The 141,929-nt window shown below is 46.9% G+C and overlaps 3 protein-coding genes across 3 annotated transcripts; all 3 read right to left on the minus strand.

The window, feature by feature from the left end:
• Positions 1 to 22,162: 22,162 nt before the first annotated feature.
• Positions 22,163 to 43,777, minus strand: LOC104253474 (ATP-binding cassette sub-family A member 10). Its single transcript, XM_009806945.2, has 38 exons — positions 43,676 to 43,777; positions 43,068 to 43,278; positions 42,496 to 42,654; positions 42,174 to 42,274; positions 41,131 to 41,357; positions 40,663 to 40,801; positions 40,104 to 40,289; positions 38,871 to 39,018; positions 38,189 to 38,360; positions 37,550 to 37,608; positions 37,028 to 37,138; positions 36,755 to 36,930; positions 36,246 to 36,365; positions 35,740 to 35,878; positions 35,515 to 35,605; positions 35,077 to 35,216; positions 34,559 to 34,678; positions 34,192 to 34,387; positions 33,267 to 33,433; positions 32,396 to 32,523; positions 31,887 to 32,024; positions 31,234 to 31,347; positions 30,773 to 30,943; positions 30,312 to 30,422; positions 29,539 to 29,667; positions 28,619 to 28,687; positions 28,076 to 28,167; positions 27,519 to 27,639; positions 27,052 to 27,169; positions 26,492 to 26,583; positions 25,896 to 26,074; positions 25,225 to 25,300; positions 24,851 to 24,945; positions 24,274 to 24,393; positions 23,919 to 24,059; positions 23,002 to 23,081; positions 22,866 to 22,921; positions 22,163 to 22,261 (listed from the first exon to the last, which is right to left on the minus strand). Exons 1-38 carry the CDS (start codon positions 43,775 to 43,777, stop codon positions 22,163 to 22,165), a joined length of 4,893 nt encoding a protein of 1,630 aa, XP_009805247.2.
• A 4,490-nt stretch (positions 43,778 to 48,267) lies between these two features.
• On the minus strand, positions 48,268 to 74,890 carry LOC104253476 (ATP-binding cassette sub-family A member 9). Its single transcript, XM_059828093.1, has 39 exons — positions 74,776 to 74,890; positions 71,728 to 71,840; positions 70,987 to 71,197; positions 70,616 to 70,771; positions 69,584 to 69,684; positions 68,527 to 68,753; positions 67,578 to 67,716; positions 66,895 to 67,080; positions 66,178 to 66,310; positions 65,331 to 65,502; positions 64,515 to 64,573; positions 63,457 to 63,567; positions 62,799 to 62,974; positions 62,349 to 62,468; positions 61,860 to 61,998; positions 61,227 to 61,317; positions 60,491 to 60,630; positions 59,900 to 60,019; positions 59,146 to 59,305; positions 58,680 to 58,846; positions 58,119 to 58,246; positions 57,549 to 57,686; positions 56,883 to 56,996; positions 56,279 to 56,449; positions 56,003 to 56,116; positions 55,722 to 55,832; positions 55,061 to 55,129; positions 54,399 to 54,490; positions 53,292 to 53,412; positions 52,836 to 52,953; positions 52,482 to 52,573; positions 51,329 to 51,507; positions 50,768 to 50,843; positions 50,162 to 50,256; positions 49,431 to 49,550; positions 49,013 to 49,153; positions 48,763 to 48,842; positions 48,615 to 48,670; positions 48,268 to 48,489 (listed from the first exon to the last, which is right to left on the minus strand). The coding sequence occupies exons 1-39, from the start codon at positions 74,888 to 74,890 to the stop codon at positions 48,400 to 48,402; spliced, it is 4,941 nt and encodes a 1,646-aa protein (XP_059684076.1). The 3' UTR covers positions 48,268 to 48,399.
• Positions 74,891 to 80,566: 5,676 nt separating this feature from the next.
• ABCA5 (ATP binding cassette subfamily A member 5) lies at positions 80,567 to 108,819 on the minus strand. The gene is made up of 39 exons (XM_059828367.1): positions 108,783 to 108,819; positions 107,990 to 108,103; positions 106,615 to 106,819; positions 105,342 to 105,500; positions 105,024 to 105,121; positions 104,204 to 104,433; positions 102,590 to 102,731; positions 101,645 to 101,833; positions 101,150 to 101,297; positions 100,182 to 100,350; positions 98,548 to 98,606; positions 97,877 to 97,987; positions 97,491 to 97,666; positions 96,936 to 97,055; positions 95,993 to 96,131; positions 95,713 to 95,803; positions 95,331 to 95,470; positions 93,681 to 93,800; positions 92,458 to 92,659; positions 92,053 to 92,222; positions 91,106 to 91,217; positions 89,994 to 90,150; positions 89,222 to 89,335; positions 88,699 to 88,869; positions 87,651 to 87,764; positions 87,258 to 87,395; positions 86,680 to 86,754; positions 86,041 to 86,132; positions 85,388 to 85,514; positions 85,175 to 85,292; positions 84,978 to 85,069; positions 84,644 to 84,819; positions 84,062 to 84,137; positions 83,883 to 83,977; positions 83,368 to 83,487; positions 83,001 to 83,150; positions 81,958 to 82,037; positions 81,649 to 81,704; positions 80,567 to 80,860 (listed from the first exon to the last, which is right to left on the minus strand). Exons 2-39 carry the CDS (start codon positions 108,092 to 108,094, stop codon positions 80,753 to 80,755), a joined length of 4,944 nt encoding a protein of 1,647 aa, XP_059684350.1. The 5' UTR covers positions 108,095 to 108,103; positions 108,783 to 108,819; the 3' UTR covers positions 80,567 to 80,752.
• Positions 108,820 to 141,929: the final 33,110 nt, after the last annotated feature.

Below are 141,929 nucleotides of genomic sequence, written 5' to 3' on the forward strand. Positions count from 1 at the left end.
TTGATGCAGTCCCAGAAAGGTCTTTGCGCTCCTTTGTGATATCTGTCCTGGTTGCAGCCTGCAGGGTTGTGAATGGTTTTGCAGTGACTTTTTTAAAATTCAGCTCTTCTTAATATGGAGTTGGTTTTTACTAGTATGAATTTTGTGGCGTTGTGTTCTGCTTGAAATTACTGCTGCTTTAACATGCCAAAGCTCAGGACGTTTTCTTCCATGTTCTTGTCTAAACCTGACCAGTCCCATGAAATCAAAAACTAACCCGAAATACTCAAATTTCTCAAACTGCACCGCGTACATAGGACATGAACACCTTTGATGTGTTGCCAGGACGGTTGCACTATGGGAGAAGGTTATGCACTATGAGAGAGCGTGCAAGTCCAACATGACTTCACCGGTGGGTGGTTTGGGTCTTGGCCAAGGCAAGGAGGTTGGAAGGAAGCATGCGGCTTCACTTGGGTGCTTTGTGGCTTGACCATCTGCAAGGAGAATGAATAGGCACCATCTCTCGCATCCACCCCCTCCAATTTAGTGCATGCCTGGAAAAAGGCAGTGGTAGGTGCTGTCCGTATAATAAATGGCAACTGTATGACAACTGGTGCGTCTCTAGGGCTTTCCTTTGGAGAATGAGAAAGTTGTGGCTGGAGTGATGGGAACAACAGAAGAGGTGGCTGCAAGACCAGCGGGTTCAAAGAGCTTAGCTCGGCTGCCTATTCTGGGGATGAGTTAATCAGCTGTAATATGTGAGGTCTGCAAGGCATGGTGATGAACAGGAGCATACGGAGGGGGAAGGCCGTGTAGTTAAAAGAGCATTGATGATGGCACAAAAGTCCTTCTGGCAATGTGATTTATTAGGCTGTGACGGCGTCTTTCACATTAAGTGGCAGATGCCTCATCATACACGGCATTTAACACGGGACGAGAGTGGTTTCACTGTAGGAAACCATTCTCTGTCTGCGAGGGAGGCACGGGGCAGGCTGGGCCGAGCTGGCAGCGCTGGTTTTGTGACTGCCACGGCTCGCATCACGCTCGCAGTTGGAAAGGGAATTTTTAAAATCAGATTTTGATTAGGTGCCTAATTGACTCATCATCCTTGCCCCCCCCCCCCCCCCCCCCCCACCCCCCCATGCACACACATTTGCTCTGCCCTGAAATGTGAGCTAAACAGGGCTGGCGAGAAACGGTTTCTGAATATAGCTGGGGAGAGAGAGGGCTGAGGAGGGTGAAGAGGGAGGGAATTCATGCCGTTTTTTAAAACAGAGGTTTGTAAAAGACAAAAAAAAAACCTGTACAAAAAATAACATCAACAAAAAGAAGTTGTGGTTTCTTAAGCCAGTTTGCATTCCTGGAAGTTGATGACGCCCTGGATTACTGTTGGTTTTTTAGACCTCTCTCAATTTTTTTTAGGATAGTTTGCCTGTAGTGTGGGTATGTGTGGGCAGAGAACTGGGGAATATGCAGAGGGAAAAAAAAAGCTAAAAATGGGCAGGAACAGGCTGACTGCATATGCTTTTTTTTTTTTTTTCTTAAATAAAAAAAAGGGAGCTTGAAGTTGTCAAAGATTTGGTTATGTGGGGGTGGAGCACAGGCACGGCAAAGGAAGTTGATCCTGAAGGCCACATCTAATACAGGATATTTTGTGCTTCATTAAACATCGTGCCTCCTCGGCTGGGGGAGAGCTGTGTCTCACTTTGCAAAATAAGCAGTCCAAACTTCTGATTTATGTCACTTGGAAGCTGCCTCGCTCTGCGGAGAGGAGGAGGGATGCAGCCAAGCCGTCCCAGGCCAACGCGCTGGGAGCGTGATGGTGTGGTGGTCTTGCAGGTCTTGTATCGGTGCCACCAGGAAATTTGTTTCTTTTTGCTGTCCAGTTTTGGTGTCACATCTTGTTTTGGCATTTTTGCTTAGAAAACAGTCGTCGTCTTCAGGAAGTATTTCTCTTTTCTGTGTGTTACTCATGCTTACACCGAGCTGAGCCCCACTAGTCTCCATGGGATGCTGCCGCTTTGCTGGAAGTCCAAAAATTGGGGAGTTAGCTCAGCTGGTCCCCGAGCAGGACAGGGGGAAGGGGGGGAGTCAGAGGGCCAAGGTCTCCTCCCATTTACGTGAGTGTGTAATAGCCAGAGCATGTTCTGGCTATTCTGCTGATTTCCTGATGGTTGCTCTGGATTTTTATTGCTTGCACTAAAAGAAGGGTCCAGTCTGTAGTTTGAACATCTAGAGGGAACTTAGAGGAAAAAAAACCCAGCTGTTGCATCAGTGTCTGAAGGGGAAATTACTTTGCCCACGCTGCCAGGGCGTGCGATGGTTTCCCGGGGAGCGCGGCTCTGCGCTGGCAGGGGCTTCGGCTCAGGCACCGGGCGGCTGTGCCCTGCCCGGGGGTGGCAGCTCTAAGAGGTGTGGGTGCTGCCGCTGCCAGGTGAAAAACAGCCATTAAATTTCCACTCCAAGCTCTTCTCCACCCTGAAGCTCTGTAGACATGCCAAGATCACAGGTTTTTTTTTTTCCTGTTACCAAAGCAGAGACTGACATTCCCAGTAAGTGTATCCAACAGATCCGTTCTTTGCTCCTTGCTCCTTTCCAATACAATAAAGGCCTTATTTGAAAAGTTCAGATTTGTTCTCTTCCTTTTTTTTTCTCAGCTGGAAGCTTCCTTTTAAAACATTAATATCCGTATTATTTTTTCCCCCCAGCAGGTTAATTAATACTTGATTCATCACCTCAAAAGCTAATGTGTATTTACCCAGATCATGAAGGAAATGAAGAAAATAAATAACTGCAGCAACACTTGCCAGTGCTCACTGACAACCCGTCTTTATTATGCTCCTTCTTCTTTGGGAAGCGAACTCTGCTTGGCTCTAGAGGAGTTAATCCTAACCTTTTCCCAGGGCTGGTTTTGCACTGGCTTCGCTCAATGTTTTCCTACTTGAGCTTTACTTTGTAAACACGGTGCCTTTTTCCGAGGGAAAACGGCAGCTTTTGTGGAGAGAGACCCAGACAGCACGGCGTAATCGCTCCAGCCTGGGCCAGCAAAGGCCATTTGAGACCTTGGCTGTTTTCATGGGCTGGGAGGTCTCTGGCACTCTCTGAAACGTTGTTTAGTTTTGGCTATTGAAAAAAATACTGGAGAGCCCTTTCCGAGTTCCCATCTGCTCCAAATAAATGGTGTTTATTGTCTTCGTCTCCAGCTCTCCAGCTATTGTATAGGTGACCTTAATTAGGAGCATATTAAAAATCACATCTAATTTGTCGCTCACACATATGGAATTAAGAAGTAATTATTTGCTTTTACTATTAACTTGCATGTTCCTCCTGGGCGCTGCTCTGCGTCCACGAGAGTGTCGGGCTGCTCGCTAGAGAGGAAAGTCCTTGTTGTCCATGTAGACTTCAAGGGCAGAAATAACTGGATGGGTGCTGGGAAGCTGGACAAGGGGACTGAGGGGCAGAGAGGTGGCACGCGAGTTGCAGCGGATGCTGGAGCCAGCCAAAGCAGGACCTGTTGTAATGTGGTGCCTTGGCTTTTCCCACAGCCCTGCCCATTGCTCGCTGCTGACAAAGCGGGGTCTACACCAGGTCCTGCCCCACTGTTACGGGTCTAACGCGGCTCTCACGGCTCCAGAGGGGCTGGGGGCTGCCAAGAGCTCCGTGTGCTTGTCCAGACCAAGGGTGGAAAAATATTGCTGATGTCATTTCTAGGCTCCTGACCTCACTGCAGTAAAACCTGGTGGACAGCTTGCCCTGGGGTCTGCAGGGTGGACTTTTTGTCACTTCAGCAATGATACTTCTTTTGAGGCAGGATGAGGGGAACCAAATGAGCTCGTCCCTCCTGTGTTGCTCAGTCTCTTGGTTTTCATCATAAGCAATGCAATTTGTGAGGCTGCCTCCAGGAATCACCAGCCTCTGGAGTCACACAGTTGTGTAAAAATCTCAGCTTTTGCTCATTTTCCGATCCCTCATGAAAATGTGAGCTGAAAGCTTCAAGCACAAAGGAGCTGCTAGACATTTTTTATGATGGTTTTAAAAATCTCTGCTGCTTAAGATGAACTTACAGGTTTTTTTTTTCAGGGACATTGGCTCATGAATTTTTAATTCTTGAGCTTGGCAGCACTGGTTGAATTAGAAACAGAACAACTGATTTTAATGAGTGTAAGATTAATGCAGATGAGCTTGGCTGAAACTGCCGTCCAGCTGAGGAGAGAGGATTGTCTCACTTCACCTACCAGCTCCTTCCTCAGTGGCTGTTACGTTGCAAGTGTTACCGTAGGAGAGCATATTCTCATCACTGGTCATTACCTGGGGGAGAGACGCTCATTAAACAGCCCGGTTCATACAGGACATTTTGCACATGAACCCTTGGCAGCTGCCCTGGACCCTCAACAATCCTGCAAGGTGGACTGTGGCTCTCGAGCATGCAAGTGGAGAAGAAGGAGGGTGCGGATGGATGTGCACTGGTGGAGGAGAAACCTGCCTTGACTCTGGGCCAGAGTCCACTGGATGGGAAGAAGACGACTTTTGGCTGCTTCATGGAGCCACCGCAGCTCCAAGCAGGGTCGTGGTCTATATCTGGTGCCTATCCCTCGGTGGAGAGCTGTTGTTGTAGTTGTTTGATAAAGTGCTTAGCGCTCTAGGTCATATAAATAGCAGTCACGGACACAAGAGAGCCGGTGCCCCAGAACACCCCTGCACTGGGCAGAGCTCTCCCACTGCCCCGAGTAACCTCTCAGCTCAATGACTTGCTTTCCAATACACCTGAAATTAGATATTTGTATACTGAGTGGTTTTATTATCTGAGCAATAAGGAAAGATGGGTGAGGCTGAGCTGAACTAATTTTATTTGAATCTGTGGGCAACTAGCAGTTTTATATCTCTGTTTAATTTTTTTAATGTGTTTTAATCAGGTAGTGATTTCAGAGGTCGCATTGCTGGAGGTTTTGCCTGCTTGGGGTGTTGAGCGAATGTGGCAGGCGCATTCATGAGCGGAGTGTGACGAACCATAAGTAGTGAGGAGTCTCCCAGGAAAGCATCAGGGGACTGCGGAGGAGAAGGCTGGACCGGCGGCTGGTGAGATCGCCCGGTGACTCGTGTCCAGCTTTACAGGGACCTCCTGCCTGACCATGGGTAAGCCACGGCATCGTGTTCTGCTTCGATACCCCACCCTCAGAGTGGAAGGAAGAGCCGCGTGAGATGTATTAGCAGTCCCCAACCCAAGGTCGTCTTGTTGTCTGCATGACCCTTTGCATGCTATGGGGATTAAACGGTCGGACAGGCTGCTCAGCAAAATAGCGGGACCACAGAGGGAAATGGAGAGGATGTTACTACGAGTCTGTTTTGCAGCCACAGTTTTGCAGATCACAGGGGTCTAGTAGGGAAAACTGTAAGGGAAAAGGGGTGCCTGTGATGAAAGTGCTGTACCCCAAAATTAGAAGACCCTGAAAGACAGCACCCAAAATAACAGCACACTCACTCTGCTCTTCCCAGGTGCTGGGGCTTGGGAACGCACAGGCGTGGGACTGCCCTGCGGTGGGAGGCATTTTTCTAAAAGCTTATCCTGAACTTCTAAAGGATTTTTGCAGCTTCAAAACCTGTATATTATAAAGCAAAATTCCTCACATTGTTAGCATCACTTCCAACCAGCAGCAATCATTAGATCCTGAGTCTGTTGCCAGCGGCAGCGCCAGTCATTTCCCTCGTTTGCTGCAAGGCTGAAGGACGAGCCAGTTTCCCCTTTCCTGAGCTTCCCACGTCACCTCTTTGCTCATGAGGAAGCAAAATCGCTACAAAAATTGGGCTGCCACCGCACCAGGAGACTGCTGACAACCACCTCCAGGTGCGGCTGTCTTGGAATGCATTTAAAAACCCACCCTGAACCCATTTCTCCTCCTCTGCATTTTTCCCAATACATTTTTCCCCCACCACAGCCTGAGCTCCTGGTGCTGGTTTGCAGGGATGGATACCTTCTGCTACTGGGCGAGTGGCCGGTGAGATGGTCCCGTGCCGGAGCGACCTGTCCCCACCCCACTGACATGCTTCGTCCGCTGTGCTCGGCTTTGCTCCCCTGCTAACACCATCATGCTGCTCCTATTTTTAATACCAAGGGATAAACCCGCTTCTTTGCTGTGTCTCTCATGCGTTGCGAGCGGCGCGAGGTATTAAGTTGAGCACGTCTGTGTTTAGCACCTGCCAGGCGGGTCCCGGCGAGGAATGCATTGGCTCTTCTGTGTCGCCAGCCCCGAATTACAGCGTTTCTTCTTCCTCCATGGGAGATGCCTTCCTCGGATGAAGTGACAGCACCAAATTCTCCCTGCGTGGCAGAAGGTTGGGTTTTTGGGTTTTTTTTGCTTGTACTGAAAAGCAGCTCCTTAAGTGGAGTTTATTCATCCCAGTGCCAGAAAAAGGGAGAAGGAGAGGCAAATGCTGCTGCGTCCCAGCGTCTGCCCCAGTTCAGTGCAGGCACAGGCAGCAGCAAGCTGTGGCGTGGGGGAACCCGCCACCCAAGGGTGCTCCTGGGAAAAGCGGGTGTCACTGAAATCTGCAGCTTGTTTTTTCCCCTTTTAGCACAGCAATTCCCTTTATCTTTTTCTTGGGCTCAACTTAAAGTTTGTGCTTTTTTTTTTTTCAGAAAATTTTTGTAGGGCTTTTATTGCCGTGACAGGGATACCGGGGTGGAACATCTGATCACTGGGATAAACACGTCCCAAAATAAAGGGTTTGCACATCCTTTTTTTAAAGCTGGTCTTGCAAAATGTTCAAAAGCTTTTCTATTCAGCTAGCATTTCAGTGTCCATAAATGGCTTAAACTTCTTCCAGCTATTGTTAGTGGCAGTATCTATAACTCAGTGGCTGTGATATTGCACATTCAAAATGAAGAAGAATAAATAAATACATGAAGTAAACCACAATGTCTCAGCTACGTTCCCCAGTGTTGTGCTGGGAAAAGCTACTGACTACAAGGCCCAGGAGCTCCTGTAGTTATTTCAGGGAGAACAGGTTGCAAATAAGCCCAGAAAACTTGTACTCTAGGACTTTATCTTCCTTTATGTATTTTGAAATGGACAGGGTGCTGGCCTGGGATGTGAGATTGGGTGAGTTTTGCATCTTCACAGCTTCAGTGATGTGCTCTGAACGCCTGGGTCGGGACCCTGGCCCCAGAGGTCCCCACTGAAGTCACTGGAAAAAGTCCCAGTGCTGCGACGGAGCCAGCATCCCTGCGGGTTGCCAGGTCAGGATGTTCACGGCGTCTTGCTGACGGCAGGATCAGAGCAGCTTCAACAGCCTTCCCAGGCTCACGGGGCTCCCCAGGGGTACTCCTCCACCGCAGCATCCCTGCTCAGAGCTCACAAGAATTGTTCTGTCTTTTGAGGTGCTCCACCTGGAGCCGTGCTGGAGAAGAGCAATTTATCCATGCTCTCTCCTGAGGTTTCTTAAACAAACAAATAACACACATGCTTTTTAAAAGGGTTTTATTAGACTCTTTGAGTCGATTTCTAGAGATCCAACCTCAGACTAAATCCATGTACATCCACAGCATGGGGCCAAGACTCAATTTGCCTTGGAGGGAGGCATCCTTATGGCAACCAGTCTTGAGGTGGTGTGGGATTATCTCATACCTCTGGATCAGTGCACAAACCCGGATGGTCTCACTCCTGCAGCAATCAGCCTGCGGTCAAGGACCACGTGTGTTATCCCTCCTGTGTGCGTGGCTGATGGAGAGGAGGTTGGCACCCAAATCAAGGTCCCACACAGTGATGGTGGAGCCATCAGATCCTGTCCCCAACTATCAGGAAAGGAGAACTTGCCGTGAAATGTTCTGCTTTGCAGCGCTTTGCCTTTGGTTAATGAAGAGTGGCTGGAGAAGGGAACTGGCTCCATGCCATCATGTACTGGAGAATTACATTTTCGTTGTCTGAATGATGGGTTCCTTCTGCTTTTGAGAGGGAGAAGCCCTGTGGCCATGTGGGCCACATCAGCCACTGCACGTGGGCTTCTGCGTGGGGAGAATGACACTTGCAAGACATGCTCTGGCCGCACGCTGAGCCATGGTTAGCGTGGTACCCATCCTGCTGCAGCCAGGAGGAAGTCCCAGAGGTAAATGCTAATTTATGCTGCATACGGTCCCTATTAGACCCTGCACTGTGCAGTCGGTAACAGAGAGGTGACATGTGGGTTGTGCTGGGTTTTACTGAGTGTGAAAGTGGGGAACAGTCCAAATATACCCGTAAAAGATCGGAGTCGGATGCTTCATTACTGCGGTGATTTAGGAGCGTTTCCAGGGGGACGCATGTGTTGGGCTGGTAACGAGCTCTCCTTTGGCTCAGGCAGAGCATTGAATGGGTGTGAAAACTGGAGGCTGAAGGCAGCAGATGCGAGAGGTGAAGAGGGGGGTGTTTGCAGCTGGAGGTACTGGGATGCCCGAGGCAGGGCACGCTGCAAGGGACTCGTGGCAGAAGGATGCTGCCGGGCTCTGCGCTGGGTGGTGGGTCCCATCCCGCCCAGGATGGACAGCGAGCTGGAGGCTACAGATGGCTGCAGGGACAGGGGAGGGTGGCAAACCCCTCCTGACCTCACGGAAGAGGTTGAACTGGACATTGAAGGATCCTAGCAGCAGTTTCCAGGTAATGCCGTGCACAAGACTGACTTAACACCAGCGGGGGGGGGGGGGGGGGGGGGGGGGGGAGTGGGTTTTGTGGACTGTTTTTCAGTCTCGCCCAAGCACGTCTCCCTCCCAGATCCCAAAGGATGATGCTGTGCTGAGGCCAAACATGACATGACAGGAGCCAAACCATGACATGAACTCAGGGACCTGCAAGCGTGGAGAGTTAAAAGGCACTTGGGACTTGTTTTCCAGGCGGGTTTACGGGACGTTGCTTTAGCCTCACCCTCTCTTTTTACTGCAGGGCACAAGGGGCCTCAAAATTGGTCCATTTGTTTTTTGTGGCTTCTGACGTCGGTCTGGCAGCAGAACGGCTGGAGCATTGGACATGTGGCTGTGTTTTTTCCAATGGATTTGGGAAGCGAGTGACTAATGTCATGGTAAACAAGCGAGGCCGGGTTTGCAGCACTGCTCAGCATCCCACTGCTGGCGGCAACCATGGTGGGACGGGCTGGTGGCAGCTGCCTGCTCTTGGTTTGGGAAAAGATTAAAATAGCAATGCGAGGAGCAAACAAGGCACTGTTGGTGGGTCTTAGTGCATTGCCATCGCTTCGTGGGGCAAAAATAATGGAATAGGAATGTGTCCCCAGCTCCTTCCTTAGCACCTCCTGAGCCCTGGGCCAGCCATGGCACTGTTCCCTTCTCAGATCCCAGAGGATGCTGCAGCCTCCTCACTGCAAGGACTTGTTCCTTGCAAGGTGCAGCACAGAGAAGTTAAAAAGTCTCATTACAGAGGAAAAGATAGGGTTTTGCTTTAGTCTGGCTGCACGTGGAAGAGCCCTCCCTGGCTCTTGCAGAAGGGCTCCTCTCTCCTGGAGTTAGTCATGCAAAAAAGATTTCAGGAGGGTCTGCTGGAGTCTTTCCCACTGTGTGCATTTGTACTGCAGTAATAGTCATTACTGGCTGCAACTGCAGATTTTTCCATTATTAGGGATGATACGTGCATATGTTCGGGCCCCCTCCTCCTGTGAGCAGAGGCCAGCTGGCCCTGCCCTTCCGTCTGTGTACGGAGCAGTCCGTGCGCTGGGGGCAGCACCGGAGCAAAGAGAGTCCGTAAAAATCTGCTCCAGCTAGATTGCCAGCTTTCTTCTGGGAGAAAACATATCTTTGGTGCCTGAAAAAGCCCCCTTGTGACTTATGACTTCAGCAGATTTCATCTGAGGAAAGTCTTTATGAAGGAAGAAATAAAGAAAGGCATTGCAGTTCTTTGAAATGCAATTTTTTTAGACCTGGTTTCTAAAAAGCAGAGGGGTCCGTCGCAAATGTTGTACAGCATCGGAGAGAGCAGCCTGGAGATGGATTTTGTTCGTTCTTCACTAACTAACAGGGGACAAAGACATGTGTGGCATGCTGACAATTAGTGGGGCTTGAATTCTGCATTTCTGTTGAAATTGGATGCTTGTCTTGGGAGAAATCCCTCTGGCACTGCTGGTGGGAGTGATGGGGGTGGCTGACCTGGTGGGTGGAGGGGCTGTAGAGAGCACAGCACTGTGAAGCTATGTAGGTCGCTACTGCTTCATACCTGCTGCTATTGGCAAGCTTTAACATCCCAGCACATGCCACAGAAGAGACTGAGAGGAGGCAGGGAAGCTATCGCATGAGCGGAAAATCCCCCTTCTCCAATGTTTGTCCTGGCTGCAGGCATGGGAACTTCAGCACAAGCACCTACAGGCAAGTCTCCAGGAAAGCATCCCAGACTTGCAGGAGTTGAGGAGGTGAGAAAGAAACAGAGAAGCTGCGATTTGTTCCTGCTGCTCGTAGCTGGTGGTGGCTGCAGGGATCAACCCGGTAGTTGTGGGAAAATTCAAGTCTGAGCTTTGTGGCTTCATCAGATGTGGGCTTTGAATGTTCACTCTAATAGCCACGTGGTGAGAAGAGAACAGCGAGAAGCTGTCATGATAGCTTCATGAAGCTCGCTGGACACCTGGCACCAGCAGCCTAAATACGGCCCTATCTCCCCCCTGCAGAAGACAACCCGAGCTGCTCATCACTGTTGTGCTACCCAAAAGCATGAGCCCAGGGAGACAGACAGTCCCCACCGGCCAAGCTTCTGTCTGGGACTGTTTGCTTTGGATCATTACTCCTTTATTTCTTTTTACACCCATCTTCCAGCAGAATTAAGGGCAGTAATGGGAAGAGCCCTGTAACACTGCCTGCACAGTCTTAAAATGCTTTATGCTCATTGCAGTTCTCATCCTTGCAGTACCTTTGGGAAGAGAGACAACATTTTACAGCACGATGCTCTCAGCACTACTGAAAAAGAAATCCTTCGTAGCGTTGGATCCAGAAACAAAATACGAATATCTGTGAGTTGCACGTATCCAGTCTCATTGCAGTGAGCTCAAGAAGGTGCATTTATTCTTATTTTTATGCTCATATGTGATTTAGAGTGACTAATTGCTGAGAATTCCTCCCTGCTCCTAACTGTCTTCAAAACACAATAATTGTGGCCACCACCAAAGGGAATAGGAGATAAAAGCAACTCCTATTACCTCCAAATGGCCCCACATGTGTTCCTTGTCCATAGCAACAGACACGGTTTGTACCAGAATAATGCATCGACTATATATTTAATCTTTCACCCAAGGATCTAAAATTGCTTTCCAATGAACCGTTAGCTGAAGGATCCCCACGCTTTTTCACATTCTCAGCTTGTGACTCAGTTATCAACTGTTGTTACCTTCACATCTCTGGCAGATCAAGAGAGGACCACTGCATTAGTTCTGTGTCACCAAGGAGAGCTTAAATATTGTGATTAAAAAATTCCAGTCTCGCATAGTCTACTCAGACATGCAGGAAGAAACCTTTGCAATTAGATTCCCTGTGCGCCGGCAGGAGGGCAGAAGTTCCTCCCTTTTTTTTTTCTTTTTTTCCATGACTATATTCTTCTGTGATTTTAGAGCAGCAGGGAAAAAAAAAGCCTGTTTGATTTTCTTCATTATGCTAAGCCTGGTTTTACTTTCTGATTGCCAAAGCACAATAAATGGAACAGAGATTACCTAGAGATTTTCAAAGATCTGCTTTCAAATTTTATTTTTCCTGAGCCTCATTAAGCTTGCAGGTTTTATCTACACTTTGTTCTTACAGTAGAGCAGCATTGCCATATATTAATAGCCATATTTTTTCATTTCAAATTAAAACCAGATAGAAGCTTCTCATGCTTTGCTTTCAAATCCTGTTTTAAAAAATATTGATCATGTGTGTGTTGTTTTTCTTTTCCTCTGACCCTGCTGGCTCTGTAAAGGACAGTCACTAATGAAATGCTTTCAGTCCTGGGTCTCTGTGCATTACTGAGTGCAGTTTTGTAGATTTAGGGACAGATTTTAGAAGGTATAATATATTGATAAAAGAAAAATGTGGCTTCCAACAGAGAAATGGGCAAGAAAAATAGGATTTAAAAGCAGGACCTCTACACTTAGGGGGCACAGAGCAGCTTAGCCATGATAAGATAGCCCGTGATGTGCCTTGGTGCATCTTTCAGGAGCTAAATGCTATTGAAAGATCTTGTCCTCCATGACATAAGGAGAAATGGCCAAAAATCATCTCAAGGCTGAGTGTCCCCAGGCTCCTGTGTGCTGCTCTCTAGGAGAAGCCTGGAGGAGGGTGGCAGGGGCTGGGCATGAGGACAACATGGGACACACGCACACAAAAGCCACCCTAACATACCTGATGGTGTTTCTTCTGCTGGAGCCAAGAGACCTGACCCACCTTCTGGGTTTTCCAGATGTGCATCTTCCTCTTTCTGTGTCCATCCATGAGCCCACAGAGGTCTTGGGGCAGCGTGAAGCTGCGACGAAAAGGTCTCCATGTGCCACCTACGCGGTGTGGGGAACAGCTTCCTTATGCACATCGGGATGGCGTGACTGTGCGGGAGCTGGCTGTGTCCTCCGAGTTCCTGGGGAAGGTGATGCAGATAAAAGGCCCAAGGCAAGTTTCTCTGCTGATGCCCTGCCTTGTTATCACAGGAATGGGAAACACGGGTGCACAGAGTGGGGTGAGGACAGACCACCCTTAGGGTGAAGCCCTTCGTGCTCAGCCCAGCCCAGCCCTGTCTCCAAGGCTCAAGGTGCTCCTAGTGACATTCTCCTCCGGACGTGACCCCAGGAGCTTTGCTTGAACTGGAAAGCAGCTCATTTGGAAGGGTTTTCTGTAGTTCCTCCAGACCCACTCAACAAGCCCTAATAATAACTAACTGCCTTTCTATTTATAAATGGGAACAGCAGCGAGGAACTCGGCCCCCGCAGCTGGGGCCACGGCAGCCCCGGTGCTCCCACCCCACCCCACGGCTCGCACCCTCTGCCATCGAGCTGTTCGTCTCCGCTGTCCTGCCGGAGCCCCAGCAGCCCTGCCATCGTGCATGGGAAAGGGCATTTCCCAGCGCTCCTTCCTTTGGATACACACACTTTTTTTTTTTCTTGTTGACAAGGGAATATTTTCTTTTTAAAAACGGGGATTGTTTTTGCAGCAGCTCCTACCCCGCTTTGTAAAACAAACATTTCCCAAACGCTTGACGTTTCAGATGATGTTATTGTTACCAGAATGTCAGTGTGAATATCAGAGAATGTATTTCTTAGTGGAGCCTGGGGATTTTGTGCTGCCCATCTCCCAGGGGCCAGATGTGACGCAGAGGACTGATGGACCCTTTCAGCCGAGCCAGCTGGATGTGGCCTGCGTTGGGGCTGAGTTGGAAACACATTTGGGTTTCAATTAACTTGCTGTAGCCCAAGGCTAGCTCTCGCCCAGCCTGCATGCAGGAGGGGAGCATCACCTCCACTTTGGCAGGGTCAGCTCGAGCAGAGGCTCGAGTCAGGCTGAAGCTGCCTTTGCTGGCTCCAGTCTCACGGGGACTGGACATCTGCAGCCAGTTCTGCTTCTACCCGCAGCGTTGCCTCTGCTCCCCTTCCTGACAGCGTTGAACCCTGGAACTGCCCTTCTGGGAGAGGCTGGAGAGAGTTTTTCTTCTAATACATCCTCTCACTATCTCCACTACATGCAGGATGCCAGATTTGATGAAAATGCTCTGATCTGTTCTGACAAATCCTCTGTTCCTAAGTAGATAATAACCAGAAAAATCTTCCTAAATAAATCCTGGTTTCGGCTCTGTGCCCGCACTTGTTAATTCTTTTCGTACCAATTAACTTCTCCTTCTTGCCCTGAAATGGGGGAATCCTCAGCCCCTTGAAGGAGAAAGGGGGCATGGATTTATGGCTGCTGAAGTCAGCATGGGACCAGGTGGAGTTTTATGACTGTAAAAAATGAGAGTCTGATTTGGCACCATTAATACATGAGTGACCAGAAACACTCTCCTCAGCTGAGCAGGGATTAAAGGTTGCAGATAGCTATAATCCCAAACTGCAGCAGAAAGTGCTGGGATACCTTTTCATCGTATCAGTAGTGCAATGAAGCTGGCACATGGCTCTGACCCGGAGGAGAGAAGAGGAATATACTCGAATAATATCCATTTACTTCTCTCTCTTCCTTCAGTATCAAGTTGATATATTTGATACTGAGACCCCCTTGGCAGAGGGGGGGTCTTGGGCTCCATCTCCCCTCAAACTCGGACCAGGTCTGGTGCTGCTGGCAAGGTCTGTGCACCTACTAAACAAATGAAACTTCCTCGGGGAGGTTCACCGCGGACACGTCTAAGTGAACATCCCTGCTGCTGGTGGCTGCTGCATTCCTGTGGACACCAGCCACGTCCGCAGCATCTGTGGTCCAGCTTTTTGACCTCCTCCTTCCATCTGCAAATCCTCGGCGTCCATCCAAAGCCGTTGGACGGTGAGAGAGCCGAGCTGCGGAACAAGGCTCTCACTCATAAGAGAGGCAGCGGTGCCACCTTCAGCACAGAGCAGCCGGGCCTGGGGGGGCCGAGCCCCTCTCCCAGCGACCGTGGGCTCTCCTGGCCGGGCAGCGTTCGCTTGGGAACCGGGGCTTTCCCTCGGATGGGTGCCTTGCACAGAAAATTGGGAATATTCTGATGAAAGATTCTGCTGTTGTTGTAAGCTTTCCTTAAGAAAGGAGAAACTCTGAGCAGCTTTTCTTTGAGTGACACAGCATTCATTACCTGCCCCTGTACTCGGCACTGGTGAGGCTGCACCTCGAATCCTGTGTTCAGTTTTGGGCCCCTCACTCCAAGAAGGACATTGAGGTGCTGGAGCGTGTCCAGAGAAGGGCAACGGAGCTGGTGAGGGGTCTGGAGCACAAGTCTGATGAGGAGCGGCTGAGGGAGCTGGGGTTGTTCAGTCTGGAGAAGAGGAGGCTGAGGGGAGACCTCATCGCTCTCTACAACTGCCTGAAAGGGGGTTGTGGTGAGGTGGGTGTTGGGCTCTTCTCCCAAGTGATGAGTGACAGGACAAGAGGAGATGGCCTCAAGTTGCTCCAGGGGAGGTTCAGGCTGGATATTAGGAGAAATGTCTTTACTGAGAGAGCGGTGAAGCACTGGAAGAGGCTGCCCAGGGAGGTGGTGGAGTCACCATCACTGGAGGGGTTCAAGGAACGTGTGGACGTGGCACTGCGGGACATGGTTTAATGGGCACGGTGGGGGTGGGTTGATGGTTGGACTTGATGATCTGACAGGTCTTTTCCAACCTTAATGATTCTGTGATTCTGTGTTTTCCTCGCATTGAGCCCAGTCCTTTTCAATCCTCTTCGCCTCCCAGGTTTCTGCCTCTGGAGCCTGTGGTCCCATGCAGTGAGCTCTCCTCCCTTGCTGATGCTCATAAACCACAGCCCTGGGACGAGGGCAACATCGGCATCCTGGTAGTTGCTCCTGGCTGGGAAATTAAGATATACATTGGTCTTGCACCGGAGTCCTAAATCTCCGGTGACCTCGATGCCAGAGCTAGACTCACCATGAATGGGCACAGAAGGCAAGAGATGCCACAGGGCACCACGCACCCTGACGGAGAGGGACCGGGGGCACAGCTGGCCTTAGCCCCCCCTTGGCTGGTCCACCACCGTAAGAGATGGGAGCAGGATAACTGGTGGCAAAAAAAAAAAAAAAAAAATCCTGCGGATGCGAACCTGCCGCTGCCGGGGCAGGCGGGGGGGTCGGGGGGTGTGTTGAGGAGCAGGAGTCCCGGCCGTGCACCGCGCGGTGTCACCAGGAGGTGGCACAGCGCGAACGGAGATGCCGCGGGGGAGCGCACGCGGGTCCCGCTGAGCCGCCGCACCGCCCGAAGGGGCGCAGTGATTCATTAGGGCCGTTCCAGGAAAGAGAAGAAAAGCCTCGCATCTTCTTTCTCGGAAACCCATTGTGCAAAAGCCTTTCACATGAAAACAACCAAAAAGAAAGACACAAACCCCACATTTTATTTGGAAAGAAGGAAAAAATGAGTGCATTCCCCCCCCGCCTTTGAAAACACGCAGCTGTCAGGGCATCCACTGTCTTGTGTCCCCATGGCCTTTCCGCATGAGCAGAGCCTCCGCTGACTCCTGTTCCTCTGCCTGGTGCCCTCGTTCACTGCTCTGATATCCCATCTCTCAGTACGTTCCTTAAGGAAACGTCATTTATGGCTTATATCATATTAATAGTCAGCAGCTTGCAGAGGTTTTTCCTGCAAAAGCAGACCCGGCAGCAGTGCAACGTCTGTACGTCTCCGTGGCTGAGTAAGGACAAGCTTGTGGCCCCTGAGCCTCCCACCCGCAGGTCTCCATCTGCTGATTTCCAGACGATCAAGTGCATTTTCCCCCCCAGGGCACATTTAGCCCATCTTCCCGTGTGGGAGCACTCTTTAGGCACCTGTGTCTGACGTGATACAGCTGGAAATGGCAAACCAGCATTCTTTTCTGGCAATTTTCCCTTTCTAGCAAAGGCAGATGTAGAATCAAGAGATCAGCTGCTACAGACCAGAAGAAAGATTTGCTTTCAATGAAACACTGACCTACAGTGCTTCTGCTAGAAACATTGCACGTCAAGAAAATTATTGTCTCTATTTCACTTGAACAGGTGATTTTGAAATACATTGATATGGTTTACCACCAATAGACCATACCACTTAACCCATGCCCAGTTTGTAACCAAAAAAAAGGTGATCTCTTCCCAGAAAAAGGGTTCCTTCTCTCCCAATTTCCCCTTCTTGGGTTTACATGTCAAAAGTTAACTGAAACAGTCAACAGTGACTGAATGGGGTCCCAAGAGAACAGGGACCAAGCATCTCCTTTGGCCCCTTGTCACGGTCCTTTGAGCGTAGGAGCACAAGGACCCGGCAAGTGCATGCTGCTGCTTCCCGGATGGCTCCCTGGTTCAGGGGTCCCCAAGCCTGAAGGGCTTTAGCAACTCCCCATGGGTGTTTTTTTCTTGCATTAATTTGTCCAGCTGCTTTTTAAAGCCAGCTCAACTTTTAGCTTTCACAGCATCCTCATGGAAGCAGGTAACTTCATGTCATGCCCTCCAATCTCAGGCTGGAAGAGTCAGTGGAGAACACCCCTATGGAGGGCATACGGGGGGGACACGGAGCTGCTGCTCTCTGTCCCTCCCACTCAGAGAGTCCTGATCTGTTTGCCCCTGCCATCGCTACAGCCAGTCTTCCAGGAAAGCCCCAGGACAGTAGATAGATGTTCTGCAAATGCAAGAAATCAGATGTAGAAGATGTTGTGCAATCATTTGCTCACCGGAGCCCATTTCTCGCTTTTCAGTCCCTTGTGAGAGTCAATTACAAATCCCCATGAGAAATGCGGTATAGCCCTGCTACATAATGTTGGCAGGAGTCTTCTGTCCTGTCCTATCCTGAGAGGGAAAAAACCCATAGCAGTTTCAAGGCCAGTTATTTTTCAAATTAAAGCAAAAAAAAAAAAAAAGAAATCTTGCTTCTTTTTGTTGTTCTTTCTGAATTCTTACTTAGCATCCTGAAAACCCTTTAGAGGATTTGCATTTAGAACATGAAATTAATTTCTCACAGTGAGGCCAAAGAAAACCAAGGTGTGTGGGTGGAGGAAGCCGTGGCCCATGCCAGCAGCCAGCGCCAGCAAGTAGATGTCCTCAGCTGCCTATGGTGAGGCCAAGCACTGCCTCAAATCCTCCTCGCATCCTATGGCACTTGCTTTAAAGTCAGATAATAAATGTTTGCTGGGACTGGGAACATAGGGGATATTTCCAGTGCAGCTCTTGCCTTAGTCTACCCGTGGACACAGTACTTAAGTAGCTGAAGAAACCTAAAAAAGACCATTTACAACTCAATCCTGACAGTACTACCTGCTTTCACGGCAGGGAATTGCTGCTATGAATTGCCTCCTCGGAGCCCTGCTGAGCCTGATGTGTGGTTGTTGGAGGCTGGGATCCCACCAGGGTCTGGGGCAGGTGATGGTGGGCAAAAAGAGTTTCCTTCATGTGCCTGGATGGGAAGGAAGATGTCTTAGGTCATCTTGGCAGGTTTTGCAGTTGGAGGAGCTAATGGCTGGGCTGGCTCTTGGCTCTCAAGGCTGTGGGACACGGAGTGAGAAGACTGTTGCAAAGAAGAAAGTTGCTCAAAGCGAGGGTCAGGCTGGTGTGGCCACCTGCAAAAGAACTGATTATTTATAGGCATTATAGGTTCCTACAACTGCATCTATTTACCTGTGAGAGACAAAGTGGTTGATGGTAGTGACAATTCTTCCAGCAAAACCATCATATTGCCACAATGACACAGAAGGACCTGTTCCAGCATGTCCCAAATCCATGGGAAGGATTTGTCTTTGGCATCTGGGCTCCCACTGACATCCATCAACCATCTCTGTCCCAACCCAAGACCCCTCCAGGGACATTAATTACTGGACTAGATGACTTCTGATATTTTCAAACAGCCAAAATTCATTCAGAAAAAGGTTAAGACCCTGCAGGAGGGACGTATTCGGTCCCCATGCCAGTGGTATCCACCATGACCACAGACACACAGGTGCTTTCTAGCGCAGCTGCTGCACAGCCCATGTCCTACCTTACCTGTCCATAGAACACCATCTGATGCCTGTGCCAGGATGAAGATGCACAGGGACAAACCGGATACCTCCATTTTGCCTAGAACATAAGTTCATGAACTTCTGTTATCATTCGGGCACGATCTAATTGAAATATCATGACTTACATAATCACCTCCCTCTCTGTCCCCCTCTTCCACTCTTTCAAAAGAAGGTTTCCTGCTTTTTCCAGCTGGACAAGCTATCCTTCTGCCTGCTTTGAAGTAAATATTTTGTTGGGTTTGGCTGCTGTCACAGCCACACATAGTCTTCTGCCTGATATTTTATCCATCTGCTGCTAAAGGACTAGAGAATATTTTGAGCTGAGAGTCTCAAAAGGGTTTTGAGGTGCTGAGTAGAATTAAAAGAGTACCAATGCAAGAGAAAAATCATCTTCTCAGCTTTCACGTGCATAGTAATTCAAGCTGAAATGCCTTAAAAATTAAATACTCTGAGAGATGCTTGTTACGACATCCTGGTACTCACGTGCTGCAAACTGGAGAGTGTACGCTGGTTCGCATTAGCTGAGGACCTGATACACCCTGTTCACCCCCTCCGTGGTTCACATGCTGGGATGTAATCCAACGCTGATTTCCTCTTCTGTCTCAAGCGAATGGAAAAAGAGAATTGGACTCCCGTGCCGTCAAGGTTGCCAACATCTGCCTTGCCTCATTTCTTCTGCTTGAAGAACATCTGGCTCTGCTCTGGGACAGCCACGTGTGGCCAGTTGTGTTGCACGGGAATGGGCTGTGCTCTCTGCGATACAGCCTCTCGCGGGTCTGCCGGCCGGAGTGTGGCGTCTGCCCCGATGGAGATGCTCGCTGGCATGGGAGACCGCATGGTCATGGTGCCTTTCCTTCCAGAGCAGACACAAATCACTTTCTGCTTGATGCCAGCCTTGTCTCCTGGGGCTTTTTTCCCCCGGGTTGCTCTGAAGAAAGGACGTTTTTTGTTCAGTTGAGCTATGAGATTTGGAGATGCCTGCCTGGGAGAAAGCCCGCATGGCTGTGGCACTGCTGCTGTGAAGGGGGGATACAGGAGGGGCTGCGAGGAGCTGCACAGAGCTGGGGTACGTTGCCTTTACCCCATGGGGTGTCTGCAGGCAGGACACCATCTTGTAGGCCACTGCAGGCAGCCCTGCTATGGGCTTCCTGCAGGACACCAGTCCTTAACATCGCTCAGCTTTACCCTCCTCCTACTCTGCAGAAGTTTGTCTCATAGCTATTTTGAAGCTTGCATCACTGCTTTTTCTGAAGTTCCTTGAAATTCTCAGAAGTATCACTTTTTATTGTTGTTATTTACTTGCACTTAAGGGGAGTTACTTAACTAGCATTTGAACTAGGCAATGTTCATATCTTTATCACAGCTGCAAGCAGACGAGGAGACCTGGAAAGCCCTGTCATTCCTGTCCAGACATTTTTCAAATACCCCCTTTGCTCCCCAAAACCTTGCAGGGTGACAGGCTGTCGCCGAGCTCCCAAATCTTGAGCACGCGTGTGCCTTGCTCCCCTGGTCCCCAGCACTCAAAAACTACCGGCTGGCACCGTTTTTCTCACTTAACCTGAAAAGCATGGGCTGCCCTTCCATGTCGCTCCGGGATGCCCCTTGGGGACCAGCGCTGGAGGTGGCTGGTGGTGAATGGCCCTTTGTTGTTTTGCTGCATAAAGAGGGCATTATTAAAGATAATAAATAAGAATCTCCCTATTAATAAGACTACATTATTGCATGAGTTACTGCGGGGAACGCGCAGCATCCGCAGCAGGGAGCTGCCTCACCCACTTTGTGCTGGGACGATGGATGCACACTGCAGCACGGCAGGTTCAGGTTTATCCACAAAGACACAGTGTGCATGGAGGGCTCGTGCTGTGCTGGAAAACCAGGAGAATAACCAAATGTTAGGCCAGTTTTGGAGCTGGTTTGCATGCTGGAGCAGGGTGCTTCCCACCGGGCTGCTGTCAGCCCCTGCACTCAAAGAGCAGGTAGAGCAATTGCTGCTGCAGGGGGGTGGTTTTCCCCCACAGCCCTTCAGCTCAGGGCAGGGGAAAGGAGAGAGGTGACCTCTGAAGGGAATATTTAAGGAGCCAGTTCATTTCCAGGAAACCTCACTCTTGTTCCTTTTTTTTTTTTTTTTTTTCCAATGGAAAAGCTAAGTCCTCGTGAACTTTTTGAGAACTTTTGTTCATTCCCTCTTGCCAGCTAAGCTCCGCTTTCTGCTCGTGACAGAACCCCTTTCTCCAAGCACTGGCCATGGGCCAGGACCTGGAAGTCTCGACTGTGTACTGGCAATGCCACGAGCCCTGTCCCCCTTCCCTCCGGGCTGATGCAAAGCCCCAGCTCCAGCCAGCTCGGCTTTGGGGAACTCTCTGTAGGTCTTTTTCCTTCTCCTCCTTCTGCAGGAGACGATGGAGCCAGCTCTGCTTGTTTCATCTTCCCCTGCAATGGAAAGCCCCAAATATCGTGGAGAGTAATCTCTCAAGCCTGTGGTAGCAGAAGATGAAGTGGGTTGGTACCAGTTACTTAGAAGAAACAACTGTGCAAGTGGTGTTGGAAGGAATAGCCAAGGCAGGAGATGCTCTTCACCCCACAGAAGAAAATGCAATTGCCACAAGAAGATTTCACACCTCAGTCCTACTCTCTGCTTTCTTTTCACCACCATCATCATAAAAAATTTCTTCCTTATATCTAGTCTAAATCTACCCTCTTTTAGTTTAGAACCATTACCCCTTGTCCTATCCCAACAGGCCCTGCTAAAAAGTTTGTCCCCATCTTTCTCAGAGGCTCCCTGCAAGTACCGAAAGGCTGCGATAAGCCTTCCCCGGAGCCTTCTCTTCTCCCGGCTGAAGAACCCAGGCCAGTTTCCAGAGGGAGGAGTGACAACCACTCGCCCCAGCGTGGAGGGAGGGCAGGGGTGAGCATGCTTGCCGAGCCAAGCTGCCGGAGATAGTAAACACGAGGGACTACAACCGCCTGGCCAGCAGCCGTGGGACCTCTGCAGCTACCTCCATCCCCAGGGGAAGGAGTTTGAGCTGCTCAGCTGATCCTGATGGTCCACAGTAATGATGACATATGAGGGTGTAACTACAATTTCTATAGAGACGTTTATTGAAAGGGTGTAACAATGGAGTGCAAATTTCAGCAAGATGTATTTAAACACGTCGCAGACAAATAGTCCCACACTTCGGTGGAGAGGAGCCCAGAAGGTTGGCAGCGCGTCCAGATTCCCTGATGCACCCAGACCCACCGAGCAAAGTAGAGCCTCGATCCCCAGAGATGAGTTATGACCCTTCTTTCTGCAAACCTTTCTGTCCCTTTGCTGCATGCTGCTCTGCTTGACAAGAGCTCTCACCAGTGCAGGCACTATTTCATCAACCAGCCATTGGAAATGCAGCTTGGGGTAGTGCTCGGTGTAGACACCTGCAGAGTCCAGGTGAGATGTCATCTGCATCTGAGAGGAGCCCTCAGCTGACGATCACTGGAAAGGCAGAGCCTCTTCCTCCTCTTCGTGGTACGCCGATAATGATAGTAAGTATGTGCAGTATCACATCAGTTAGGTTAACTGAGTAACATGTACATGAGCATCGTAGATCTTTAAAAGTCCTCCCGCTGAAGTTGTTTCCATTCAAAAGTCCCATCCAAAGTCAGATCAAAATTATCCTTTTCCTGCTCTCGGGAGAGTTCCAAAAACACCTGAAATGGGCAAGATAGAACTCTGATTATTTCTCTGACTTTCACTAGACACTGTGATGTTCCTTTACAGGAGGCACAGTTCTGCAACCCCTATGAGAGGTGTGTGAAGTAGCTTTATGTGGGGAGCACATACGCAGTAGCTGAGACTTCTGTGCTTTCTGGTATAACCTGCTGAGAGGCACTGGCTGCCATAGGTATATCCATAGAGTACGTTTTACCCACCAATGGATTGACATAAACATTCCTCATCTTTGCCACAAGCCTTGTACAAGCAGCAATAACCCTCTGCTTCAGGAGCAACCATAGAGGCTGGGCATGGGCATCCACCAAGGGTGTCCATCCCTTGGATGTGCTGTGTGCCTGTCTCAGGTGAGTGGAGTCAGGCAGCAACACTTCGCCTAGGCTTGCTCCCACCATGCTAAATCCCAGCAGTGAAAAAAACCAAATGATTCTTCATCACTTTCCCAGTTGAAGACCCCTCGCCTGCCACCCCCAGACATTTTTTTGGTGGAGCAGCCTTCTGCCACTGCACTGGCCCAGGTCTCGCTGCGGCTTTTGTTGCTGCTTATGCCTTCACAGCATGTCTAGCCTTGAAATCACCTGCCTGAGCCAAAGTATTCAAAGAGAAGCTGTACTCCTTGAGGTTGAAATTCCGTTTGGCTGTGGAGAAATGGAAAGAGAGTCGAAAGTTAGCAGGCTGTGTTCCACCTTTTCAAAAAGTCATCTTGTTTTGCTCTTACCTTCCTCTAGCTTGGAGAAAGACTGAGACAGGGGCAGCGCGTCTTCCATTGGGACCTTGTAGACTAGCAAAAAGGGGAACCTTGAAGAAAAAGAAGAAAAGGTGATTCTTGCTCTGTACTGAGGTTCTGGGATCAAAACTTTATGTCATGCTATGAGCTGGATGTATGGATGTTTTGCTGCAGGGATCACAGCAGGGTTGGATGTGGTGACATCTGATACGCTGTATGTAGTCGGAGTCGTTTTTTAGTCCTTCTGTCCATGTGAATAGGCTGCGAGAAAAGCATAGTCCCATGGCTTTCCTAGTGCTAATTAGTTTAAATATCAGTGCGCTGGTTACGAGAGGTTTATATGCACATATGGAGGGCTGCCAGGAAAATGCATCCTCTTTTAATCTCTCTTCTCTCATTTTAAACTTTTGGTACTTCTGCTGGCAGGGTATGTATCAGGATCTGTATATTTTGGGGGGGATTGTTTTATATCTTGATAAACCTATTATGCTGCTCTGCTTAGCAGTGATAGGACAAGATGAAATGGCCTGAAGTTGCGCCAGGGGAGGTTTAGGCTGGATATTAGGAGAAATTTCTTTCCCGAGAGAGTGGTGAAGCATTGGAAGAGGCTGCCCAGGGAGGTGGTGGAGTCACCATCACTGGAGGTGTTCAAGGAACGTGTGGACGTGGCACTTCAGGACATGAGTTAGTGGGCATGGTGGGGTTGGGTTGATGGCTGGACTTGATGATCTTACAGGTCTTTTTCAACCTTAATGATTCTGTGACATCATTAAATCAGATGCCTGTACAGGGACTCTGAGCTGTTCATCCCTTTCCAACTGAGATCCTGTGTCTGGCCATCACACTGGGCACATCTTTAGGGATGCGGTAGTGTTGAAACCACCGTTCATCCCATATTTTATAGTTACCGCTCCTGACGGGCTGCACTTGGGAAAATCCTCAGAATCTCAGCGTGGAGAAGATCAGTGCGCTCTGGATCCTTGACCTTAATTTCCAGTAGATAGCCTTTGCCAAACTTGTTTTTCAGGTACTGAATGGAGCCAATGCACCTGCAGGGAAGGGAGATAAAAAAAGAGATGGCAGTGTGAAACCATTGGTGCCCCACCATCTGCTCCTTCCCAAATTGTTCTGCTGGTGAAATCACGGGGAGCACTTCATAAAGCCCGCGGTGGTGGGCTCAGGTAGGTGAGGCTGGAGGAGAAGCCCTGGCGCTGCATGGACCATTTCGCAGCTCGGCCGCGTGCCGGTCGTGCTGCTGCCCACCGTAGCTGTCCGGACACCATGATGGCCACGCGGTCGCACACAGCCTCTGCCTCCTCCATGTAGTGCGTCGTCAGGATGGCTCCTGTCTCCTTGGTTTTCAGGGCAGCACGAATCATTTTCCTGAGGACCAGAGGGGGGGGGGGGAACCAAAACCAAAGCTAACACTCTCTAAGAATATCAGACACTTTTTCTTATACCTTTGCCCCTCCAAGTGCCTCTCCCCTAAAACAAGTGTAAAAACTTTACATACAGCAACTTTAGACTGATGTGCACATGGTCGCACTTCGAAATAACTGACAAAAAAATATTTTTGACTCAGGTGCCTTTATGAATTCTTCCAAATCTGACTGTCCTAAAGTTTGCAACAAGGATGAAGGCACAATGTTTTTCTCTCTCCTTGCTCATGCTTTAGCTAGAGACAACCAGGAAAATAGAGTTTCCAATAAAACCATTGGCACGTGATGAGCAGCCCTAACCGCAGATGGGGTAAAACACTCTTTACCTAACCTTAGGCATCTACTCTTGGCTTCCAACCCCTTTACCACCGTGGTGGCACAATGCCTGAGGTCCTACTCACCAGACACAGCGCTGCCCGTTGGGGTCCATGCCAGTTGTCGGCTCGTCCAGGAGCAGGACCACAGGATTGCCCAGCATGCATACTGCAAAGCACAGCTACAACAGGGACAGGGGTTTGAGTCAAATCTTTTGCAGTCCCTGGCACTCTGTCTACAAAATGCTGCAGACAGAGTTGCTTCATTTATGGGAATCAAGGTTCTGATTTATAGGAAATATGGGTTTGGAAAAGGCTAATTTCCATCACCCCACCATGGGAGACAACACGATGCTCTCCCGGCTAGCTCAGAGCACAGGTAGGTCCCTCTGCTTACCGAGGGGATTTTTGATTTGTGCTATGGGCATTGCAGTGCTCATTATAGGTAAAACAAAACACACCTTTCTGGTTATCCCAGTAGACAATTTTCTGGGTCTTTTTTTTAAATAGTCTTGAAGCTGCAGAGCATTCACTACTCTGTGTGGAAAGGGAACAAGCAAAAAAAGAACATTTTTGTTATTCCCAACTCAATACTCTCATCAAGGATTCCCAAAATTACAAGAAAAAGGAACTTTTTTCCCCTTGCTCTTGACTCCTGCTTGTTTTCATTAAACATTTATTGTGTTATTAAAATGTAAGTGAATATTTGAAGCAAAGTGTACTGAATAAGCCATAAGCTCTTTTCTAAACCCATCATTAGTGTCAACAGCATTATAAATCCATTCCACCTTGCCAGTGTCAGCTGAGCAGGCAGTACATAAGCACCCTTTCTCGTAGTGCCAAACTATAACATCAGAGATTTTAGAAATGCTTCCTAAAGATAACATACTTAAAAGGACATTAGTGGTAAATTTATCCCCACTAAATGGACTCAGGCAAATTGGAGATTTTCTTAACCCACTCACTTAATCACAGCATTTAGCACAAAATCACTTTTGCAGCTCCATTTCCTGAGTTTCTTTCAAGGTTGCCTCTGGCTCACCGTGAATTTTGACCTTCTGGTCCCCTCCCCATGCCCTAGGACTAGGGGATAAAACATTGACCAACCCCTGGAAACAGCCTCCATCCGTACCGGTTGACAGCAGCAGCCTTATCCTCCTTGCACACCCCCTTCACGGCCGCATAGACCCGCAGGTGCTCGTGCACGGTGAGGTCCGGCCAGAGCGGGTCCTCCTGCGGGCAGTACCCCAGGAAGGCGGGCGCGTGGTCCTGGAGGTGGGAGGTTGCTCCATCGCCCCTCTTCATCAGCACCTGCACAACCAGGCTGATCATTTCGCTCTCACATAGCCTTGCCCAGGTACAAGGGTACGGTTCAGAGGAAGACTGTGGGCTTCATTGGGATTTAGGTGAGGAAACCCAAAGAGCAAGGGAGTGATTTTGCAACCCTCATTTACATGGTTTGTAAATACAAACATGGCCAATTAGGGTAGATGCAACTTCTTGTCAAAGTTAGAAGTAGCTCACGATATTTTTTATTAATACATTGATGATCTTACAGGTCTTTTCCAACCTTAGTGATTCTGTGATTATTTAATTTAATAACACAATGCATTCAGTTAAAACCTTGATCGCCAATAATGCTTTGAGAAAAATTATAGCTCAGCCTAGGCACAACGTTTGCACTTGTGCTTTTATCATGGATCTATCCCTTTTCCCCAGACACCTCACCTGCCCAGCAGTCAGTGTCGTCTCTCCAGTAATCATTTTGATAGCTGTGCTCTTACCAGCTCCGTTGGGCCCCAGAAGTCCTAATACTTCTCCTGGAATCAACACATATAATTTCTTAGTAATACTCCCCATTCAACAAATATATCAGACACAGTCCCATAAAAGAAAAAATATAAAAGAGAGCATGCTAATATCAAAGGTCATATTGAAGTAAACAGTACAAATATATGCTCTGAGCGCCCATAATGTTTCAACTCTAACTGATGCTGCGAGTCTGAGCATTGCTCCCAGGTCACTCAGAATCCACTGCTGAAGTGGATCCTGGAGAGAGGGGGATACAATATTTTAGATAGCAGAGAGTCAAAGGTAACTAATAGGATGCATCCATGTCATGTTGTTCATTAACACATCAACCACAGACCAAACACGCCTCTAACCACAGAGCAAATAGATTTGACCTTTATGTCCTTGCTCAGATAACTGAGAATCTGCAGAGAATTAACTCTCTGGTTATGACCAGGGGTTCAAAACAGGTCTAGGAGATCAGTTCCAGTTCTCGCCTTTTTTAACACAGAAGGAAACATTCTTGGTGGCCATTTTATTCTTCTTCTTAAAAACTGAACCCGCTTGCTTTATTTTATATTCCTTGCACAGATTGCTGACAATAATGACCGATCTCTGAAAGGAGGAAGAAGAAAGATTAGTCTATTATATTGGAAAGCATTAATCCTTCAGTAATATTCTTCCATTAAAAAAGGCAGAAAACCTTCTAAAGATCTTTGAATGTGTTTTATAGCTCACTGAGAACATGAGGTGTAACAAGTCACTTTACTGACCACGTTCCTCTTAACATCTTTCTTCTCTATCCCGATGGGACCCACACTGTACATTTGGGAGTCTGATTTTCCCAGGGAGAACAATACAGCCAGAGCGCTGACATGCACTCATTGATACTTGGCGGTTTGTTTTTTACCTGTGGGCTTCTTACTGGTATAAAATAAAACGAGAGGACAACACTTAGTCGTACCTCCTCCTGACTCGGAGCCGCTATGGCATTTCTCACAGCTGCTCTTTCAGCTTTAACATCTTCATCTTCCTCTTCGAGCTCCTGGGGGTGCTGATGGCTGCCTTCTTCTCTTGGGGAAATCCTACAAACCCACCAGATTCATCTTAGCATTTTGTTCTTTACCCTTGTTCTCCATCAATGCATTTCTGGATAGACCAAGAGTGTATGTCCTTCTGGTTCAATGTTTCTTGTGGGTTTTTATTTTTTTTTTTTTTTTTTTTTAATATTTATAATGGTTCTTTGTACAACACAGAAAGAAGCTGGTACATCCACACAGCACAGGCAACACCATGTGGAGGTACTAACAAGATTGAGAGCTGTTTTATTTTATCATAGTACTGTAGTATTTAAGGGGCTATTTTGGTTATAAAAAAATCGCCAGTATTAAAAAAAAAAATATTTAAAAATAGGGACACAAAAGCAATGATATCCGATCAAAATGTTGTCTTCAAGGAAAAGCAGCGTGGTAGGAGTTTAGAGCTCACATGTGCCTGTGGTGCATTTGTATTTATACAAACCTAAATATTGGGTCCTTTCTCAGAACTGCTCTTCCATATTTTATCTCCAAATATCGAAGAAGAAAAACGAAACCCACAGAATGGATATAAGGCTGAAAAAAAGAGGTTACCACATTAACAGCCTTGCCTTCCACCCTGCTACGGCTGAAACCGAGAAGATGGTGGTAGTGTTATAAACTATGTGGGCAAAAAACACGGTATGTGAAAATAAAGTTCATTAACATCTAAACTCAGGGTAATCCTGAAGGCTGTGAACTCTGCTAGCACTTACTAATACAGCAGAAAATACCAATGGTAAAAGAAAAACACAATTCATAAAATAACAGGGCAGCATTAAGTGATCTGGGATTATTTCTTTTTCCCTTCTCCATTTGAAAGGAGCGAGGTTATTTTTGCACAGGGGGGTAATCTGTCATCCAGACCCACTGAGATCCTCCTTCTGCATGAAATGAGCTCAGGGTTCTTGCCTGCTTCCTCATAATTGAGGATGGGGTTTAGGAGACACACATTCTTAAATAAAAGTAATCTTAAATGTTTTCTTACTGCAAAGACAGCTATTAGTACATCATTCCTTGGAATCACACCAAAAATCTCAACGTCTTCTATAAAAATCTGTAAGAACAACAACAAAAAACCAAAACACAAACACCATGAAGACCTGTAATTCTTTAGTATAATGCTGGCTAATTTTGGAAGGGTTAAAGCAAACAACAAATACGTTGAAATTGTACAAAAGCTTCTGATTTACCCAAAATATTCACCATACAGATGAACAAATACAGATGCTTGACTTTGGGCATCCCAGTCCTATACCAGAAAATGTCACGGCACTCAGTACATGTATCAGACTCTCCTTTTGGGGGTAATGGCCTACCACAGGAAAACATCTGATCTCCTCTCCTTTGGGGTCTCAGCAGAGAAGAGGTGGAAGTGAGTGGGCCAGGACAGAGGAGGAGTGTCTTCTATTTGGACTTCACTCCTAAGTCATTTATAGCTCATAAATGGTCTTGCACGTAGCTGGGGGTTTTTCTTAAATTCTTAGCTGACTTTCCATGACCACTCTCAGCTGACATGGAGTAAATCACCTTGTGAGAATTCTTAATTCTCAGTCGGTTTCCATACAAAGTCAGACGTGCAACTTCAAATTTTCTCTTATGATTGTTCAAGCCACGTTGCTCGACTCTGCATGGAAAGAATTGAGAGTGCTTACCTAATCTACAGTCAGAGCTCAACTGCATGAGAAGTAGCCCCTAGCCGTAATGAACAGCTGGAAAAATTAGATCTTGTCTGAAATGGTCGTCTAACGATGATGCACTCTGGCCATTTGGAAAATCCCACCCATAAGAGGAAACTAATGAGCCTTCCCAGAACGCAGCGTGCAGTTACCACCAGACTTTGCTCACAAGGACACATAGTTGTGTTTTACGGTGGGGTGCCTGTCCTCACCCAGTGCCACCGCTTACCTGCTGGCAGTTGATCGTTACACCCAGCAGTGGGTACACAGGAATCAAGAGAGACACAACGTAGAGGGAGATTCTGGTATCGATTAAGAAATCCATGACTCTGCTGATAATACAGGAAACAAAGCATACCTAAAAATAGAAGAAGAGGTTAACTTAGCTGATGGGAAGGATTATGCTCCTCACTGGTCTTAAAAATTGTCGGGGTCTACCTTTTCAATTCCCTGTTGAATTTCTAAAAATGGACAAGAAATATGAAGATGAGGAATGGTGAGGGTTCAGGAGGTCCTCAGCCGTTTCTGTTTGATGGTAGGCTGCTGGTTTGTGTCAGCCAGGGAAACTTCTTCCCAGACACAGGGCTGCTTCGGGCAGAAGAACAAAGCATGGGATCCCGTCCTGTGTTTTCCCATCCCAGTTCATGCCAAATAACCCATGTCCTTCCAGGTCAGGCTCAGGCTATCTGCATCTAACCTGATAGCTCATGTCTCAACACCTTACCTGTCTTGGTTGTGAGGTGTTGAACAGAGCAATAAATAAATTTTTTGCCTCCATTCCTGCACCAGCTCAGGGTGGATCCAAGCATTTCCCTGTGCCACAGCAGGATTGTGGGAACAGAACACGGTGACACGAATTTAATATAGAATTGACTGCTATAAAACAACATGTCTGTATTTATGTTCTACATCTATACTTGGGTTTTGACCTCTAGTTCATCCTTAAGATCTCAAAATACATTTCTACAAACACTACAGCACATTGTTTAGCCATATGCTTACCGCTATCAGGATAAAAGACCAAAAATCACAGTTCCATCCTTTGCAAAAGATGAAGGAGATCAAGTAGATGAAGAGAACAATAGAAATTCCATAGCCAAAAGTACCCGTGATCTACAGAAAAGAAGGGCTTTCATTGGAGAAAATGGAGTGATCTAAACAACAAAAAACCTGTATAGAGCACTGTGGTTCAGTTTAAACAATCATATGTTAAGATCAGGGTATTCAAAAATTACCACAATTTTACTGCTAAGTGTAAAGGAGTATATTAAGGCAAGATTTATTGCCTTTTATTTCCAGCTGGGGAAACCCAAATGCTAGGAGGTGAAACAAGGAAGCATCTGGGGACCCAGAGGTGTGCCAGCACCATCCGCACCCACGATGTCTCAGCTACTCCTACAGACGCTCAAAATATTACCCCGGTCCCTCCCTAGTGAACCAGCAATCACCACAATGGGGTGTACCAGCAAGAAGAGGCTGTCGATGTTCCCAGAAATCTTGTTGCTCATTGCGAACTGAAGCCCGAACATTGAGAAGAGAAGGAGCCAGCACAGCGGGATGTCCACCAGTGCCTGGCCGCACCAGTACGCCGAGGGAAAAAGCCCCGAGATCCGCAGCTGGTCACGAGCTCCCACCTGGGAAGGCACAATGCAAAGGGCAGTTTATTGTTGGTGCTTGGTTTGCCAACTGCACCCATGGGAATGGCTCCAGGAAATAAAAAGCTAACAAAAAGCTGTTACCATTGCGATACTGGGATAAAATTCCACCTTTTTTTGTCTTTTAGTGTTTTGTTCTGGCTGCAAAGCTGCTCATGGCAATACAGAGAAAAACACCTCAAGCTGCCCATCGTATTCAAACATCCTGTGGCAATGCAGTTGTAATCCCATCTGCCCACCCCAAACCTGCTCCATTTCAAGGTATTTACCTTGTAATCCTGCATGTAGCCCATTGCAAAGTGAGGAGGAAAACCAGGGAATAACAACAGCATGTAAACAAGGTAAAGCGAAACAAAATAATCCCAGAATTGTGGGTCATCTATCTGAAAATAGAAGAACAAAGCATTTGTGGAAAACGTCTGCAATGTAATGGTTACATGCCACAATTCACCTCACTACATTCCTCATGAAGTACAGGGTAGTATGAACACAAAGTGGGATTTATACTGGCAGGAGCAAAGTTTTCTCCAAACCATAGCCCTGAAAAGTGCTTGCCACCGGTGAGGAGAGATGGGTGATGCAGGTTCCACTCCTCCATCCCAGACTTGTGGTGGGCTATCTCTTCTGTCAATTGATGGGCCACAGCTTGAATAACACGACATAGAGAATAAGGAACCTCCTGAAGAAACCTTCCCAGCTACCCCCTCCGTTCAGTAGCCCTCGAGACCCACGAGGGAAAAATTAGCTTCAGTTTTCCTGAAGTCAAACGTGACGGTTCCAGAGCCACCACAGAGGAAGATGGGTCTACAGGTACAGATAGCCACACATGGCTTCCCATTAAAATCTGATGACTTACTGAGACCTTAAGCAGATTTAAGAACTATTTTCTGACACCTTCTGGCTGCCAGGATCTGACACTTACAGAGAAAAATGGATGACTCCAGATCCGAATGTGCACAGTGCAATTGAGGGCTCTCAACAGAGCGTTGCTAATGACATTCACAAGCACCGGAAAGCAGTTGATGGCCTCCACGTGGCATAACACGGTAAACCTGTAGCTCTTCAAAGAGCAAGAAAACAAGATGAAAACTCTTGGCTTTTCTCATCTGCAGGGAAGCAGTAGAAAAAGGGCATGCCAGGAGAATCCAGGCCTGAAATAATTAATTTTGCCTATGCTTTGTTTGCTAAAAACCAAATTGCTAGGTATTGGAAATCTATGTAGCTGTGCTATAAAAATGAAAAGTTTGAGGTGGAGGATGAGGGAGATAAAGTCTCCTCTAGCATGTAGTTTACCAGTTAAAATACTTCCAAATCTTTATACCTGTGGGCCCCACTCAATAGGACCATCCCACAGGTAAAGCTGCTGGAGGCATTTTGCTTAATTATCCAATTGTTGGGAAGAAACAGGAGGAAGAGAACAAAAGTCTTCACCTGGCCTTTGCGAGACACTTTTATAGCCCCATTGTGTTTTAGTTCCTCTGTGATATTTTCCTCACTTGTTATTTCCACTGTGAGATCTTGGCTCTCGAGTGTGTGGATAAAGTCTTCAATGCCTGCACCTGGAGTGAAAGCCAAAAGCAAGAAAACATAATACTGAACAACAGGAGAGTCTTTGATGGTTTGTTTTTTTTTTTAAATCCATGACCACCAAACAAAAACACAGAAAGTCTAATAGCTGTGAACATCAGACAGCACATATGTGGTGGATCATTGCACATTCGTTTCTGTGAGGCTAATGGATTTCAGTCTCATTGACTGAATCTTGCATTGCCATTGTTTTTTCTGCCTTTCCTTAGTTGCTACAAAATGTATTTTCCTTGGTGACTGTCTGATGAAGCCAACAGTACCATACTCTGGCAAAATAACATAAAAAATAGCATCCACTGATAGGAAGTTTGAAGGTAAAACTCTTGAAGTAGACTGTTAATTTGACTCAGCACTAGTGAGCCCTTACTGGAGTATGGTGCCTGGTTTGAAGATCCCACACTCTGAAAATGCAGAAATTGTTTGGATAGAGATCTGGATTTGGGGCAGGGAAAGAACTGGGTCCCTTCTAATCCCATCTGCTACGATATCCCTTTTCACATCATTGCATCAGGAGCTCACCAGCTGCTGAAGCCAAAGTAGGCTTCATTCACAACCCTTTAAAAATGACAATTTCCGTGCTCTTCTGTCACTAAAACCTTCATCATCCCTTGGATCCCCTCCATCCTACCACTGTCTGCTCTTTCCTCTTATTTTCCTTTGCAACAGCAAGAAGCCCCGGAATAGGAAAGGATGAGGAAAGGCTCGTTCCCCTCACCCGTGGTGTTGTGGACCAGGAGGCTGGTCATCTCCGAGTGAGCCCTCTTCCCCAGGGGCACGAAGTACCGTGCAGACGAGAGCTCCCAAGCACTCACACTCTGCCAGGCAGCAACCAGGGACAGTTGCAAAACCAGAGGAAGCAGAAAAACCACATAGAGCAGCAAACTACCTTAAGAAAGAGATGAATAAACACTCCAAAAACAGATATTCAGCAGAACGCATTTGCTAGTTGGGAATGGTATGCTATATTCAGGTTACCCAATGCTTTTTCTGTTAAAAATCTTTGGCAATTTTTTTTTTTCAAAAGTCTCAAACCTTGACCATTCACAAAGGCTCTCAAAATTTAGCAGGGAGAGGACCTCAGATCTGGAGTGCTCAACTTTTTAGGGCCATGAAAAGCCTTTCAGACTTCCTTAAGATACAAATTTTTCATAAATCAGCACCTCCCTTCTGTTTCTTGTCCCCCACCAGGAAACGCCAGCACGCCAGATTGAAGACCAACGGGGCCAAATGAGTTCAGACACTGGCAACATGAGAGAAGTTTAAAAAAAATTAAAAAGGAAGTCTGAAAGCAGTACTTTTCCCTCCTCTCTCCGTACACACTAGTTTATTTTAAAACTTCCTCCTCCATCTGAAATAAAAGTGTTTCTAAATGATTCTTTTCTTCAGAAAGAAACTGGGTTTCCCTTGCATAAATCACTCAGTATAGAAATGAAAATGCACAAAAGGGAGATTTTATATTACTGGCACGGGAAAGGGAGAAGCTATCCTCTCCTCTGAGTGCAGATTACCAAGCTCATTCATAGCCAAGACCTGATATCAATTAACCCAAATGCTCTCTGAAACAGGGTGTGAAAATTGTCCCCCCTGCTGTGACTGTGGCCAGTTCCAGATCTGCAAAAGAGAATCACTTTGGTACTCACATTGACCGCAGGTTTTTCACTGAACTCTTAAGCTTTAAGAAGTGCACCCGTGCAATGGCAGAGACCTGCTGCCTCCAGAGAGCCAAGCCGCTGACTGCCGCCTTCCCGGTGTCCGAGAGCAGCAGGGAGCCCGGCTCCGTCTCGTCAGGGCACCGTGGTCCTGCTTCTGCCCACTCCTCCCCAAGGACATGCTCATCTGCAGAGAGTTTTCCACATGCACATTTATGCCTGAGACCAGTTTCTATGTTGTAATGTGTGAAAAATTAAGAGCCACCTTGTAATCAGCCGTTGGAGGCATGCCCAAGGGTTATTGCAAAGTAGCTGTACTCTTCCACTATGGATTGTATATTTGCAGCCGCAATTGTACCTTCTTGATCCACTGTGGCTTCTTCCTCCAGTCTCAGGAAGACATCCTCCAGGGTTGTCATGCTAACTCCGTAATTGATAATTCCCTGGTCAGAGCAGCTGTCGAGGCCGCTGAACAGATCTGCAGGACAGAGATAATACAAGTGCCTTCAAGGTTTCAAACAGAAGCAGGTATCTCCAGACCAGACTTTGGTTCAGCTGAGTCAACCTGACTGGAGCGTCTCCAGTCACAGGGAAAATGATAAAGCTGTGAGCTGCCAGGATGCAAAGGGTAGCCCACATGTAGCCCAGTTTACCCTGCTAGGTTTTTCATTCCAAACAGTAGAAAAGCATTTGTTGTACATTTTGATCTTAAATGCATGGATGCTAAAGTTGGGGGGGGGGGGGAACAAAATGTAGCAGTCCTAGAATCCTTACCTGACTACTGTAGAAAATCTCCCTCTTCATTCCTCTTTCCCCACATTTGTGATTATTTTTTTTAATCTATGGACAATTCTCAGTTATTTTAATATACATTACCTGGGAATTTATTCACGTTTTCTAGTGGCAGCTTATATCTCAGCTCATATTGACTGTGCCCGGAGAGTATGACATTGGGGATGTACTGTTTAACCAGAGATGTCACGTTCTCTAAGTCACAAGACTCACTGACATGGATCCTGTTCAGTTGAAAAAACCCAGATGCTTAGCTTTAAAAAAACCACAAACAAACAAAAAACAAACAACCACCCACCACCATTGTGTTTGCTAAGATGCATAAAAAGAAAACTCCAGCATACTTCATTCATTCCTTACTCTGGAGTAAAGTGCCGCTTCAGTTAACTTAACTGAATATTAATTCAGTTAATTTTCTTGTTTTGATGACATCTGCTTTACAGTTTTCCCCTTACAGTCATTCTGGTGGCTACTTGTACATGCATGTTCCCAGATATCGGTTGTTGGGGCTGAAGTAGGTACCTTAAATGATAGCCAATCCCCCATTTTTTCTTCAAGAACAGAGAAGAACCAATGCACTTCAGCTTCCCGTGCGAGATAAAAGCCTTGCGGTCTAAAGAAAGAAAAAGCCAAAGGAATTTATACCATAGAGCAGTCATTCAAAACCTTTTTTGCAACTGAACCTCACGTGGGCTTTCTGTTCCAGGGTTACTCTGCAGAGATGCTACTGGCTGAGCCCGTGCTTACCTGCGAGGACATCAGCCTCGTCCATGAACTGGGTACTGAACAGGATCACCCGTCCAGCTCTGTGCTCCTTGAGGAGGCTCCACACCTGGTGCCTGGAAAGAGGATCCAGCCCAGCCGTCGGCTCATCCAGGAGCAAAACCTGCAGAAAGGATGAAATCAGACATTCCTCATTGCCGGAGCAATCACATGTCTTTTGGGTTTGGTGTTCCTCTGAAAGCCTCAGGTCCTGAAGGCAAGAGACCCAGGCTGCCTTTTATGCAAGGGCAGCTGTTTTGGGAGCTGTGCAGAGGTCAGGGAACTATCTCTCTGCTTTAAAACTGGACTGGCAAGATGGATTATGAATTTAACAAAATGAAATTATTAAATTTATTAATTTTAATAATTATGAGCGCTTTAAAGAGGTCTGAAATCATGCACGAACTTGTAGCCAAGTACATACGTAAGGTTTTAGTTATGTTGGACCTGAATATTCCCTATGTTATGGGGCCGTGTCTCTGCTGCTTTACCTGGGGGTTTCCAAGCATGGCTATTCCAATGGATAACTTCCGTTTTTGCCCACCACTCAGTTTCTCAGCTCGAGTGTCTTGAACGTTACTGATATCCAGCAGTTCCAAAATGTTTTGCACCTAGAACAGCACAAGGATGTCCATTCTCAGCACCAGTTGTCCTTCCATCCTTTATTAGCCATGAAGGAGATCTGGCTAGGACTGAAGGCACAGTTTCTAAGAAAGAGCATGTACCAAGGTCTACCACTACCAGCAGGATCAACCACGCCAGGGGCTGCTACATCCCCTTATCTCCTTGGGTTGAGAGAGGAATCGCTGTGATTGTATCAAGCCCACAAACTTGCCTACTAACCTGGTCAAAGCTCGACACCAGCTTCAGTTTTCAGAAGACACAGCCAGGTGGACCCTTTGAGCTTCCCCGTGCAAAAGGAGCCTTTACTAAAACATGGGCTTTGCCTACAGCCTCACGTTGCTGCGCAGTGATGCGTTTCAGGGGAACACACACTTACCTCTTGCTCTACCTCTTTGGACTCGATGCCCTTGATTTCTGCAAAAGTTTTCAAGTTTTGTTTCACTGTTAAGACTTCAAACTGTATGCTGAATTGTGGGCAAATGCCAATCATCTCTCTAATGTCTTCCGTACCTCCTATTTCAGAGAGCTTGCAGTTGTATATGGTTGCAGAGCCTGTTTACAGGAATGTACAGAACGTGATGAGGTGGAATGAACTGGTCTTTACGGCTTTTGAATCAAGCCCACCCTGTCCCACCACTGGCCATCCTACCTTCAGAAGGCAAAGTGAGTCCACTGAGTACGTTTAACAGTGTTGTCTTTCCAGCCCCACTGTGGCCGAGTAAGGCAGTGATCTGACCCTCGTAAATATTTAAAGACAAACCTAGAACAAAACCAACATCAAGTTTGGAAAGAAATGAGATTTGACTTGCCTCTACTCATTGTCAAAGGCAAGACAAGTCAAGAAGTATAAGAACTAAGTAGCAATAATTAGCAAAAAGCGCATCAAACAATGTGGGTCCAAGTTCTGCAAATCTTTAACTAAAGGCATAAGAAGGTGCTCTGTATTTAGCAGAAAAGACATAACAACAGAAAAAAAACCTTTCCTCTCTTTAGTTTTATTAAAAATGGAACATCAGGAAAAACTGAACAAAATAGTAATCAGTTGCATCAATTAATATTTTACATAAATTTTCAAGAGATACAAGTGTTGTTTTATTTCTTTGACTGACTGAAATGCTTCCGCAACTGTTCTTCCTCATCTTTAACGGGAATCAATATCAAGCTGTCATACCTCTTAAAGCTTCTGTCTTCTTGTCCTTCTTTTTATATGCTTTTTTAATATTGTTGAGTCTAAAAGGAAGGTAAGGAGGACATTATTTCTGGATTTCTGTAAATAGATTTCCCTGGTGCCCTTTTTCATTCTTATGGGCCTTAATTTAAAATGACAGAAATGGCATGAAAAGTAAGAGGTACTGGGAAGCAACCCTGGATTCAGCAGGGTTTGGCATGCTCTGTACACAGGCGTGAATGTCACTACCTGGCACGCAATACTGGAGCACTAAGCCTTGCAAAGACAAGGTCAAACCCGTTGCAATAGATGGCTGTTTTACAATGGGCTGCTGTCTGCATTCTCCTTGTTCTCCCTAATGGACTTTTAACAAAGTCCACAGCAAAAAAACCCCTGTTTTTTGTTAATCTGAATTTATCTGAATTTCACCATTAGTGACCAGCCTGATTTATCTATTTATCTCATCTGCATTTATCTCTAATTTTTCTCTGTGAAGTGAAGTGTTTTGTAAGAGCCTCATGAACATGAAAACTGCCTGGATAAGTCAAAACAAAACCGAGGGCAGAAGCGGTGGTCTGTGGGAACATTCAACCCAAGCTACCCAACTCAAAAAGCATGAATAGCAATTCCTTCTCTCCTAACCTGATGGCCTCCTTCCCCATGAATTCGGGGGGCACCGGCTCTATGTCATCACCGAGGAGCTCCTCAGGGCTCGCTGAAGTCCTGGGCATCTCCCTGGTGGAGCCTCTCCTGCTCCGCACCCAGTACGAGGGCTTCAGGCAGAAAAAAGGGGGTTCTGGGATGCCATATTTGCCTGACAGGAAAGCAAAGGTGACCTGTCATTAAATAAAACCCCAACCGAGACATCATCCTAGACTAAACATTTAGGAGGTTCTAATAAGTATTTGGCTGCCTCAAAATTGGTACTTTGTCCAGTTAAAAAAAAGAAGTTTGAAGCTGGGATAGACGAGACAAGAAGGTTCGTGTCGGGGCTGTAGCTAATGAATTCAATATTTTACTTAATGAATTAAAACATTGTCCCACACATTATTACACTATTCTCTCACGAACAGTTCAACAGCAGTATAATTAGAAAGAAAAAACACTAAATACTTTGTTTTCTTTGATTTGGGAATTACCAGTGTGTGCCAGGGGCAGAAAAGTCACTCAGCAATATGATATATTTTTTTAGTCCAAAACCTATTTTGATTGACTCAGAGAATGGAGCAGCCCATCATTTCCTTGAAGAGCTATTACATGCCATCCGTATAAATCAAAAGTATAAAAAAAAGAAAGCACGACTGTAAGCATAATTCATACCTACCTGGCAGAATTTTGTCAAAATACGTAGCTAACAGCAGGTACAAGACTGAGTCAAAGACCAGCAAAGTGTAAGTTGAAAATAAAAAGTATGATTCCTCCATAAGGTTAGAAAAAGAGAAACCCATTCCATATTTTTCTAAGTGGAAAATCTGAAACAAAGGACAAAGAAGAAGGTCGGAAGACTATGCACACGCCATCAAACCATGGATGCGATTGACTTGTTAACCCAGAAATTATCTGCAGTACTGACCAATTTTTCTTCCTTTCTTTTGAGTGAGGAAGGGAAATAAATTTACTCCACACAGAGATCTTATGTTTTCATTGAGAATTTTCCGGAACAATCCAGAAGCAGAAGAAAAAAAAAAATCAGAGTTCTATAGAAAATCATTCAAGAAACACGATAATGGCACCCTCGATGTGACAGAGTCACGACAAAGACAGTATAATTTTATGTAGTGATGGATTTAACCATATGGTAAATCAGCAGTAAACTCAGTTTCTTTTTCTGCTGGTGCAGAAATCTCCTCTGCCAGGCAGATTTTTTTATATATCAGGAAATCAAATATTAAATAACTGGAGCTATAAAGCATCGCTCAGAGCTATGGAGATATGATTGATGGAAAAGTGGGAAACCGCACAGAATTATCCAAAGCGGGGATGGAAGAAGGATGGCCGCAGCAGAAAACTCAAATTGTATTTGCACAGTTTCTGTTGCCAGGAAGAGCTGCCGCAGCAAGAGGGGAGTGACCGGGCAGCGAAGCGCTGATGTCCCCAAGTCAGCTCCCGTCTGCCTGGGGTCCGGCCCCGGCAGATAATGGTGCCGTTGTGTGCGGCGATGGGCTCACCGGGGCTTCCTCGGGTTCATGTGGACACTACAGAAGTGCACAACAGCAGATTATTTGTGGCAAGGGCTGTGGTTTTATTTGCATTCATCGGCTCTTTAAATGGGGGAATGGGACGGGGGCATTGGAGCCCCTCTTTGCTGCCCAACGGCAGCTCAGCTTGCACTGAGGTTTCAAAACAGGATGTGGATATGAATGACAAGATTTTACAGATGTGGAAAAGCTGGTCTTTTGAAATGAGGACTATGACTTCCTACGCCGTTCTCTATCAGCAAAGTACAGTAGGGTCTTTTATTGCCACTGTCTGTGACAAAATGTACTCTGTCCCCCCCGAGAGGGCCCCAGACACCAAGCGACTGGGAAGGTTCAGCTGCAGAGATGATGCCCCATACCTTTGCAATGCCAGCATTAAATGCAAAAGGACAGAAGAGACCAAGAAACCACTTCAACGGCTCTGGAAGATTTTCTATCAGCACCGTCAGGCTCAGGCATCCGAAGAGAAAGGTGATGAGGAACCCCATGGAGCTGGCAAGTTTGGAGGTCCGTAAGAGGGAGCAGAGCAAGAAAACCAGGTGGATCTGCAAGAACAGGAGCTTCCTTCAGTCACTGAAGGAAATAAATATCTTTAACAGTAACATTTCCATTTGCCAGGCAAACAGATCTCTGGTGAGCTGAGTCCGTGTAATAAAATACACTGAAGTCCTTCTTAGTGGGTTGATCTGAGTTTCAAATCAGGTCTTTGGTAGCCAACCTACTGCCCGTCAGACCTTCAGGCTGCAATTCAAATCACTGCTGCCGAGTCAGAGAGTCCACTCAGCTATTTCAATTAGTATGACCAGGCAAAGGATACAGTCCTGAGCACTGTGCAAAAGGCTCTGGAGTAATGCTTAGGCTCATCAACATAGTAATAAATCATATGGTGAGAAAATTTGGCTTTGAAACCTGACTTACACATGCTAGGCCATACAGGAAAAACAGCAGTAAGATTGCAGGGAAGCTGCTGAGGTAGAAAGCACCCTGCACCCCGAGAGCTGTCAGCAGGCAGGAGAGGACCATCACGTACACAGCATACAGCAGACTCCAGGAGAGCCTGAAGAAGGAAAGGTGGCATTACACTTTCATCTAATTAAGAACTGTTGTTAAAACTTCATCTGCACGGCAGAACCATTTTAAATTAAAATATTAAGTATTTCCAAGGGTCAACTCATTCACGTCCTCTGCAGAACAGAGAGCGTGACCCACCTTAGAAGGAAATACCCAAGGAAGAAGAATGCACAGCTGCCATGCTCAACCCTTCTTGTTTGTCCTTAAAGTACCGGAGAAACTTATGAACTCATTTAACTTACTAACTGACTGTGCAAGTGCCCAGGAGTATACTGATTTTTTGCAAACAGATACTTCAATTAAAAAACAACTCACCAAAATGCAATATCCTGCAGCCCCATCGTCTTCATCGATACTTTGAGCTTCTTCTTTTCTTTTACAACATTCATCGATAAGAAATACATGAATGGAGAGAAACACATCACGGTAGTAATCATGAAATAACTGTACTCTAATGTAATTGAGGAGATGACACTCCGGGACTTCATGCGGACACCAGCAATTGATCTCATTTCTTCCCAAACAGAATGATTTGCCACCACCTAAAGGAATTCAAGGTCAACATCTCAGTATTTAGTTTATTTTCTACAGTGAGATGTATTTATATAAGGAACCTTCTGATTCATCATCCCTAGATTTACTTTTTAATGCAGCTTTATAGAAAACAGCAAGAAGTAATGCAATAAAGCCCTATGGGAAAGGCTCATCTGACTCCCTTGTGTGTCTGCACCTCAGCCAGACTCCCTCCCTTGTCTATTGAGAGATAAACCCTTCAGCTCACCCAGAGGTAAGGGTCCAGACACACAAATGACTCACGCTCCCCAAGGTCCTGTCTCTCTCCCAGGGGATGAAAGCAGCCTGGACAGCTGGAGGGGCACAGCCGGCTGGAATGACCCCTACCCTGCTATATTTTTGAGGAACAATTTGGAAAGGAAGGACAAGAAATGACAGACATGCCTACTTTGAAACCAAGTCACCCAGCAGATATTCATACCACCGCAGTCTCCTGCGAGAACTGCCTTTTCCTTGGAATCTGAGAAATACTCTATATCAAACAGTGGTATTAGACTTGGTTCCCAGCCTTTAAGAGAAATCACCATTTTGAAGAGAAACAAAAGTTAGTACAAATCTTCAAAATCAAATTGAAAGCCGTCATGTTCTGCAGGAGCTGCCGATTGCATTCAAGTTCTCACCGTTGCTGCCAATAATATTCAGACAGCCGAGTATTTTAAGATACTTGCTTTTCTGCAGAATTTTCTGACAAGCCCATCTCTTGCTATTGTCACAGAACAATTCATCTTTCCCAGACCAAGGTTAAAATAAAAGGACACCTACATCAGTTCATAAATTCAATTTACCTCTATAATAGCAGCATCGATGCTGGACTGCAGGGACAGGAAGCCTTTGTACCAATACCTTGGGCTGTAACAGTACTGCCACGAGAAGTTGTAACAGTTGTCTGCAAGGATGAAAGGTTAAGGGCAGTGAAACATAACTGGTTTTCACTACAAAAGCTGATGATAAGCATGCATATGCACTGTGGGAAACTCTTCAACTGAACAGTGGCCCACTGGCAAACAAAAATTTAACAATTTATTAAATTAATTATATATAGATTATTCCAACAAAGTGATGCCACGCCAGGCAATCACCCACCCATAAATTCTCCTTTTGTATTACCTATGTGTCCAAAGTTGTCATTTGGAATAATCACATTCTCAGTAGGAAACCTGAGGTGATAGGAGAAGTTGTCTTTAAATACAACCCCTATAATTTCATTATTCGAAATCCAGGCTTTCTCCAGGGCTTTCTCATTGTCCAGTGCCTCTAGTTTTATACCTGTAATTTGTAAGAAAAATATTGCAATGAGCTTCTGTAGGTCTGTAAATGTGTGCACAGGCACGGGGTATATATTCTGCTTTTTTAGCATTGCAATTCCTCCTTTCCAGTTCTCCTCACTGGGCAGGGTAGCACCTTTAAATACTTCGTACTTTACCAGCTGGGAGGAAGTGAACCTCAAAAGAATGAGCCAATGTGTCTTAATAGTATCATTCTACAAAGGCAGAGCTTTACAGCTGAGAAGCACACGCTGACCTCACTAGTAATTTAAATACTAGAGAAGAAATATTTGTGAGAATGGAGGGTTTGGGGTGAATTTTCTCTACTGACCAAAGATACTGGAGAACCACTAAAATGTAGTGTTTAATAGGTTGAATAATGACAAAGCTAAATATTTAAAAGGCAAAACATACCCATCATTACAGAGTTCAAGGCCACTTTATTCATTATCTGACTTGTGGTCACAGTGATGGGTGTAAAAGCGATTGTGACCCCAGTGGCATCATAGGCAGGATCGTCTAACTGCCCGAGGTAGCTGTAAGGCACTTCGGGGTAGGGGATGTTCATCATGAAGTTGCACACTATGAACATCAGCAGCAGAAAGAGCAGAGACAGCATCCACTCCTAGGTAAGGGGGAGAGAATTTGATATTATTAAATTAAAAATTATTAATATAACAGTATAAGAGCATATTCTCTGTGGGATTAAAATATAAACAAGAGGCACTCAGTCACACCAGTTTCTTAGATGTTGACTAATTAACAAGGTCTTTGCATTCTGCACGTCACCTCAGCAAGTTACTCGGCTCACAGAGCCCATCTGTGCTCTCCTACATCACATAAGAGACAGAAATATTACATGTTAAAAAAGTAAAGTCTTGTAAAGTGTTCATTCCCGGTCAGGGCTTTTCAAACGTACTTTAATGTTCTACTTTACAAAATGAAATTGAGGTGTAGGGGCAGGCAGAGATTGGCCACTCTTCAGTAGTTATTTTTTTTCTTTCTTATTTTTTTTAGCTTACCTGAAAGCTCTGCATCTTCATCCTCCACTTGATAAGTACATTCTTCCACAAAAGAATTTTAGTTTGCTGGAATACACTCCTATGTCTCTGAAGCGTCTTCATCTTCGAACCTACAAATTTTTCAAAATTACTTTCAGATTCAACAAAAAGGAGAACAGCAGTGACTGCTTTTATTTGCACAGTCCTTGCACATGTGCACAATAATACTTTCGTTCCCTTTTTACTGCAAGAGGGAGCTGAAGCAACTCAGACCTGTGCCGAGCACAAGCCAACCCTGCAGCACAGCTTCTAGCAGTGAGGGACCAAGAGACCTCATCATCCTCAGCATACTCCCAGTCCCTGCAGCTCAGCAGTAAGACATGGGTTATAACCCGAATTTCAGGCTTCCGTGCTGTAGCATGGTAAGGCTGGGAGGAGTTATTTATGAAATAAAAAAGGGACCATCAGACTACATGACCTAAATGGTTTGGGTGGCCTTAATATCCAAGAAATAACGACAACAACACGGTCGATTAAAATCACCAAAATCTTTTTGCACGTCATTTTAATGGTCTATAAGCTTCACACCAAGTCATGTTGAGCAACTCCTGGCTGTGGTGTGAGCTGAGCTCATACGGAAAGCAGCGTTGATTGAAGGCAACTCGGAGCTACGAGAGAACAAATTCTTGGAAGTGCGTTTGGAGAGCTGTCATTGTCAGGGATATTCATCGGAAACGAGAGAGAAACAGCCACGAGCATGTGTTGGTGTGTTACTCCAAAAGACGTGGCAGCATCCTTAAGAAGACGTGGTCAAAGCAAAACAAGCATTTGTTGCCTGGATTAAGGCTGGTGGTGGAAACTTCAAGAAGCAGGCATAAAGCTGGCTGTCAGAGTAAGTTTTGCAGATGAGATATGTACATATTAACCATCAGTAAAATAATCATGAGTAGCTTTAATGAGCAAAGTACCCAAATGCGAAAAAGCTACACTCATCTAGCCGAACTCCTCTGCTGTCACAGATGTGGCTAAAATATGCTTTCAAACAAGATCTTGATCTTCTATAAGTGAAGTCTCAGATAGAAATACCAGCGCATTTATAGACCTAATCCTTTCAAACCTTCCTGTCATACGGAAGGAGGATTTACGTTGTCCTGTTCCCCTTGGGGGATGACGCCTCACTGTGCTGACAGGCAAGGTGGAGTTTATCTTCTTCCAAATATTTATGCTCAGCCCGCAGGGGAGGCACGTCTCCGCTGTAATGAGGCAGCGGGCACCGAAATGCTGGAAAAGCAGCTGCAACAAATGGTCTTCCCCGGGAACACGCTGCAAACACATGCACTGGCACGGCACGTCAGGAGGAAGGGGCAGGGACGTCGGCTCAGTGGCAGAAATCTGCTGTTTCGTCGTCACTCTCTGAAAAGTTTTTTCTCTCACAGATGACCTCGCCAAATCCAGGCGTATAAAAATTTGAATTTAGCCTGTGCTAATCATCTCTAGACTTCCTTGAGGAGGCTGTGAAGTTAAACTTGCAACTGCTTGGTCACTTTTTCACCTAAGAGAAGCAAGGTGTAAGACAGCGTGTATCACCCGTATGCATTTCCACAACTGAAACGGGATTTGTGTCACAGCTACAGCAGGTTTCCAGTTTGTCCTTCCTTTGAGTAGTCACATAGAGTTATCTCGACAGGCTGATACACTGCTGGAGTTTCAGCTGCACACCCAGCAAGTCCCGGCTGGGACGGAGAGCTGGCGCACCAGGTACCCGTTGTGGATGTCCCACGTGTCCCCCACCCCGTCACCCCTCAACGCTGCCTGACGCCCAACCGCGCTGCTGCAGAGTTTGGGCAGTTGGGGGAAACTCGGCAGAACTGATCTCATTGCTCCTTCAGTATTTCAGGGGGAAGTTTTAAGAGCATAAGATGGACAGAAGACTTTTTAAATTCAATCTTTAGCTTACGCTGCATGTAGGGAAAGAAATCTGCTCCTCACATGTGCTGGATTACCTAAAATACTGAGCTGAGCTGAACCTACCTCATCCTCTTAGCACCGAGAAACACTGGAAATACACCTCTGCCATAAACTGAGCTCCACTGGGGTGTTATTTCATACCAAAGTAAGGTTAAGATGTTTTTGCCTTTAAATAAGGCTTTCACTAAGCTTAATCACAAGCCTAACTCAGCCTGTTAGAAAGATGCCCAGTGTCCCACCCACGCACATTCTCACCCGGTATTATTAATGGTGTTATTAATTACTGGATGTTTTCATACCTTTTAAATAACAACTTTTATTTGTTTTAAGAAGAATGTCTAAGCCTTACCTTAACAGGAAGGTTTGAAAGGAATCCAGAGCTTGTCCTTTGCAGTGTGCCTGTAAAAGCAGAGATGCTGAGCCTCCCTGGGCTGGACTTGCCGGTTGTCCCAGCGGCTCTCAGTGCTCCTTTGTCCTCGCACCCATTTTTTCATTCAGGCACTTCTGCCAAAAGGCATTCCTGACACCATCACTTCGTTTTTCCCTGGCTTCCTCCCCCCATCCTGCTTGGCAGATCTTCAGATTTATTTCTGTTATAAAAAGCAAACAGAGCATATTGTTGTTGAGTTGCTGGAGCAGATTCTCTGAAAAGTTACTCAGGAAATTCTTGAGTCCTGGCCAAGAGAAGAAAAACGAGCCCAACAACAAACCACACAAAAATCCTTTCTCTGGCAGACTCTGTTATGTTTCTCAGTGCAGGAAGAGAGGCTGAAGTCAACAGAAATATTACAGCACACTGCTGAAGGCGGAGGAGCAAACAGTGACTCTCGCTCATCTCCAAATGGCAAAGGTTGTGTTTGCAAACTGTTTCAGTGCCACCAGCCCCGCTGTAGGTAGAGCAGTGAAGCACTGCCTCCTCGATAGGAACAGCTCTTCTGATTACAAGACATATTGTAAACATTAAAACAAACTTCTCTTGACTATCCCTGTGCTTGTAAAGGGAACAGGTTGGATTTCATCCCCAGGCTGAGAGCGTGGCTGCGGAGCATGCCTGCCCCTCCGTTGCCTGCCGCGGCATCTCCTGCTGCAGCAAGGATGAGGAACCGATGGTGGAAGGGATGAGCAACCAACTGGGACAGAGGCTGGGCTGGCAAACGTGGAGGGGCTGGATCTGCTTCCCGTTGCTCTGCCTAGTGGAAAAAACCCCATCCCTAACATTTAAATAAGATTCAGAGGTTTTAGAGCTAGGCAGACTCCAGAGGCGTAATAAGTCAGGACACAGAATGAAGTTAAGACCTGTCCCCAGTACATCTCCTAGGTATACAAACCTTCTCTTCCCCTTTCAGCCCCTCCTTGCAAGAGGGAAACAAAAAAATTAAGCAGAGAAGTGGATATGCCAGGTCCCAGTCAGTGAATCTCAAGCAAAGACACCTCCTTGCCTATCTCCTTGACAGAGCCACTGATGTCTGGAGATCCCTACTGAAAGCAGCTCTCTGGGTGTGTGGGGTGGCTGCTTTGGGGGCTTTTCCTGGCAGGAGCAGCCCATCACTGAGCCACGGCAGTCACCAGCTGGTACCCGCCTGCCCGCATCCCTGCCTGCATCACGCATCTGTGGCTGCGTGATCCACCTGCATCACCCATACCATACCTGCATCATCTGTACCTGCGTCACCAGCGTCATCCACATGAACCAGGGGAGCTCATGGCATGCATGAGGGTCGTGCTGCTGTGTGGGGCCCATGGGACGGCACTGCCCCTGTCCTCCAGTGGTCCCCAGCCCAGCCTTTCCCAGAGGCGGGGGGTGCTGGGGAACAGAGTGAGGGGGCACCAGGGGAAACACCTGGCTGCCTGAAAGTAGGGAGTATCTATTTTATTTAATTTTTTTTAATTATTACTGGAAGCTAGCCTTGGCAGGCAGATGTCCAAGAAGAGACGCTGATCTGCTCAGACAGGGTCAGGGTGCTGGTGTTGCCCCCATCTCCCCACCAGTGCCCCCATCCCTTCCAAGCACCCACAGAGGGTGACCACCACAGCAAGTCAGACACACGTGCTGTGGCCAGAAGACCTGTTCAACCTATTGTCCTGCTCCAGCTTTACTTTGGATCAAAGCACGTTGTATTTTGACTGCAGATAATAATATTTTTTTTTAAAGATGGTGATCTAAAAGCTGACAGTTTTCATTAAACTTTTCCAGGGATTGCTGGGTCCTTTCCTCTCTCTGTGTCCCCAGTGGTGGGGACCAGAGGTGGGCCAAGGTGGCTGAGCTGGAACACACAGCGACAGCAGCTTTTTGGGTCAAAACAAAGCCCCGCACCCCTCCACCAGAAAGCACCACCCTCGCTGGCTGCGTGACACCAGCTGGATGGATGCTTCTCAGGACTGAGCAAGCCAAAGCTCGGGCGTCCTCCTGCCATGGATGAGTCAGGGTTTCAGAGCCTCCTCTGAGTTTGCACATGATTCTCTCCAACAACTGAACCCCCCACGTGCAGCTGGGGTGCCTGCCTCGCTGCCCTGGGACCAGCAATTCATCCCAGCAGGGTTATTCCTCAGCACAGAGAATCTTCATGAGTCAGTCCAAGCAGGGGTACAGATGAATGACAGGCGGATAAAGGCTTTATTTATTAAAATAATAATTCTTTTTTTCGTTGTGAGGCAGCAAACCTACAAGGCTGTATGTGATGTGACACAGGTAACCAAGTCCTAGGGCTGCGTCCGATCACACATATCAGTAACACTGATGAAATACGCTGAATATTTTCCTTTGTGGCTCCAAGGGCTCAGGGGTGAAGTGGTCTCCGCTCCACAGCCCCGTCGGCTGCCGCATCCAGGTCGTACTCCTCCAGGTCCCGGGTGAGGTCTACAAACACCTGCAATGTGCCGCAGCAGAAATGACCCCGTTATTGCCAAGGAATGACAGTATTTACACTGGTCACAGGCTATTTCTTCTTTTTCTACAGGCAGTTTCCAACCTGTAACTTGTACATCAGCATACCTGTTGCAAAGTGTGCAGTGACAAGCTGTACTCCTCAAGCCTGAAATTCTGTTTAGCTGCGGAGGGATGGGAAAGGCATCCTTAAAAACCAAATCCATATGAGCAATTTGAAAGCAACCTTCATACTTAATTGATTGTTTCCTTTTACCTGCTTCTAGCTTGGAGAAAGACTGGGACAGAGGTAGTGCATCTTCCATTGGTATCTTGTAGATGAGCAAAGAAGTTGTCCTGAAAAAGTAATTAAAAAATTAATTCATCATTTTGTGACTCAGCACCAAGGTTTAGGGGTGCTTGTAGGGTTACTGTAGTCCCAGATAAACTATTGAGCAAGGTCAGTAGGAGCAACAGAGCATCCCAGCACAAGTCCAGGCTGGGTGTGCAGCCCACGGGGTAGTGACCTTTCTTGCCGAGCCACGTGCGGGAAGAGGCGCAGAATTTCGGTGTGGAGAGCATCGCTTTGCCCCGTGTCCGTCATTTTGACTTCTAGGCGGTAACTTGTGCCAAACTTACTTTTCAGATCCTCAAGGGAACCGATGTACCTGCAGAGGAGGGAAAACAGTGCTCAAGTCACCATAAGCAGCAAATAAAGCAATCATTGGATATGAGCAGCAGATGTACGTCCTCTCCTTCAGCAACTGTTTATATTGTGCTGCTGAAACAACCTACCTCCTCACAAAACTATGTTTGTTACACACTTGGGACAAACCAAAACAACATTTTCTATTAGATTAAGAAGAAAAACCAACCGAACAAAAAAACCACCCCAGACTAAAAATCAGGTGGCATCCTGATGAGCGATGCAACCCTGGTGCTCACCGTAGCTGTCCCGACACCAGGATTGCCACCCGGTCGCATATCGCCGCTGCCTCCTCCAGGTACTGCGTGCTGAGGATGGCTGCCCGTTCCTTGCTTTTCATGGTGGTCTGAATCACTTTCCTGGGAACAGAGGGATGGCAGTTACTTCCCAGGAATAGCCAAAGAAAATCTCCTGTTATGTGTCTTCCTCCCAAAAAACAACTGAAGTGAAAAAATTATAAAAAAGTGGATGACTATTTAAATACTTCAGTTATCTTGCTTAAAGATGACATGTGGATGCCAATGCTATGTTGGCATTTGTCATGTCAGCATCCCTCCAAATTTTACACTTTCAGTGTAAACTATTGATGAAAGGCTAGAGCAAGAACTAGGGCTGCATGACGAAAAGGAAGAACTACCTATAATTTTTTCTCTTGCTCTGAAGAAAAGAGGAATTTTTGTCTTTTGTACCAAATGCATGAATTCAGCTGGTGTCCACTCAGATTTTTTTTGGTGCACTACCATTAAGGTTACAGCTGATGGTTAGCAAGGGCTTACTGCCTGCTGAGTCAGGAGTTTAGCGAGTGGTACCACATCCCCTGCGCATTAGGAAAAAGACAAAATACAGATGTACTCTGCCACCGAGGCAGAAGCTCTTTGCCTGCCCAACGGTTACTACAATAGGGAGGGTAAGACCCATCCTTTTAAATCTGTTATACACTTCTCAGTTCTGCTAAAACAGGGCTGCTCACCACATATGGCGCTGCCCTTTCAGGTCCATCCCTGCTGATGGCTCATCCCAAAGCATTACCGTCGGATCTCCCAGGACGCTGAGCGCAAAACACAGCTGAAATGGGAAAGACAGCAAGGTGAGGTCAGGTCCGTGTTTACTTCACCTGCAAAACTGGCGACTTGTCCTGCTACATTTAATCCCTGTGCATCTTTTAGAAGCTGAAGCTCTTGATTCCAAAACGCAGGAGGAACAGGGATTCAAAAAAACCCCACCTCAGGTGTTCTTAGTTAACATTTTAATCTCCCCAAATCAGGTTTCCCCAAAACTCCCAAGCCTGCCAAAGATCTGAAAGTGGTTTTCCATCCCATTTCCTGGCGGATGCACGTGGTGGGGCATGAAGAGGTGATTACCTTGTAAATCCAATTTGTGGTTAGCATTTATTAAACACACAATGCACAAGAGTGGGGCAAGAGGAGACGGGGGGATCCTGCCAGGCTGGATTCAAAAGCTATTGATGAAAACAAATCATGCCAGGAACTTGCTCTGCTGAAGGTTTTCTGTGCACCACGTTCAAGGAAGAAAGAGCAGGATTTGCTCAAGTAGCAAACACAAAGCTAACACTTACCTTCCTGGCTTCTCCAGCAGATAGCCTCCTTGCTGGGGTTTTTAAATGCTTCTGGAGATCCAAGGCCTTTGCTATGCTGTGGGGAATAGAAAGAAAAAATACTGAACTGACCACCTCTGTTTGCTAATGCTGTGGTCAGGAGTACTGAGGAACCAGAGACTAACATACTTGTTTCAGCTGATACGCATCACCTTGGGTTACTTGGTGATTTTACTCCTAGCTCGTACGGTAAATTCAGGAATTTTTGCAGAAACTCAAAACAGTAAGCGCAGCTAATGAGAGAAGTGAGTTACTCATGTATCTGGCCATGAACTGCAGCAAGTTTAATTTTTTTCTGAAGTTTTCTAGATAAACTAGGGCTAAAATCTTCATTGACAAGGGATTGAGAACAGTATAAAGTAGCAGGTCTCATCAGAAGGAGATCCTGTTTCTCCAAGGTAAAGAGGCATTGCAGGTGCTGTCTCAATCACACGAGCCAGGTTTGTTAGCAGAAGAACCTTTCCCTGTCCTATAGCTCTGGAGAGAGGACGAACCAAAAGCTAAAGTCATTTGGCTTTGTACCGGCTGATGACAAGAGATGCATCTTCTCTCCTCGTCCCTCTCACGGCAGCGTACGTCTCCAGATGCTGGTGCACGGTGAGGTCTGGCCAGAGCGGGTCCTGCTGCGGGCAGCAGCCCAGGCACCCCGGGCTGCCCTGCCCTGGGGAGGAGGCAGCTGCATCGCGGCCCTGGAGCAGCACCTGCACAAACACACACGCCTCCGTAGTAGTGTCTTATTCTGGGGTGAATCAATGAACCCCTGGAAACGCGGTAATGTTTTCTCCTGTGTTGTGAGGAACCTCATTAGCACATGGGAAAGGAAGTCCAGCATCATTGGAGCGATCATCTCCATGCGCTGGGGAGGTTTAGATTGGGTATTAGGAAAAACTTCTTCACGGAAAGGGTTGTCAGACACTGGAACAGGCTGCCCAGGGAGGCGGTTGAGTCACCATCCCTGGAGGTTTTTAAAAGACGTGTGGATGAGGCGCTTGGGGACATGGTTTAGTGGTGGACTTGGCAGGGTTAGGTTAACGGTTGGACTTGATGATCTTAAAGGTCTTTTCCAGCCTAAACCATTCTATGATTCTATGATCTACCATGCCTTCTGCTCACCTGAATCCAGGACAGCGTTTTCAAAAAACCAAACTGTATTTACTACCATAAAACTTCGGGTAATAGTACCAACATGAGACTATCTTTTCCTAGTAATACTTTTTTATTTCAAACATTCAGTCCCAAATCTGTAACAGCAATGGTATTTCCCCTCCCCCAGCACATGTCATTAATCATCCTGCACATAATTAAGTGATGGATTGTTACTAACCCAACCCTGTTCACATTCGTTTTCAATTTCCTGGTTTTGCAAGGCAGTTTATGAAAAGAGTTATTATTTTTTAAGATGTCAACATTTCTTACACGGCTTGTGAAGTTTCACGATGGGTTTCAAACACACACTGAAGATTTTGTGTAGCTCAAACCCTTAAATTGGTAACGTTGATTTTGATGAAAACTAGAATGTGCTTTGGGTAAATCAACGCTTTCTTTGGTAAATAGCCAGGGTTGCATGTACATAAATTCCCTGATTTAAGGGCTGCATTGCCAGCTTGCCTTGTAACATCCTTCATTTATAAAGGCATCAAGATCAACCCCCAAATGCTCCAAGGGAATCACCTACCTCCCCAGCAGTCACCGTTATGTCTCCAGAAATCATGTTTATAGTTGTGCTTTTTCCAGCTCCGTTGGGTCCTAACAGACCTAATACTTCTCCTGGAACAAATATGCAAGAACCGTTAATAATAATTATTGTTAATAAGACCTTCTTCCCTGTGTGCTAAGCAATATCTGAAAGTACAGTAGGAGAAAGGGTTGTTCATTAACTTATCCCAATAAATTAAAACCATGAACGCAGGAGTGCTGGTGCATTGGGTCTGGTTGCACACAAGAAAGTTCTAACAAAAATATGGTCTCCAAATGTGACCTTCACATTAGATTTTAGTCATTTATAGGGGGTGCAGCAAAGTACTTGAACCTTTTTTAACACTGAAAGAGAGGTTTTTGACAGCAACTTTCTTCTTTTTCTTAAAGATGGAACTGGCTTTCTTGTCTTCATATTCCTTGCGCAAACTGTTGACAAGGATAACCGACTCCTGTGAAGAGATGAAGTGGGAAATAAAGACTTTCCTCTTGTCCCATGAAACAGCTCATCTGTTCTTACCGTTAAGTATGACTCTTTACAGAGAAAATTTCTGAAGTAAAAATCCAGGAAAGAGAGCAACAGAAAAAAAAAAGGAAAAAAAGCAGGATTGGAATAGAAATTTAATGCCAGCTAAACTCCCTCTGCTGCCAGGGAAACCGTGGGCTGGATGGTGACATGTGCACTTGGGCATCAGGACATCAGTAAATAATAAGTGCGTGAGCTAAGAAAGCGCAGACAGACCCAAAGATGGAGAATGAAAAAGAAAACAAGCCAGAAGGCTGGTTTCACCTCCTCCTGCTGCAGGGAGGCCATCGTGCTCCTCACCCTCTCCCTCTCTGCCTGGACTTCTGGGGACTCCTCCCCGGGGGGGTCCCTGTTCTGGTGGGCGACTGCTCTCCTCCGCTGGATCCTACAAGGGGAGGAGGAGAGATGGTGTCACTGGGAATCACTTCCTAAAAGGCTCGGGTTTATGAGTTTGTTCCCAGGGCCATGCCAATGCAGCACCCCGCAAAATTTATTTGAATTCAGGGAGCTGTTCCACAGACAGTGTTTGCTCAAATATTTATTCATGGGGGGGAAAAAAATCCCACTGGCATGCATGAGAAAATAAAGGCCAGTTTTAGCTTTTCTTTCATCACTAAGTATTGACTAGTCCCCTGCTTGACACATGCCAATGATCTGTTCAAGGAGAATTAAAATACACGGGGCAGATTTTCATAGCTATTTGGGGACCTAACTCCCAGCTGAGTTACATTTGTTAATGTTTGACAATTTAACATTTTTTACAAATCTTCTCCCCCATGACTTTGGTGGTCAGTCGCCTGCTGCTGGCGACAGATAAGCAGAGAGCAGGTAGCAGATGACCCCATCCTGACGAAGTGTTAGGGGAAGTCTCCATCCTGCAGAGAGCAATACTGACACATTGGAAAAGGAGGTAAGATGTTGGATTTAAATTTATAACTATTAATTTAGCCAGCTGTAGTGAAATGTCCTGAAACCTCAGCTATGAAGCTTAATAAAAAAAAGCTTAAATCACGTTTTTCATTCTTTCTAGGACATCGTAGTTCAACTGATCTTCTATTGCAACACACTGGGTGGGAATTTGCCTCCAGACACATACACGGAAGCTCCAGTAAAGTCGGAAACTGTAATGACCCAAAGGAATAAAAAAAAAAATCCCTCCCTTCGTTCTCAGTCTCCTCCCCTCAAGATAAACTGATTAAAACTAAAAATATGAGCTTTATCCACACTTTGCAAACGTGTTTTTAAGTTCACGCCTGCTGTCAGGGGTGAGCCAGGAGGGTTCTGTTTGGCTGTGCTGCACCGAGCCCACCTTGCGGACCGGGATAACCGTGGCTGTCAAGGCACCCCGGCACCCGGCTGCCCGGGACACACCTGAAGACGGGATCAAGTCTTGTAACTGCTTCTCCATATCTCATCTCCAAACAGCGCAGGAGAAAAGCAAAAATCACACAATGGATGTAAGGCTAAAAAGCAAAAATGAATTAGGTTTGTATGGAGACAAGGTAACAACACGCTCCATTAATTTTAATTATTAGGGGATGCAGGGACCTATCTCATTTACTTCAGCTACTGAAAAGGTAGTCATATAGGTACAAAAGGGGAAGAAGTTAAATTGATGCTTTGCATATATTTCCATCTCATATGCAGATCATTTGCAAAAGCCTTGACTTCATGCTCCGGTTTTAGCTCAGATAATCTGCATCCCAACAGACAACCGACAGGATCAGCAATGACATCTTTTTTCTGCAGAAGCAGCGTTAGACTGATTAGTTGATTAATAACGTCTCTGCCTTATACATGAGCTCCACTTAATCCCCCCAGCATTTTCCCACATGCGGCACAGCATCCAGGGGTCACATGAGACATGAGTCCATGATTACTTGGATGTACCTCCCCCCCCCAACATTTAATGTGAAACTTTGGCCCCATAACCCATGGCTTATTTATAGGGAGAGTTATACAAGCCCAGTGCAAGTCCATCGCATTAGAACAGTCATCCTTTCCAAAACAACCATCATCAAATTGCTCCTTACTGCAAAGACAGCTACGAAGATGTGATTCCATGACTCAAGAAGACCGATATTGTGAAACAATGAAAAACGCTACAAGAAAAAAATATCAGTCAATTAGAAAAGTTCCTTAGCACAGTGTGCCTCAGCGCAGGGTCGGAGCAAGTGTGGAATGTAGGGATGCTTCCTTTTCTGCAGGATGGGATTAAGGAGCTTTGATCTGGGCTTTTTTTTTTTTTGGTTCCTACTGCCTCAAAGCGCTGCGGCTTCCTTGGCTACAGCTAATTCAGAGGTGCCTCAAATCAGCCAGGTTAGATAGACTTTTTCCATCACTGCTTCTCTCCTCCCAGTCCTTTCACCTCCTTCTGTCAGCTCACTTCATCCCTCCAGGTCTTCCCACTCCACCAGCTTTCCCTCCCATGCTACCCCGGCTGCCAAAATACAGTCACTGTAACAGCTTTTTGTAACTGAACAAACCCAAAATATCCCAATCGAACAAAGGATTAACCAAGCAAATCTTGGTCCCTTCTCTCAGTCCACAGCCTGGACCTTTTCTTCTCCTGTTGTCTTTTCTCATTCTTTGTCTTTTTGACATTTTGAGACAGGGAATTTGGAAAGCGCCTCTTGCTTTTCCAGTTTGCACCATTAGGACCATTATTGAATTTAGCAGGACATGTTTACTTACTGGAGTAGAGAAGATCAGCCAGCCCAGCAGTGGAAACACAGGAATCAAAGTAGAGAAGGTGAAGTAAAGTGCTTCGTGTAGGTCACTGAGCATATAAAGAGTGAAATTCACCTGGAATAAAGCAGAAAAAGTATTTCCTATTTTAATGAATTGTTGCTAAAAAACAGGCTATTGGTCACTGATTTGGGTTATTCTGCCGAGTGTCAGTGTATTTGAAATGGAACCTCAAGTGGCAAGATGTGTAAATCAAACACTTCAGCGTGAAGATTCACTTCACTTACCAGAATGAAGATGAAAGACCAAATGTAACGATTGCTGCGTCCTGTGCGAAATTTAAAGGCAATTAAATAGACGAGGAGGACAAGAGATACTCCATAACCAATGGCGCAAATGATCTAGAGAGAGAGACTGATGTCAGTAACCAGGAGATGGATGTGGGTATATGGAAACCTGCCTAGAGCAGCCCATTTCGATTAAAACATTTAATGCAAAAACTCACTGCGAAATGAGGGAGGGGGATTTGTGTCTGCCCGTTTTCCCGCACACAAAGAGCTCACCAGGGGCAGCACGGTGCTGGCCTGCAAGGGGCAGATGTGGTTGAAGACCAGCACGACCCCGAACATGAGGCACATCAGGGTCCAGAAAAGTGGGACGTCCACTAGCGCCTGCCCGCACCAGTATGCCGAGGGGAAGAGCCCCGCGAGCCGCAGCTGGGCACGAGCCTGGAGCTGTGAAAGCAAATGGGAAAAGGGAGGTGATTCAGCAGATCCCAAAACATCATTCCTGCTCCTCCTCCTCCTCCTTCTCCATTACCCTTGATCCTCCCTTCCCTGGCTGAGCCTTCCTCTCCCTTCCAAGCACTTTCAATTCTTTCTTAGTTTTACTGTTTAAAAACACATCATTCTTAAAAAAAACCAGACCATAATAAATCCTCCTGACCCCAAAATCTTTATTAACACCCAAATTGTTTTGAGCCCCAGCTGATTCCCTGAGACGCAGGGTAATGCACTTTGGTACAACGTTGTACTTGGGTGGCTGTATTTCTTCTAGCATCCTACCCAAAAAATGCCGGCCAGCACACTAGCACACGAACTGCTCTCCAGAGACATCGCCCTTGCATTCACTTCTTGTGTGAGACCACTTTCCGCACATGCTTTTTACCTTGTAATCCTCCATGCTGCTCACTGCAAAGTGAGGAGGCAAACCAGCAGCCAAAATCAGCATGTAGCTGAGACAGATGAAAAAAACATCACTCTTCACTTCTGGGCTTTGTGTCTGTGGAAGAGAAATTCAGAAGTCATCAATAATCAACAGCTGCCCAGGGAAAATCTGGCTAGGTCAACGCTCACAGGATGACTAAACATGCAAGTGAGCAGTAACACTTAGGGTAAATAATTTGTGTTTAAGAACACCAAATAAAGCAATAAAAAACCCAAAAAACCCAACATTTAGGCAAAAAGTATTTGAATTACCATAAACTGTTGAGGAAACAGACCGCCTTTTGATGCTGATTATTGCCAAATGGATGCTGAAGCATGGGCTTGCAAGTATTACTGTTGTATTCCTAACATATTGCCACATAGCACAAGCTTAAATGTCTTATGGCACTGAAACCCTATAGGAGCTCTTAAACACTGCAGAAGAAATTCTTGTTAAATAGCCCCAGTATTGACTGCTGAGCAATGCCCCCAGGAACTGGCCAGCAGTTAGACCACGGACCCCAACCCTTGGAGGTTGCTCATCCAACCCGGTTTCCAACCCGTCCAGTCTTTATCACTTCAGCATGGCTATTTCAATTAATTTTACCAAGAATGGCAGGACACTCACACTGTAAAAGGGCTCACTCCAGACCCGGATGCGCGCAGTGGAATTGAAGAGCCTTAGGAAGGTGTTGCTGAGGATATTCACAAGCACAGGGAAACAGTTGATGGGTTCTGCGCCGCACATGACCGTGAATCGGTAGCTCTGAAGATGCAAGAGCAAAAGACCTAACTTTCATGCCCGTGAGAGGGGTGAGGAGAAGCTGACCGCAGTGAGGGGTTTAGAGAAGAGCAATGACAAAGGCAATCAGACAGTTTTATTGGTGGGACCGTGGAGACCTGGAAGTGTGCTAACAGGTACCACAAGCGAAATGACCGATAAGGACAATAATTTCTGGAGAAAAGCACAAAAGACTTGCATTAATGCTTTTCTCTAAAGAATCACTGTAAAGAAGCACACAGTGGAAAAAACCAAATATAATCCTGGTTTCCCACGAACAGGACTACCGATACTAATTAATATGTCAAACAAATATTCTCCCTTTTGCTGGTGTGTGTATTTCGTTGTGCTTCATTCACATACATTTCAGAAAATCCTGTTGATATACAGGATGAAAGAAGAAAAAACATCACTCACCTTGCCTTCCAGGGATATTTTTATAGCTCCATTATATAGTGGAATGCTTGTGATATTTTTCTCAAGAGTTATTTCTGGGATTATATTTTGAGTCTTCAAAGCGGAAATGAAATCTTCAATTTCTGATCCTGAAATCAAGTCAAGAACAGAAATTAGAATAATTACATTTTTTTTTTCTTTAAATATAAACAGTTGCTTATAGACAAGTTCCCATTTGCACAGCAGAGGTATGTTAAAAAAAAAACATTCAGAATCTAAGCAAACTTATATTGTCTCTATTTTTTTTTCCTATTTTAATTAAAACTGGTTAAACACAATGTATGTCCCACAGTTAATTTATTGCTTTTAAAAAAAAAATTCCTGGCTCATTATTCTTTTAAATACCAACTACTCCGTTATCACCACTAAAGTTAGATTTGCTTTTGCTCAAAAGAAAACACTTCCCAAAGTCACAAATATATAAAGGAACGTACAGAAAGAGTAAGGCAAGGTTGGTCTATCAACTCTAAGAGGACTCAGAGTGGTGCAGAAAGCGAATCAACATCACATGTTCTTCTTCACCTGTATCATTGAAGATGAGAAGATTTGTCGACTTATTTTGAATTTTCCCTTCAGTGGGAAGAAAATACGAGCTAGCTGTGATTTCCCAGTTGCTGGAGCTGTCCCACAGTTGAAATCCAACGAAAATCATAAGCATTGGAAGGATAAATATTCCAAAGAACAGCAATCTAAATGGAAAAACAGGACATAAGTGGGTCCAGGGGAACTCCACCTTTAACAAGTTGTGTGATTTGTCTTGAGAAAGGCAAGGGGAAATTTAAAATTTAAGCAATTCAGAGCTCTACCAGTAAATTCGAATTGTCCTTATTACTGCAGCTTTTAAAAATTTCCCTCCTAATTCTTAGCTTTCAAACATCTCCACCAGTATTTAAACCTTCCCTCAGTCACTCCAGGCAACAATCAAATCCTTTGGAAAGCACCAAGCCAGCACGAGGGCTGCAGAGTAGGCGAGAGCTCTCGTACTTACATGGACCTGAGAAACTTTCCTTCGTGCTTTAGTTTTAAGAAGCGAACTCTCATCATGGCACACACTTGCTGCCTCCAGAGCGCCATCCCGCCCACTGCCGTGCTCCCCTGTTCGGAAAACACCAGGAGGCTTTGGTCCCTCTCCTCGAGGTCTCCGTCTTCTGCGTGTTTACCACGAGAAATACCATTATCCACAAAGAGCGTTCAAAGGACACATTTTAATCGCAAACAATCAGCAAGGATCTTCTGTTCTGAAGAGATGAACACTTTCATTTTCAGCCAGAAAAGAAATAACGGCAGAGAGAAAGGGCCATAATTTACCCAGAACATAATTTACATTGGTGAATTCAGACTGGCTGAACCTGGGCTCATGCAGCAACACATCCAATATCTTCACTGGCTTTGTGAAATGCCTTCTGACTAGTTTACTTCTTCCCACCTCCTGGTCTGGGCAGTATACACTTCAAAAGCCAATACCGTTCCAACATCAGTCTTAGTTCATGTGCTTAAAAGCCTGTGAGAAGTAGAGACTGAATCATCTAGGCTTCTCCAAGAAGATATCCTTCACTAAAGGAAAGCTGAATACAACTGCAACTCTTGACTTACCAAAACCTGCCAAAATTCACATTTGACAGAAACTCATAAGATAGTAAATTAAAACATATAGATAGATACATAGATAGATAGATAGATAGATATAGATATGTATGGAACCTTAATTGTGCCACACTAGCAAATGGGAGTCAATGTTTTACCTTCTTGACCAGTGGCTTCCTCGCCCTCCAGCTTCAGGAAAACATCTTCCAGGGTTGTCCTGCTAACCTCATAGTTAACAACCCCTTGCAAAAGACTGCTCTCGAGATGGCTGAACAGATCTGCACGATAGAAACAAGCAGACTCAGCCCAGCAACCAAGGCTAATTTTGAGCAGAGACTCAGATTGGCATGATTAACATTGTGCTTTCTATCATTCACATCATTAATTTCCATAACTTAAAAGCCACGGCAAAATTATTGTTCTCTTTAGAGGTAAGTAGCAAATTCAGATTTCTTGAATACCATGGGCCTTCCTGGTGGGAGAAATCTCATCCTGAAACCAGAGATACTCAGTGGATTTTCATTTGTAGCTTAGTTGGTGGATTTTCTTTTGTTCATCTGCAGCGTTGATATTAGCATGGCCATTAGAGGCTTTCTTTAAGGCTGATGTTTATGCAGCTCTGGGCTTCCTAATCCCATGCGGTATGGACAAGGGAACACAGTTGTTCCCTTCACAGCAACTTTACTCCCTGCCTTTCCCACCACTTGGTTTCCGTTTACAACCCTGAGGCAACGACAGGTTTTTCTTACCTGGGAAGCTGTCGGTGTGTTCCAGAGGTAGCATATAACACAGCTCATCCCCCTTCTGTCCTTTGAGCACGGCATCGGGGATGTACTGTCTGACCAGGGACGATGTAAGCTCAGGGTCACACAGATCATTTATGCGCATCCTGTTTGTATTAAAAAGCAATTGCTACAATATTAAGTGAGAAAAAAAAAACGCGTGCATCATCCATTTAAAATACAAAGCCAGCAGTCGTTCTTCAAGCCATAAGGAAACCTCCAGAACCGGGCAGCATTTCAGTGGGAATTTTTATAGACGTTTGCAGTGCCCCTGGTTTTGCCATGCGTGCGAGAAATAGTTGAGGTTAAGAATAATGGTCCTGGCCAATACTGCTGAACCAAGAACACAGAAATTAAAATCCAAAGAAAAACAACTTTACATTAAAGCTGTTGTACATCACTCTGGCACCACAGAGTATGTGGAAATCGCAATTCATCTTACACTGGTCCCCTTTTCGATGCGAAAGAAGTTGCAAAGTCACGTTAGCTACATGCTCAGAGCTTTCAGGATTGGGTTCCAAAGAAAAGCAGCTTGCTCTCCAAAGCAAGATATTTTTGGCAGCCTCAAAAGTTTTCTTGACAATTCGTTTTAGATTTCTATTACTCTGTATAGAAACTCTATAGACACACAGACTCTAGAAGAAAATACATCAAGTAGAAGCTTTTCCTAAAAAGAGCAATGACCAAAAAGAAAAGGATTTACCTTAAGTGATAGCCAATTCCCCATTTTCTCTTCAAGTACAGAGATGAGCCAACACACTGTAGTCTCCCATTTGAGAGAAAAGCTTTCCGATCTAAGGAGGTACGAATACAAAGGATTTAGGGGGGATTTACAGCAGTGCAGTAGACTGACCTCACTCTGCTCCTTCTGAACTCAACAGACATTTTTATAATGAAGTTGAGAGGAGTAAACCCAGGCCAGTGCTGAAGGTTTTTTTTCTTTTTGAACTGCTGCCTTTATTCTAAGCACCAAGGTTAATCTTTTAATCACTTATTCTCACAGGCTTGTGGAAAATTTCCTATGCAGCCTGGGAGCAATAAGGAAATAGGAAAGACATTAATTCAAACAGTATCACTAACTTGTGTGGGTGCTGCTAGCGGTACATCCAGATAATATGCAATTCCTTTCATCCTGAAGCAGAGCACGAGCAAGGTCTTGGAAGGGAATGTCAGTCCAGTTTTAGCCTTTGCTCAGCCCAGGTTGAGTGGTCGCTATCAGACAAAATGTGTGCAGTGAGCACAGACTGCATCGTGGCAGGACCCACACGTGGGCTCTGCGACGGGAAGCCCTCGCTTTCAAACCGTAGTCAACCACAGCGTGAAAATCTGGGCTCACCCGCATGGGCATCGGCCTCCTCCATGGACTGGGTCGTGAAGAGCGTCACGCGTCCAGCCTGGCGTTCCTTCAGAAGGCTCCACACGTGGTGCCTGGAGCAGGGATCCAAGCCAGCCATCGGCTCGTCTAAAAGCAACACCTGCAAAGGTGAACAAGGTCAGACCTCCATGTGTCCAAGCAGCCATTTCCGTGTGTACGTCATTTCATTAAATGCTTTTGATGATCTCACTCCAAGAATAAAATGCATCCTCAAATATCAGCCATTTTTATTGCTCTTTCCCTATTATGATATCATTACCCTTTTCATTTAAAATACGGTTCTCATTGACCTAGATTCCTCGATCCCTCCAGCGGCTAAGTGACTTAGTAGGTCAGCAGACTTGGAGTGCCAGGGGAAAAGTACAAAAGTCTGTGTGCCAAATCAAAATGCAAAACTATGTGCGAAAGCAGTACGCGTTGCGTGAGTGTGTAAATATGATCGGTACCTACCTGGGGATTCCCTAAAATTGCAATTCCAAGAGACAATTTTCTCTTTTGTCCCCCACTCAGAGTATCAGCGCGGATGTCCTGAAGGTCGGTGAGGTCCAACATCACGAGAACTTTCTGCACCTTGACAATATACAAAGACAAGAGCCAGATTTCCAAAGCACTTGTCGCACTTAAATTCATACATGGCTACACACAGTACAGGAGGGTATGACTTCAAGATTTTAAAATTATCTACTTTAAATGGCTTTGCTTAGCAGTAAGTGCTGCAAATCTGAATTATAAGTCTTACGACATGAGGATAAGAAAGAATTGAAAAAACACTTCTCCCCTACATTAGGATTGTTCTCATTTCCACAGAACAAGATGCTGGTCATAATCTTTTATAAAGAAAGCTCAAAGTGTCCAAGATGCTGTAAAACAGAGGACAGTGACTGATAAGCACATACCAACCTCTTGCTCTACTTCCTTCTGCTGAATCCCCTTGATGTGAGCAAAAGTTCTCAGGTTTTCCTTCACCGTTAAGGCTTCAAAATGCAAATCAAACTGGGGGCAAATCCCAACCATTGCCTGAAGTCCTTCCATATCCTGCACTTCAGACACTTTGTAGTTGTACATCATTGCAGAACCTGCACACAGGAATGAATGAAACAAATTTCATACTGTACAGTATTTCCCAGGTATAAGGGGAAAGCAGACTGCTGTGTCTTCATACATTTGACATAAATTCCAGCACTGTGAGTGTTTCTCAAGTGTTTAAAAAAAAAAAAAGGCAAAATAACTGTGTTGCCCAAAGCTTTAATACCATTCAAAAATATTTCAGAGCACCAAATCTCTCCCTTGAGAACTAAAACGTATTTCCTATAGGTATGCAGCTCATGGAAAACATCAGGCCATCCAGATGGAGAATAACCGCCTGTGTATCCTTGCACACATGAGCGTATCCACGAGGGATGCATTAGCCCTGAAGCTCATGTTGAAGAAGCAATCCGCTCTGACAGCGAGCCAGACTGAGTAACTGAGGGAAAACTTGTTTTTTTGCATCTTTACCCCCTTACACTTGAAAAAACAAACAGCTTCTCCTCTTCAGCATTCAGGTCCATCATCTCACCTGCTGAAGGCTTGGAAAATCCACTGAGCACATTTAAGAGAGCAGTTTTTCCAGACCCACTGTGACCAAGTAACGCAGTGATCTGGCCTTCATATATACTTAAGGACAAACCTGGAACAGAAATAAGGTAACATTAGGATGGAAGTCTGTGGTGGAGGAGTGACATTTCTTTTGAAGCTGAGAGGCAAAAACACAGATCCAAAAACACGGGTTGCATCTTCAGAGGTTAGGACTAAACTTAGTAAGGAACTTGCAGTCATGTCTTGATTGAACTGAGGGAACAAGTGTCTTAACTTCAATATTTAAATAATTTTGACTTCTGTTTCCTACAAGGTTCATAACCTTTTATTTTAGTGTGGCTCAAGAGAGAATCCACAGAAAGAGAAGAGCCCATAGCCTTTCCAACGCGCAAGTTTTCAAGAGTTATTTCAAAGCAGCCAGACTGCTACCTTGTTTCCTTCTAAAAAAAACCAACTCATTTTGTATTTTTGTGGGTTGTTTGCATTGTTGTTTGTTTGTTTTTTTTTAAACTCAATATAAACCTTTGAGACCATATTGATATTTTCACCGTCACTTGGAGTTCTTGCTGAACAAAGGCATTTAACAAATATCCCACAACTATGCTATGACTATGCCAACTACTTGCATACCTGCGGTTGGCAGATGTGCAAGTACTTGGCGAGCACTGCTCGTCCGGTGACAGCAGACTTGGCTCTAGCCAGCGACCAAAAAAAATAAGTTTTGTTTGCCCAGAAGAGTTTACGTTTTGAGAGGGAGGTTTGAGAGGTGATTTTTATCGTGGTTCATGGCTGCAAAACCCACAGCTTTTCAGGAGACTTCTGCTGTTGCAAAAAATAAATAGTCATTTTCTTGGAGTGAACAGGAAGATAGCAACCTGGTAGAAATTTGCCAGTAATTTACCCCAGCAGAAATAACCATTGCATAATGCATTTTAACAGTGCTGGAGGCAGAATTAAGTACATCCAGTACATTTCAAAACAGTTTGTGTTCATATCCAGTGAAAAACGAAATTAAAAGAATTCCAAAACCTCTCTTACCCCTTAAAGCTTCGGTTCTCTTGTCCTTCTTCTTGTATATTTTTTTAATATTGTTTAGTCTAAAGGAAAGGTAAGCAAGCCATTACTATTTAATGTCACAATTTTGGCATGTTCCCTCTGCCTCGAAGTAACCTTTGAAAACCATTGGAAGAATATTTCTTAACCTCCTCATCAAACTGGTCCTGCTCATTACCATCGGAGGGTTAAGGTAATTCCGTCTGAAGGAATTGCTTTACATAATTCATTTCTTTTACACTTAAAAGCAGAATTAGCTAATGTACTCTTCTAAAAGATGTTTAAAAGGTTTTTAAGTCAAACGCAATGAGCACTTGGTAAATGAAGCAGAAGGCCCTAGGGAATGTGATAACACGAGGTTATATAATTAAAAGCGATGCCCTTGCTATTATTTTAGCAGATTTATGTTTGCTTTCTAGTAATAAGCAATGGGCAGCAACAGCAATGGGCCAAACTAGCCCCGTAAGGATGTAAATAACAGTATCATATACAGCACACTCCAGCAGCAGTGTTCTTAAAGACGACGGTGAAGGGGAACAAACTCGCTGCTGCTGCTCTGCAGAGGAAACTGTGGGGCAGCAAATTGGTCCCTGGCAGAAAGGATGTACAATAAATGTTCAAATCCAGCTCTGGAGCAGAAGGAAACACCAAACAAACTCTCCCTTTCATGTATTTGCCATTAACCTTATCTGCATATGTTAGACGGCTCTGTCCATCATTCACCAGTGTGATATGGCTACTCTCTCTAGAGTCACATATAATGCGTAGCATTATATTTGTCATGCCTACAAGAGTCTTTACCTGATTGCTTCCTTCCCATCAAAGCCTGGAGGCATCGGCTCGGTGTTATTGCTGAGGATAGGATCGTGGCTGCTCTCGCTGCCAGCTCGCACCCCCACGTACCCGCTTCTGGGCTTGAACCAGTACGATGGTCTCAGGAAGAACAAAGGCGGATACGGTACTCCATACTTGCCTAATTCAGAAACAAAGAAGGTGAAATATCAACCAAAAACTGCTACGTGTCAACTCAACTTTGACAAAAGCCATGTCCAGCCACCTCTTCCTCCATAGCTGCAGAATATAGATTTTCAGCAGCGTAAAAGGATTGGTAATTTCTGCAATTAAAGTTGTCCACTCATCCATATCTGTAAATGCAGGTGGGGAACAATCACAGCAAAGACCTCATTGACAATCTCTTTGGCCCAGAAGGTATAGGAAAATCAGGTCAAGTCCTACAACATCCTTTTAAACCCAGTGGTTAGGGCTGTTGGAGTAGGATCTCAGTGCCTCGCTGCAGGGTTTAACGTTCTTTTTGGAGCCTGTTTTTGAGGCAGGGACAAATGAGGTAGCTACATGCACCCAGCTTCTGGGGAAACAAGATACTTCCCAGCCATTTTGTTTCCTGAGCAATACAGCAAATCCAGTTTTCATCCCCTCATGTAACGTGACAAGACTCATCGCTGTTAAGAGGCCATTCCACAACCTGACCAGCTCACTACCAGGACACCTTTTTTGTTGCTCCATGTAGGTGACAGTTTTCTCAGGTCTATCCCAGAGTCCCTTTGGCAACTTCCCCGCTATGAGGGGAGAGGATTATAGAAGAAAAATGCAAGGAAATTTGTATTCCTTCCCTCACATTTCTACTTACCAGGCAAAACCTTATCAAAGTAGATGGCCAACAGCAAATACAAGACACTGTCAAGGGTCAGTACGAAGTATAGGTTAAAGAAAGGGTACAATTCTGGTGTAAAGGCTGGTCCGTATTTTTCTAATTTTACCATCTAGGGGGGAAAAAAAAGCACAAATCAGCTGCAACACTTCATCTAGCCAGAAATACTACGTGCAAGCCCCTGCTGCGTCATCATGACCATTTTCACCAGAAACCCATGCCCACTCATGATCATGATGCTGTTTCCAAGCAGGGCAACACTGTATTATGACCACAAGTATCAGAAGTGCTTCAATAAGCTGAATTCAAACTTGTGCAGAAGTAGTTAGTACATCAGAAGAGTGATGCACATGGTATTTGCTAAGGCAGCACTTAAAGACCTCATGGTTCTTGCAGACCTTGGTACCCACCAGACACGTCCCACTGCTGCAACAATTTTCCAGAAACAGAAATTTATTGTATATACAGAGCTGGTAAAATTCGTGATGCAGTTGAGAGTCTAACTATGTTATGAATTGGCAGGTACTTTTTGGAGTCGTGTTTTCTTTTTGCAAAGCATCTAGGGCAGAGGGGCATCCTTTGGGTCATTATGGCGTTGCAAATTATGTATGGCAGCTACTGTCTTCTGGCAGAAGTCTGCAGCATGTTTGCTGAGGGCTGAACTTTTATGATGTGCTGGCTTTATTTTGAACATACCTTTGAGATGCCAGCTGTAAAGGCAAAAGGACTGAAGAGATTCAAAATCCATTCCGAAGACGGTGGTAGTTTTTCAAACAATGTCAAAAAGCCCAGCAATCCAAAGATGATGTGAAGGACAAATCCCATGAAACTGGCAATATTTGGCTGCTTTAACAATGAGCTGAGCATGAAACAGAAGTGAATCTGCAGCAGAGAAAGCCAGTAGTTAGCGGGATACATTTCTGCAGGCAATTAAAAAAACCCAGCATGAAAATCCAGCGAGCAAAATTAGAGACTCAGTTGAGTTTTAGTTGTTCCCTACAGATGCACATGGCACATTACAAGGCTTGCATCATTTAGCAGACAGCTCTGGTATTTGGGGCAGGTCTATAGGGGCAGAGAGATCAGACCCCTCTCAGCCTCCCGAGGAGGCTGGATGCAAGGAGGAAGCCCCAGCCTTCCCAGTAATGCTGGTGTTAGCACCCCTCTTTACTCTGATTTCAAGTCAGAATCTCTGAAAATATAATTGGAGTGATATATTAGCCTACAAATTATAACAGTAAATCCCAATAGTGGATTTCATATTTACTTTCTCATATAATGCCCAGCCCTAGAGTGCTCTGCAGTCTTTGAGTTTTAGACGTTTTAGTTAGGAAACGGAAAAAATTGTGCATCATTTAAGAACACAAAAGCAGACTTACAGATGCGATGCCATAAAGGAAATAAAAAAAAAATATTTCAAAAAAGTTGTGATCATGGATGACTCCTCTAATCGTGATCAGTGTCAGCAGACTTGCCGTTATTGCAACGTAAACAGTGTACAGCAAGCTCCAGGATAACCTACAAATGAAGGCACAGTTATTTTTGCCTCTGCACTTGCCATGACACAGCTGATACAAGACACATTCTTTTTAATTCAAATACTTCTTCATCCCAAATACACTTCCATTTACAGTTTCCAGACTGGAAATGTGCAAATATCACTGTCTTGCACCTACCCCCAAATCTCTGCAAGTTCAACGATGCCAGCAAAGAGCCACAGGGCATCTAAGCAGAGGCTCTGCAGCCAGCGTCGCTTATTCTTATGCTTTTCCTAATGATGTGAAATACTCATGCTCAGCAGGCTTTGGAAGCCTGTTTTGATAGACCCTATGTCCCCCTGTGCGTCGTCATTTGTGATTTTCTCCAAAATGTGTTGTTTCTTCACTTTTTGTGTTCTCTGTGTGTAGCCACCCATTTCCTGGAGGCAAGCAGCACCTCAACACCAAGAACCTTGCTACACGCATCTCTGCTATGTGAAGAGTGCTCTTCCTCTTTTTTGGGGAGGAGACCAGAGCTAGGTATAACAAACAACAACAAAAAAATCCTGTATCAGAGCGATACGCCTGGAAATTGAGGTCCGCCAGCAAACGGTACGTTACAGAGAAAAGCAGCAAAGGTTTTGCTTCAACAATAGGCAAAACTTGGCTTGAGAGAGCCCAGGCGTATGGTCAGGCACTTGCAAATGACTGCTGCTGGGTCTGGGGAATTACTGCTTCTCAGCTGAGCGGTGGTACCAGACCCACATCCATCCTGCAAGCTAGTATACATCCTATATACATAAAGCAATATAATTCCTGTCATTACACAGCTTATTTCTATGAGACTTACCAGAATGCAGTATCTTGCAAACCCATTGCTCTCATTAACACCTTGAGCTTCTTTTTCTCTCTTAGAACTTTCACTGATAAAAAGTACATATATGGGGAGAAACACAATATAATGTAAATAATGAACCAAATATAATCCAGTTTATACACAGGCTTGATCATGGGTGATTTCAGACGAACGCCGGTAATTGATTTCATCTCTTCCCAGACAGAATGGTTTGTTTTCATCTGAAGAAAAGAAATTAGCCGTTAATTTGATTTTCTGTAATGAAACAGCCAACAACAGAACAAACAGGTTTTCATGAGCATTAAAATTATTAGTTTGTCAGTAACAATATTAAATTTGTAAGTGGCAAATAACCTCAGTATTTAGTATCTTTTTGTATTGCTGCATAATGAACACTAACGCTGCCTTGAGCGGTGAGTGCAAGCATGGCCTAAAACCCAGATGGAACAGAAGTATAATAGAAGTAGTACAGGAATTACACCATAGCTAAAGGGCAGGAGCTTTACTGCTCTGTAAATACTGAATTTAGAGCTGATGACTTTTTAATGATGGAAGAGTTTGTCACTGAAAAAGAGAGTTTGGTCCATGTTGAATATTTCACTTCCATTTTTCAAAATGGACCAATCTGGTCTGAAAGACCAGACAAAAGTTTTGGCAACAGTGTTTGTATTAATTTTGCTTTGATTTTTCCTGTAGACTTGCAAATAAAAAATGAAAGGGAAAAAAAAAAGAAAAAAGAAAGTGTGGCAACACATGGACACAAATGGACTGTCAACCTCTAAGTCAGGCACAGCCCAGTGTTATTCCATGGGTGGGTTTTGACTGCTCATTTTCAACATAAGACAGGAAATCTCTTGCACCCAAACAAAAGATGCAATTTGCCAAGATCATGTATCATTCTTCTAAGTTTTGAATCACACTATGTATTTAAAAAGTTAATGATCACGGAAAATGAACTGCTTTGTTTTTTTTTTTTTAATTTGTTTTTCTTAAGTGTACAGTTAACTCTAGAAAGAATGGAAAACATCTTTTCCATCATGATCATACTTACTTCTATGACTGCTGCATCAATGCTGGACTGCAATGATAGGAAACCTGCATACCAGTACAAAGGAGCTTTGCAGCTACTTGATGAAAAATTGGAGCAGATGTCTGTGGGAAAGAAAAAAAATGAAGAGTTTTATCTATATATTTCCATATATGTGTGTATATAAATACTTATGTATACGTGTGGGGTTGAAAATGTATTTGACCTAAGAGTCAGGAAACCGAGATTTAGTTTTACTCAGCCTTTTTCCTGGAGCAGCCATTTTTCTCCAAGAATAACGTGGTGTTGGGAGTTGGTGGCTTTGGCCCCATGGGCCACCTGATGTGGCACCAACCCTGTCATCACAGCGCAGAAGGGCTGGTCATGCTCAGCTCTCCTATTTTGGCAGGAGCCTGGGCTCCAAGTGCAGCGACCAAAAACGTGCCCAACGCTGGGGGCAGGAGAGGAGCACCTCCAAGAATTCCAGAGCTACTGACTTGTGTAGGCAGAGTAAATAGCCTCTCCATCATTTCCATTTTCCAAGACCTGTTCTTAGCAAAACGCTTTTTTTTTTTGGCCCATCAACTGATGAACTCAGTTGATTTTTTATCTGATAATAAGCTCACTTTTTGTTTTGGATAGTTTACTACTTTTAGTCAGTAAATGGGGGTGAATTTGGCTGAGTAAGAAGTAATGTGGACAAATGTGTGTGCAGATTTATGTTTTAATGTATTAAATACATATGCATGCTCTATATGTTAAAAGTACATTAGTACAAGCACAATGCTCATTTTCCCGGCATGGTTTGACATGGTAAATCATAGAAGGCAGAGGGACAATAAGGACTGTGGATAATGCATATGTGTTCTTAAAATTTTTTTTCCTGACGTTTGTTTCCTTCTAAGTGAACAAAACCTCAAATTATAATTAATATCTTTCTTGAAGCTTTTAACACATACAGCCTTGATCCCTTCTGAGTGGCATGGCAGCACAGAGATCCATCTAAGCATTTAAAAAATGTAAAATCAAATTCTCTGGTTTCATTTATTTTGTTACCGATGTGCTCAAAGGCATCATTTGGAGATACCACACTGTAGCTTTGAAATCTGAGACGGTAGGAGAAGTCATCCTTAAAAACAACACCAATAATGTCCTCCAAGATTCCTCTCGTTTCCAGTTTTTCCTCAGTTTCCACCTCTTCTATTATTGTACCTATCATTAAAAAAGAAAGAAAAAAAAAAAAGACTAAAACCACCACAGCTGAAACTTTGATCAGTCATGCAACAACATGGAAATGGGCGTCAGCCACAGTTTGTACCCTTGAAAATTGTGTTGTCCAAATATTTCTCTCCCCCCCCCCCAATGAGGACTGTGTCAGGGTCAGTTCAGGCACTGCAGCTGTAACAAGGGTGTAAGAGCAGTGTTACCCGTCATCGCAGAATCCGAAGCCACTTTGCTCATTATTCTCCTGGTGGTGTTTGTCACAGGAGTGTATGCGAGCGTAACTCCCGTAGCATTAAAGGCTGGATCGTCTAATCGTCCGAGGAAGTCATAAGGGATTTCTTGCCGTGAGTGGTGGAATATCATATTTGATGATGCTTGTATTATTAAGAGAAAAACCACTGATGTAATCCATTCCTAGATGAAAGGAAGGAAATGCAAAGGTGAGTGGCAGCACAGTGACTTGGAGGTTGGGTGGTAAGGAAAGTGTCTTCAAGGACCCTTCTCATCCAGCGCTGATCCGGCTGCATGGTCCAGCTCCTTCGGCCGTGAATGCCTTCTTTCTGTAAACGAGGAAGAGCTGTTTCACAGGTGTAATAATTTTAAAATAGGAGGAACATTCCAAGTGAAAAACATGTTTTCTTAGTACCAGAGCCAATGAGGTCTGCTGATAATTTTACATCAGTAATTGTGAATGGGACATTGTGCTCTTCTGGACAGTGCAGAAATGGGATCAACAACCAAAAGCAACAAGCCAGCTTTGTAACAAGCCCTTATTATGCAGTGATATTGTAGTGTCACGGGAAGAAGTGTAACCGCTGACATTTTCCAGAGAACCACATTACCAGCTGAGGCTTCTCATATGTCACCTGGCATAAAAAACAACTCAATATAAAAATACTTCATAGTGGAAATCTTAACTTCCCTTTGGAAGAACCGATACTTGCCTGAAAACTTTCTGTCTTCATCCTCCACACCAGAAGAATATTTTTCCATAGAAGAGCACGGGTTTGCTGAAATATTTTTGAGGCTTTCTTGAATATCCCCTGCATTTTCCCGGCTAAGATGAGAAAGAAAAGAAAATAATTTAGAATAAAATGTATCACTGGAAGTTAATATATTTGCTGAGGTAAACACCACTTCAGAGGAAGCCAATAACACGCCAAGGATTAAGAGGTTTTTCTCCATTTTGCAGTTTGGACAACCAAGGAGAAGTTTGAAAGAAATAGTCCAAGGTCACACAAGGGAACAGAGAGATGGGTTCTACTCAGCTGCCTCTTCCACGTTCACAGATTCAGTCTTCTTCATCCCAAAGAGGCTTTGTAGAAAGAGGCGTTTGATTCTTCATCTACATAAACTCAACAACGGAAAAGCCAGTCTGCCCTGCAGTAAAAATGTGAGAGGATTGAATGGCATATAGAAGAAAGAAGATATAATTTTTTTTTTTTTTAACGCAGTTATTCAAAATACTTAAAACATACATGACCTGCAGCAGCAGTGTCAAGTCCAGCTCCTGAGTACAGTAGCTCTGGGTTACGTTGCACATCTGAGCTAGGACTCAGATGCTGCATTTCTTGCGGTGAATTTATGTCTCGCCTTAGACATGCGGTTTGTTGGCAAACTGCTGCTCATCTGCTCTAGATATTGTAACTAGACCCTAAAACACCCCCATTACATCCATGCCTTCTCCCCACATCGTCTATGGGGGAAGGCAGCTGACACCCAGGAGGTGGTTAGATGCCGGAAGCAGCCTAAAATAGATGCTGCCAATGTCTCCCTTAAGCTGGCTGGTGAGAGACCAATTTTTCATGTTTTCACCCAAATGCTAATATAAAGAACTGTAACTCTAGTATAGCTAGAGGAGGGCAGCATTAAAACACCAATGTGTTCCTTTAGATCCTCCTAAATACTAAGCAGGGGGTATTTATTGGGGGATATTTTAATGGGGAATATTTATTTCAGCTCCAACTTTGATCATGTGGCCAAGCAGCAAATATCCTGTGCAAGAACAAGAGCAATTTCAGAGTGACTGGTTTCACAACCTTCCCAGAAGGAGAGCAGAGGAGGGAACCTCAGAACATGTTTTTGTATTTTAATCCTTTAAAATGGCTGTAACAAAAAATCAAAGCAACCTCAAACGCATTGTGCTCTTTTCCCCTTGGACATCGTTTCCTGATTTGCGGATTGGGCAGCTGGAGTTAATAAACGGTTCTACTACTCTGTTCTCTTCATTGTTTGTTTTTGGAAGAATTAAATATTTGCGTACTCCAGGGGCAATGGATCCAGAATCCCTGTTTACGCTCTCACTGTTAGCACAAGGCTTATCTCCTTGGTCCTCTGCCTTCCCTGCCTGGAGCTTTCTCCCGTGCTTCCCCATCGCAGCCTACAACGAACGTTAAAGGCAGTTAGGAAGGGATTTCTAGAAGTGCTACTTTTTTTGCCTGAGTCTGGATTTCAGTCGTCGTGAACTGAAAGCAGCAGCCCAGCCTGGCATGTTGGGGCATAAACAAAGGTTCACGCTGGAGTATTTGGATAACATGGAAAACATGATGGTCTCGTAAAAATGGCACTGAATCTCTACAGACGTAACAAACACTTCATTAAAAAGGAGACGGATCAAATCTAAAACTTTTTTTAAATTGCCAACTATTTTTCTACCAGTTTTAATCTTATTTTTGCCTTTGGAGCAAGAAGCAAAACCCTGGAAGCTGAAACATGAACCCAGAAATTTGAACAAATGACGCTGCCTACAAATGCTGCACAAACTGCATCAGGAAGAACTTCAATTTAAATTAGAATTCAAAAGACACAAAATGTAAGCAGGAGAGATGTCTCTACAAGACCTGAGATTCAAACGTACGTATTCAGAAGACAAAAACAAGCGTCAGAAATGTATTTGTAGGCAATGGCGCTTGAGAAGCCTTAAACCAGTAAGAGCATCCCTTGTGAAACTGGGTGTCTGTGGAAGCATTTCCCTTCTGAGGGCTCAATAAATGCACCCAAACTTCTTGCTCCTCAGGAACACGCTCCTCAGGCATTGCAATAACTTTTGCTGGGATCCTGTGTCTAGCTCTGCTGTAGCAAAGGTTGTCCCCGGAAGGCATGTCCCATGTAACCATTAATTTATTTACCATCTCAGGGATTTCCTATTTGGAACCTCCCCAGACTTTTTTTTTCCCCTCTAATAAAAACTTAACAAAGGATATTGTGACTAACTCCGAAAAGCAAGTTGCTCTTCAGGAGTACTGGCAGGAACCTCTCGATGCTGGCTACGAAGAAAGCAATGTGCGATGCATCTCGTGCTTCCCAGAGGAGCCGCCGGCTTTCCGAGAGCCAATGATTAATCCCTGCGCGTGGGGAGTGCAGAGGTGAACGTGCTCTCTCCATACCCTCCTGTTTGCCAATTATTGCAAACACAAAAAACTGCATCTGACCCCTACGCAGCCCTGTCTTTACCTCCTGATAAATATGGGACAGATTTGTACTGACTCCACTCTTTAACACACAGTTTTTGAAACAGGTTTTTTCTCCCACTCTCAACTCAAAAAAAAATAGCTCTAATCCTGCCCTGCATCAAAGTTCAACACTTTCATTCATACAGAGAAGTGAAATTTGGGGGGCCACATTTTTAGAAGCGTTTATTGGTGATAGCAAGGCTGGAGGAACGGGAACGAAGGGAGGGATCGGTAGTTGGGAGGACCCAGCGCTCAACCTGTGGCTCTTTGCCTAGAGCCAAAGCACATCAGCGGTGAGAATCAAAATCCATGCACCCCCAGAAAAGCAGAATAATTTTGCTCCCTTGCCTCTTAAACATTTTGATGTGACGCTCAATGTTTGTCAGACAACAGAGCTGGAAAATACAGCTCTTAACGCATTCAGCATAACACTGTATTAAAATAATAAGGAAAAAAATTGATCGCCAAACACAACCCCTGCATGAAAATGCCCTAGGTAAAATTTTTCCCTTAACAAAGGAGAAATATGAAACTCCTTACCTGATAATGTGTTTTCCATTAGAAATATGTCTCCTTCAGCTCTGAGATGTCTGGGCTCTTCGCCTCTTTGCAGTCCTGGAGAGGGTTCAACGCTGTAGCACAGCCCGATGGCCATGCCCCTCTCCAGCCTGACGTCAGAGTCTGGTCCCGGCGGTGCAAACGCTCTCAACGCTTCTGGAGCAACGACCCAACCGGGGAGCAATACCTACAACCAGCTGCCCTAGAGCTTGCAGATATTAACACTGCATTGGGCAGCATTTAATGCGACACGTGCATTGCGTGCGATATAACCGCATGCTTCTACAAGGCTCACAAGTCCCGGGGAGAGCTGCAGCGGGAGAGCTGCATGCCCTGAGATAGGCAAAGCAACCGCGTCCCTGCCGGAGCTTCTCTGGAGGGAAAGCTTCACCACCTTCTCCCCATCTTGCTCAGAGCCTGAGCCAGCAAGCACGCCTTCCTCTGTAGAGGCGAATCCTGCATCCGAGGACCAAGGGGATTTTTATTTCTTGTTTCTCTTTTCCCTTTTGCTTTTAATATTTTTTTTTTTTTTAAGTTTCCACTCCTTTTAATTGCTTTTCCAGCAGCTGTCACACAGCTGGAATCAGGATGGAGTTCATTAGTTTGTTTTTTTTTTTTTTTAAATAAGTTTCCAATGGATCTGCATTCAAAACAGGGAGGTGAGGAAATCAGATAAGCCAGGAAATCCAAATGAGCTGGAAGGGTGTACAGCCACATGATAATTCACATCGTTAAAGGAATTTGACTGTCCTGGAACGTCAACTGCTTGAGGACTCTGCATCTGATTTGCAGAGCTGACTAAAAACACAAAACCCGTCTGGTTGTTGCTTAACAAAAGGCCGTAGCTCTTCTGCAGCTGCCAGTTTACTCATTTTCAAGGAACGAGCTCATTTAGGAGAGGAGCAGAGCATGTTCCTGCCTCACTTCCCATTGGGCAACAAGCAAGAAATGGGGAAGGCTGCTCATAACTGCAAAAAAGCACAGCTGAGATGCACTTCCCCAAAAAAATACTACGTTTCTGACACACACCCTGTGCCATATGTAGGTGCTGGCAGTACCTGGCGCAGCATGGAGTCCTGGCACACTCATGGTTATTTACAGAAAACGTGTTTTAACATAAAAATGACACCTGCTCCGAGTGCTCCTTGGGTTTTCCATCCTGCGTACTGGGTGCTGCTCCTGGCTCTGCTGCTGAAGTGGGACCCTGGTCCAAGGCAACCTGTTGGGGCTTCACTGGAAAGCAGCTGGGGAGCATGTAGCATCGCAAAATATCAAGTTGTGCCAGGGGAGGTTCAGGCTGGATATTAGGAGAAATTTCTTTACGGAGAGAGTGGTGAAGCACTGGAAGAGGCTGCCCAGGGAGGTGGTGGAGTCACCATCACTGGAGGTGTTCAAGGAACGTGTGGATGTGGCACTGCGGGACGTGGTTTAGTGGGCACGGTGGGGTTGGGTTAACGGTTGGACTTGATCATCTTACAGGTCTTTTCCAACCTTAGTGACTCTGATTAATTAAAGCCCCAAGCAGTTGCTCCACAGGGTTTCTGAGGAGGGGACTCAGGACCAGCCTGGGATCAGCCCTTACATCTACCAGGAGGAGAGGGACTGGGGATGGAGCAGCATCCTCCGAGGGGGACACTCAAAGCAACGCATTTCAGGAAAAGGAGAACTGAAAGCTCCAGGACGCTCTTATCAAGGAGAAATTCAGCATGCTAAATTAGGGACTTTCTGAAGATCTCTTAAAGGAAGCATTACGAAGGAAGGGATTAATTTTACAGCTTAAATAAAAATAAATGGCACGCTGCCCTTGACACACCATTAAAGAAAAACTAGTATGAAAATCTGGGAACTTTCACCAGATTCAGATCAAATTTCTCTGGGGTTATTTTCCTCCCCACTGAGGGGTCCAGGGAGCACAAACCCCTTTTATTTTACCAGGTCCTTCGACTCGCAGGGCTGGAGGTGAACCTCCTCCTCTGCAGCAGGTCACGCCGGGAGCTGGCAGTCCCACGCGGCAGCCAAGGAGCAGGCAGCGTACTTCATCCCCGTGGACCACGGTTTCATGTTCCAGCTTCAGCCAAACCTCTCACCAGCAGCATTTCACCACCCCTCGCGCTGGTGCCAGCACCCATCCAGCCACCCAGCGAGTTCGTCTTGGGCGTGGATCCAACCAGAAAAATGAATTTTTTTTTTTTTTGGGGGGGTGTTTAATTTTTTGAGTGGATGAATGTGATTCATCCCTGCAGATGCGCAACGTGGCGTGCCAGCAGCGCGCAGCTGCCGCGGGATCACTTCTAGCCCAAAGTTGGGCTGAATTAATCTGGCTGCAAAACGTGACACAACTGCGGGCGGTCGAATCCCAAGTGTTGCAATACTGCAATTCCCTGAATTCAATTAAAAATATGCAATTACTGCAGCCTGACACCCCCGGCGATGCCAAGAGCCGGGACCCCCCATACTCTGCCCAAGCCCCCCAAGCCCACCCAGCTGCACACCCCGGTGCACCCCAGGAACAGCAAAGGCTTTTGAAAACAGCCCCCCTGTTTCTAGCACAGCAAAAACACACGCAGGATAGCAACATGAGCATTTAACAATCCCATCCATCTTTATTTTGGTAGTACTTTCTGCTGGGAAAGGAAAAACCTCGACTTTGCTGTATTTGTAAAGTGGTAAAAGAAAGGCAGGTGTATAAAATGAATTGCAAATGATTCAAAGTGCCTGACGGCAACATCAGGAGTGTTACAAACACGTCAACTTTAGACCCGATACCTTCTGTTTCTGCTAACACAGTACTGGATGTCGGCTACGTAATAGGCTTCACTCGCTATACAGAGATATTTTGAAATAAGGGCTTTCTTGGTAATGTAAACAAAAATCAGACACATTAAATCCCTCCACAGAAAAATACAACCTTATAATAACACCGCAAAGTAAATGCATCTCCCAGGTTTTGGACATACTAGCTAACTATTTCTCACAACAACCCTGCAAGGTAACGAAAACCATTGTACCCAGGAATGGTGGCACAAACGGAACTGATTTGCCCCGAGTCCCACAATCCGCCTCGTCTCCGTTTTACCTCCTACAGCACAAACTGGGTGTGCGTATCGTACGGCTGGGATTTGGCGTGTCGCTGATAACAGGTGAACAAAGGGACTCAAAACTGCAAGAATAACGCTCTCGCGCTTCCAGGGGATTCTCTGGTTTAATTTTGCAGGTGTTTTTCCCTATTCTGGCAATTATAGACATTGTATAACACTTTGAAAGACCTCCGATACAACACACCGATCACAGTGATGTTTTGGGCTGGCATCTTACGCCACGTCAACACACGATGTCACCACGCCAAAAAGATCCCACCCCAATGGACAGTCAACCTCAGGAGCCAAATTCTTTGTACATGTAGCTGCATAAATACAGTGCCACCATCAACGGGTTACGCCAGGCTAAACAAGAACAGTACCAAACCGAGCAAATCTAGCTGCTAATGGAAGTTGTCATATGATCCATTTGAAACGTCTAAAAGTGAGAAATATGTGAAATCGGGTGATGACATCCAGACAGTACAGAACTATTTTTACAGACTATTAACTCTGACTGTAAGTTAAAGAGTAAAATTAGAAGAAGACAGCAAGGCTAACACAACTGTACTTTCCGAAGTTCACCTGAAAAGAGCATTCTGTACATTGCTGGACAGATGTGCAGATGACACTCAGCTGAAACACCATTTACAAAGGGAGACGAAAGCAAGAAATGTGGGATTTGGAGAAGACGCCCTTAACTTGTATGTACATACACGGGAAAGTATCGTGAGAAAATTCGGCGTCCCGCCTTTGCTCCAAAGAAAGGAAAATGCTCAGAGACACTGGCCAGCAGCAGGAATGCAGCTGGGAGCAATGGGCTGGGGGTTCCCAGGAGCTAAATAAAAGGCTGAATAAATGAGAAGAGCTGAATTTGGGTCATTTTTGTTTTCTTACAGGGAAGCTGCAGCCCTGGAAAGACTGCTTCTGGAGCTGCAGTTTGGAGGCTGGTGCTTTAATCCTGTTCTTTACCTCTGTTTCGCTTCCAGCACAGGAGACCGGGGCGTACGCAAGTACCATGGCTCAGGGCTCAGCAGAAGGGGCAGACTCACCGGCTGCGCTCCTGAGGGGAAGGGACCTTTCCCCGGGGAAGCAAACGGGACGTCCAGGTGTTTCTGCAGTTCTTGGGCTCAAATTTTAACTACAAAACAAAATCTCTACGTTTATATGCAGTCTACGGGTACAAAAGAGGAAGGAAAAGTGGTACATAAGGAGTTCACATCTCCCCATAGTAGAGTAAGAAACTAATGAAAACAGATTTTGGCTCAACACGATGATAAACCGTTATCAGACATACAACATACATTATTGCCTGATAATTACAAACAGTTGGGACACAGAACTCCACCTTAACCCACAGTTTTTTGAGTTTTCGCAAGAAAAACAAAGGTCTTTTCTAACTTTAATGTGAGGATACATAATCGATATGACTTACGAAGCCAGTGTTTTGATATAAGTGTATCTCTATATTTGTTCATTGCAGAACACAACGAACTGTTAGCAATCTTTTATTTCACCTTATAAAACTAAAAAAGTGATGATAGCTTTGTGTAGAAAAAACCAAAAAAATAATATATTTCCAACACACATCTGTCATATCTTAGGATAAAGGATCATGTATTCTGCTCTTCTTAGTGCTTCTGTGCAAACCAAAGGCACCATTCCTACCGATGAAGTTGTGAATTTGGATCTTTTTCTTTTGGGTTTACGAAGGTGAATGAAAAATTGCCAGGCCAGGACAAAGCGGACACTACTGTGCTGAGCACACTACTGCGTGACTTACTGCTCTCACAACAAAAAGACAGGTTAGGAAATACTGTTGCATGTACTTGCGAACTCACTGTCAAGAAAAATGAAAACATCTAAAAAGGACTGTCTCTAAAAACAGCCGGCAGGATACACGTCGTTACACTCGACAAAAGAATTGGACTGTTTTTAATGACGACGAGAAATACTCACATCTCTGCAAATCCCGTAACTACACAGGTATGTCTTTGTACTTTTACCAAGCTGGCGGGGGGGGAAGCATCCACTCTGTACACCCCCTTTAACCCTACAGTGCATGCATTACAAACACCAATGCCACCCAGAACGGCAGCGGGAGTTCGTCACATCTGCCAACTTGCAGTAGAAAGGAATGTAAGCGTCAACAAGTGCCACATTATATCTGTAAATGAACATTTTCACATGGTTGGGTACCAAGCTAAGCTCGCAGTGTAACTCAGGACCCTCTTTGCAGTGAACACAATTAACTCTGGAGTGGTTTTTCCCCTCTCTTCTAAGCGAGTGCATCTTCTAAGCATAAGCAGGGAGGGATCAGCGGCGGGGGAGCAGGGCCTCGCAGGGAGACGTGTCTGCACGGCAGCCCGTCGGGCAGGCAGCAATGCCCGACCGAGGGCACGGGGCACAAGACCCTGCCAACCAGTGCGCGGGTCCCGCGGGGCTGGATGCTCCGGCAGCAACTGGTTTTGCTCAAATGGACGACTTCCAGCAAGGAGAGCCCAACCTCAGCAGCCAGCCCCGACGCCGGCGCAGCACGGCCGAGGGAGGAAGGCAGGCGGGTGCTCCTGCACAAGCGACCACCACCAGGAGATGACCGGCTGTCCTGGCAGAGTCTTCTCGCTCAACAGAAACCGGGCAACAGCGAGGGGAGAAGGAATTTCAGAACAGCCAGAATAACGGTAGGGATGCTCACCGCTTGCACCGCTGCTGCGGCGTTACTCCTAAGGCCAGGACGGTGGAACACGCTCAGTGCTTCCAAACACAATTTTCCCTGTCCATCCCAGCTCCGACGTTTTCCACGCACAAGCCCCAACATGCGCGCAGAGGATCATCGCTGGCACAAAACACGAGCTGCCGAGCAGATCTGGACCGTAAGGAGCTCAGAAAACGACTCGGTCTTCCTGCGTCCTCTCCCACCACAGCGTGCTGTTCAGGGTGCCGAAGCTGCTGTCCTCCTCCTCCTGCTCTTTAGCGAGTTCCACGAAAACCTGGGACAGACAGGAAGGGTGTGAACACGCCATGCTCCTTGTAGGACCTTTCTCGGTCACAAATAGAATTCATGGTAAAAATTTCGTGGATATGGGATGTACGGTTTCATCTCCAAGTAGGAAGTTTTTAGTATTTTGGGGTTTTTTTCTCCTTGCTCCTACCCTTCTGCCTCATTTCTTCAAGAGAAACCAAATACATGCTGAAGGACATTTATCGTCAGCAATAACTGACCCAGAAAAAACAATAATAAGCCTCAGCTTTACCCTCCTTTCAGAAACGAACAGCAATGCCCCTCTTTAGAATACATCAGAGCAGTATTTCCTCTACCATCACAAATGTATTTTGCTCCAGTCACTGCAGTTGGCATCTTGTTTTTAAAGGAGAAAATGGGAATAAAGAGGAGCAGGGGAACTGACAGTCCCAATTCACTCTGGACTTCAGTTCCCCCAAAATGCCCGCAGAGGCATCAGCAGAGCAGCCCCAGCGGCCCGAAAGCCGGTGCGGGGCCAAGCTGCCTGCGCAGGGCTCACCAGCCCCCCATCCACTACAGAATCACAGAACCATTAAGGCTGGAAAAGACCTGTAAGATCGTCAAGCCCAGCCATTAACCCAACCCCACCATGCCCACTAACCCATGTCCCAACTTGCCCAGACTCCTTGCACGACTCCTACCCGGCAGGGACAAAGTGAACCCCCCCCAGACGCCTGCGAAAACCCCGTCACAGCACCTGCAACACCTTCGCCTGGCAGGGTTTACCTCCACGAAATATCATGTGCTTTAACATACCTGTTCCAGGGTTGCCTGAGAAAAGCTGTACTCCTCAATGTTAAAGGCGTGTTTTACTGTTGAAAGAATTAACGAGAGCGCGCATTTAGGAATATTTCACTATCCGACACAACTGGATTTAAAGCATTTTAAGCTGGCATGAGCGCTTACTCTTCATTTCACAAGAAACAGAGGTGGGGGCACCAATAATAACAGAAAAAAATAAATTAATTTCGAACAGAAACGCAAAAGTGTCACTGCATGGCAAATGTGTCAGTTATGGGAGACAAAATGATTTCTGTACGTGATGCGTGGCACGTGCTGAATTACCTTCTTCCAGCTTGGAAAAAGAATGTGAAAGTGACTGTACATCTTCTTTAGGAATTTTATACGCCAAAATAGAAGCAAAACTGGAACAAAGAAACAAAGCAAATTTAGCTTCAGGTCAAATTGCTCAAAGCAAAAATACTAATATCCAAGTGAATGGGTTTAAACTTGTTTTCTGAAGGTTACTCCAGGCATTCTGACTAGTCATCAGCACACAAGACAACAGGAACGACGCAGTTCCAGGAGACCAGCTGGTTTATAAGCTGCCTCAGAGATCCAGGTCCAGGTGCATCGGCTGAGATGCCCCTGAGACCACTCTATGATTTATATGCTCTCCAGCTTAGATTCAACCATAAACTCATGCCGATAAACTCATGAAAGAAAAAATCGCTGCCCTGAACTCCCAAGGTTATGAGGTTTTGCCTTTTAAATGAACTCAGACAGAGGTCACTCGCGACTCTGCACCATGCAGCGGTTCCCGCGACCCAGACTCCAGCACAGGGAGCTGCTCTGCCCCACACATTTGCTCCTGAAAAATGAACTCTCCTCCACATATCCCACACAAGAGGCACGCTCCTTACGCAACGCCTGCGGTGCCCTGTTTGGAGAGTCTCATCAGCGGTCACCAAGCCAGACCCTCGAGTTCGTACGGCACAAATTCAAAGCCGTTGGGGGAAAACCAACCAGCCCACCCTCAAACTTTCAGGGACCCCCAGGAAACGTTCAAGCATTTCTAGATAAGGGCAAGTGACTCAGATTTTACCCCCGTTTCCCGGAGGGACCTGACCGAGGAGGAAGCCTCCAAGCAACAGCTAAGCAGAAATCGAGTTTTGCTTCCTCCGTGCACGCAGGGCTCGCAGCCACCGCCCTGGCAGCTTCTGCTGGCCAGCAAAACCCTTCCTCTTTCTTTTTTTTTTTAAGCTACATGTAAGTATTTTTTTGTAAATTTTAGTATCACGGCATTCCTTACTCGGTGCCAAGGAGCTGCTGAGAAATCAGGGGCTTGTATTAATATCAACGTTTTCTGCTTATTTGTTAAAGTTTACCTTTCCTGACGATTCGCGTTTGGGAAGATGTGCAAAATCTGCCTCTGCAGATACTCCACCTGCTGTACGTCTGCTGTTTCTTTTAATTTCATTTCCAAGAAGTATCCTCTGCCAAACTTACTCTTCAGGTGTTGGACAGTACCTATACATCTACCGATTGCAGAGAGAAAATAGGAGTTGCACGTGTTACACCACACTCAAAAAGCAGCCCAACTTCTAGCAGACCCTTTTTGCAGTTTAATTTTGCTCCAAGTTTAAGGCGCAAAACAATTGCCTACCTATATTTTCAAAGAACTATATTCTAGTCGACAGCTGTCCTACCCTCCGTGCCACAACACCCGCCCGCAGGGGAGGGCTCCGGCGGTACCTGAGCTGCCCGGACACCAGGATGGCCACACGGTCACAGACAGCATCCGCCTCTTCCATGTAGTGAGTGGTCAGGATCGCTGCTCTCTCCTTATTCTTAAATGCTGCTCGAATTGCCCGCCTACAAAACATAACCAAAAAAATCCCTGAATAAAACATTTGGGACGTAACAGTAAATCCGGGGTCAGTAGGACAAGAGGACTGTGACGGTCAAACACAAACTCTTTATTTGATGGATCAATACTGCTCCCACAGCAACAATTAGCACCTGATTTTTTCATGAAGATGACTCAAATCTCATACTCCTTTTATTTGAAGATTTCTTTCAACTTTCAAGCTTTTAATCTCCAAGCTATTCTGGGGGAGGAAAGAGATGAAGAGCACCTGGTGCTAAGGCAGTGCTGACTCCCCGTCTCTGGCTCTCCCTAGTGTTACCAGGGATAACGCACACCTAAAACCGGACAAATCCCTAAAGAGAGACGAGCCTGCGGCAAACGCAGCCCCGGCGGCACTCACCACATGTGCTGCTTGGCTTTTGGATCCATCCCGGTGGAGGGTTCATCCAAGAGCGTGACCCGGGGGTTGCCCAGCATACTCAGGGCAAAGCACAGCTGGGAGGGAGGCAAAGGGAAAGGGTGAGGACACAATGGCTGCTGGAGACACCCAACACGGCAGCTCGAAAAGCTCCCCCATACCTTGCGTTTCAGCCCTACGCCCAGCTTCTTTGTTGTCTTCTGCAGGTGGTCTTTTAAATCCAGGGCACTCGCGATGCTGCGGGAGGGGGAGGACCGCACGTGAGAAGCTGAGAGGGTGGTGGTTCGGCCTCCCCCTCCTCACACGGTATGCAACCACTCTCATTTGAAGAGCTCAGTTACAAACATGTGTATATAAAGTATAAAAAAAAAAGCAGAGCAGTAAGCAGAATCAGAGCTGGGCGCTTCCATACAAAAGCACCTGCCCCGTGTCCTACAGGAGCTGGGGGTGACAACCCAGAACCAGCTCCGAGCCCTGGACTCCCCGTCCTTGCAGCCTCTGCAAAGGTCATCATTAGCGCTTCCTAACTTAAAAATAAATAAATAAATAAATACAAATACCAGTTGAATTTTGTGTGCCTGAACCTGTATTTCCTAACCTACAAATTCACACTTGCTGAATTCGCTGAAAAGATTCCATCAAGCTTAAATGAAAAAAAGATTGCATTAGGAAAAGAGAAATAAAAAAAGACTGCTAAGAAAAATATAGCTAAACCTTAAACATTCCTCTAATAAACTACTTACCGTTTTATGACTTCCTTAACATCAGACTGACTCATTCCTTTGATAGCACCATAAATTTCAAAGTGTTCCTGCAATGTAATATCTGGCCAGAGCGGATTTGTCTGAGGACAGTACCCCACAAATTTCACTGAGTCGTCTTCACTGTTCAGCCCAGAACAACAATCTCCCATCAGAACCTGCGAGGAAAAGGTATAGACCTTACTCAATAATATTGTAAGTTTCAGAACTGTTTTTGTAAAGTTTTAGCAAAAACCACTTGGGAATGCTTGCAGTAATAATAATAAAAGATGAAGTACAGATTCATTTTCTATTTTGTTTGTAGCATGGAACGTACCTGCCCACTGGTTGGCTCGATCTCTCCAACGAGCATATTAATTAACGTGCTTTTCCCAGCTCCGTTGGGTCCTAACAAACCCAGTATTTCTCCTGAAGAAAGGATGACACAACACATCGCCCATGAGGTCAGGTAAATGGATTCAAGAGTTGTTTTTGTACATAAACCAGCTCAACGGTGAGTAATGGGACTCCAACCTTTTTTTACGCAGAGAGAAACATGTTTCGTTGCCACTTTCTTTATTTTTCTCCCCAGAAGAAATTCCTTTCTTTCCTCAAACTCTTTGTGCAAGCTGCTGACCAGGATTGCTGGCATCTAGCAGAGAAGAGAGAAGTGGCTGCAGCTCCCAGCAGCTCTGGGAAACATCCAAAATTGGGTTTTGGGCAGCGCCCGCGGGTGCACAGCATTACCTCCTCGCTTTTGGGGCCGCTCAGTATTTCTTGGACTCGCAACCTCTCCGCCTTCACGTCTTCATCTTCGTTCTCATCACGCTGGACATCTGGGAACTTCCAGGCTTTGGCTTTTGTAAAACATCTTCTAAGGGGAAGGAAACAACCTGAGGCCTCGGCTCGGCATTCAGTTGAGATTTGCTCGCTGCTTTGATGCAGAAAGCAATTTGTGTTTGCCGAACCCAGGAGCAAACACATTTATGCAGCACATCTGAGAAGCCCCAAAAGAGCAGAAAGAGCTGCCAGCGACCGCACCTATGTCATCTCTACGCCGAGCTCTTCGCTGGGGTATGGCACCTCTAGCCATGCAATGGGAAAGGAAGTTCCCCTATTTTTATATAGGGGATGTCCTTACAAAATTCCTGATTTTGCATTGTTGTAACTTAAAAGGAAGTGAAAAACTATTTCTGCACTTTATCGACTGAATTTCAGACAACTAAAGTTAGGAAAACAAATTCTTTAGGCGCTTGGGATGGGATATAACCACAGGTATTTTATTTTCTGCAATATCCCCCATAGCTATACACTGTGTACTCCAGCTTCATCACCACCGTCACTTTTAAAAACGGCCTCTTTGGACTGGTACTTTTTAAAAGTCTATTCAACAGACACACCTGAAAAACGGATCCTCTCGAACTGTCCTCCCCCCATTCTTCAGCTCGAAACATCGCAGCAGGAAGAGCCACACGACACACTGCAAATAGGGCTAAACCAGACAAATACACTTCTGGTTAGTCGGAGCGCTGCCAGCCCTGCGAGGCTGCTGATCCTATAGGTGATCCTATAGGTGATCCCCCCAGTGCAATGAGTGACAAGAAGCACCAACTCTTCCCCACCACAGAAGTGCTGACGAGAAGATGAATGGATCATTGGATGCTTCTCAGTGGGTCGACACTGAGGATGCACAACCAGAGTCTGCTTAGATTTAATGGCATTATTTGGTTTTTGGAGAGAGAAGGGACTGTCCCCTGCTCTGGAGTTCTTGCTCCATCAGCACAGGTTCCCATAATAATCAGGATTAATATCAGCACCATTAATAAGACTACTGAAGCAGCAGATGTCGAGCTGGTAGGCACAGCAGCTTTTAATGACGCTGTTCATGCTGCAACAGGTTGCAAAGCTGCAGGCTCCAGTGATGCTCAGCATTAGATCCAATCTTTTATTAATAAGATGTCTGAACAGAAGGGGCCTCCCAGCAGGAGTCAGCAATTCTCTAAAGCAAATATGGCAAATAATCAAATAACCATGCTTACAGCTATAACTGCTACCAGAAGCCGGTCCCATGGGTCGTAGAATCCTCCGTTCTTTCGCTTGCCTTTCCATGAGACCTGACAATGCAAAAAAATACGTTCAGGTAAATCATCACCTACCAGCGACCGCATATTCTACACCGCACTTTAATCTCAAATCAGTCATTTAAGTTACGTTGCTCAAGCACTTTCTGAGCTCTGCAGAGACCCTGCTTGCACGAGTTTGACACCAATAAAACTCCATCAAAGCCCCTGGGGCTGCTCCTGGTTTAAAGCCACCGACTCCCAATTAACCCACCTCCCACCACTGTGTTCGCCCAGTCCACAGGCTGAGAAACGCATGGTTTTCCTTTAGATATTTAACGGAAGATTTGCTTCTTTCCTCATTTTAAAAGCACAACATTCTGCTTGGAGGAAAAAAGGTGACTTTTCCCCAGCAGTTGCTATTCTTCATGTGTTAAATGGCTATGGATGGCATTGCATCACTTGGCAGGTAACTGCTGTCTCCTCATCGTTAAAGACACCCACCCAACCCCAGCCATCTACAAGTGCTCTGGAGGGGATTTCTTGTGTCCCCTTACCTTTATAAAACAAATCAGACAGCCTATAAGGGGATAAATAGGAATAAAGATGGAGAAGACGTAATGCAGGATGGTGGTTACCAGGTAATAGTCCAGAAAAAAGGCCACTTCAGTGACAACCGTACAGAGCAAGGCTGTCTGTACAAAAGAAAAGGAAAAAAAGAGTCCATTTTCATTCAGTTCAGACTCTCTAAGCGTAAGTTATCTGATTTCAGGCACATTTTTTAAAGCGTTTATCATTTAGGGTATGGCAGTGATAAAGAGGCATTGGTAATGTTTCAAATTTCTTGGGCATTAAGGACACACAGTGAAATAAAATCACTGGGAAGGCTGTCAGGGCTTTGGAGATAACCCGTCTTCCTAGCTAACCGAACTCAAGGTAAAGCTACTCACCACTGAAAAGATAAATGACCAAAATTCTTTCGTATTTTGGACTTTTCTAAACGTGAAGGAGACCACGTAAGTGAAGAGCACGACTGACGGGACATAACCAATCAGGCAAAAAATCTGGAAAGATAGGCAAGGTTTCTCAGGAAATGTACAGCAAGAACCCAGGGCTGAATAGAAAAGTATCAACTGGAATGACTTCAGTGTGCTACATAACTCTGGATTCATCTTTGTCACTTAATTTGATATATTTTACCACCTTGGTACATACAGCATATACTACTAAAGACACAAATAAGAGAGTACATGGATAGGCAGGAACCTCACTCGCTCAGTTTCCTTTAAACTATTTCCCTTTTTTTTTATAACACAGGCTCCCATAAATGCTGACCTGAAGATTTTGGCAAATACTAGGAATTCCACCCTTCAGCCTTAGCATTTTCACAGAAATTAAAACAAGGGTAGAAAAAATAGCCCTGCAGCGCAACGGTCACATCCCAAACCCAATTAACTCTGAGCTCCTGGGAAAGCAGCTAGGAAAATCTGATTCTTCTCAATTACAGCCAGTATCTCAGGGAAGCCCTCTCTGAATATAAAAGACATGAAGACTTGTCTCTTCAATTTAATCATGGGCTGCAATTCGTTGTGGAGCTGGTCTGCGCTCAAAGACACCGTAACCTCCTCGCTAGCTGCACGCCGATGCAAACGGAGCAATTATCAATCGGCGGTAAAGAGGGCAAAGCAGACCGAGCAAGGAGGGCAAAAAAGGACGGAGCATTTCCTTGGAAGATCCTGCTATTTTTAAGCTCCATTTTATTCCAGTTCTGAATGAAACACCAAAATTTTGAGTATTTTTCCCCAGGAAAAGTAGTACTACTTTGTCTTCAGTGCAGCCTGACTGGTGCCTCTGCGCCAGCAGCCTGCGTTAGGCATTTTCCCTGTATATCAGCTGGAAAAACTCTGCTGAACCATCTAATAAAAATAAACACTTGTGGAAAACAACATCACCATGCCCTCACATCCCGACGTGTGCTCCGGTCCCCACCGCACTCACCACAGCAAGGAACTTGCCCACGTAGAAATAAACGCCGTAGTGGAAGGCGAAGAGGCTGCCTATCATCAGGACAAGGATGGAGAAAAACAGCGGGAGGTCAACGACGGCTTGCCCGGTCCAGTAAGCGGAGGGATAAAGCCCCGCTATCTTCAGCTGCGTGTACGCTTTGATCTGCAGCAGGAAAAGCAAACGCAGTCGTCATTAAAATTAACACAACGTTAATCTGCCTCAGCGTGTGAGCAGGATCTTGTTTTTCCCTCTAATACGCTGCTTTGACACCGATGTGGCGTCAGTGCGTTACCCAGATATCGCTGATTTTAGCTGCCAAAGAAGCAAAAAGCATGTCCACGGAAAGCAAAAGAGCGTTTCCCAAATCTGCTCTACCCAAGGCAGCAAACAGCAGTCACATCCGCGCTGCCTCTCATGGCAAAAGACGCTATTTAAAACACCTCTGAAGGTTTTCCCAAAATCCCAAGGTTTTTAAGTTCTTGAGCAGTCTACAAAGCCACATCTGGGAGTTTACCTTATGGTTTTCCGCATTGTCCATGGCAAAATAGGGTGGCATTCCAGTAATAATGATACCCAGTAACACAGCTTCAAAATAGATCTCCAGTCTGAAAATCGTGTCTGGAAGATTCTGAAATATAAATCAGATTTCTTCAATACCAGAACGTGCGTGACCAAAAAAATGCATTTAGAATTGGAACGTGACTGTAAATGCTAAAACATGCATTCTGTGCATCTCGAGATCGTCTGAGCTGCAGCATGAAGAAAAATACCTATGGAAGTTTTTGGAGTATTTATAAGGGTATGTAACAAACTCCTAGAGCGTTTATCTCCCGCAGCAGGTCCCCTCCTCTCCTAAAGGCCAGCCCAGCTCTGCACAGGAGGCGGCAGACCTCCAGCACCCCCGCGTTCAGCCCCCGAGAATTCCAAGTAACCCATCACAAACCCGCAACAAATTCCCAACAGGACATCCTCTTTCCGAGTCCCTTTTTCCTCCGCTTCCACAAGCTGCAGAACAAAATCCCGGCACCTTTCAAGTCCTCTTCCAATTCCGCAAAGGTCCGTACCGCCAAGGACGTACTCCACGGGCTTTGGCTACTGGGGCCCAATCCTTCCCGCCGGCGCCGTGCGGAGCACAGCCCTCGGCGCTGCACAGTCCCGACCAGCTGCTCCCTTCATTTACGGCGCGGATTTGCACCCCCCCTCTCACCCCAGGGATCCAGGGATGCTTCGCCACCCGCCCCGTGTTTCAGGGCGATTTTTGCCGTGCGGCCCCCGCTGCAGCTCACCTGAACGAAGGGGTTGCTCCAGATTTGAATGCTCTCCGTCACGTTTAAATTGCGCAGAAGTAGATTGCTGACAATATTCATCAAAACTGGCAGGGAATGCACCATGGTACTGTTGAATATGATGGTGAAAACATAGTTCTGGAAAGGAGAGTGTTTGCTGTATTAATTCTTTTGCACGAAGGGTAATAACCTCTCCTCTGGGCTTAATCAAACCCGAACACTGGGAAAAATGTTCGCATAATAGAGTACGCTTTGCAGGAAGCTCTGGGCTGCTCAGGGTGGTTATAACACATAACCTAATTCAGGAAAACAGTCATGCTCATAGAGAACAAATTATTTGGAATAGGTTCCTGGAACGTTTTATGCGACTGTGACGCTATGACAAATGATGCTCCAGACAATTACAGTCTGCAAAACAAAACACGCAACGACCCACACTCGTGTGTTCTTGCTAATGCATTTAAAAACCAGACAGGCAAAAACTTACATTAGCTGAGGGCTGCACTGTCACACTAATATTAACAGTTTGCAATGAATAAAAATGGGAACAAGAGACACAGCTGGCATATTGCAAAGCAGTTCCTTTCCTGGAGATTAAATACGACCCCAATGTTCAAATCTTTCTGACGCTCCTTCAGTGACTACACCGAAATGAACACTTACAGTCCAAGAAACTCATTTTTCTTTACACATGAGAATTATCATTATGCACTGTGGAATTATACTTCTGTCAAATTGCGTAATTCAGCCAGCATAAGTAAAAAAAAAAAAAAAAAAAAATTCCTATGCCAGGTGTCTTGTGAAGCAGAATATTTCTCTTGGCTTTTTGTATCCTTGTGGGGAAGAAAGGGGGATGGAAATTTTATTAGCCTACCATAATTATCATTATGGAAGAATATTTATTTTGATAATATTTCCGTTCTGTTAATACAAGTCCTCTTTCCAGGCCTCTTGTATAAGCAATATTATATGATATTATCTGCTTATATGACTCAGTATGTGCTTTCAGGCAAGAGTAGGACAAACCCAGCCCCGAACCAGCTGCTTGTCTGCTCTTTGGGATACGACTGAGCTGGTCTGTCCGTCTTACCTGTCTGGATTCAAGGTCAAACACGTTTAAAGCTGCGCTGTGAGGTGCAGCCGAGACGTAATCACTGTCATTGAACATCTCCAAGAGTATGTTCATGCTCCCAAGAGAGCGGACAATGTCATCGATACCCGATTCTGGTGTAAGAGAGAGAAAACAACATGATTACTCATCGCCAGCTTGGAGTATTTTACACAAAATTATTGATTAATTTTCTCGCTGATATAACCCTATGATGAAAGATCACTGCTTCCTTACACATGCCCACCAAAAAGAGTCCTCCACTATTTTGAACAACATGAATGTTTTTATTTTGGCTTCCCACTCAACAGACTCCAAAGAATTCAAGAACATTTTTTGGCTATATTCTCCAATTAATTTGTGCAAGTCAAATGCAGCAGTGAGGAAGCAGAGCTGCCAACGAGCATTATCAGGACACTCAAAGTTTCAGTTGAGCAGAGAATTAGCTAAGAGAGAAGGAAACCAGCAGCACTTTGATACAGTGTCCGGAGAAACGAGGTTGTATGCAGCACAAATTCCCAGCAGCTCAAACAGACGCTCGTTTCTATCGCCCGGATCGCTGCTACGCACTCTTAAAACATCCTGAGTTGAAACAAAAAGGAATTTTCCAAAACGCTTTGTAGCAGGATTTTAACGTTGACAAATCTCAGTGTCTCCCTACCCAGTTCCTTCACGCAGGTCATCTTTTTGTCTCGAGACATAGCAAGCACAAGGCTACCAGCCGCGGGAGAAGGAGGAAGATCTCTGAACCAAATCCTACGGCACGAAGGATACTCACTCTCTGCCATCTCTGGGTACTTGGAAACTCTTCATCTGGGTTAATGTCAAGGAAAAAGTTTGTGCCCAACCCCTAAAGGAGCGCACACCATCCTTCCCCGCCACGTGAAATGCTATGTTGAAGGGAGAGGCAGAGACAGGAGCTACCCCCGCGGAGCATCTCCGCTCTCCTACCTGTGGAGTTCTGCAGCAGGAGACGACTCCTGTACTTGTGATAGTCCTCTCCGGGCTTCAGCAAGTACAAATCTGGGGAAAGTTTGATAGCAGCTACAGAATTTTTGATGATGTGGTGTATGAAAAACAATAAAATCTGAACTACAAGAAAAATCAGAAAAAGCAACAACCTGAAAGAAATAAAAGTTTTGGGTTTATTACAATTCAGCAAAAGCCAACCCAGTTTATGTGCATGCTATTAAAACATAACCTCCCTCACCCAAAAAAAAGCACGTATTCAACAGTAATGGGTAGCTTCATACTTATTATCTTTTAAATGTAACTACGGGAAAAAAAATTAATCGCATCCTGCCCTTTCTCTGGTGTCTTTCAAACAGGTTTTGAGAATTTTGCCCCAATACTTACATAACTCTCACACATTTATTTTCCCGCTTGAGACTAAGGAAATGAACTTTCGCTATGGTGGAAACCTGCTTCTTCCAGAGGGCTGTATTGCTCATTGCCGGCGCCTTCGTCTCCGAGAGCATCAGGAGGCTCTGCTCCATATCATCGAGGGATTTTGTATCCATTTCATCTTGCGCTTGCTGGGAATTGAACACGCTATAATCTGAAAAAGAAGAGAGTAAAACTCTACGAATCTGATGCTCTGTCAAAGCTACACAGTTTGAAATGGTAGGGGTGGAGGAAGCAGGGTGGCCATCAAGTCCTTCCCCGTGCTATTGCAGAAACCATCTCATCTCATCCCAGTTTCTCAACTCAACCCCAAGCTCAGTAACACTGATCTACTCCAGAGCTCTCAATCACACGCACAGCAGATGCTTAAGGCAGATGATACAAACTTCTGCCACTCAAAAGGTGCAGCTCGCCCCAATTTCATAACACTAGCCTATGTATGCACCTGTATTATTCAGTACCAGCATATTCAGCTGTTAAACCCTCTTATACCCACGCAAAAGCTTTGCAGAGCAGGATAGTTTACTAGTCTGTATCACAAAGAAAGCTCTAGAACGATTAAGATAGCTTAAACCATTCAAAGTTGACATCAGAAGAAGAACTGGTTAAATCTGGAGTAATATTAAGTGGTCCCAACTTTTCATTTGAATTGAAAGTTAATTTAAAGGAGGGGAAGAAAGACAGTTCAGCTATTTCAGCCTTAAGTGCAGGCTACCAATATTACTGTTCCTGCAGAAGGCTGGAAATAAATTTTATACTGTGCATTTACAATTTCTTGAAAGTAAGTCCCATTAGGAAAATAAAGCACATTTTAAAAAGCTAGCCATAAAAAGTGCAACTGTAAAGCAAAGAAGATAGATGTAAGTACACTGGATGAAAAATTAATTACTGCAGAGATGGCCAGTAAAACACTTTTCCCCTGGATCCTCCCAGAATCTCTCCCCACCCAACTCACTGCTTTTGTGCGTTTTTCGTGTTAAATATTTCAAAGCCTGGAATGACGTGAGACCGAAGGCACCCCGTGCTGCTGGATGTACCGCTCCGCAAGACGATTTTTTATTCTTACCTCCATAGCAAAACTCCTTCTGGCAGTGATGTGGCATGGACAATTCTACACTAATTAAGACTAAACCAAACATGGGTAAAAACAGGAAAACAGCCACGGTCCATCCCACCTGCTTGATCGATCTCTGCCTCAACTTCCAGCTTCAGATAGACATCCTCCAGCGTCGTCATGGAAACGCCGTAGGTGATAACGCCCAAATGGGAATGAGTGTCGAGGTCAGAAAACAAGCCTAGAGACAGAAGGGAAACATACTGGTTGCTCTGAAACAGGATTACATCGTCTTCCCGAGAGATCTTCAAGCCCATCAGAAGCATCCCTAAAGCCTTCTGCACGGTACTCTAGAAAGCAGGTAATGTGTAGATATGGTTGCTTAATTATGAAGACACAGGTCATGGCTTGAGGACCAAGGGTGGGATAAGCTCCCTTTAGCACAGAACTTCAACCCTGTGGTCAGGTACGGGAAATGCGGCATGTTTTCCCAAAGCTGTAGTGTTTATGAAAACCACCTCAGCATCCTAAAGCTCCTGGGCTCAGAGCTGCCTCCTGGCTGGCTGCGAGAGCCCCTCTCCTGGAAACATCCCGCAGAGAGACTGTGGGACAGCTCGTCCCACCTCGATCCCTGCCCAGGCACAAAGAGATCTTGCAAATAAAACCACTGAGTAATTTTTTTATGTATATAAATACCCAAATCTGTAAAGCCAGCCTAACTGGGCATGAGATCCTGGACGGCATGCATAACTTGAAGACCAAAACGATGTTCAGAGTGAGAGCAGTTATTAGCACCCTGGGATAAAAAACGCTATTGGGCTCTTGCCAGTCCTATGAAGTGAAGGACTTGACGAAACGAGGAGCTTCAGAGCCAAGGTCACGTTGAAGGGAAATGCAAACGCGTGAAATGCGAAGAGCAGTTAGATACCCGACGGTGCTCATCAGATCTCCGCGATTTCTTCTGCCCCAGTAGCCGAGGCATGTTCCTAACCTCAGCTTCTCCTTAAAATAGTTCGGCGGAATTGATTCAATCTTGCATAAAGATGCCTGTTTTTCAAAAGTACACGCAGTGGCTGCTAAAGGTAAAGCTAATAAATTATTAACTGGTTAAATGCAATGGGGAAAAAAAAGCATTTATGAAATATGAGCGGCGTTCACATCAGTATTGATTCTCCCTTCGCTTTCCACACAGCGCAAAGGACACACTGTTTCTTCCATTTTCTCCTGGGAGATGAACACGGAGCTGTGTAGGACTGATCAGACAATTGCTGCCATCTAGTGAAACCAGCACATCTGCTCCACGCTCCCTCTCACCAGTGAATTTTAAGGCAGTGACACAACGCTCTTTGCGCCTCGCAACAAGGGGGACTGATTACTGAAGGACTTGGGGCTTTCTGGCTTCCCGCTGGAGGCCAGCCCTGCTCATTGAAACGCTCTGCAGTAAGATGATGCTTCTGCAGGACAAGGGGAGTCTTGGACAGAAGGGTCTCTTCACCCTTCTGCTAAAGGCATCTCCCCAGCACTTGCTGCTGGGTACCCACATCCCTCCTAACACACCACAACCCCCTTGGAGGGGGTGATGAGGTCCTCGCTCACCTGAGAAAGACCTCGCTGACTGATCCTCAGCCAAAGCACAGCCAAACAACGAATATGTATAAAAACACATAAATGCAGAAGCGACAATTTAACAAGAACTGCAGGGTACAGCCACGCTTGATGGATTTCCCTTCTGCGGCCATTCAACCCTGCGGCGCAACAAAAACATCAATACCTGCAAACTTGTCCATGTCCTTGAGCGGCAGGGTGTACACGAGCTGCTCGTCGTTCTCTTGGATCAGGCTGGCTGCAGGTATGTGCTGTCTTATCAGCGAGGTTGTAGCTTCCGTGTTGCAATAGGCGTCGATGTGCATGCTAAGAAAACACGCGAGGAGAGAAGTGGGGTTTTAAAGCTTGCTTTTCTCCTTACATCCACGTCAGAGCTATCAGCTAGCAGAGCACCAAATATTCAGTATGAAGATGATAAAAGGATCTTTTTTGGGGGCAGGGGGTGCTATCTTATAGATTTCAACAGAAAACAATAAAAAAAGATACATGATGTCACATAACAGAGATCACACAAAAAGAATACCTCAAGCGGTAGCCAATCCCCATACCTCAAGCGGTAGCCAATCCCCCATTTGCTTTTGAGAAAGAGAGAAGATCCAAGGCATTTTAACATCCCTTGAGAAATGACGGCTTTACGATCTAGAAACAAAAAAAATCAAGAAAGCCCTTTGAATCAGAAGGTTGTCAATTTGCTCCAAAACCCAACTATATGTTCCAAATAAAGGTGTATTCCACGATTAGAGAAGCATCACTCCTTCTCCATAACGCGACTATCGCTCATAGACCGGGTAACCCGGGCGGTACCCCGCGGATCGCGGCAGGGCTCACCGGCGAGGATATCCGCCTCGTCCATGAAGTGGGTACTGAAAACGGTCACGCGATTCGCTTTTCTGTTTTTCAGAAGGTTCCAGACGATGTGCCGCGAACACGGATCCATACCCGCAGTCGGCTCATCCAGCAGTAAAACCTTTGTGCGAAACCAAGAAGCGGTTGCAAAGCCACATCCACGCGCAAGGTACTGACCTCAGGAAATCCTGCTTAAGTAACAGATACGGGGCTTTTTGTTTGAAGCCTGCTAGTTAGTCCTCTAAAACATATAGGAGACATCCTAGAGTAAGCAAGGCAGCTGTCTTCACTACGCTTTGAATAAATTCATCTCCTGCTGTGACAAATGGAAAAATCGTATAGTAAGTTAATGCCATAGTCTGTTTTATTCTGTTTCTAACACAATTCCGTCTCACTATGGGTTCACTCCTTCTATTAAGGGATGGTTAAATATACACACATGCTTTTAAAATCCCAGTGAACTGTCACACGCATAATTTTTAAATACAGATCTAAAAGCAGTCCCCATTCTTACAGGCCAGAAATAACAGATCTGTAACACAAAAGAACTCTCTGGCTCTATCCCTGCTCCGAGCGCCTGGATGCCTTTGCAAGGAAAGTCTCCGACAGTGTCACTGTTGGGGGCTAAACATTACCTGCCAGGAACAACATAAAACTTGTCACGCTATTTATTTCACAAAGAGATCGAATCCAGAGCTGCTGCCGTTACCCAAGCCATTAACATCCTCGAGCATAAAGGTTGAGCTATTGAAGTGATTTTAATTGTTTAAACCACAAATGAGGCGGGGAAAAAAAGTGATAGTTGGTCACAGAAAGAATTTCTGCATCTTACATGTTATTATATGCATCAGTCGGTCTTGACAAGAGACATCAACCCTGAGGTGTACTAGTGACACCAGGTCGCGAACGCCTCCGTCACGCTCACCTTTGGGTTCCCGAGAACAGCAACTCCCACCGACAGCCGCCTTTTCTGCCCCCCACTTAATTTTTTAGCTTGGTTGTCTCTGATAGGCTGCATATCCAAATCCAACAACACTTTCTGCACCTTTAAAACGTAAGAAACACATTTATTGTTAAAAAAAAGCTATACATTTTTTTAACCAGATTATTAACAATTAACATTCAAATTAACTGTTCCTAATTCACGGCGTATTCTGTGTCGGAACTGCGCACCCTGCTAACGAAACTGCACGTCCACAGCAGGGTCTTAAGCTCCAGCAATCCCGAAGAAGTTAAAAGGTGTTGATGTTTGAACACAAATGTTAGGATTTAAAATGTTTCATGAGCATTTTAGTTTCCTAGGACAAATTAACAGTTTATCTTTGCAGAAATACCTGTCTGTACCTCTTTGTCTATTGTACTGTAAAGTAATATTTCCCTGCAAACGTGTCTTAAGGAAGTATCTGTGCAATGTAAGGGTATTTTACCCTACAGGTGAAAAACCAATGTATAAGGCAATATCTGGGCCCAGCTGACTTACCTCTTGTATCAAATCATTCTGAGGGATTCCTTTAATTGCAGCAAATATGGAGAGATTCTCCTCCACAGTTAATATATCAAAGTGTATGTCGGACTGGGGGCACACCCCCGCCATTTGTCGCACTTCAAGCATTTCATCGATTTCGGAGACTTTGTGCCCATAGACAGAGACGAACCCTAAAAAAAAAAAAACCAAAACCAGGAGCAATCAGCTGAGGGGTTTTTTTACAGGCGGAGAGCAGGATAATACAGACATGAATCTGAAGTGGACTCTTCCAGACACTATCCAGAGAAAAATTCGGTGCATCCCGAAATAACCATAAAGGCGAACAGCTTTGGTTTTCAAAAGCAGGGTGTGCAAAATCTCCTCCCACCGGAGAAGCTCACCGTCTGTCGGTGGACACAGCCCGCAAAGGATGTTCATCAGCGTGGTCTTCCCGGTCCCGCTGTGCCCGAGCAGAGCCGTGATCTGACCTTCATAGACGTCGAAGGATAAATCTGGTCCCCGAGGCAGGCGCAAGAGAAAGAGGAAATGTTAGCGACACGCTCCTGGCACCCGGAGCCGGCTCCTACCGCGGAGGTAAATTCAAATACTGACATATGGGGTATGCATTTACTCTCGGTTCCAAGGGACGCCTTACCTCCACGCCCCGGCATGGCACGGGACCGCTGGGGCTGGGCCAGTCCCAGTCCCTGCGCGGGCTGCGGGGTGGCCGCGTTTAAAAGCCACAGGGGGAAACGAGACGAAAAGATCAGGGAGGTGGGGCAGGGAAGAGCCTATCACTAACGACACAGGCAGAGGAGGAATAGCGGGGACGACGTCAGCAGGCTTTCTTTAGTGATGGAAGGGCTCCTCTTTTTGGGGTACCACTTCAAACAAGATTACTGCCAAAGCGGTGAGAGAAGACACACACAAGCACATCTGGCATTCATGCTCCACGGTCCCACCCCACTAAAAGAAACCAAAAAGCCCGAACTGAAACACAAAAGGCCACTCAACAACTCAGCGATTGCTCCTCTGCATCTGATAAGCAGCTAAAAAGCTAAAATGTTCTTACTTCTGAGAGCCTCCACAGTTTCCCCCTTTTTCCTGAAAGTTTTCTGAACACAGCTGATTCTGAAAGAAGACATGTCATTTTATAAACTATTTTAGGATCTTTATATGTTATTTTGAATGATCAACACTCGGCAACAGTCACAACAACACAACCACGCTGAAGTAGCACTAGACACGTTAAAGACCCGTAAAGTCAGGTCAAGAGAACTTAGTCCATCTCCACGCTGGTATCAGAAAGCTTTTTCTCGTCACCATCTAAGGTATTTCCTACGATGACAGACTGAATTATTTCAAATCGGTGTTTCTTTCACATGGTAGAACAATGCACTAGAGGTTTCCCAAGCTAGAAAAGGGAACAGCTACTCCCCAATAATTTCACAATACAACAGAAGACTCAACAGACGCGACATGGAAAAGAGGTGTGAGTAGAACAGACTCCAAAGATGTGATTACTGACAGCTCTTCATCAAAATGAGGGAAAAGAAAGCAGGTATCTTTCTCTCCAAGAAAGGGAAAAGCCTTCCTTCCAGCCTCACTGTTTTTCAAAATGAAAAAACCCAACCAGTTTATCTGAAGGCACCATGTGAAGGGTGGGTTTCGGAAGCCTGGCCACCCTGAAAATGAGGATGGGGTGCAGATTACAGGTGTGAATAGTGAGGAGGAGAAGTGGGTATGAAAGAAAACAACACCTGTACATGTAAAGATGACAAGATAGTGCAAAAACGATGGAGAGCTGGGGGAGGGATGCTATGGAAAGAGTCCAGGGTGGATGAATAATGCAAAAATGGCCACAATGTTCTCGTGTGACCATCAGGATTAGAAGTGGACCCTTCAACCTACGGCAGATGCCCAGAGAGACACGGATAGAGCGGACAACACAAGACTTGTTCTGGTCACTAAGCTCAAATATTTATTTGAGACTAGTGGAGGCAACCAGGAGGAGTGACGACCCAGAGTTCCTCAACTCACATCAGGCTATGCCATCGGAAAATGATGGGAAGAAGGGCTAAAAGGAAGATACTGAAAATAATATCTGAGAAACACCAAAAAATACGTGACAGTCCAGATGCAAGACAACAGGTGACACAAAATACGGCAAGCAAGATGAGAGCACGGACATCTATTTTTCAGTTTTGTTTTACCCTCTTACATATGGCAGCTGGGTAAAACCACCACGAAGTTCCCCTCTGGTCTAAGGAGAACACAACAGCCTTCACACAAACCTAGAATTCAGCTTTTTCTCCTCAAATGTGTGTTAACAGAAACTAAACCCTCCCAGAAGAGTAGGCGTTTCAACATCTGCAACCGCTTACGCCTCTCGTGGCCTCAGTCAAACTGAGGGAATGGAAAACCGGCCGGTTTTGAGAGGACTCCAACTGAAGGAATACAATCCACAAACAAACCCCTTCTTTAAGCCCAGTGATTTATCCTTGGAGAGCATCCATGTCGTTGGCGATGGGGCTTCATTGAGAATGGAAACTAGCCGTGCTGTGTGTGCGGAGGACTCTCTGCAATGCATACCATATGCTATTTGAATCCAACGATTGGAGAAACAAGAGTGACTTTCAAATTACACATTAAATGTCAAGGACCCAGGTTTGCTAAACCGCACGTGGGACAGGGCAGGAATCGTACCTGATGGCTTCTTTCCCCTGGAATTCGGAGGGCACAGGTTCAACTATCTCACTGAAACTTAAACTGCCGTTGATGCTGCTCTCGTACAACTCCTTGTAATTTTTTCTGCGCTTCGACCAAAACGAGGGCTTCACAAAGAAAAATGGTGTGCGGCGTAGCCCAAACTCGCCTGGATAGTAAGGAGAAAAAGACCATTTCTTAACAGGAACTGCAGATACTCCTCAGCTTTTGGGTTTCAGCTATAAAAGCCATGAGCTATCCTGCTAGAAGTTCAGGAGCCAGCCCACACCCCCATTCTGGAGGGATTTCATCAGCCAAGTTTACATTATCTGCATTTAAGCCACGGTTCCCATCAACACTGCTGGCAGGTTCCAGTTTTGCTAAGTATTTAAATATACGTGCAAATCTCCTTCTATGCAAGAGAAATCCTCAGTGCTGAAAGAACAGTGGCTTAAACGCAGGCAATATAAAGCCAGCGAGACGAGAGGCAAAGGGAGCTGAAGGGCTTAGCCAGGCATGAGTCGCAAGATTAGCAACTTTCTTCTACGTTTCATGTTAAACTACTGCTGTCACAAGGAAAAGTCTGGAACGGGCAGTGTACTCTTTAATTTTCAACCCTGTAAGAACAACTTGCAAAGGCTGAGGCACTACTTAACCCAGTAAGGAAGCTCTGCCTTTAGAAAGAAGGAAGCGAAGTTTAGCCGGCGTACCTAAAGGCCACCAATTCTAGACACGCTAACGCCCCTCCTCACTTCTCACAGCTTTAACAGAGTATAAATTATTTCAGCTAAAAGTATTCCGAGTCACAGCGCAAAATCTATTTGTATACAGCAGCATCTCCTTTCTCCACAGCTGAGATTAAGCCAGAAATGCCACCAGCTCCACCAGCCGCGTCAACCTGGGGGGCTCAGGGCTTCAGGAACTGGGGATGCTAACACGGTGCAGTTCCATTTTTCTCGTGAACATACCTGGGATAACCTGATCAAGGTAGACGGCTACAAGCAGATAAAATATGCTATCCAGCACCAATAAAATAAGAGAGATAAAGAGCGGGTAAGGACCGTCATTTAGATTTGAAAATGTTGCACCGTCTTCATAATCTTCTAGATGCATGACCTGCCAACACACACAGACACACGGAGATGTTACGCACCGGCACGGTACCAGCCTGGAAAGAGACGACAGCGTGGTACAAAACTTAGCAACAGAAATAAAAAATACAATGAAAAAATGACTGAGATCACAGCAAAAAGCACAAAGAATAACAGTTGCTTGATAGTGCGCTGTATTTTACTTGATATTAAATTGCCATGGGAAGCTATTAAAATAGGCATTTTCCCCCACTACTATCAGTTTATTAAAAATATAAATATTTAAGAATATTGACATCACTAGCTATTTGAAAACGATGCAGGCAAATGAGAGCGATGAGGCTGCAGTCGGAGGAGTAGAAGGTTATTTACCTGCGCGACACCGATCAAGAAGCTGCACTGACATAAGGGGCTGAGAATCCACACGAAAGACTTGGGGAAATCTTCCAGCAGGACAATATTAAGGCCCACAAACCCAAAAGCCAACGTCGCCAAGAACTCCACTATACCCACGTGCTTTGACTTTTTAAATAGAGGTGTCAGCATAAGTGCAAAGAAAACCTAAGGACAGATTAAAAAAAAGATAAGGTGGTACTCTATTAACAAATAATAATAATAGAGGGTATTGAAAAACTGAAGTAAAAGACCATAGCTTCTTGCCTCTGATAATCGTATCGTTTTCCTGGTATAGTCACCACAGCATTCACCCACGTCCCCCACCTCCCCTACAAAGGGACCCTCGGGAAGGACAGTTTCCCAAAGATGCCAAGTGACAGAGCGCAGGAAAAGATTATGAAAGAAAAATAAGGAGCCGTAGGGCGGAGCGTGCATATGCACCCTGGTTAGTACATTTTCTGTAAATGATAGGCAGCAACCAAATAACTCTTTCTGCACTGGTTGCTTATGAACTCAGGCAACCAATTTGCTGCATAAATTAATTCTCTGACCCTTAATTAGGGTTTTAACATTAGACTATACAGTAACAGCAAACGTTTAGAACAATGCATGGTTTTGTCCTTTAAAACGCTGCTCTACAGCCGGTGTTTTCAGTTCAAAGACAGATGATGATAAACTCGGGTATTTCAGTACGGAAAGAGATTTCTCACGGTGACGGTCGAGAGGTGTACAACACCCCAAACCAGAGCGGACCCAGGGAAGGGGATGGGGACGGGTAAGATCCCCACCGCGCTTTGGTCCTGCGGAAGCTACATTTGTTCCAAATGCTGCAGTGGGGAGAATAAAATCAAACGGGAAGGGAAAAAAACCCCAAAACACAGGGATGGGATGGACAAATTCAAGGAGACCAGGAATACTTACTGAAGAGATTCCGTACAGGAAAAAAAGGAGAAATATCACAAAGGCACTGCTCTGGGGAAAGAGCGAAGAGGCCGTCGCAATCACCGCCATAAGAATGGACATGACAAAAATCAGGCTCATGTACAGCAGCACCCAAGAAAGCCTAGGAGCAAAAGGGGGGGGAAAAACAACAGAAAGCGGTCAATGAATTCCCAGTCTGAATTATTCACGCACAAAAATCGCTAAAACTACCATTCTTTAATATTCCAGACAGCTGCATCAAAGGACAAGCTTGCAACAAAACAAGAGCCCCCAAATAAAAAGAGCTCTTGTAAACGTCCCCGTAATTGTTCCAGGCATTAGAGCACACACATCAATACCCGCGGCATCCAACAGATACACAATCAGATGATTCATGATTTTTTTTTTTTTTTAACTTGCATAATTAATTCCCTGGTATAACCAAAAGACGGTAACCAAGTAGTAGGTTTCAATAATTAAAGAAATTCTATTTAAAATTTAATACACTAGTCATTCCAGTAGCTGGGCAGGGTAATAAAATCCTTTTCTTTTTAAAAACAGAGCTGCAGGCCTGTGAGCAAGTCTGACCTCAGGAAACAAGGGCAGTTTGTGCACAGGTAGTAAAAAACAATGCATTTTCCTCACAAACGAGTTTCCGAGTTATATTCAGTGGCCGATCAAAGCTGCATCACCAGCATGCCTTTGCAGATTGCTCCCGTTTCACACTGGGAAAAGCAAAATGACTTTCTCCAGACCAGAGATGCTCGATGCTGGGGCGAGGGCGAGCGGGGACAGCCACCAACGCTGCGGGTGAAGGGCTCAACTAAGTAAGATTCATCACCAAGGACGTACGGCAAACAGACGGAACTGCCTGCCAGAAAAGAGCTTGGGTGCAGAAATAAAACAAAAGCAACCAGAAAAAAAATAAAAATAACCCAGACAACCCCAGCTGGCAGCAGGGAAAGATGCTAAAACACTGTCAGCCGCTGCGGCGAAGAGCAAAGCGAAACCCCCTTTTATCTCGGCGACTATCGATGATTTCAAATTAGTACATGCTCTCATTTGGGAAAAAAAGAAACACCATTCGATTGCACAGGACAATTTCCATCACAGCAAGGAAACAAATTAAAACCTGTTGCTGAGACTGCTCTGTCATGTTAAAATTATAGAGTTAAATTTATTTAATTACGTGCCGGGGAAACTGCTGCTCAGCTCTGAAGAGAGACTGCAGGTTACCTGCAGAGCCGCCAGAAAAGGAGGTACGGAGCCAAAAAGTGTTGGAAAACAGTAAAAACAAACTACATAAAAATCTCACGCATCATCACATTTAATCTCTAAGCCTGGCATAACTTTACATGCATAAATGCAACAGTATTACTCTGGTATTTACTTAATAAAATATTCCTATTTTCATGATACTGCAAGTATCTCTGTGTTAGATTTTTACGGAGTATCTCACTTTTAGGCTGTTTTCACGTAATCAGACTGCAAACAATTACAAAACGGGAGGATAGGGTAGAGGAGTTTTCCTAGAAAGTGTTGGGTTTTTTTGTATTTCTTTATGTATTTTATATTTCTTTTATAAAGAACGGGTTATACCGAACGCTCACATACCAAAAGGCAGTGTCATGCAATCCCAGTATTTTTAAGAATTCCTTCAACTTCCTCTCCTTTTCCGCCACAATATGAATTGCCAAATAATACCCAAACGGTGAGAAAGCGATCACTAGGTAAATTAAAATGATCGCACGAGGAAAATTATCGATTTCCACCACCGCAGCCTCTCCCATGACCATCGCTCTCGTCAGTTCAAGCTGTTCCCAAACCGATTGGTTAGTCTTCAGCTGAAAGGAAGAGAAGGAAGAGTTATTTTTGCATCGCTCCTGATTTTACAGCCCCATGTAAAAAATTTCCAAAAAGCGTTCCAAAAGCACGGGAATTGGAGAACAACTGAACACCGGGAAAGAAAAGGAAGAATTTTGCAATTCCTATCACCTAAAAAGATGAGACTCGCTCTCACCGTGAGCGGCATGACGGGAGAGGAATAGGGAAAGGGCGTTGCTGACAAATACCGACACCAAAAGAGTAAAGCAAGTTCTTCAGCCCCTTTTGGTGCAGCATCTTAAATAGTATTTTGGGGCGAGCACTGTCAAGCCTTCGCGTTTTGACAACTGCTGTGATATACGGTTCAGGCTCTTTTGGACACAAATGAAGCCAAATGTCCGTGTTATTCAACTGGACAAGAACACTTCTGCACAAAATACGGCAAAACAGGTGAATCGGGTGAAATATTCTGCCTGCTCATCGGATTCAAGCTAAGTTTTGATACGGCATTTTACACAATTAATAGGCAACGTCACGACAACACTCAGAGATGAGGCAGTCCATGGATTTGAACCTCCTTGGTCTTTTTACATTACTTGTTCGGAGTTACCTGTATAATTGCGGCATCGATGCAGGCTTGCAGAGCCGTAAATCCTGAGCTCCAGTATGTTACCGATTCACACCCTTTCCGCAGGTTGGAGCAACTGGCTGCAGAGTAAAGCAAGGCATTTTAAAATGCAAAAAGCCGGACTTACAGCCGTCCTATGCCCAACGTGAAGATGCTGCAGCTTGAGGCGATCCCTCTTAAATGGTGGAAAAAAACTTCCCAAAAAACCCAATATACGCAACATCAGGCCAAAAAACAAAAAGAGGGTCTGATTTTTCAGTTTATCCCCTTACAGATACATATAAAAGCGTACACATTTACCTCTCGATTCCATATAAATGGAAGACATAGCGACCGAATCGGGAAACCTCAGCTGGTAGGACATGGCATCGTTGAACACTACGCCCACGAAGTTTGAGGGTTTAAAAGCACTAGCCTCCTGCAGCTCCTCTTCGCTTAAATACTCCTCTGTGATGATGCCTGCGAGATAGAAGAAACTACCAAGTTGACTTAGATATCAGGACAGCAGGAAGAAAAACTGTGCAATGCTGTTTAAAAGAAGTATCATGCTCATAATTAATGATTTATTTCATTTCGGATGTATAGGGTTGTATTTTTGTCCTAGTAAAGGAAGTATTTTCCTGAACAGAAACCTGCAGGAGTGTTGCTCAGTAGCCGGGCGGATAATTCAAATTTAACCTGAGCCTTCTCCTTTTCCCCCCTTTTTTTGCTGCTCCAAGAGCTTCTGTGCCCCAGTCCTCCGCCGGCTAGCTGAGAGTTTATTCTCCAGCACCAGCGCTTCTCAAGAAAGGCAGATTAAATCAGTGCAGAGGGCTAAATATATGAAAACATGGTATTTTGCCACTGACTTCAGCGGAGGACTGGGGGAAGACGGGGTGCGAAGGCGGACAGTGGAACTGTTTGCTCAGAGCAGCTGAGGGCACCCGTAAGGAAAATGCAGATGTCGGGCTGGGCTGTTTCCCCGGGGTACCTTTGGAGAGCGCATACCGCCAGGACGAGAATCAAAGATACCAAACTAAAAATACATCAGAGTGGTTTTGGAGAGATAAGTTCCCACTAGATGCGTCAGCTGTGCAGGCAAAGCACTTTAACAAATAAAAAAGAAAAATTGCTTTCAAAAGGTGACATGGTGTTAATGGGAATTGGCATTAAAAAAAAAATATTAAAATCTTGTTTTGATAGGAACAACAGGATAGAAAATGCGACCCAATATATCTGCAGGACAACATCACCCCTGAACTTGCCCCAGGATGTGACAGGACAGGTACTAATTAGCCCTAGAGCTGTTCAGGGGCTTTTTGTACTTTGCATTCGGGTCCTCCAAAAACCTTTCCTGCAGCGATGTAATGCGTTTTGGCTGCAACACGAGAACACGAACCACTTTGAGATGGCACTGCCAGAACATTTGCCAACCAAACAAAAAAAAAAAACATCTTCACAGCCTGTTCTCTATCTGCGATGGAAAAGAAATGCTCTTTTTCCTATCACCAGCAGCAACAGTGAGCTCCCTCTTCAAACACAAGCCACGTCATGAGATATACAGAGAAAAACAAAAGGCTTAGGTTCTGAATACCGTCTTCGAAGTTATCAAAAGCCACTTTCTTCATGATTTCTCGTGCCATTCGGGTCGGTGGTGTGTATCCGATGACAAAATTCACCAGCATGGAGGTATCCAGAGTGCCGAGGTTGGTGTTGGCGACCTCGCCGTATTTCCTGTGCGGATGCATCATGCTCATGAGAATTAGCCAAAACAAGAAAAAGAGTGGGAAAAGGACCTCCTGTACCAAGAAAGAAATACAAAAACTTCAAAGAGCAGTCGTAGGAACAAGAATTTCCAGAATCACAGAATCATTAAGGTTGGAAAAGACCTGTCAGATCATCAGGTCCAACCATCAACCCCACCCCACCATGCCCACTAAACCATGTCCCACAATGCCACGTCCACATGTTCCTTGAACACCTCCAGTGATGGTGACTCCACCACCTCCCTGGGCAGCCTCTTCCAGTGCTTCACCACTCTCTCCATAAAGAAATTTTTCCTGATATCCAGCCTGAACCTCCCCTGGAGCAACTTGAGGCCATTTCCTCTTGTCCTGTCACTAGTTACATGGGAGAAGAGACCAACACCCACCTCACCACAACCCCCTTTCAGGCAGTTGTAGAGAGCGATGAGGTCTCCCCTCAGCCTCCTCTTCTCCAGACTGAACAACCCCAGCTCCCTCAGCCGCTCCTCATCAGACTTGTGCTCCAGACCCCTCACCAGCTCCGTCGCCCTTCTCTGCTCCAGCACCTCAAAAGTTCACCTGAGCTACGCGAAGCTTAAAGGAGGGACTGTGAGTTTAATCACTTGACTGTAAAGTTCCCTGCACGTTTTCAGTGCAACAGTAATTTTAACACCAAATCCTTCTCTGGCACTGAAGCAGGATTTTAATCACGTGCATTGGTAGCATAAGAAGCCATTTTAAGGTCCAAAGGGGTAATTCTACATGCTTCAAATATCAGCAAACTTGCGCTGTTTGGAAAGCGGCAAAACACAAACCAGGAACCGTTCAACCAGCCTAGCCAAGCATTGCACTGTCTCTTCTCCACCTCAAAATTCATCTTAAAGTATACACATCACCTACGCACAGGGCTAAACTGCTAGAAAAGATAAAAAGCTTCTGGTGAGGTCTGATCCCACTACGCTGCTCTGTTATGGGTCCAAATGTTTTTAAAATTGCACTAAGATTGCAATATTAATTCAAGGATATTTTCTGGATAATGCCTTACACATTAGAATACGTTTTCAACTGAAGGATCACAAAACAACTTCTGAAAAAGCCTATTTCAAAGCAAAATTCAGAGCAGACCTTGAAGCTTCAGAAACATTGTAATAAGTGACTCAGGAGCCACTTAAATGCAGAAGAACTGCAGACACGAAGGCAGCCGTAAACAAGCACTCCGCTTACCTGAACGCTGCTTTTTTTAGTCCTACACTTAATAAGACAGTTCTTGAATAAGAGAGCTCTGGTTTGTCTCCATACTCCTGCTTCTCTTGGAGTAGGTGGTGCCATTTTTCAAGACTGGTTTAAGAAAAAAAAAAAAAAAAAACAACAAACAGAAAAAACCCCCAAATCTATATTAAATGACAAAATAATTTGAAAAGCAAAAGCCAGGCAGTTACAGAGTTCAGTATCTCATATTTTTATATTTTCCTATAAATTTTTCATTTTCAGTTTTTCATATTTTAAATGCCTTCCAATCTATATGCCAGATGCCCATTACACGAAGAGATTGATAGCACTCATTTGCAATGCGAGAGCTGGGCAGACCGGCCGGGAGAGACCTCGGGATGCCATCCCAGCACTCCTCCACCCAGGGGCAGGATCAGCTCTAGGCAAGCTGACGAGACGGGAGCTAACCTGGGCTTAATCTCCTTTTGCTACGCATAAATGAGAAGCAGAAGTATTTCTCTCAGAGCACAGTTCCAGTGTCCATCACGTCAGCCCGGGGCAGGCAGCCAGCCCCACGCAGCCGAGAACAAGAGCCACCTCACCCCAGGCAAACTGCTCAATTCACTGTGAGTAACCCCTTTCCCTTCTGGAGCAGATCCAATACTACCGATTTTCCCAATTTACCTTTTCATTAGGCCAGCTGCACGCTGCAGTGCTGCTGAACATCAGCTTTTGGAAGAAAAAAAAAATATTAAAAAAATTAAAAACGCTCTTCCAGGAGGCAGCACCCCGTTCCACCGGGACGTACCTGGCGAGGGACGGCAGGTCGGGGAACCACCAGCTCTTTATCCCCAGTTTTGCCACCACCTTGCTGTCCGAGGTCCGGAGTCACCCGTCAATCCACATCCCTCTCCGCTTCCTCACCTGCGAAGTCGAAATATAGCGGTGAGCTGCTCGGCAAGAGACGGCACGAGAACTAGCGCAGGTCCTGCGGCCACGGGTGCCCCCGCAGCAACGCCCAGTGCCGCAGGCGAACAACTGCCGCCTTCCCCACCGTTCCAGCCAAAACTCAGCGTGGATTTTCGGAAGGTAGCCATACACCCGCTGCTACAGCTCCCAGCATGTATCCAAAAAACAGACTGACGTTTTTGGTGACCGCACGTTCAGAGCAGCTCTGCGGCAGGACCCGGTTTCTCCGTTATCCGTTAGACAACGCGTGGCTCAAGCCTCCTTCCCCAGCTGTATCGTAATATGGAAATCTATTTTGGGAGCGCAGACATCATCGAACTAAAGAAACACACGAGGTTGCTCCGATGTCAGCACCGCTGCGAGGAGCCGAGCCTGAAGAACTTCGGATGCGCAAAGCGCTTACAGCCGGCTCCATCAGCCCGCGTCGCTCTGAGCGGCGGAGGGAAGAGAGGGGGGAAAGGCGTCCGCGGCTCCGCTTGCTGGGGGTCGGGGTCCCCGTGGGGCAGGGCCCCCCAGCAGCAGGCGCAGCGCGAGGACCTGCGGCAGACCCAGCTGCACACCGCCGAACGCGAAGCCCTGGGAAGAGATCCCACCTGGAGTGCTTCTGATAAAAGCCCATTGAAGCGACTCCAAATATAAACCAAAATTGTTTCCTTTGGTTAAAAAAAAAACAAAAACAAAACACTAAATGCTTAAACATCAACCTATGCTAATACTAATTCTTGCAGGAAAAACACATACAACTCCTCCGGGTATTTACAAGCAAGAAATGATTCAAAATGACAGCAGAGTCTTTTAAAAATAATCAAGAGCAGCAGCTATTGCTTACAGGTCGTAAAAACCGACGTGCTTCTCCCCTCTGCTCACAGCACGCCCTGTGAAGTGCTTGTGCTTCCACCGTCTGCTTTCAGGAGCGGATTTCAAGAGCACGTACAAGAGGAGAAGCTCCACCGAGGTCCTTGCCGAATGCTGCACGACCGCACTAAAGCGGCAGCCCCTTCCCTCGGTCACACTCCTCTATTTGAAATCCAGAGAATTGGCAAAGCTGATTGAGTCAGATTCAACCCCTATTGCCCGTTAGCATTTCTTTAATTATTTTCTATCCAGTTATAAAAAAATCCCCAGCAATAATACTTCCACATCTTCACTGCAACACTCCCATGCTTTAATTTCCATCGCCCCGGTTGGAGGAAGGATCCTTTCAGGAATGTTAATTAATTTCTTGATTTTACACCTGCCATCTCCACATAAGCTGATGAAGCTACAGAACACGCAATTAAGACCACTGAAGAAGTCTCACTCCAACGGTGAAAAATTGCATCTGGGCAAAAAACCTCAAACCCTTCTAGAAACTCCAGATGAGGAAAACGAACACGTAGGCTGAACAGAAAAAGAAGCTGCCAAGACATTTATTTGAATGATACTGGATAAAATGAAAGCACTCTTCTCCTGCGAAAGCCCCCCCCAATTTAGAGGTTGTACTGACAGGAGAAGCGGCTGAAAGATAACGGCTTGGGGGCATCTCGATCAAAGCGATCTCAAGGAAACTGGGTCCGTACCTTAATTCCACATCGAGATGCCAGTGCTTCTTATGGGGGGGGGGAATAGCGATCAGATGATGCTTAGGAAGATTCCCCTTCCTTCCCCTGACATCAACCTGAAAATGATCTTTAAGGGTCAGATTATGTGAGTTAGTGCTGCGTGTCGCGTTTCCCTGGTTTTTTAAGCTAAAAAAAAAAAAAAAAAAGACCCGAAGAAGGGGGGGAGCCTCAGCTAAACGAGCTGTGGCTTAAGGAAAAAACCCAACTTATCAGTGAACAACACCTGCAGGAAGGTAGGAAAATAGGATTATCGATCTTGCTGCAAGGAGACAATCGCCTGAGGGATACTTCAGCAGAACTCCGAGGTGCTTTTTCCTGCCCTGACCGTACTGAAGCCCCACGCTCTGCTTATGCATTTGTAAAAACGGGCTGATTTTTCCTCCTCACCCGCCGCCCCGGGGAAGGGGACGCGCCGGGGGCTGACGGCCCCCCCCGCCCCATCGCTCCCGACGTGCGGGGCCAGGAAACGCCCGAGCGGGGCCGGGGGGGGGTCCGGGGGGGGGTCCGGGGGGCTCCGGGGGGGTCCAGCCCCACACCCCGCCCGCCGCCAGCGCGGGGGGGCACGGGGACGCCCCTGCGGGTCGCCATTCTTCCCCCCCCTTCCAACGCCGGTTCCTCCCCATTTTTCGCCCAGCCGCCAAACCTTAACAAATGCATAAATGAATACCCCAAGCATTCACTCGGGAGTAATGACGCGCACCGACAGGTAGAGCAAAACTCCTCCTCTTCCTCTCCTTTTCTTCCCCTTCCCGTTGTACACACCTCGGGGGGGCGTTTCCCCCGCTCCGGCAGCCCCCCCCCCCCCCCCCCGGTCCCCGCCTCCATCCGCAGCGGCCGGGAGACCCCCCCCGCCCCGCCCCGCCCCGGCCCTCACCGGCCCCGCTCCGCTCCGCTCCGCCGCCGCCGGGGACGCAGCGCTCCCCACCCGGCGCAGGGCGAGGGGCCGGGCTGCACCGCCACCACCGCCGCCCCGGGGCGGAGCGGGGCGGAGCGGGGCGGAGCGGGGCTGCCCACCGCCCCCAGCCGCGCATCCCCGCGGTGCCCGGGCGGCGCCGCCCCGCAGCACCGGGGACCAACCCCCGCTCCCCGGGACACCCCCCCCTCCTGTGGACCCCCCCCCCTCCTCCCGGGGACCCCCTCCTTCCTCCCCGGGGACCCCCTCCTTTCTCCCCGGGGACCCCCCTCTCCTCCCGGGGACCCCCTCCTTCCTCCCCAGGGACCCCCTCCGCCTCCCAGCACGGCTTCGCCGAGGAAGAGGGTTGGAAACGGTGGGGTGGGAGCCGCCTCGATACATCCGGAGCTGCTGGTTCCTGCCTGCATCCAGGAGGTCGCCAGTATTTTGTCGCGTTACCCAAAATATCATTAAAGCGTTGAAAATGCCGCCTTGAATACAAATGCGGAATTCCCGTCCTTTACGTGTGTTGGTTCCCTACCTCAGCAGCTCGATGGTGTGCGGTCTCCCACCGAGTTATTCCCCCTCCGGCGAGTGTTCCCGTCACCCTCCGGCCGGGTCCTTTGCCTTAGTCCATGGTCGGCCTTTTGCTGACACGTGGGATGCGATCAAAACCACTGAGATCTTAATGATCCTGTTCCCATCACTGCGAGCGCAATCTGACGTGCTCGTTTTTCCAAGTGCCTCCTGCAAGCTGCTGGGAAAGGCTGAGCTGAAAATGAAAGCCAGCGGTGCCGCCGAGCATCTGGAGTCCTGCAGCAGAGATGCTGCGCCCGTGCTGGGGAAGAAACCGTGCAGCTCCTTGTGCTCGGCCAAGGACGGGCTGCTCGGCTTCCTCCAGAGCAGCACAGCACCTCGGTGGACCGGTGTTTGAAATTCCTTGTCTGAGTTGGGTTTGTGCAGCTGAGAAGCTGCACGAGCATCACGCGCGCCTGCGCTGAAGCGCAGCTCTGTAACGACAGTGTGGAAAACTGGGATCAGGAGACTGTGTCCACATTCAGAAAGAAGGAAAGGGTCTCAAAGCCCAGTATTAAGTGGAAAGCTCGGTTTACATGAGTAGGTATGACGGCCATGCAGAAACCTTTGTCTTCACACCTTCGCCTGCAGCCAGGATTGGGAACATCCAGGATTTAAGCCCCAGCGCAGGTCCCGGGGCCCTCCTTAGGCACAGGCACCCTTTGCTGCAGCCCCAGAGCCGCAGAAATCCCGTGGGCTGGCATGGTCAGGTTTGGGGAGGAGGTTTTGGGGAGGACAGTTTAGGGAGGACGGTTTTGGAGAGGAGATTTTGGGGAGGACGGTTTGGGGAGGACGGTTTTGGGGAGGACGGTTTTGGGGAAGAGGCTGCTCCCACCAGCTGTCCCCCGAGAGCGGTGCAGCCCAGCAGCGGTGGGTCCAGGCTCTTCAGATACCTCACATACAGAAAGTGATCAAATCCCACCCGAACTTCATGCTAGCACTCGCCTTAGGGAAAAAAAAAAGCCATCAGAAAGGCTTGCTTTAACTGGAAACTTTTTTTCCTTAGTTTCCATCTTAACAGAGCATTAGATACAAATACTCTTAATTAAATAACGCCCTTTAGTTTTACCTAGTAAATACCGAATAAATACAATGGCCTAGCTTGAGCTTCAATAAAAAAACCCCCAAACTTCTTATCTTCATCCATCTAGCATTAAATAGAATAGAAGCCCATCTGGGGCTGAATTCTTCTGGTCACTTTGATGTTTGTTGCGGTCTCTGCTTATACATACAGAGTTTTAACTACTGAGAGTCATGTTCTACCTGCAAAGTTTTGAACCCCTTGGAGTTTAGGGTATTTTAGCCCAACAACCCCTCCTTAATAGGTTCACACCTCTGCTCACCTCCAGCCCCGTCCTTCCAGGGAAGAGCTCAGAGCTGGGGGCCTACAGCCGTAACCCACCCTGGCACAGTTCACAGCAAGGAAAAGCGAACGGTCTGCACGAAGCATGGGAGCCGTTTCACGTGCGGGAGCTCCAAGGCATCGGGCTATGTCGTAGGGGAAGATAACATCACCTAAAATACATGTTACTGTCAGAGGGGTGAGACACCCGTGGTACTGGGTGCTGCTGCAGCTGGGGAGCCACCGAGCACACGCGTGGCAGCATCAGTACGAGGGAGTCGAAACCAACCCGTGCAATGGGGAGAGAGCCTCCGGAGAGCCATTATCACCTAAAGGACTGCAATGCTTTCCATCTTCGAAGCACGCTAAAACCATTACCTAATTAATTTTTACAACAGCCCTGTGTGCTCAGGTGCCTTAAACACCATCTCCATTTATAGATACAAAAAGCTGAGGGCGATGTAGTTTGTTCAAGGCCAAAAGGAGCCTGCATCCGAGGTGGGGATGGGTACTGCCTATTGCAAGCAGTGGGCACCCGAAACCTCTCCAACTTACACTTCTGAGCAAAAAACTTGAAAAACAAAAGAAAGCAATTTAATCTCTTTAACCAGAATAAAGATCTAAGCAACTACACCCAGGTAGTGGCATCAAATGCAACAAAAGCTGCGTGAACGCTTGCACAAGGGGTCGGTAGGTACAGACGATGCGATTTTCTTTATGGAAACTGGTTTCTACTTACAACGCGAGGCACCCACGCCTGCTGCGAGGGGTCCCTCTGTCAGCATCAAAGCCAGTAACAAACCAGTCTGGCACCTGGGGAAACAACCCAGCACAGGGAGCGGGCTGGAACCTTTACACATTTATTTGAAAGTTTGGGATGTTTCTTCCCGCTGCTCAGGAGTTCAGTGGAAACACGCTGGAGTTGAAAGAGTTGTTGTTTAAACGAAGTTCTGTGAGTTTGATGACAAAAGGTAAAAATAACAAAGCATTCAGGAAAAGTAAGTCTGAGTTGAAACCCTCTTAAAACCAGAGGGAATTAAGGAGGGGGTGCGTGGAGCTCAGCAGGGTGACGGGACAGTCCCGGCCCAACAAACCCCGAGCGGCTGCTGGCGATCCAGGCTGGGGACTTCCAAACCAGATGGCAGAAGCTGTCCTTCAGCTGCAGGGCAGCCCCACCACCACGTCTTTGCGCCCGTGTCTTCGGTTTCCAGGTACCCAACACCTATGGTTAAGAGAGATGACAAAGACTTACGTAAGTAAAGCTGAAAGAAGCCACTGTTTGGGGCCAGCACAGCCCGGCCGAGCCCAACGCCGGGGCTGTCCTGGCTCCTCAGCTCCTCCTTGCCACGCTGCTCCTGCTCTGCAGCTAAGCAGAGCTGGAGTTTGGCATATAGGATTCAAAACTTTAAAGAAGTCTTGAACATTTGAACTCTGTATTTTGCTGGTGCTTATGCTAGTTAGCCTCCAGTTTGTTTTCTGTACCCAAATGACTGACAGCTCATGCCAAAGCAGTGGGAATTTTTTCCAGTTCTCATCACTTTGGGCTGATGGACTCTCTGCATGGCACCGGGAGCTCTGAAGCCACAGCGGCACATGCAGAACGGCACTTCTTCCCTGCCAGACTGTGGACGGCCATTTCTTCCACGTTCTTTTTGAAGGATCTCCTTGCAGAAGTATCGCTTTGAAAAAGAAAGTTGTGCACAGGCGCTCACCTAAGGAATTCAGTGAACAGGATGTTATGGAAACACAGTTCAATGCACTAACCCATCGTGTTTCAGAAAGGAAACATGAATAACTGAACTTCCTTTCTTTAAGTAGGTAGTGACTCAGCCTTTAATGTAAAAAGAAAAAAAAAGTGAGCATTAAAATTGCAAAAGACCATTTCCAAATTCTTCGGTAGCATCCCTGCTCATCGTGCCGGTGAAAGGACTGTGCAAAACCTGCTACCCGTGGAACAGAGCAAACAGAGCCAGAGAGAGATGCCTGCATCAGAGCAGGCTCCATTTCTTGCAATCAGATATGGGAGGTTCTGCCTATCCTTTCTTGTGCTGGGGTGAGAGGGGAGAACAAGTTCAGTATCCGGATAACAAATCAACAGCCAGAGCTGGAGCATTATTCTCCCATTGCAGTTTGGTGGACGTGGCCCTTCTGTCCCCTACGGCTTTTCTGTCGCAGCTGGAAGGCGTGCGCCTGCTCTGATGGCTCTTCCCATTCAGCAGAGAGTTTGCAAAAAGCCCAGGAATGCTGACGTGATTTTGTCCAGTGATGCAGAAGCTTCAGGTAAGCAGCTGCTCTTTCACCCTGTCTCTCTCTGTCAAAGCTTTGCAGAGCCCTTTGAGAACCGGAGGCCGGCCACGTAAATTGCTCAGATTCAAATATAGGTAAAACCAAATTATTTTACATTTTCCTTTGGACTTACCATCTGCTTATTAACTGACTCGACTCCTGCTCCTGGCCCATTTCTTGTTACTGTTTAGATCCATTTTTCTCATGCAAACAGCTGGCTCGGGCACTGGCTGTGCCTTTTCCCTGCTGCAGACGCTCTCCGGACCTTGGAGCCGTGGCTGTCGCAGCGGAGATCGAGCGACCACAACCTTCTTACTCTGGGAGTCCTTGGCCCACTCTTCCTTCTGCATCTGCGAGTACCTTCGCTTTCCTGAAAGCAGAAATAAAAAAAGAAACAGCATTTATACTGTAAATCACAGATGTTCTCGGCACGCAGAGGGCACCGATGTTCTCACCCGACACAGGGCTCCTCCCGCATCCAAACCAGTGGCTGCAAGTCCTCCGAGGTCACGATTCTCGTGAAGACGAGCACCAGCACCATGTTTTCTGCCTCGTGCCAGCAGCCTGCCTTCTCGCTGCTGAGGGTCTGCACTGAAGAACTCTTTTCTTTCTTCGAGGGATCGTTATTAGGGATTGTGCCGGGCAGAACCAAATTACAGGTGAAAAAACGAGTTCCCCGTTGTGTCCTGCTTCTATTGGGAGACAGCATTTCCCGAGTGCCCAGCACCTGAGCAGGGCACAGGCGGGGAGAACAAAACCACAGTAATGTGCTTGTGCCTTTTTTCACGACGGTGAGTTTTGTTCGGCTGCGAGGCGGCACGGTCCGTCGGTAGGAGCATCAGTGGTGCCCGGCATAGCACGAACCAAGCAGCAACCGCTGCTGCTTCCCAACTCGATTCACCTGCTGTGGTTTTATCTGGAGCAAAACAAAATAAAGCTTTTAAAAAAACAGGTTGTCTGGAATTTTTTAGGTTTAATTAATCAGCCAAGTTGCCACCAACAGTTAAACTCAGTCTCAGAAATCAGGTAGCTTTGTCTGTAAGCAATTATTCCACCCTCCGGAACAGAGGCAATGGCTTATAAGAAGACAGAAGAGGCTTTAAAGAGGAGATATACTCCACATGTACTGAAAATGATACGTTTGCATCTATAAACCTGTATATAGATAATGCATTTGCATCATGTAACACTAGAGCCCAGATTCTCTGCCAGGGAAGCCCTTCGACAGTAATTCAGAGCCCCTAATTTAGAGGCCTATCTCTTTCTGTGAGCTAGAAGGAGACTAAAATAAACTCTGCAAAACTTCCTTCAGCATTAACGGCTCAAAGTCTGCAGCTGCACCCAGCGGAGAAGGGTGCTCTGCCACAGCCAAAGCCACCAGCTCTTTGCCACCAAAAACTTCCCTGATATTCAAAAGCAGGGCATGATGATCGAGCACAGACCAACACTGACAACAATTCAGGGCTATAGAACGAAAAGGGGTTAAAACCGCTGTCGAGAATGGCAGCATTTTGCACCTCTATAAATGGTTACGCAAAATGCAAGTTCTTCAGGAGTCGGATTTGCTCATAGCATGAAGACACAAATTTTACTCCGTGCCCACTTTCTATAACAACATTCAAACTGGCTCAAAATAAAATTTCATCAAAGAATTTTCGCTCTTGACCTAAGAGTTGGCACAGAGAGTTTCAGCCCAGAATAGACTTTTATGGGAAGTTAGAAACCCCCGAAAAAACCAAGTTTTCTAGCTGAAGCATCAAGAGACACTTAACAACAGCAGTGCCAGAGGTACAAGGATAATACATACATTGTACGCAATGCGTATAGAATACTGTAATTACAGCCACGTCAGTACAAACATATATTCATTCTGGCCATGAATGATACCTCGTGTTCATAGAAAAAAGAACCAAAATGCCTATTTTAAATCAGCACAGTTTGGAGGGGGTAAACGTGCCCCATCGCTGATGGGGACGTGGCAGAAAACAGGTATTTATCATCAGCACCGCCGCATGCGTGGCAGCATCCCCCGATCCCGCGGCGGTCAAACGCTTGCCCACCACCAGCTGTGTTCCTTCCCAGTGAATTTTGCTGTAGGGATCATGAAATATAATTCCCCGTTTTAAAAAAGCACTGCACTGGCTGACTTTGTATTACAGCATACTCTAGATATACATGTCATTTAAAGAAAATTATGCTTCCTGCTGCCAGCCCAATAAAAATATCCCTTCAGACAGAGGCAGCTACCTGTCCTTATTTAGCACCGCTTTTCTCAGAATCTCACATTTGGAGCTGCTCAACCTCATTCAACCGTGTTCGAGAACATTTTGGCAGTGGATTCCTCCTCCTCCTTCCTCTCCCTGGCTGCCGGTAAGGCGTCAGCTTCCAGCCCTGAATATTTGGGCTTCTCCTTGCCTTGCACCCTCCGTACCGGGAGTTTGCAGGTGGTCTCCTACCATATCCCAGGCTGGCTGGGACACCGCGTAGCATTGCATCCATACCCAAAAAACCATCAGGTGCCCACATGCGGGGCAGGGCTTTGCCGAAAGAGCCCCTGTGCAGAGGCGAAGCCGCCCTGCAAAGGAACACGGGGCTCTCCGGCACCTTCAGCGCCTGTCCAAGGCTCCCGATGCTGAGGTTCACACCAAGCCATCCAAATTTGTATCATGTTACACAGGAGCGCAAAAGACTACCGCAGGCTTTTGACAAACTCTTCAGATGTATTCACAAAGAAAACTGGCTCCAGTAATTAACTCCAGATCATACTACCCTGGGAGCTACATAAATATAATAAAGGTTTAATAAACCACCTCGACAAAAACACTCACGCAGTGGTGGCTGTACACAGCGAGTGATAAAGACCATCCCCACCCCGGAGAGCGTGCAGGCTGCTCTAGCCTGGCAGCGAGGAGCCTGCCTGCGGGGAGCCCTCGGACCCCCCCACGATGCTCAGCCCCGGCGCGGGACCCAGATCCCCGCTGCAGCCGTGGTCCTGCAGAAAGCCCCTGTGGGTCTGCATGCGGGGGAATCCAGAGGAACGAGATGTTTACGGTTGAATCCTTGATTGTGTTGTTGTTGAGCCTGCAACTCATTTTGCTGCCAAAAAAAATAAAATAATAATAAAAAAAAAAATCGGCAGAACGAAGGAGCCAGGGAAAAACAGTAAGAAACAAAGTCCAAAGTACAGAGTAGTGCCACAAGGCAAAAAAACCCAACCCACCCAACATAAGGCAGGGAGCAAGGGATGGGGGGCAGGTGACGCGCAGGGACTGCCACCCCCCTGGCCAAAGGTGCCAGCCCCCAGCAACCCCGCCGCGGTCACCGAGGGCTGCCGTGGGGCTGGTGGCTCCAGCTCCCGGCTCTTTGGGGTCCTGCCCCACCCCTGCCTGCCGGGGCGGGGGGAGAATCACTCCCCAAGCAGAGGCTAGCTGGCTGGCCTCTAGTTAATGCAGCTTAAAGGTGCCCTGATTTTAAAGGAACCTCAAAGGGTCACTCGATGGTCTTAAAGCTCTTTTCCAACCTAAATGATTCTATGATTCTATGATTTAAAATGCTCTCTCGGCTCTCGGTGCAGCAGGTGCGGTGCTTTACTCAGCCTTATGAAAGGGCTCAGGATGGGCAGATGGGCAGAATTCAGAAGAGTCTGAATTTGCTTTATTGCTCTTGTCCTCAGGGTGAGGCCAACCTGCACCGCCGGGCACTCAAACGATGCCTGGCGAGAGACCTGCAAATCTTACCACTACGGAGACTAAAGGCGATGGATATAACCCCAAAAGATATTTAACCATCCAACTCCCCGCGGCAGAGCTGAGCGGTCACAGGGCCGTGAACACGGAGCCTGCGGCACAGGCTGGGGATGCACATGGTGCGGAACGGCCCCCGAGCCAGCACTGCAAATCCAGCAAAGCACAAAAGGTCTGGGACCGAAGACTGAACTAAGTGCTCACAAGATGCCTGAAGGATGCATTTTGGTCCATTACTTCACCGGAGCAACCAGAGAACCTATTATATACGTATAGATACACACAGAGTACAGATAGGAGGAAATCCAAACAGTAAAAAGCAAGGCACTGTTTGCAGCATCAAAATCCATACCAGCAAAGCAAAAAGCAGCCACAATGCTCAGCTCTGCCTGCACCATGCCAACCCCAACACGCGTGACAGCGGCGTAGGACCTCTGATGAGGGCTTTCTGCATGCAGGGCATGTCTCGAGCATGGACATCTCTGTAGAGCAACACAGCAAAAAAGGGACCATGTAAAATGTATCTGGTAAAATTTCAGGCTTTTTTACAAAAGCCAAAAGCACCGAGAGCGTGCCTGCCTTTCTCTGCTGACTGCAAGTCTCAGAAGGGGGGACGCACAATGTAAGATATGCCATCTGAAAATACCTTTTCCCCCAGCCCCCAAGTAAATGATTTCCAGTGGTATGAGGCTGCTTTAGTTCATCTGTGCAATAACCTCATGTACAAAAAAATAAAATAATAAAACCCACCTGGCTCTTACATGTCACGGCTCTCCACACCCATCTCTGTCCCTTTTCTTCAGGTTAACGGAGACCAGCATCACCCTCGCCCCTCATGGAAGAGCATGCTCAACCCATTATTATTATTATCTAGCTGAGTTTAGGGCTCTAAGACCTTATTGTTACTTAGGTTACTAAGTTGAAAGTAGTTTTTATTTATTGGCCTCTGTCACTTTTATGAGCTGCATGTACTTCTTGGGTCATTTTATCCTCTCTGAATTCCCCAGCTATCTGGTTAAAGCCACAAAGAGAGACTTTACCAACTATCCCACCCTGCGCGTACCAGTGCGGCGCAGTTTGTTTAACTTCTGCTAACTGCAACGTCCTCCTGGGCTTTTCATCCACCTGCTCAAGATCCGAGGTGGAAAAATGTGCTACGAACTAAAGGCTGCAAGAGAAAACGCTTGAGGAGAAGGAGACGGAGGAAATTCAGGCAGAAGGTAAGAGGTGGCTGAGCTCTCAGGGACTGTGTTTGGCTTTAAACGCTGGCAGCCTGCAATTCCCTTTAAACCGGGGAACAAAGGAATGCAGGATATCGCTCGGCACCATTCAGGCCGGTGAAGAGCAGATGGTCTCTGCTCCCATAAGCGGCTCGTGCTCAGGACGGCTCATTGTTTCTCACCTCCGCTCTCGTCAAGTGGTATTCTCCTCCTCAGCATCTGCACCCACTGTTTGCTTTGGCTTTTCTTCAAGCTCCTTCCGCAGACATCCCCTCGGGGGCATCCCTTTTTCCAGCTGGTCCTTCTTGTCTTGGAGAACTTCCTACAGTTTCTTCATCTTCTGTAGCAGAGAGCCCTGCCTTGCCTGCCTGCCCCGCAGCAGGCAGAGCCCTTAGAGTGCTTATTCCTACTATTTTTCATTTTCAGCTTGGTAGCGCGAGAGCACTGCACCCCGGGAGCATTAGGGAAACAGCCGGCGTTCGCCCGTCCACATGCAATCACATCTGCTTCTCTGGGGGGGCTGACCACTACCTCAGCTAAAAAATGATGGGAAATTTCACGGGGTACTGTCCAGGGGATAGGATAACACTGGAAAATATCATTGTCTTGCCTGTTGTCTCTAAAAGCCATCGTTACACTCTCTCACAGGACAGAGCAAGCCAAACCCTCGCTACGCTTGCCCCACAATATCCTTCCCTCTCCACAGCTCCCATTCCCATGAAGGGAGGCGATGGCTGGAAGCAGCAGAATCCAACAAAAACATGAACCGGAACCAAAGGAAACCGAAATAGCCACCGGGTCCTTCTGCAGAGGTCCTGCGGGAGCCCGTCCCATCTCCTGCTCCATGGAAGCTGGCTGACCAAGCTCCTCTGCTCCGCTCCATTTCATTTGCAAAGTGTATTGTTTTTGGAAGATCCCACTTCCCAGGCACCGTGACTTCTGTCCATCCCTGCACAGGATTGTCATCCAAAACACACAGCAGCTTCAGAGCAATAGCTACGGCACCTCCACACTGCGTGACACGCTGGGAAAACCGGGATTTTGAGCCCACAATCCTGGTCTTAGTGTTCAAGGATGTACAAGGAGGTACCAGAGGTGTTTTGGACACCAGTTTTGCTTCTGTTTCACACCATCTGCACTTATAACTGTTATAAACCACACATGACCAGCATCTGAATTTTCTAAACAATTCTTAACGAAGGGATATGAACCAGGGGAAGACACATCCCTCCCCACCAAGATGTAAGAAACTGAAATATAGAAAGAAACACTGACAACACTCATGCAAGAGTGAAGCAGGATGACTTTGAGAAGCTGCACCCCTCCAGCTCACCGTTGTTTGTGGACAGAGCGCTGGGATTAATTTTTGCCCTCTAGATTATCCACAAGCGATCGTTCGCGCAAACGCTGAAACCGAAGCCTCCAATTGTATTTTTACTGGACAAACCCGCCACGTGACACGGCTCGCCTTCCAAGCGCCCCGATCAAAGCGAATGCTGGAAACGAAGTCGTGTCTAAAACAAATACATCTTTCGGTGCAAATCTCCTGTTTACAAACGCAGAGAGATTCTTCAGTAGTGCCCTGAAACCGCAGCATGTTTGTCCGATTTCCCTGCAGCAAATTTATTTCTTAGCAATGAAGGAGCAAGCTGGAAGGAGGAATAAACAAACCATAACACATACGAAATTCAAACGACTATACAGAGAGCAAGCACTGGAGAAAAAGTTATGGCCAGACCCAGACATAGAACTCGGATCTCTCTGTTCAGCCCTATGGATTCCCACCAGCAGTAACCCCTTCCCTCTGCGCTGCTCTCTCCCCAGGCACTTTGTGATGCTGCTGCGTTTCATGGCCACTCGTAACTTGATAATTTAGTTCCTAAAAACACATCACATAGGGATGCACACGGCATGGCACTACTTATTGATGCAAGATGATTAAAGTAACGTTGCTAGAGAATTTACTTATATGCATTGGGAGACATCAGGCACCTCGCTGGTTCCTCTGTGCATCGCCCCGCAGCCTTTAGGTACCTAACCATTGAAGAAGAGATTTTTCCGTTCTGCTTCAGCATCCGCTCTCAGGAATTAATTGCTGCACGGGAAATCGAAGTGTTTTACTGTAAACAAAACCAGCAACTCAAAGTTGTGTTTAAAAAATAGCTTAACAAGTCCTCAGAAGACAAACAGCTTTTTCTGCAGCTTGGAAGTGCTGCTGACCGCAGGAGGAGACAGTTCGAACAGCAGAGATGGGGACTGGAGCCTGTTACTGGACAGGAGGAGGGCGAGTCCGACCCAGGCAAAGGAGATCTGGTCATGTTGGCTGCAGAATTTAGACTTTAAAAGATCTGCCAAGGGGAAATTAAACACCGAGGTTAAAGCTGGGCACTGTGCTGGAGCAATCGTGAACAATAAAGATAATAAAGTCTTCTGGTACCGCCGGACTCAAAGCTGACGGTAACCTCTTCACGGCACTGTGATGCACTGCCTGTGGAAGCCCACTCGTACTGACATCGGGTCACCCACCGACATCCCCGCTGGGCTCCGGGGCAGGGCAGGGCATCCCGCAGGCGCCGGGGAGGGCCGCAGCCCTCACCCCCCCGGGGCAGCCCCCGGGGCCGCACCGCCTGGACCCGCCGCAGCCTGCCGAGACTCGCCCGCCGGCTGAACTTCACACCCCCCATCCCTACGCACACGAACCGCTGCGCAGCATGTGACAGACGGACAAGCCTCTGCAGGTCCCAGGCTCAGCCTAAACCCATGAAAGTCGGGAGAAGACTTCCCGCGGCATCAGCTGTACACAGCTGCCCTAATTCTGAGAAAGGCAGCGCTGCAGCGGGATCCCAGATCCTCGCACGCCTTTGGGAAGGGGGAATAGGGAAAGCATCAAAACCCAATGAAAATCGACATTGTGCTGTTTGCGGGGCACCAGCAGCGCAATGCGGGTTTTGCTGGGCTGTCCCAGCTCGTGCGTGCGACGTCCCGGAGCACCCGATGGCACCTGGAACACAGCAAGGGACACGGGCAGTGCTCCGGGAAACTGCGGAGAACAAAGACTCCATCCTCCATAGGAAAAAAATGCCTTAAAACAACTGAGCCCTTGTTCTCGCCCGACGGATGTTGTGCCAAGGGTCATCCAAAAACCTCATGAAAACCCAAAGGAGCATCCCCCACTTTGCATGCAACTTAGACCAACAGAAGTTCGTTAGAAAGATTAAAAGCAAATTAAAAGCCATTGTCTCGCTGCACATCTTCATCACAACAAGGCCAGCTCACTACGGCAATCCTCAAAGGCTGCCCGTGTCGCTGCTAATTTACCTTATAGCTACTGAATTGTAACGCTGCCATTTGTAATGCGTTAGCGAAGGGTTTGTCAGCATTTCCATTGTAAACCTTTCATTTTGGGGATTTATTGCTTGGCTATAAGGATTTGCTCTAGCTGCAAGTTTGGCAGGAAGGACCACGTACAGCAGCGTATTTCCCTCACCCCAAAGAATCACCCTGAACATTAGAAAGTTACGCAAACGGAAACCTAATTGAGGTTTACAGCCTCCTTCAGACATCAGCCCTGGCAGCTAAAAACGGCAAACCCCTGAGCGACGAGCTCAGCCGCGCGGGGCCGGCTGGCAAACGGGGCGGCGTGAGGGCACAGTGTAAAAATCAGCTACAATACACATTTTCCAGCCCACGGAAAAAGGACACTGGAAGCGGCAGCGCTGCTTACACCCCGGATGCGCTCTCCAGGCAACGCTTACACTGGATTTTATACCTTTGCCATCAATATTTCACTGGGGTGTAAACAAATGGCCTTGGCACTAATTTAGCCGTAAATGTTTTTAAAGCGCACATTTCTTAGCGTTTAGCTATTATCTTTTTATTCTTCCAGCGTTCCTTAATTAAACATATATTTAACGTAGAGTGCTGCTCTAGGAAGGCCTATCTTTTCTTTTCCTTAGGGGATTTTCCCAAAGCGGGGTTCCTACGTACAGAAGGGGGTCCCCATCTGCCACACCCCAGCGTTCAGCTGCGTTTCTGATCCAGACAGCATCCCCACCTCAGGGGGACGTCACCGCGTCGTGTCCCCCCCGGCTCTTCCCATGGGAAACCTCCGTCAGCCCGCAGGGGCCGAGCTGACCACCTTGGAAAACATTCCGCTTCAGGCTTGGGATAAACTTGCTTCATCTGCTCTGCCTGCAAGGGGGAAAGAAAAAAAGATTAAGAAATTGTGAATGTTATAGGAGGTGGCTAAGAGTGGTGGCTAAGCCAGGGCACCCCCGTGCCACGCAGAATGCGTAACACCCCCGGCATCGTATGAGCACAAAGGGGAAAGGTTCCTCTCCAACGGATCCTTCAAATCTAAAACCAACAGAAACAAGACGGAGTGCGTCTTTTTTCCTCTTTCCGCTGTATTTTTCCACCCCGATCTCTCGTTTTCACTGTGGTGCACCAGGCCACCGCGACGGGCCTCCCCACGCCCGCTGCGGGGTGGCCGCTGGCAGAGGCTCTGCGTGCACCCGGGGGTCGGCAGCACCAGCCAGACCCGGGCGCATGGAGGGGGCGATGGGGCTGACTGCACGAAGACCCCCGTGGGCAATGCTTCCACGCTCCCGCGTCGCCCTGGACACCGCCATCCCGCCACATTCACCTCCAGCCGTGGCCCGAGGCCCGGAGCCCTTCCCTGGTCCCCCCGGGATCCTGCTGGGGAAGTGTCTGCGTTGGGCGGGCACCACCTTCCCCCCGCACCCGGTAAGAGAGGGCGGCCATCCAGCACCCACCCCATCCGCCCCCCACACCGCGCCGGGAGCACCCAGCAGCTGCACAGCGTGCAGGCAGGGGTGCAGGCAGGGATCCAGGCAGGGGCACAGGCAAGGGTGCAAGCAGGCAAGGCACAGGCAGGGGTGCAGGCAGGGATGCAGGCAGGCAGGGGTGCAGGCAGGCGGGGTGCAGGCAGGCGGGGTGCAGGCAGGGATCTAGGCAGTGGGCACAGGCAGGGGTGCAGGCAGGTGGCACACAGGCAGGGGTGCAGGTAGGGGTGCAGGCAGGCAAGGCACAGGCAGGGATGCAGGCAGGGGTGCAGGCAGGCAAGGCACAGGCAGGGGTGCAGGTAGGGGTGCAGGCAGGCAAGGCACAGGCAGGGATGCAGGCAGGGGTGCAGGCAGGTGGCACACAGGCAGGGGTGCAGGTAGGGGTGCAGGCAGGCAAGGCACAGGCAGGGGTGCAGGTAGGGGTGCAGGCAGGCAAGGCACAGGCAGGGGCGCAAGCAGGGATGCAGGCACAGGCACAGGCAGGGATGCAGGCAGGGGTACAGTCAGACGAAGCACAGGCAGGGATACCGGCAGGGGTGCAGGCAGGCGAGGCACAAGCCGGGGTGCAGGCGGGGGCGCAGGCAGGGGTGCAGTCAGATGAGGCACAGGCAGGGATGCAGGCAGGGATGCAGGCAGAGGCACAGGCAGGGATGCAGGCAGGGGTGCAGTCAGATGAGGCACAGGCAGGGATGCAGGCAGGGGTGCAGTCAGATGAGGCACAGGCAGGGGTGCCGGCAGGGGCGCAGGCAGGGACCTTGCTCCCTCGCAGCCACAGCAGTCGGGGGAACAAAGCCCCGGGCGAGCCGCCGCGCTGGCGGCGCGGAGCCACCTCCGACCCGCGGCACCTCCGCGCATCAGCCCGAAGCCGCCGCGGCGCACCGCCGGGAAAAGCCGCATCCGCGGCGCCCTGGCTGCTCGCGCGCTATTTGCGCGCAGCTGCGCGCCACTCACACCCCCTTCCCCGCCCGGCGCGCGCGCCGCCTCCCCGGGCGCTCCTCCCTCCCCGCGCAGCCTCCGCGGGCGCGCAGCACCGCGCCGCCCCCTGCAGGAAGGGGCGGGCGGCGGGACTACAGCGCCCAGGCGGCCGCGCGGCGGCCGTCGGCAGCGCGCCTGCGCACTGCGCCCCCAGCTCCAAGTTTGGAGGTTTTCGCTGCCAGCCCTGGCCCATCATGTAGGTGCAGCAGAGCCTTCCCCAGCGCTGCAAGCAGGGGGGAGGAACCCCCGCGCTGCAAGCTGCCCTGCAAAGTGTGCAATTGCACGGCCCCCCCCGCTGCAAGGAGAGCTGCTGCAGCAAGTCAGGAAAACTCCAGTTGCATGAAGATTGGGCGCTTGCAGTTTGCATCTTTGTTGCAAAACTAGCTCCAGAAGAGAGGCAAGGCAAAGTCTTTTGTGCTCCCCTCCCCCATCAAAGCAAAGGGGAAAATGTCTCAGTCGAGAGGTAAGGCTCCTGCTTCTCTTCCTTGCAAATATGCAAAAAGTCGTGCATGCATCTTTCAGTGCATGCATGCATTTTTCGGGATGCAATTGCATTTTGAAGTTTGAGGCTTTCAATGGCTCTCAGTTGCATTTCCTGTTTAGTATGTGCCTTTTTGCAGCCACACGCACACTCACACCCACAGTTCCTGTAAGGCAGGGCTTGCAGTTCAGCTGTGCATTGACGTTACTCGAATTCTTCTGCGGGGATCACGGAGCCCTTTCTGCCTTTTGCACAGTCAGGACAGATAAAGGGTGTTGAAGAGCAGATGCATTCGCTGCCGTATGTGTGCATGCAGAAGGGGCACAATGCATGCCGGCTGCAGCTAATTTCGAGGGCAAAATTAAATGAAACTTTTAAAGAAGTCCGTGGAGGGGATGAAAGGTGAAACTTGAGTGGAGTTACCGGGAATTAAATATATACCTATGTTTCCATGGGAAAGTATTGTTCTTGTGCCAGGACTGAGATCATTTTCCACCGGTTTCTGCCCCCCCCCTTAAGATTTGGTAACTTTGGGCAGAGGCAGCAGTGGGGTTTGTGACAGCGGGTCGCAGAAGTACTGCTTTATTTAGCGTTTAGGAGCAGGGGCCCGGCGCTTGGGATGGGGCCGGAGGGGCGCAGTTGGGTAGGGGACAACACTGATTTGGTGGGTTGGGTTTTTTTCTTGCCAGCGTGGTGGAGAAGGCTTGAGCTTTGCTTTTAAACTTGATGATTCTCGCGGAGTGGCTCTGCCTTGCGTCCTGCGGGGGGGGGGGGGGGGGGGGGAGGAAGCGGAGAATTTAATATTGCAAAAATGCGGTGGGAATGCAATAGTCCCTGCAAGAGCAGGCTGAGATGGTGAAGGAGGAGTTGCTCCGGCCATTCATTGTGAAAATAGATGCACATATGTCAGCGACCGACCACACAGATGCAGCTTTTGGAGCTTCTTTTAAATGTTGGATTTGATGTTACAGCTGCCTCTCCTTGCATTTTGCAGCCCTCGCACGCAGCGGGGAGTAGGGGGGCAAGAGACAGCGCGTGGCCTGGTGGGAGAGCAGTTCCCAAACTGGGACTGGGGCTTTTTTTTTGGTTGTCTTTTTTTTTTTTTTTAAAAAAAAATACATCTGTGAAGTCAGTGGCCTTCCACTCTAAGCCTTGCTGGGAGGACATAGGAAGGAGGTGCTTTCACAGCTCTTGCCACACAGTTTTCCTTTGTAAGAAAAATGTAAAGTTGTTGTATAATTTATTCCTAATTTGGGTTTGCTGCAGTCATCTTTTCCAGCCAAGCAGAGAATTGTAAAAGTTTCCAATAGAAAGAGCCAAGGAAGTTTGATAATGCAACATTGAACCAAGTGATACCCAGGGCACGCTGCTGCTCGCAGAGGGTCCCTGCGAGACCCACCGCGGGGCAGGGGAGCGGCCGCTTCCCGGCAGTCCCCGGCAAGCCTCGGGGTGGGAAAGCCTGACCACACAGAGCTGGTGACGGGCAGGACCCTCCCGGGGTGCCGCTTTGCCCCTGTGCTCGCCAGCACTGGCCTTGTCCGTCCTTCTCGGTACCAGGAAAACGGGAAGATACAAGTAGCCAACCCACAAAACAGGATCTCAATGAAGGCATCATTCTTGAATCCGTTTTCCGTCCATCTCACGCTCTGCGATACGAGTGTCTAAGTTTGAATTCCTTGCACAGATAACTTTTCCAAGTTCAGCTGTTCAGGCTGAGGTTTTGCTCGGGAAGGGGTTTCAGCTCCGGGGTTTGCACCAGAGGTATCGTTCTTCAGGATGAATTAAGGGAGGCATAATCTGCATTTCAGGATCAGCTTTCACGTGTTGCACAGGAGGTTCCTCGTCAGCTTTCTAAAATACTGCACAGAGCTTCAGCCAGCTGCTGAGCTGCAGAGCCCTCTCCCTACTTTGAATCCTTTCCAAAGTTGTTCTGAGAATTTGCCAGAGATTAATTTTTGTAATGCCGCTTGTCAGGGGGACAGTAATCGGAAGGGTTATTCTCTGATAAGACTTACTCCCTGCAAGGAATCTCACCTAGTTAAGAGGGCAGAACCGCTCCTCGACCCTACCTGAGCCACGCGGAGAGGCGAGGTGAGCTGCTTTCCGCACAGCCATAGCACGGGCTGTGGAAGATAAAGCCCTCCCTGGAGTTCGGAAGCAAAATTTTCATTCTGGCCCTTTCCATGGCAGAAACCTGCAGATGCCTCCGGCATCGTGTTTGCAGCACTCAGCCACCTTACTTGTGCCCTGATGGGCTCCCTAAGACTTTGCGGTCAACAAAATACAGATCGAGTCAGAAAGACACCACTGGTGCAAACTCCCGCATTTCACCCCGTGCTCCTTTCTACCTTCATTCCCTCTTTTAAGTTGCAAAAGGGTGTTTTTAGTTGGATGGAGCAATCCATAGAAAATAAGATTTCCCCGAGCACAGCAGGTCCTTGCGCTCCGTTTCTTACCTGCAGAGGAGTCCGCTCTGGACAAGTGGGGCTTGATGTTGATGGTAGTTCAGAAGAAGTTGAATCGTTGCCCAAATGTGGCACATTTGGCTGTCATGACTAATAGGATATTATTCTGGAAGAGAAAAAAAAATGCGGAAGTCCATATTAATTACAAGCTAAACACAGTTTGAGGCTATAAATCTGAACTCTTGTGACAGCAGATACATTCAAGTCTTCCAAATTCATTGTAATGGGGGAATTACTCACTCACGAAGCCCACATCAGAGAAGCAACCTGCAAATATGCAAATTTCTCCCTTGAAATAAGAAGAGGGAAGGGGGAGCAGTTCCCATTAGAGCTGGGACTCTAATTCATAAATAGAACATTGAAATGAGCTACATATGACTAAATGTTGCTGCTGTCCATTGATCTCATTTCTAATTCTTAGTCTTTGTTGTTTCGAGTACAAGTTTTTGTGCTCCAGCTGAAAAGGGATACTGAGATTATGAGAACCACGTCCCACGTGATGCTGGCTGAACGTGCACCCTATGGACTTTGGTCAAAGGCCCCGCACCTATTCAAAATACTACATTTTCTGTAAAATGCTCTTTTTTTCCAGGTAGAAGTCTCAGTGGAACAGATGTAAAGCCTAAATAGTAGCTTTTTAAAAAAAAAAAAAAATCTCAGGTAGGTGGCAGGTTTTTGCTGGTATAAAATTAACCCGTAAGCAGCGTGAGGCTCGCGGTGGTTGTGCAATGTGCGGTTTGCCTCGTCAGCACCTCCTCAGCTTCTTGCCATTAACACACTCCCATGACATAGGCGCTTGGCAAGGGCAGGATTTGCAAGAGCACGCCGGGCAGAGCTGTGGCACGGTCAGCAAGGTGCAAGCCTAGCAAAGCCTAGTCTAGCAGCAGACACAGCCAATTTTAGTTCAAGTTGTTGAGTCTTCTTTTATTTTTTGGGAGACCGTGTTGAATTGCTATTTCACCCTGTTGCATGTGCTGCCTGCTGTGCTGTCCCACCTCTGCGATGGAGGTGCCTGTGTACTTACTTTGGGTTAAGAGGGGGCAAATGTTTAGAAAGAGGTTTAAAAGTCTCATGCAACGCCATGCTGGAGGAATTAACCAGCGTGAGAAGAAAGAAAACAAACTAGTTAGGGTAGAAAGTATTAGGCTGGAAATGATGCCTGACGTAAGCCAAATCACTGCTCTACACAGCTGAGCAAGAGGGAACCGAGGCACCCAGGCAAGACTCTCCAGTTGCTGCGTTTTGCCGCCTGCTCCCTCTGCGTTGCACTACGGAGGCGTTTGCTCGCTCCGCTGCTGGGCTGTGCGGGGAAGGAGCTCTCGCCCCAGGCAGCAGCACTGGGGGTGCAAAAACCAGAGTGCATTGGTGGGGTGCCTTGTCCCCGTGTCCTGACCGCGTGCTGGGCAGGGCAGCAGCTCCCCGGTGCTAAGCAGGCTGCTCGGCAGGGACAGGAAGACACAAGGATTTAAAAGCTCAAACTACAGAAGTAATTATAGCAATAAAAGTGATAAGTTGCAGGGGAAAAGGGACAAAGATCTCTCTTCTCCTCCCAGCTGAAAAAAGTTTAGATTTCTCATTGCCACAGTAAGTGTTGCTCATTTGTTACTTCAGTCACCAAAAAAAAATGGAGCTTCCTTTGGGGTGAATTCCTTCCCGTGACACATCTATAAGCTGCTAAGGTGAGGCAAGTGATACTCAACTAAAACCACAGGAGTAATTTAGAGAGATGAGACACTTCATTCCTCCAAGAGCATTGGCATTAATGGCACACAATTACCTTCAAAGTCACATGGCAGATTTGCAAATTCTCTGTAGTGTGGTTGGAAATACACAAGATGACTACAAAGTTGCACTTTTTTTTCCGAAACTACACATGCATTTGATGTCACTTGTCCATTTGCTCATGCTGAAAAGAGCCATAACACCACCTATAGAAGCCTCTCAGAAAAGGATTTTAAACAATTGTATCTAAAGCAAGCTCCTGTCCTTTTAAGTTGGAAAAAGAAGGAGAAGGACAAATTGCATTGGAGGGAACATACTTGTGTTGCATTGCATGTGTGGGAACACACTTGCAGCCCTCTGTGAATGCACTTGGAGGACAGCAGTGTCTGTTACCCTGATCATTGGGCATGGTCTTGACTCCCAACCCTTTCCCACGGGGTTCCCTGCCTTCACCCCAGGAACTTGCATGTCTGGTGCTCAGCCTGCCCACAGCTCCGAAGGCAAAGCGCTGCATCTCCGCTCCCGTCTCCCAGGGAGCTAAAGCACCTGCGGGCAGTGCTCGCCGGGCAGGTCCCGCTCCGGCTGGGCGGCTCCCAGCTCCCGATGGCAGCGGGTGGGATGAGTAATTCTGAGTAAGGGAAAGGAAGCCAGAGCACACAGGTGACCCTTACCGCGGTCACTCGCATTTTGGGGGACGATGGGTGCCTTGTAGGAGTTCGGCAGCGTGGCCACCAGCAGCATCATTATATAAAGTGTTGAGTCAGTCTCCGGTGGCCGGATAAGTTGCAGGACTGTTCTTTTAATTTTAGATGTGGCCAGAGCTATAATTAAAAAAAGAAAAGTTTCATTACCTGTGGAGTAACTTAGCTCCCTTCCTTAGGGCCTGTTTGGGAATAGTTTAAGAGATCAGCATTATCAGCTAGAGCAATGTTAGCAGGAAAGCAGATCTAGGACCCTGGAGCTGTGCCACGTTAGATATTACGCTCTGTGGTGGCAGAGTGGTGAAGGCCATTCCGTGCAATTCCCATATCTATTCATTGTGCAAAAAGTTGGGTTTTTTTTTTGCTTTTGCCTTCCAAATCCACAATATTCTGCATGTTGACAAATGTGAATGGAAAAGTGTCTTCTGCACGGTAATCCTGGCTCCGTAAAAAGTAATTTGAAGAGGGGAGGCCTGAGACCCACATTGGTTGGGCTTTCTTTTGTCTCAAAGCCAAAATTAAAGCTATCCTTCCTTTTAAGCTAGAAATTCCAAACACCCAGTTGATGTTTCAGAGCGTTCATCCCACTATGAAAGTCTCTGGGGTGCTAAAGCACTTCTGAGTCATCTTTACTTTGGAGATGTTGCAAACAGATGCTGAACATCCTTTATGGAAGCTCGAAGAAGCCACTTGTGCCTCTTGGTCTGCCGGTGCTAGCAAAGCTGCGGCTGAACATCGCTCGGGGTTTGCATCCTGTAGTCAAGCAGGGGCCTGAGTTTGCACGAGTGTGGTAGGAGCAGCATCCGACCGCATCAGGAGAGCGGTTTGGGGTAGGAGCTACTCAGGCCACTTTCCCCCTCAAAGTCACCAGAGGAGCAACGGCAATGGTTTATTAGGCTGCTGCAAAAAGCTGAGTGCAGTGAAGCCCAAGGAACAGTGTGCAAACAGCCGGAGGGAACAGCCTCTGCAGCTGAGATAGAGTTTCATATTTGTAAGAAAGATCACAGAGAGAAAGCTCTCCCCCCCCGCCTTTGAGCAGGAAAACTTCACTGAGCAGAACTGATCCAGTTTCTTGCTGTTGCTGTTTTGTTAGCCTACTTAGCTTGCAATTTTATAATCGGGGCTAGATTTTCCTAGCCTGCACCCAAACAGATCAAAAATCATTAGAAGAACTGAAGGCCAAGCAGCATCCACTTTTACTGTACTCAGATGAAACCAGTGGAAAAAACCCCCAAACCAGCAGAAGCTGCAGATGAGATGCCAAAGATAAGGCAGCAATAGAAAATAAGTACAGGAGTCAACACTTCACAGTGTCTGCAGTAAGAGGCCTTTAATGAAGGCTGAATCAGCATAGACTTGGTAGCTGCTTTTGAAGGAGAATCTTTTTCTAAACAAAAATATGTAATTGCACTCAATGAAACAATGCTTATCAGTGCCAAATGGCCTCAAAGCATCATCTGGCTGCTCGGCTGTGGAAGTCCCAGGCAACATGCTTTTGTGCTTATTTTCATCCTGTAATAGGGTCTGATCCTGAAGTTCCTCATTCTTGTGTTTTCAGCAGGGCTTATTTGACACTCAAGCAACAAGTTATAATATAAAAATTACAGTTTCACTCCATGTTAGCATTCCTCTTCAGAATGTGTACTGCTTCTCCAGTAGGTCAAGGTCAGATATAGAAAATGACTCAAAGTCATCTTCTGTTGTTCTGACAGCTCTAAAGTAATGGAAGTCCCCATCTGGCAAAGACAAACCTTGCCAGAGTACCAGCATCAAAAAGAAAAGGAGGTGGAGAGTTTGAAAGGGCAACCCAGCACTGATTACTGGGTTTCTTTCCCCGGACTTGCTCCATTGTATCTGCCCTCATCAGCCCTCAGCATCTCCCATCCCTCGTACACAGGGAGCCCTCTGGACTTGCATGCTCATGCAAGTACCTGCGCGCAGGAGGTGAAGCGTTCCCTTAAAAAACAGGGCACATGAAATAAGGTCCTTTTGGCACCAGCTCTGCGTGGAGGGTTTGTGCAGCACCTAGCACTGCCCTTGGCACCAGCTCCCTGCTCCCGGGGCGCTTCTCCAGCACTGGCAGCTGGCACCCATTTAGAGGCACACTTTCCAGCTTTGATTTCAACACAGCCCTTTCTTCCGAGGGCTGCTTTCATTGCCTACAATTAGGGTCTCCAGTGCTGCAAAAAAGTATGAAATAGAACCCAAATTTGGCTTTGAAAGGGCTGGAATTGATTTCTTCTTTCAAACAGCTGATGCTGTGGCCTTTTAAAAAGGAACTCTCAGCCTGTGATCATAGTATTTATGCCTACTACTGCCCAGGGATTAAAGCACAGATACGTGACATTTATTGTAGCTTTAGTCAAGGAGTAAAACACCTGTAGGAGCTGAGAACAGCTGTCCCCCTTCTTCCAGTTAGATGCATCATGAAGGAAAAGACAGGGACTTTACACACCATCATCAAAATGCCAAAACCCCTTTGGGCAAAGCTACATCTTAAGTAGATTTGTTTAAGCACTGAGCCTCAGCACTTAGCAAAAATGCCTCAGCAGAAGCACAAGCCAGGCACAGGGCTTTTGGCAGCCCTGATGGTCCCTGAAGGTGCAGGGGGTCACCCCAGCCCCTGCACAAGGCGGCCAGGGTCTGGCCAGCTGGGACTCTGTGCTGGTGATGTGCAGAGATCTGAGCTCGATTTCCAAACCCCACGCAGGTTTTGGAGCTAGCAACAGGACAGGGAAACTGCCACAGTTCTCATCCTAAGCTTGACCACCGCTGACGTTTTGGACATGGAGATGCAGACTTAACCTGCAGTCCCCTCTTGTAGGTTTACTTCTCCGAATTGAAGGATGCTGATGGTTAATGCAGAAGCTCATTCCCAAGCAGCCCTCAGTACTTAACCGTACTAATTAAATGTTTTCAAAAACCACAAGATTGACCTTCACTGCATGCCCACAGATTTTTCTCTCATTTAACAAGCACAGGGCTGACAGAGTAGCCTATTAAAGGAGAAGAAAGGCAATGCTCTAGATACTGTTGTTTTTCAACCTGTTCTAAAGTGTTTTCTGCTTTTTAACTATAAGCGATGGAAACCATAGTCCCCTAATAGCCTACCAGGAGAAACCAGGCTGGAGACAAAGAGCGCTTGGCTCAAATAAAGCACAAAGTCTGATAAAATAGTGAACATACTTAAAACTGAAGTTTACGCAGATATCTATGCGATAAGCCACGACAGCCATTATACATACAGGTACTTATGTAACCAGAGAGCCATTCTATGTTGCATAGAGTTGTCCTTTGGGAGGTACCCTCTAGGAAAAAAATAAAGGCAATTAACATAGACTCTGATTTCCTTACCTTTCCCAAGGACACCAGTAATTTGCTCATTGCTAATAAAACTTGGAACATCTCTACAGAGAACTTGAATTCCTGCCAAGGAATCAGTTTTACAAATTAACTAAAAGACCAGATCGGTGCAGCGCACTGCATGAAAGCACATCGCAAACCAGCTCCCCGCTTCAGAGCGGCATCTGAACTGGAGGGAAAAGCCCAAAATAGTCCCTGGCAGCTGGGGAGGGCAACACAGACACTGCATTCAAAGATGATTAGTAGTAAGTTGCTTTCTGGAGACAAGAAAGACTGAATTCGCAGCAGGCACCTTTTTGGCAGAGAGGAGGACCTCTGGGCTCGCACGTCTCCAGATCTCTGCAGGGTGACAGTATGGGAACGTGCCCTTGCTCGTAGCCACCTGAGCTAGGCAGCACAGCAAGCTTGCTTCCACATTGCATGGCTTCAGTTTCATTCATGTCATTAGGCAGCTTCCTTTATAGCTAAGCATGTGATTTTTTTTTCCTTTTCTTTTTTCTTCCCCTCAAAAACATTTGGTACTTCCCCCGCAGAAATCAGGAGCTTTATGTCTGATAAGAGGCTGGAACAGCTTCCTGCAATAGGAGAGCATTCCTCCTCTTGCTCTTCCTGCGCGGACCTCAGAACAATGCCAGCGCTTCCAGCATCAACAAGCATTTACTTTACCTTGTAGCACACTCATTTAGGGCCCATCCTGTGCAAGCATCTCCCCGGCCAGCACCTCCTCTAAAGGGGGGCTTTCTACCCGGGAGCTTGCTTTAAAAAGGCATTGCCGCAGCTGAAGCGCAAGGAGCAATCTGGGAGATTGAATCAGAGCCGATTCAGAGCAGCTGTAGCCAAGCAGGGCCCTCATTTGGATAAGTGGGGTCTGAAGAATTTTTTTCTTTCCTCTTAAAAGAGGAGCTAAATAGGATTTTTTTCATACTCTGATCTTGAAACTACTTGTGCACATGCTAAACTCGGAGCATATGAGTCCTTTTGCAGGAGTCAGTGGGACTGAATGTGCTTAGAGTTGGGCACACACGTAAGAATTTACAAGGCTGGCGATGTATTTTGTCCTGGTTGCTAGGTAGGATGGACATGGATTTGAGTAGATGATTTATACTACCCTGCTTTCTCTTGCTTCTCTGTTCTTGCAACTTAGAAAGCAGTATCGTATTTGAGAGCCTGTATGTATATAACTGAAATGACAGTCTTGAACCTCGCGCAGGCAGTTCTATAGAGGCTTTGATAGAAAGGCTCATAAAGGGAGTTTTGTATTTACAGCTCCTGGTTTAGAAGGCTGGGTGGAGAGATGTGACCTGGTGGGGTTTGATCCACGTGGACATATAAGGATAGAAAAAAATCTCCCCAGTTGTGTCAGGGACACTTTATTGGGAAAAAAAAGGAGAAGACTTGCTATCTTCGGCCAGGGTACTATGCCATAATGCATTTCTTCGACATGTTTTCCAAATTGAAATAAAATTGCGTGATAAAAACTGGAGAAAGGCTTTTGTTCTTTATACACCGCTTGCTTTACTTTATTATATGACGTGCAAGGAAGTGTGTGCTCTTAGCTGGTGTCTGGAAGGAGAGCTAGAAGTTCATACCCTCTAACCTCTGGCTAAAATCTGTTTGAACTTGCAAGAGCTTCCCTGGAAGCCCCGAGAGCTGCGCTGCATCCTGCAGACCTTCACGTGCACGGCTCTGAGCTTCTGAGACTTCTTGCGTGTGCAAAGATACATTGCTGAAGCGGTTGCAGGACCGAGACTTTATGGTCGTGGTTGGACAGACTTGCTGCTGCCGCAGTGGTGGTGGAGCAGCCCCGGTTCTCGCCCCTCTCTGCCGCCGGCGGTTTCTCGGCGCAGCTGCTGTTGCTGGTGGCAGCGCACCCCGGGTGCAGTTATTCTCCCAGGGCCTCCTGTCCTGCTCCGGTGTCGGGGCAGTGCCCGGAGTTGCAGTGCTGGAGACCTGGGTGGGTGACGGGGCTCCGAGGGGACGTGGGTTTGGCTTTCCTGCGGTTGCCCGTGGCTTCTCACTGTGAATAGGGTTCCTGTGTGTTTTTAAAGTAGGACCTACACGTTTGCCGGGAGGCGTTGCCAGCAGAGGGAGCATGAGTTAGGTCCTCCCATCTGCGCTGTCCAGAACTGTCCAATGCCATCTTTAATAATTTTGCTACAAAAATAAGCAAATAAGCTCATAAAAAAAAGAACAGCAAAAGAGGTCCGTCTAACAGGGTAGCACAAAGGCAGATTGGTCAAAGTCTTGACCGTACTGAAAACTTAATCACAATATTTGGCTGAGCCTTTACAAAAATTCCCCGAGACAAAATGTTCAGCAAGGAAGCAGATCCTCCCCTTCCATGCCAGTGCTGCGGGTGCCGCGACGTTGTGCTAATGCAGGAAAACCTCCGGGCGAGATTGCCACCAGATTTCTAATCAACTTATCTGTTTGGCCCGAGCCGTGAGTGAAGGACGGCGCATGAGCAGCATATCCCTGGGAAGAAAATTAGGCGTTGATTTGAAATTCTTCTGAGTGTTATTTGCACCACAGAAGAGGAAAGTGGTCCTAAAATTATCTTCAGTTCAACACTTTTAGCTGAAACAAACAGTTGCCAGCTGCCAAACAGAACAGCACAACTTGGGAACTGAAGAGAAGTAATTCTAGAGGTGTCTTGTAGAACTTTGGCACTATTTATTAAATCTTTTCAACCCAGAGGTGGTATTTTCCCCTGAGGAGCACTGTGGATGCCAGAGCACGTGGATTAACATAGCCCTCCTGTTCATCAGGGACCTTCTGCAGAGGGTGAGGATACTCGCTAAAGAAATGGCTTGTGGCACATTCCTCTATTTCCATGGATATTCCCATTTGACTGTAAAAATTATTGATACTCTATAACTCGCAGACTGACAAAATCAATGGACAGCTTTCTCTCTATGGAACATAAATTGACCTTCTTGTCCTAAGGTGGCTTTACTCATGAGCAGAAAATTATAAACCTGAATTTTATGCGCAGTGCAGCAGCTGTAGAAGATGGCTGATAGCAATGTAGTTTAAACAGCCAACATTTACAATATGCTGAACAAATTAAACCTGTGCTTGGTAAAATGAGACTGCTGTGGCTGCCTGGAGCACCCGGTAACAGAAATAAAACCATAGCTCAGATTGCCCTGTGGCTGATTAGATTTTATTCTCTCCTGCTGTGGGGGTGATGACACCAAGACCGGTATCCCACAGATAAGGTGCGATCCTGCTCAGCGAGCAAAGGAATCTGCAGAGAAATGGGGCTGCGTTAACACGTGGGGAGCAGCGGTTCAGAGCTGAAGGACAAATAACTGTGCATGCTTTCCTGGGGACAGTGATGCCCCAAAGGGCCAGTTTGCTGGGCTCCCCAGGGGAGTCCTTCCTGGCCCATCACACCCTCCTCAGTTAGCAAAGTCCGGCTTTTCCCGTGTTTAAGCCTCCTGGCTCATTTTTGGCTGAACAAGCCCCAGCATTTGCCTACGTAGCTTTGCCAGCGGATGCTACGGGGCAGCATCTTGGGCACGGGGAAGCAGTGACGAGGAACCTGCAACCTGGCTGGCACCACCGCTTGCAGAGGGACTTCTGCCAGTGCCCGTCTGCGGGTTGTCCCTTTTGGTGGGTATGGCTGAGAAATGGGCTGAAGCCTGCAGCCGGGTACCCAGGGGACAGGCACTTGCTGCAGCTATTGCAAAGGCTAAGACAACGGTCTGGCACAGCTTTTATGTGCTCAGCCTGACACTTAATACAGCCTTAATAGGAATGTGTGCTCACAGTAAGCATGTGCTTAAATGTAAGCACGGTCAAGACATAAGAACCTTCATAGCTGGAGCCCCAAGCCTGAATCGGGCTTTTGAGTCTGCAGCAGAAATCAGCAAGCGGGTAGAAATGTCACCTTCGTTTTCCAAAGCAATTTGCATTTCCCCGGGCTGGCAGCACATCTGACAGCTCCAAGAGGCCCCGGCTCGGAAAGCGCGATGCCGGGGCTGCCGGGGCGGCTGCCCCTCGCCCGCTCTGCCCGGTGCACGGACTCGTCACCCCTCGGTGTCCGGACAGCTGGGGCAGATGCAGTATCTGATCTGTTTTTTCAGGGGCGATGAAGCTCTGCTGCGGGGTCCTCGCTCCACCAGCAATGCTCTTTAAAAACACCTTGCAGCATCCGCTGGGAGAAAAACGCCAGCTGCACCAAGTGTATTTAAAAAAAATGAAAACCAAAATTGAAACTGGAGGGAGAACTTGAGCAAAAAGTCTGTCTGATGGGGCGGGCATCCTTATCGCCTCCCTGCAGCCAGACCTAAGGAAGTTGGGTTTTGAGGCTCTGCAGAGCAATGGGGAAAGGAGGTGGATGCTCCTTTACTGTGTCGAGTTTTCCAGGGAGCGGTGGTTTGGGAAGTGTAGAAGTGTTTGTAGCTGGGCTGGGGCTGGTGGATTTAAGGCAAATCCTGCTCCCGCCGTGGCTGAGGCAGACAGGGCACCTGCTTTTATGCTGCGTCTCGGGGACTTGCTGCTGCCTGCTCATTATTGTATGGGAAGTTGGTCAGGGCCCCGTAGCTGTGTGTGGTCACTCACTGTGGTGTTCTGAAATCTCAGTGGATATGGGGAAGTAAAAAAACAACCAAGCAGAGTACCGGGAGTGATGCCCAGCTCGCGGGCGAACCCGCAGCATCCCCGCTCACACGTTGGCCATAGGCGCTTCAGCCCCTCATCCACAGGGCTGCATCGTGTGGGAGCACCCGCTGGCACGGCAGGGCCTCCCTGTCCCTTGGGAGACTTTTTAGGGTGCTGCTGCTGCACTGAGGAGCAGAGCCCACCCTGCCTTCCGTGCAAAGGGCAGAGCCAGGGCAGGGAGCACGAAGCCTGGCCGAAAGGCTGGGGTAAGCCTTGCATGCCGCGATGCATGGCATTTTGGAAAGCACTTCACCCTTCTGCCTGCAGTACTCTGCTTCCGCTGCCTGCGGGCGCGGGAGGCGTCCGTCTGCCTGCCCGCGCGTCCCCCCGCCGTGCACAGGCAGCAGCCCACCTCCTCCGGCACTGCTGGCAGGTGCTTTTTGGCAGGGACAAAATAGAAATGAAGGTAGCGGCAATGAAGCAGCCACGTCCTCCAAATTCTCCTGCACAAAAGCCCTTTTGTTCCCCGGGTGAATTCCAAGAGCTTTTCTCCAGTTTTGATTCCAGCAAACTCCCACTGCAAGCAGACAGCTGAGGGTTTGAAAACAAAGCAGCAACTAAACCAAAAGTCCCTCATAAAAAATCCCCACGAGGGCTGGAGGCTCTTGACAAACAGCTTCCCCTGCTTGCAATTCCTGTGGATTTCCTAATTTGAGATAAGCAGCAAAGAAAACAGGCTCTGGGATGGGGAGGCAGCTAAGCCAGAGGACCTTGGCAGAGGGAAAATATGGGCTTGATTTATGGTGTACTGGTGACTGGAGGGAGTGACTGCCCCGGCCGCTCGCCTCCCCGGAGCTCCACTGCTGTGATTTCTTGTGATAACGGGGGCGAGGGGAGAGGCCACGAGGCTCCTGATGGCCTCCGTTGCTCCATGGGATCTCCGCCAGCATCGCATCTTTCCCAGAGCAACGGGAGGATGCAGCCACCCAAATGCTGTGGGTGCAGGAACCCCGTGAGGGATGCAACCCGCTCCAGCAACCATGAGGAGAAGAAAACAAAGTCCTTTTTGGCATCCCTTTGACCCCAATAAGATTTCCCTGAGCTGTTAGCTGCCCTTGGCTCTCGCAGCCTCATGTCGGGCAGCCGCGAGTGATTTGCAGGATTTGAGGACATTTGAGACAGCATGGTGGGAGGAAAGGAGTGGAAGTGGTTTTTCTCTGTGCGTGATGAGGAAGGCTTGGGCGCACACATGAAATTAAGTTCATGGGTGGAAAATTAGGCAAAGCAAGGTGAGAAGAAGGAGGAGGCTTTGGTCCCTATAGGGTTTCTGTCAGACTGTTGGAGATGGGGGTGTGCATAGGCAATCCATTGAATTTTGCATTTTGTGTTTTTGTGCATATGCTTTTACAGTGGTCTCTGGAGGATCCAGCATGTCCAGACCATCAAGGCACAGCCCCAGCCTGGGTGCGGGCAGGTGTCTCTTGGCAGCTAAAGGGTGTCACAGATGTCTCACAAGCCTGGTGGGGGTCAGTGCTGCTCTCCCACCCTTAGCTTGAACCGCCTCTGTGGGTTCAGGCTTATGCTCTTAGGTGCCAAGGGGAGCGGGTCGGTGGTGTGAACCCGTGCTGCCTTGTGCCCCCCGTGCAATGTGGGCAGCATCCTTTGGTGGCTGCCAACATCCTCATCCATGGAAGTCCTTTGCTTTGGTGGATGTGAGTCAGAGCCCAAAGCAACAGAGGTGTTTTTGTCTTAATTCGTAATTAGATGGAGAGGGGACATGCACACAAACAAGGCTTGTGTAACTTTGCGAGTTGGACTTGATGAAATCCTTATGGGTCCCTTCCAACTCGAGATATTCTATGATTCTATGGTTGACTTGCCTGCGGCCATGGACGGGTTCGTTAGAGCTGAAACTAGAGCGTTTGCATCCCGGTGCCCAGTCCATTCCTCCCACCACCTCGTCCCTTCTTTATCTGATGGGTCACGAGGCAGCGCCTGTCCCTGACAGAGCATCTCGTAGCTGGCGTGAATCAGCAGAGAACCCCACATTTCCACTTTGCATCCGCCTGGGTGATCCCAGCACGAGGGGGAAGGCGCTGATCCCTGGAGAGCTGTGCAGGGGCAGGGCTGGTGCTGGGGGTCAGCTCGGGGCAGCCCAGCCCCAGCCTGGGTGGAATTGCCTGGGAGCAGGTGCTCCCAGCTCTGC

Source organism: Gavia stellata, chromosome 22 (assembly GCF_030936135.1).
Source record: "Gavia stellata isolate bGavSte3 chromosome 22, bGavSte3.hap2, whole genome shotgun sequence".
NCBI lineage: Eukaryota > Metazoa > Chordata > Aves > Gaviiformes > Gaviidae > Gavia > Gavia stellata.

Excerpts from the sequence above, each read along its gene's own strand:
- LOC104253474 (XM_009806945.2), bottom strand. The coding sequence starts at position 43,777 with ATGAAGACGCTTCAGAGACATAGGAGTGTATTCCAGCAAACTAAAATT. Across the intron at positions 32,025-32,395 it reads AAGTGTCTCGCAAAGGCCAG|AGCTACAGGTTTACCGTGTT; the intron begins GTGAAGACTTTT and ends TGCTCTTTGAAG. Across the intron at positions 24,394-24,850 it reads AACGGGCAGCGCTGTGTCTG|GAAAATGATTCGTGCTGCCC; the intron begins GTGAGTAGGACC and ends TCTGGTCCTCAG.
- LOC104253476 (XM_059828093.1), bottom strand. The coding sequence starts at position 74,890 with ATGGCCATCGGGCTGTGCTACAGCGTTGAACCCTCTCCAGGACTGCAA. Across the intron at positions 71,841-74,775 it reads AATGGAAAACACATTATCAG|CCGGGAAAATGCAGGGGATA; the intron begins GTAAGGAGTTTC and ends TTCTCATCTTAG. Across the intron at positions 56,450-56,882 it reads GCAGCATGGAGGATTACAAG|CTCCAGGCTCGTGCCCAGCT; the intron begins GTAAAAAGCATG and ends TTGCTTTCACAG.
- ABCA5 (XM_059828367.1), bottom strand. The coding sequence starts at position 108,094 with ATGGCACCACCTACTCCAAGAGAAGCAGGAGTATGGAGACAAACCAGA. Across the intron at positions 101,298-101,644 it reads TCTTGATCGGTGTCGCGCAG|GTCATGCATCTAGAAGATTA; the intron begins GTAAATAACCTT and ends GTGTGTTGGCAG. Across the intron at positions 90,151-91,105 it reads CACAGCGCAGCTTTAAACGT|CAAACACTCTCCTTTCCAGA; the intron begins GTTTGACCTTGA and ends GAATTAATACAG.